The sequence below is a fragment of the Silurus meridionalis genome, chromosome 9, assembly GCF_014805685.1.
Source record: "Silurus meridionalis isolate SWU-2019-XX chromosome 9, ASM1480568v1, whole genome shotgun sequence".
NCBI classification, from domain to species: Eukaryota; Metazoa; Chordata; class Actinopteri; order Siluriformes; family Siluridae; genus Silurus; species Silurus meridionalis.
This window is the reverse complement of record NC_060892.1, coordinates 26360823-26505001: the sequence shown is the minus strand read 5'-3', so window position 1 is coordinate 26505001 and position 144179 is coordinate 26360823. Positions and strand designations below refer to the sequence as shown.

Below are 144179 nucleotides of genomic sequence, written 5' to 3'. Positions count from 1 at the left end.
GAGCGAGAGTGTGTGTGTGTGTGTGTGTGTGTGTGTGTGTGTGTGTGTCTATACCTCTCGGACTCACATTTTTTGACATGCATTACCAGGGAGCCGTTAGCGCCTGACACCTGCACCGGGCCATGTAGGACGGATTAGCGATGCAGGGAAAGATGCGGCATGTACTGTTTGACCACTGCTCTAGGGATAAGACCTGATTATCAATGAGCACCGATATGACCCCTCCTCCTTTCCCTTTTCACACACACACACACACACACACACACACACACACGCACACACGCACACACACACACACACACACACGCACACACACACTCAGTGCCCGCAGGCCCATGCCTGAGCCCAATGCTGTGTGTCAGAGCTTGTTAGAACAATCTGAACCAGGCAAGAAGAGGACAGATCGGGGGAGGATGAGGAGAGGATGAAGCGAGGATGAGGAGAGGATGAAGAAAGGATGAGAAGAGGATGGTGAAGTGGGCCTCCATCACAGTCAAGGTTTCCCATAGTCAACTAGTGAACAGAAGATCTCTCCTCTCCTTCAGCACACACACACACACACACACACACACACACACACACAGACACACACACACACACACACACACACACACACACACACACACACACGAGTACAACGGCTCAGGCGTCGGAGGTGAGGCCTAATTGACAGGTTAATGGGAGAGGAAACACATTGCAGGGTCAAATGCATCATTAGGACGAGGCGGTGGTAATTGTGCACTGCGGTGAGACGCGGCGGTTGACACCTGGGTTAGAGTGCAGTTATTCTTAAAAACCGCATTGCTACAGGCTCTGTTCTGACAGGGTTTATGCTGAATCAGAGCGGCTGAGCTCGCAGAAACACGCAAATAATTCTGCACACACACACACACACACACACACACACAGTAGTAATGATAAAACTTCCTGAAGGCTTTGTCAATTTTTTAAAACCTCTATATTCTGTTTCCTCGATCACTGCTGCACTTCAGGTGGACGGTGATGTCACACTCATACACTGTAGATAAATCGAACATATTTACATGGAATATTATATTTAATTTCTCTGTGCTGGTCGATTGTTACTCATCATTATTATTTTGCACAGATATTTAATGAAGCAGAAAAAGTGTAAAAAGTGTGGCGTCCCTGCAGTGCTGAGAGCAGACAGTGAGAGGAAATGCACTTGTGGGTCGCATTAATGGATTATTTGTCGCACCTAAGAACACGTTATAAATATAGATGTTTTAAATCAAATTCCATATTTTCATATTCAGTATATTCCCAATTCAAACCCTGTGTGAATTCCTGGGAAGTGTTTTTGGATTCACAGATCCAGGCTTCATTCCTGAGCTCATGTTTCTCTCTGTGCACGTGTTTCACACATATTTCCATGTGTCTGTATGAATTTCCTCTTTTGGTTCCTTCCACCTCCCAAAAGCATGCCAGTAAGTGGACTGGTGAACCAAAACTGCCCCTGGGTGTGAATTAATGTGTGAATGTGTGCACATGGTGCCCTAATGGACTGGTTTCTCATGCAGGATGCCGAGCTCTGGATCTTCTGCAACTCTGACCAGGAGAGAGCTCATCACAGTGATGAATGAATGAAAGCTGCTTTAAAGGGATTTTATTCGCCTAATTAAACATGAGAATGTGTGAGATTAGTTCTGTGATCTATTCAGGGTTGCCAGGTCTGTTTATTAGCCTACATGAAGATTTTGTGTTCTATCTGCGATCTGTTCTGAATGTTTGACGTCCGTAACAAAGCCGATTCTGCAGGAATTTGGTTGAACATTAGGTATGTAAGAGTGGATTTTATCACAGCAGACCTGCATCTCTCTGCAGACTTCTCTGCACTGGCCAGTTTCCAATATAACAGACTCATTGATACATCACAGCCTCCAGCAGGAGCAATATATCAATTAGCAAGCTAATGGGGCATCTTCTGTTTTGCAGAATCTACGGGAAAAGATTGCAAGCGGGAAATGAGGTCATAAATCAGCATCAGCCTGAACTACATACAGTACATTTAAGAGTTAAGGTTCAAAATGTCAAAATCGTTTTTATTTCAGTTTGCATTTATTTTACTTCAGGAACATCCTGTGGCCCCTGTGATCTAATCACACCAACTCCATCCTGCATTCTGAGAGAGGTTCAGGACGGATCTGATTTGCATGAGTAAAATGGCTCTCATTTTTATCCAGCAGTCTGATAAGGTCTGCATGAATCTCTTCTATTGAAAAACAATTGAAAGGAAATGCTATTAGTGAAATATTGTCAATAATGACAGCAGCTATAAAAGCTGCATTTACCTTTACTTAAATTCCACTCAGCATTAAAGGTTTATGGCTTTGGTGCTTATGATGGCATTATCTGGATTGGATTGAAAAGTAATGGCGCGTGAAGAGCAGACTAAAACATCCGTCACTTGGGATTTCAGTGTTCGGAGGATAAACACCACACGCTTACACTTACCACACAAACGACCAGATGTACGGTGGTGGAAGCGGTTTGATCAGCAATCAGGCCGAGAAAAACCCCAAAAGTAAAAAGAGAAAACTTTAAGGTACTTTTTTTTTTTTAAGTAGTTCAGCTTGAGTTCTTGTGGAATTCTCTTTCTGAAAAGGGCGTTACATCGGACAAGTCAGTCGATGGCGTGCTCAGTGGCTGAAGGCGTGGAGAAGAGCTCAGGTATAATGCATTCCAATAATGACACAGGCTGCTGCCTCCACTCCTCACAATCAATGAGTCCTGAGGGATCCTCCACTTTCCTGTGATCTCTCTGTGAACAAAACCCTGGGCTGAAAAGGTCTCAGGTGCTCCACTGTCCTGTTTGGAACATCTCTCTCTCTCTCTCTCTCTCTCTCTCTCTCTCTCTCTTCACTAAGGGCTAACGAGCAATAATAAGTAAAAGTGTCACATCATGGAGCATTGTGTTGTGGTTGTGTAAATAAGATGTAAGGAATATCACATCTGGGTGTGTGATGGTGTGATGGTGTGATTTATATCCCCAAGCAAAACAGTGTGACTGTTACTACCTCGAGGACGATCGTTTTCTAATAACACCACAACCTTTTTCCATCAATATAACCGTTTAGTGTATAATATATAGTGTTGTGGATCAGTGAATAATCATTACAGGAACACTGGAGCAGACTCTCCTTTACCTCTGTCTCCTTTCTCTTTTACTTATTAATTATAATTTATTCATTATTATAAGACAAAATTATGTGATTTGGAGATTTGAGTAACTACGGGTTTCATGAATTCATTCACAGCAATCTTAAAATATTCAGCACGGAGCAGTAGATGCTGCCAGACCACATGTCTCTGAGCTCCACCGAGCTTTACACCATCTCCCTGCAGATCAGTGGATTTCCTTAAGGTTCTCCAGTTTCCTCCTAAACCATACCAGCAGGCTGATTTGCTGGAATAAATAGAATCTAGGTGTGAATGAGTGTGCCTGTGTGTGTGTGAATCAAATCCATACGTCACAGCACTTATGGACATCATAACGCTCTTTTTCCCAATTAACTCAAAAATACAACAAGCACCAAAAAGTGCTGCACTGGAGCTCATCTACCCAGAGATCAGCATTTACACTGGAAAACATCTCACTATTCAGTCTTGTGCTACACTAGTGACATTTCCACGAGGTCCATTCAGATGATTGAAAAGCCTCCTCCTTACGTGCACTTAACTCTGAACACGACTCGTTCTGCATGTAGAATGAAGCACGATGTGATTCTAAGAAATATCCCTGAAATGCCGAGTCAGCGATCTCATACTCCAGCGACTCGCTGATAATCCAGCAGTCGGAAAACAGCAATCACTGGCACTCCTCCATCCTCCTGTGTAGAACAGATCTAACAGAATCATTTCCTGTCAGCTCAGTATATCTGAAGTGATATCGAGTCCCACTCTTCTAGCAAAAAACCCTCTGATTTTTCAGTCCATTCACAACCCATAAAAGTTCAACAGGGTTTCACTCGGACGTGAATTCTGTCCGTGTTAAAACAGGGTCACGTGTATGCATTACAGGAAAAGTTTGTGTAATACAGTCACAAAGTGTTTTTCTTACTACAATAGACGAGCGATAAAGATCTGGAATGAAAACAATACTCGAGTCTGAAATTGGTTAAATAAATTAGCTCTTGCCTTCGTTTTGAAAAAGCCGTGCTTTTGTTGCCGCTCCTGAGAGCTTCTGTTTCACTGTTTTGAAAGGGATCGTTTGTTTTTGGCCTTCTGGTGTATTTTCATATTACTCATGCTGTTGAATTATTCCAAACAAAATTATTCCTTAAAGTTTTTTTCTTTAATTCTTTTCCCCCCTCGTGAGATCGAAATTCAGCTTTAAGCAGGCCACATCAATACGGCCTCATCCACCGGGAGGGAAAATGCTAAAAATGCTAACGCCTCGCCAACAGGCCGTCTTCGTTTTAGCATTAGCACTACACAGGAATGCTGGGAGACAGGAAGCAACCTGCAGGGCGATGTGGAGGCCTGATTGGCAGCTTGAAGCATCCCAAACCATGGGGGCCTCACACCTGTCAGTCACGTTTGGGGAAAACGAGTGACAGAGTGAGAAAGAGAGGGAAAGAGAGAAAAAGAGTGAAAGTGGAGATCTGGCACATTCCATGGTGTGTTTTAATAGGATTGCTTCCCCATGCCTGAGGATCTAATATTCACCTATTGTGCACCAATCCACTATTCACTTGCACAGACATCAATGGTAATATTTAGAGGTCACCCATGGAGACATTATAATTCCCTTTCTGCAAGCGGGTTGTTTTTATTTTAAAGGAGAAATCGCTCAAAACTGACTGTGTTACATCCTGTAACTTATTTCCATCACAAGGCTCAGGCCAATCTGTAAACCAATCTGTGACAAGAGTCTATATTTCAATAATAATTAATAATAAGGGAAAGAAGAAGAAGATCTGACAGAAATAAAGGAGTGTAAAGGATGATAGTGCAGGTTTGCTTGTAAGGAACTGGACTGGGACGTATATGAGATCATAGAAAGTAGGACACACGTCACATTTAATTTAAAGATTCTTACATAAAATTTCCAAGTTGGATTTCGCTGTTGGATTTTACGGCTGCAGAATCAGAATCCCACAAGAGAGTAAAAGGAAGTTCTTTCTGGTAAAATCTCATCCATTTATACGATTACTCTGATACTAAGCCCAGGTCTGAAGAATGTCTTCTTCATTAAGACGACCCTGAGGACAGCTCAACACCTTCTTCCCTCCATCACGTATTCTTATCTTGACACACAGACATAATTTTCCAGCCACCTTTTATTTCCTTCTGACTTTAAATCTCTTCTTGTTCCTTCGTAGGCCTGATGCAGTGTTATTACAGCTCCCATGAGACACGGCTCCATATGCTTTAATATAAACACTTTTGCAGCTGCAAAAAAAAAAAAAAAAGCATAAGGCGAGACTGCGATCAGAAGATAACATCAGTAACGACCCCCAAACCCCCTGCTGAAAACAGGCTGTAACTGAAGTCATGGTGGTGGAGTAAAAGTCAGGCCTGCAGAGTCCCTGCAGAGAAAAAGGAGGAGGACTGACCGCTCTAATCTAGTGAGAAGACTGGCAGGATGTTCCACGGTGGTCCCAGCAAGAGCCGTCTCTGATGGGAACAGGACCCGGGCGTCCGAGACGCCACCGCCGCCTTCCCCATGGCTCGACTTTCACTCCTGCCTCGGACTACTCAATAATTCAGAACAAAAAGACGTCTCTGGAGATATTAAAAAAGCAGCAGCGCTAGTTCCTAAATTACAAAATGGGCTTACAGATGATTGCATGTGACATGTTCCAGAGAGTTATGAGTATTTTTTTTTCTCTTTCTGAAACTAATTCTCCAGGAGTGTGAAAGTGCTCATGCACTTACCGTGTTACTTGTTTGTACAAGTGAGTTAAGCGTTGCGGTGTAACAGAATCTTACATGGTAACCACCGAGTACAGTGTGGGAGCGTGTTTTCAGACACGTCAGGAGGAGCTTTTGGAGGTGTCCGGGTCGATGGAGCGATCCTGACTTTAAAGTTCAACTTTTGGCTTCATGGATGACAATGAAGTCATGAAGACTTGACAGCTCTCGAATTGGATCAAGATGGACGTGTAGCACTGTTGCTGAAAAGACTCGCCCTGGAATAAGATACATCTCTTCGCTCAGAAACAGGAATTATCAACATAAATCCCTCCAGACTTCCTGCAGTTTATTGTATCATGTTATAAACTCCGTATTGAAGAAGCTTTATGATGGAGGAAACATGGCCAAAAAACAGTTGAAAAAAGTAGACGTGACTCGGGATTACCAGTCATGGCGTCATGAGTTCTTGAGAAGATATGAATCGTAACTTTTTACAAGCACATCTGAAGCCCATTCGTGTGTCTCTTATCTCTAATGGCAGATCCATATGGGCTGGAACGACCTAAAGCCAACACTCGGGGTTATATAAGACTGATTTAGCATTGTGTGCGCTCTGTACATCAGCCGAGTGTTTCCCATCAGTCCTTGACAGCGTTCGGAGCGAGGATGTGGAACCTGCTGGCTCTGGGGTTCAGTCTTAACAAAAAGGCAACTGTGCAGGCGCTGAAATCGGGACCGACGGAAATGGCTTCACTCTGCACCTGGGCACTGCAGGACACAACGTTCACGCCATGTGGTGCGATCAAACGCATGCTTCATGACTGAGACACAATAAAAATAAATTAATACTCGCTCACACCAGGTCTGGAGAAGACTGGACACTGAGCAGAAACAGGGGGGTACAGGTGTGGGTACGGGGGAGTGAGGAGACCAGGAGACTCCGAGCATCGAAACTGGAGGAGACTGAGGTCAGAGGGCATCCGCACTCAGAAACTGAGCGTTTACTTGGGAATTTATATTCTTTATTCATCTCGATTCTACACACAAAAGCATTTGTGAACACTTTTACCCATTAGAGCATGTTGTAACTGGGCTTCTGTGGCGTAAAGAAAAAAACTCTGTAATCCACTCTTTCTTATGTAGAACTTTTTCACTGTGAATTGCTGAAGTTTTCTCTGTAAAGCAGAACAGTTGGAAACATTCTCCCTTTAACTCCTGAAAGAAATGAGTTTGTATTTTTACATTTCTTCCAACAACACTTTATCTTGGTGGGTCAGAACCTGCACCGCTCCTGCTTTTTATCCTTTTAATTAATAAATCTCACATCCCCTCAGAAATGTTGTCTAAACTTCTCCATCTTCAAATCTGCTAGCTAGATTAGCTCAATCTGTACATAAAGCACTCTCCATACACTTTTAAATTAAGATTAAAATTAAATTAAATGAGAAATATCAAAGTATTTGGATATGTGCATGAATAATTTATGCATGAACAGATTAAATAAAAAGGTTTTTTCTCCTCAAACTGGACATTTTTAATTGTTTAAATGTAAAATAAATAACTCAAACATCCATCAACCACAAAACAGCGCTCATGTGAAGCTCCTGATTCGTATCTGTACGATGTGATGTTTCTAATAAAGTGGCCGGTGAGCATCTTTTCATCCTCTCCATACTGAATGTTACTTAAACGCAAAAAATAGATTTGAATGAGTCCCGTAATGTTTTTCTTTCTATGTAAAATGATGCAAAATGAGTTTATTTCACGTGTAATCATACGATCACAAAAATGTAATAATGGATTTTTATTATATTCTAAAGAATTCAAGAATCTAATTTGCATATGGAGGCAGTCCCCGCCTTTAAACATGCGAGAACCATTATTGTGGCATATTTTGAATTATTATAAATTTATAAACAGTATTATGAGATAACCTCCAGGAAAAGTTCACACATTTGCTTAAAGATCAATTTTTTTTCCATAATGGAAAGTTTTTATCTTTTATCATCCTCATCATCATCATCATCATCATCATCCTCTCCTCTGCATGGCTTTTACTCTGGAAATTATATTCGCTGAATTATTGTGTGAATATTCTGATTGTATTACAGAAATGTATTACGTTAAGTTTATTTCCTGCAGAAATTTAACATAATGCCGCAAAGAAGGAAATAAATTCCTGTTGTGTCGGCATAAATATGAATTTTTTGCTGAAATTTGCATTTGTGTTTGATCATATTTATTCACTCTTGTTTTTTTTTGGTTCCTAAGCCACATGTGAACGTCACTAAAGCCAGTGAAAGATTAATGGTGGGCCTCAGAGCCTCCATCACCAGTTCAGGGAGCTTAGTGTAGCTTTCTGCTCGTCTCCACTGCATGATAAGGACAAAATGCAGAAGTGCAGAGTTATTATTCACACATGTGACTGCAGATCCACATCTCTCTTCTTTAAGCCGTTCATGTGAGATGAAATTCTGAGACGTTGGTGCTTCGGGTTCCTCGGGTCAAAACTAGAAGCCACGCGTGAAGTTTTCTGCTCCGTCTCAGAAGCATTTAAAACTCCTCCAAATCGCAGCTTCGTCCAGTCCAGACTGCTAGAAGGAACACGTCCTGTTTCACTCCTGTTCTCCTCAGGCCAGATGTAGGAATCTTCTCTGGGTTCCTACACTCTACACCCTAATCCAGTAGCTCAGATATCGGACACGCCGCAGAAGAAGATCGTATTCCCTCCTTCAGCGTTACTCGGGATGGAAAGATGCACTATTACAAAGCAAATGTAATTATCATAACAGTGTTTCCTGCTCTGGTCTTCACTCCACTCTTTATTAAGTTATTGTTCTGTGGGACTTTTTCTTCTACTCCTCGATCATTAACATTAAATTTCACAACACAACAATCATATTATACTGCTGTCCTGGTGTTAGAAGAGCAGCAAACTCCAACATCAACAGATAACAGATCATTCCCTCTACTCACATCTGTCTCTCTCAGGAACCTACAAGGATACACTGCTAGATTGAGACTGACAATTTCTTCCTTCCTTCCTTCCTTCCTTCCTTCCTTCCATCCATCCATCCATCCATCCATCCATTCATCCATCTTTCCTTCCTTCCTTCCTTCCATCCATCCATCCATCCACCCATCTTTCCTTCCTTCCTTCCTTCCTTCCTTCTTCCATCCATCCATCCATCCATCCATCCATCCATCCATCCATCTTTCCTTCCTTCCTTCCTTCCATCCATCCATCCATCCATCCATCCATCCATCTTTCCTTCCTTCCTTCCTTCCATCCACCCATCTTTCCTTCCTTCCTTCCTTCTATCCATCCATCCATCCATCCATCCATCCATCCATCCATCCATCTTTCCTTCCATCCTTCCTTCAATCCATCCACCCATCTTTCCTTCCTTCCTTCTTTCCTTCCTTCCATCCATCCATCCATCCATCCATCCATCCATCCATCCATCCATCTTTCCTTCCATCCTTCCTTCAATCCATCCATCCATCCATCCATCCTTGTAGTTTTCTCTAATTAGAAGAAGTCCTTGATATATAGTTGTAATTGTCTCTTTCTATTTCTCTCTCAATCCCACACTTCCACTACGTATCTGACTGAGTAGATGGACATACATATATAATGTATTAAAAGTTTTGGACTAGTTTTGTAACACACCACCAGATGGCAGCACAAAGCTACATGCACAGTCACAGGAAGCACCGACCCTTAAAGCCAATGTTCCAAAAGTCTGCTATTCTGATCACGTGCGTTACCACGTCTGCGATTTCCTCATGAACAGCAAGTTAGAACAACCAGCAAACGTGTGATTCCGCATGAAACTGCAAACCGTGTTTCGGCTCCTGCGGACTTCACCCTCTTACCGAAGATAAAGATGAAGGTCCAGCTCAGTTGGACACCATTGCGGAGATCCAGCGCGAGTCGACATGTGCGATACACACATCAGTAGATACAAAACATTACAGGAGCTCACACGAGTCCACCAGAGAACATACAGCGCAATTAGACCTGGAACTGATAACCTTCTGTTGACTTCAATCACTTCTGAGTGTTGAACGACACGAGCTCCAGCTTTAAAGGTGTTTGAATTACAGAGTGTTTTCCACCCCTGAACCCTGAGTAAAGTAGCACCTACATTCATCTCTCAGCCAGGGAGGATTATGACACCCTGCTGCTGCGCTTCCTACTGAACATAAATTGGATATTTAACGTTCAGCTTCAAGGTCAAACAAACCTCTGTCTTCTGAAACCTGCTCTCACACGTGTGCTGCTCTGAAAGAGCTTCAAATCCAGTGATAGATCAGAGACATTTTCTCTTATTTTGAAGAAAATGTAATCTATGCTGTGTGTGCTTATTGCAACAGCTTCTAAATGTAATACATCTTCACGAGGATTCTTCTCAAATGTGATATACGGCATAATAACAGCCCACTGAAGCCGAGACGAGGAGACGCCGAATTACTATAAAACCATTTTTTTCTAAACGTCTCCATCAAGCAATTCAAATTGAATTAAAGTGTGTATGTGATGTGTATTATTAATATTATTATGATGATGATGATGATGTTGATGATGATGAAGGCACATCCTGCCATTTATTTTATCCACAAAGCCAATAAACGTGTAAATGGATCCTGAAGGACAAGTGACATTATGATGGGTTTGATGAACACAGGAGACACTGAGGTTGATGACAGTCACAACAACTAATCCATAAAGCAGTGTGAAGGCCAGATCACCTGAACAGCACCTCAACTTTATAAAGCTATTCCATGAAATTGATCAAGAATTAAACAAACTATGTGGAGATACAGGTAAGAACAAATCTTTAAATGAGATAAAAAAGCCCAAGAACTTTCATTTAAAAAAAAAACGTAGGGTTCATTCGCTCGTCTTTTAGCCACATAATCACATCAGATGAGCTGAAAGAGAATTCAAGTACCACGAGCTTCAGGACTTTCTGCAGACACACATTCATATTTCAGGGTAAGATCATCATAACACAGAAGATATGTTTAATCTGCATGGACCAGTGAAGCAGGGGAGATGGTGTGCCACTGGATAAACACAACGCTGGCAAAATAGGGTTTAAGGCGCAGATCCTGTGTGAAGAACCAAACCAACTACCAACCAGGAAAACCACTGCTCAGGCTCTCCTGCACTCAATTACAGAGAATTTACTTTTACCTTTAAAAAGATTCACCAGAAGGACAACCACAAGACGATGATTATGTTAAAAAGGTAATAAGAGAAAATTCTTAAATTAAACCAAATAAACAAGACAAAAAAAGGAGAAAAAAAGAAACCAAAAAAAGTAATAATAAAAATAAATAAATAAACATTACAAAAAGAAGGCAGCAAAAGATAAAGAAAATAACTGCAAATTACACACAGGCATACACACAGACTCAACAATGAACAAATAAAAAAAGAAAGGAAACAAATCAAATAAAGAGAAGATGAGAACAATAAGAAAAAGTTAACAAATACTGTAAATACGATAAAAAAAGGAAAACACAAATGCAGAATGTCTCCATCTAGTGTCCAGAATCTGTAAATAAAAAAAATGCTAAAAAAATCCTCATTAATCACAAAGTATTTTCTATCCAAGATTGAGAAATAAATGGATAGTTTTTCATTGCAAACTGGTTCCTGAGATACATTTCGCAGTTGTCCTGTAATGTAGCTTGCTAACATCGCAGCGTGACAGCACTGATCCAGACATTGCTGTGTTCAGCTCTTCATACGGCAGAGATTATACACAATTATATACAAACTTTACACACCACAAACAAGAATTCATTTATCCATCAGGGTTTACGCTTCCAGATGAATTACTTCTGACCAAATAAACTCCGTGTGGCTGTAAAAGATATTTATACTTACAATAACTAACTTTAATCAGGTAGATTCAGAGTTACACACACTGATTAGACATTTTCACACCGACTAGACGATCATATCAGTTTTACTCGGTGCAGAACTGTTTTAAGAAGACTAGTGATTTTCTGTGCAGATGTTGTTTTGTAATGTATTTGTGTAAATAATCAGAGAGTCTGTGAGTGCTCACAAACATGTACATGGTCAGTGCAGGATCACAAAACATCTCGTTATTAATAATACAGCAGGGAAAGTGTTTTTCAAGCTGCTGCAGAATAAAGAAATCTCTCAGTTTACAGTGTTTTATTGTCACAGTGTGCGACAGTTAGAGAGACGACAGGCACAATGACACGACTCTCTGTTGAAAACTTCCACAAATACATCGCGTTTGCATAAAAAGCAGCTGCCTCAATTAGTCAAAATGACAAAGCAGAGTGGCACAAAAGTGATATTAGACCAGTCTTTTCGCCAGCAGGACTCCCAAAGCGTGCGAGAGAAAAAAAGTCCTGTGTTTTAGGTGAATTGGCTAAACTAAGCAGAAAAGCATGTCATTACCCAGACCCTGTAATTCCCATTAGACAGTGTTTGTGTTGCGCTTCAGGAAGAAAATGAATGGCTTTTGGATTCTGAGCACAAGAAAAAAAAAAAAAAAAAAGAAAAAGAAAAAAGAGACGCGACCCCCCACCACACTGAAGTCTCCTGACAGCATTCAATCCAACTTCAAAGTATAATTGACCTTTTCATCTGTCCCTGTAGAAAAGGAATAGTAACGAGGAAAGACGGGATCGGACCATTAATTGGGTTCCCTTTAAAGTCTGGCCTTGTCCTTGCTGAGGGCTCGTCTGTACATCTGTGCTCCATTATTGCCACGCTGCGTTTGGGAGGTTGACGTTGAGGCGCCGCGGCGCTGCCTGACAGACCCGGGACATTTCTGTGTGTCCCCCTGCTAGATGATGAATCCCACAGGAACCAGACTGGAGGCCAGAGTGCATTGTGTATGTAGATGAAGGAAAACAGGAGGATTGCTGTAAATCTCTGAGATTAAACACAAAATCACGTGAATGACTCACATTATACGTTTTAAAACAGAGCACATTTACACGTCACATGGGGAAGTCGAATCTCTCCAGAGCACGTTGTTTTCGTCTACAGGCGTAACACAACCGCTATCACACTGCTCTCGGTTTCATACTCCAGATTTCTGGATTTGGATTTAAAGTGTGTGGAACTTTTTTGCCACGATGCTCCTGGAGGTAGACGTGTCATCACTGTCACTGTGAGGCACAGATTTCTGCCTCTGACAGTTTCTCAACCACAGCTACATCATTCGAGTGAAAAATAAAGTGTGGGATTTTTATATCGCACTCATGCATGTATTATTAACCACAGCTTTTCCAAATGGGTGAATTTCCCAAAAATATACATCAAATATTTCCATTTTAATACACAGCCATTAACAGTTACAGTGTGGAGACTGAACGAATGCTGAAGAGAATAAAACTCATGTTGATGCACAGATCTACAAAAACATCCAGTCACTGTTATCACGGTTTCCTTTATTATTTAGAAGTTTCACAGCTGAGAGTTTATATAAAGTATAACTCCAATCCCACTCACATGTCATCTGTAGTTCTGCTTATTGCTCCAGACTGCTACTGGGATTATTCACACTCATGCACTCCTTCAGCAGAATTCTACAGTAAATCCCTGGTTATTTCTACTGCCAACCTTCGTTTCACTCTATAATCCTCTCGTCTTACTTCTGCTGCCGAACAGGAATCACACTCATTCCACTCCACGCAACCTCCACTGCCCACGCCCCATGCAAACACAGCATCTGGCCCACTTTCCTGTCTGTACCGCCGGGTTTGTCTTTCACCAAGGTTAGTAATCGGCCCAAAACGTGATCTGTTCACAGTCTGTTAATTCTCTTCATCAGGCTCAAGTGGTCTTGTGAGGGAGGTAAAGAGGGGGGTGGGGGGGGTGGGTATTTTCTCTGGAGCTTTCATCAGCCTGCAAAACATGATGAACGAAAATGACTGACAACACACACACACACACACACACACACACACACACACACACACACACACACACACACACACACACACACACACACACACACACTTTTTGTTTAGAGTTGGTGATGAGTGAGGGTGCTGATTTCCGTTCTGGTTGTGTGCACATGTGTACAGGTGCTGTGTGCTGCACACTCGTCCCTCAGCTCCTGTTCAGAATGCTAATAAGAGCACATCCATTGGACACCACCAGAGCAAGTGGAGATTCATTTTTTGGGATGAGGAGGGGAAATGGGGGAAAAAAAAAAAAAGTCATCTTCATGTAAAGCACATGCAATTTCCCCCCAGTGCCTGAGGGCATGCAGTCTGGGTTTTGGTCACATTTTGACAGCGTTTCCACTTCAAACACTCGAGACTGCAGCAGAGAATATGATGGGGAGGAAAAAAAAAACTATTGTCTCATGAGTCTGCAACAAATTAGACCTATTAAATTAATTTCCTCTTTGCTCCCGAGTTGCTTTCAGAGGGCAAAAGATGAGAGATGAGGTCAAATCATTGTCGTGTATCATGTTGCGAGCGGGACGTTCACCGAGCACGACCTTCTCCGACCGGTATTGAGCAGAAAAATAAATCACTTCACATTCTCTACAACAATTACAAGAAAAAAAAAGAGAAACAACATCAGCATCAACGCCATAAAAAGCCCGGACTCGCTGCAATTACACTCGCATTGGATTTTAAAGCAGGGGAAATATCAGGCTTTGCTAATGGGCCATTTCTACCAGCTGTGCTAAATGTGCACAGCATCTTGGAAATGTGCGTCTGTCCCAGTCGTCCAGATTGTGCTGAACAAGGAAAGAAACACGGAGCTGAAATGGTGCTAACAGTCATGAATATTTAACCACTTCACAATAGTAATTAGCAACAGATTACACAGAACTGCCGTCTGACTCGCTGCTATTAGCAGGATGTGTGTGGAGTGGACACGGCTCACGGTCACCGACATAAACAAGATGTTAAACACACATTATTGACAAAGTGAAAACATTTCCTCAAATTTCTTAAACATGCTTCAGAGGTGAATCCAGTTCAGGGTTAATACACGTAAACAAATCTGCAATGTTTGAGGTTTAATGTCCATTTCCGTCTGTTCACAAGGTGTTACTGAGGTTTTTAGAACATTTTCAGATCGTTATTACAGAATCATTTTAGACTAATGCAGGAAATATACATTTTATACTCGCATACGTTTTCTGAAACGTAATTCTTCCCCTAGAACTGCATCAGGAAGTGTAATTTGCAGCTGCAACTCGTTATCGCTTACGTTATAGCAGCTATAAACAGTCGTTCCATCGCAGCTAAAAAGAACTCAATGTGCCCCATTTCAGAAAACAGAACATGATGTAATCGCTGTTAGAAATCACTGACACTGGAGACTCCTTCCAGAATTCTAAACATACTCCTCATCTCCTCATAGAAACCTTCACCTTAGTAACGTTCAAGTCTCTGTGTATTTGTACTGAAGGAATGATCATGTATTAGAAATCTTACAGTAATCCACAGTTTGAGTGGAATCACAGAGTGAAAAAAAATAATCTGGAATAGAATAAATGTTTTATTAACAGTAACAGTTGATTGTAGCTTCAATTACAGTACATTACTGTAACAGAGAATTCTATCCTACTATACTTGTGTTATTTATTATATATATATAATTATATAAATGTAATTCGTTAATGTACTTAAATGGCTTTTTTGCGTATCAGTACTTGAAAGAAACTCCAGACTCGAACTCTCCACAAAACCCGTCACCTTATTTATATGAAAAGTAGTTGAAAAGTTGTTTTGGGTTCATGATAATTATAATAGAAATCAATTAGTGTTTGAGTCATTAATATTATTCTATTAATAGATCAGTGTGCTGAGAGTCACATGACTGGGGTGATGAAGTAAAGAGTCTTTTGATGAAAATAACAACATTATAGTTATGATAAATCACTTAAAAACTTTTGTACTTTTACTCAAGTCAGAGTTTAAAGGGAAACTTTTACTGGAGTCACATTTTACTGAGTGTCTCTACTGTAACTACTAAATACTTTAACTTTGTGTACTTCGTCCACCACTGAGATATACACTGTATATATGTTAATTTATCTCTCTCACTCACACACACACACACACACACACACACACACACTGTATATAGTTATATCTGTGCAGTTAATGTCATGGAAGGTTTTATAACAGTCTCAGCACATCACTAATATTATATGCGCATATTATATATATATTTTTTTATAGGACAGTTTTTCCCCTTATTATGGTTTTATTTGTAGTATATTATAATTATATAGTAATAACTAATACCTAAGCATCCCAGTGTGAGAAGGTGTGAGAAGGTGTGATGGACCTTCTTTAAGGTGAAAATTCTTTTAAAAATGATCAAAATATGACCTGAAAAAGGTCATACTAACCCTAACCCTAACCCTAACCCTAACCCTAACCCTAACCCAGGCCTCGGTTCAGGAAGTGTGTGTTTGTGAATCAAGTCTTTGTTTTTCCACAGTACACGCTGTAGAAGAGAACAGAGAGTGTGGGAGAGGAAACCACACTTACATACAGACATTTTAAAGCCTTTCTTTGGATGTCATCCAGTGTTGCTGCAAGTATAACCTGAGTATTTATAATATATATAAAAACTATCACTAATACATTTAAACGTAAACTATTATACAGTATAAGATGGTACTTAATAATAGTGCAGTGAAGGTATAAGAGGCATGTAATAAACACCAGCTCTTACATTCTAAAAGCTTCAAAAGAAAAATGTTAAATAAAAAAAAACCCTTTCTATCTTCTTGGTTTTATAAGAACATGTGTGTGAAATGAAAGGTCAGCATTAACACTCAAAGCTCTTCATATGCAGTCTCAGTTCAGGTTCCTCACAGTTCTCACAGGACTCTCAGAGATATTAAGAATCATGCCATGTAGATGCCAGGCCCCGAAAACATACACTGACCTTCATAGCTTCAGTAATTGCTACTTCCTCTTTTAATAATTCCATTATGGCATTTGAAATAAGCGCTAATTTTGTGCTTTTTTGAAAAGGGTAAGTTAAATATGTGATGTATTTCATTACATCATGCTGAGGAACATGGAGGACTGAAACATGAGGACCGAGGAACACCATCATCGCTAAATAACGTCCTTCCTTCCAATAATAACTAAATACAGCTATTAACCAACTTATAGGTGATAACTGTATGTAAACAGTCTGATGCTACACACACACACACACACACACACACACACACACACACACACCTTTTCAAATCATTACATAGTTCACATTTAGATACTGTTGTAAATATATGGCTCATGAGATCAAAGTCTTTTTGAAATATTCATCAAAGTAAAACCAACACATGTTCTACATTTAAAACCTTTGTGTGAAGTCACACAGAGTCCCAGAGCATTAACATCAGAATAAAAGGGCAATGAATCATCAAACTGCTGAGGTATAAGAGAAATAAACCCATTCCTCATACCACCACACTGACCTGTCTCTGATTACTTGTGTAACAGCACACGCACACACACACACACACACACACACACACGTAAAATGTTCTACAGCAGAACCAGACATTAAGACTGGAGATGTAAAGCGGTGCTCTGTACATGGAGCCAGTAAGAAGTAGATAAACGCAGATGTTCAGCAGAGTAAATGTATTAGCGCTGATTGTTACTGAAGATTAATGCTGTGAATTAGCGAATGGATACGGCTATGAGAGCGAGTTTCCTTGCTCAGGCTCTGAAGCCCACATCGAGCACAAAATTCACTCTCCCTTCCCCTATTAAACACATGCACTGGTTTCATTAACAATGATTAATTCCCTTTTCTCCTGTAAATTGATTCTATAATGAGTACATTAATGTTAGGACTGATAAGCTCTTCCTCAGAGGAGAGAAAAACAAACACATCAGTACAGTGGGAATGGACCTGAAACTGCTCACTAATAGCAGCCCGGAGTTCAGACGTCTGACACACTGATGGACACGTTTATAGAAAACAACTAACACATCTACAGGCTGATACGTCGTTAAGATTTATCATGATGACCTGCTGCTTGTACAGTGTGGATCGTTTATATTCATACAGGAAACAGATCGAGGCCTCGCTCCGAGTCGTGCGTTTAAAATCCACAGTAAATCACTCAGAGATGTGATTCTGTGTGTTAAAGCTTTTCTTCTGAAACAGGAAGTCAGAAACTCACCTGTCAGCAGCGTAGTGAGCTTTTACTCAGTCTGACTGACGGACAGAGTCAGACGTTCCATCAGAATGTGGGAGAACCTCTCCGGCGTTAAAAAGTGTTATATAAGTTACATAAATCATCACCGACTCACTCGAATCCCAGCAGCTTTAAACTCCAACACCTGAGGGATGGATGGAAAGGTGAAAGTGTGTAGGACGACAAACAAACAAAAACATCCTGATGAACCACGAGGGCCTCTAACACAACGCCGAAGCGTCACGTGCTGAAACAGAGTGCAGGTGCTGAGATTTTTTAATAAAGTGCAAAATAAACACAATTACACAAAACACACAATAATTCAACAACGAAACACAGACCGTTACCTCAGGCATGGAGTGATGAGCAGAAACAGAGCACTGAGTTACACTGAGAGAGGTGTATTATGAGGTGAATGTGATCACAGGATAATGTGCTTCAGGTGGAGAAAGTCATGTGACATGAACGTGATGCTGCAGTGAATTGTGGGAAATGTAGTCCTGTGCTATAGATGCTAAACAAGTGTAATAAAATCTCAAATGTGGGCAAACTGAATTTTGATGAATTGTCAAGAAATCATTTATAAATGATTCTGTTTGAGATGCTTTAAATTATTCAAGCTTTACACTTTCTTACATAATTTCACAAATGTCTAACTTTAAACTTTTTCAAAATAGCGTGTAATTATTTGAAAATGTTTTAAAATAAAATTAATAGTATTTTGTTAATTGTAATATTATAATAATCTACTAGATGAATAAACACGTATTTACATGCAATGCGCAAGTATCATTTTTGCTATTCAGTGAAATGCTGGGGGTTTGTTTCGCATGTCATGCGAGCTGAAAGAGCAAGACACACCCCCAGGGGGCGGGGCATACAATCTGCAAAGCATTTCATTGAATGTTTTGCAAAATATCTGCAAAACATTTTCTTTTAATAGTGTTGCCCATTAGACTGCAGTACAGAAACAAAAATCTCAGCAATGTATTTCTGTTTCTCTTTTAATCCCAAAACACACATTATTCTGAATGGAGCATCATGAGATGTGTGTGACGTGTTCTGACTGTAGCAGAGAACTGAGAAGTGATGTGGTGTGTTCATCAAACACCCAGTTATGTGCTGTTTCATATATAACACTGAGCACAATCACTATCACTGCAGGGTATTTATATTTATTAGTGTTCAGGTAAGTGCTTGGGGAAGGTGATCAGATCTCCAGACAGAAATCACTGTGCTACAAACCTTTACTCGTTCACTCTTTTTCCTCTTTCTTTCTTTCTGTGTGTGTGTGTGTGTGTGTGTGTGTGTGTGTGTGTGTGTGTGTGTTTCACTCCACACCACAGATGGTCCTCATTAATATAGAAAGCAGGCCTTTCACCCTTATGTTTCAGACAGAGAGAGAGGTTTTCATGGTGATACTGATATCTCAGCTGTGCATGAATTAGTCAGAGCTCAGTGATGTTCTAGAATAAAATGTAAAGTTTATAGAAAAGTTTTTTAATCGCTATACAGTATGTTTTTACAGTTTCATTTATTCAATTGTTTAATTCACAAAAACACAAGACCAATAACATCCCTGTAACATATTCATTAGAAATCACACACAACTTTCATGAAAAACACACACTGTGTGAGTGTGAGTGTGATTCCGTGGGGACTTGTGAAGCTGACACACCTTTTTTAACGGAGAGATGATGAACCACCACACCGACATTGCATTTACAACATTTGGCATCCAGAGTACTTACTTTTTATCTCATTCATACAACTGAGCGGCTTTGGGGTTAAGGGCCTTGCTCAGGGGCCCGGGAGGGGCAGCTTGGTGCACTGCACCTCACCAGATGGAAGGTGCTTACAGCCTCCCTCATGTGATGTTTATGTTCCTGTAGTTACAGAACACATTTCTGAATGTTCAGTTCAGCACTGCTCACTAAATTCTTGAGAACTTTAGAAAGTATTTTTCTCCAAATACTTCCAGAAATGCAAAGTCAGCATATCGTACACTGGGTTTCAACTTGCTCACGTGAAACCCTAATAAATATTTGAACGTATTAGGCTCAGACTGTATAACTGCGGTCATAACCACAGACGGCAGACATCCTTATCCACCGCACACAATTATATAATTATCCTATTTACACACTGAGCAGTTGAGGGCCTCGTTCAGGGGCCCAGAGCTCGGTGGCAGTCTTATCGTCTTAATCATTGAGCTTCCCCTTTACAGCTACTACTATTATTACTTACTACTAATACACATTTACACTGAATACACAAGTAAACTATATGTAGTTGTGACCAAGTAGACATCAATAAATTCATTAATTGATTTATTATTAGACATAATTAACAGAGTTTCTCAGACACTTTGTTGGGGTTAATATAAGCTCTGAACGAGTCTCTCGTCACTTAGACCATGTCCACACTAATACATTTTCATTTTAAAATGCATCACTTTCAGTCGGCAAAAAGCTTTTCGAAAAAACACCCTCCAAAGTGGATCAATTTCAAAATCATCTTATACACGAGTGTGAAAACAGAGGCTGTCGAAAACAATGGCACATTTTTTGTCATTTTTTATCTTTTTTAGTGATTTTTTGTGATTTTTTGTAATTTTTAGTGATTTTTAGTGATTTTTAGTGATTTTTAGTAAAGAGCCGGAAAGTTAATAAACGGCGGTAGGAAATGATGCTGGTCGAAGCGTCTTCTGTTTTACGTCCAGGGACGTGAAAGTTTTCAGACGTTTTCAGTGTAGATGAGCGAAATCTGGGAAAGTGTGGACGTGGAGTTTTTTAGATGAAAACGCTGTTTTTAAATGGATCTGGATTAATGAAGACGCCTAAATCTCACTCGTGTTTATAGCAGTTCACCTGGTGTACGAACCGCGGCGGTGGATTCTCTGATATGGTTCATTAATAAGCAGTGTGTAATGAGTGTATTTTATATATATATATATAAAGCGTCGGCTGATTCAGTCTCCTAACTAATGTGTAGATTAAAATAAATTGCTGTGCAGTTAGAACACAGTGGATTTACAGTGCATTATGGGTAATAATATACTACTCATCAGGGGATATATATTTCTCCACGGGGACAAGGTTACACCATGAACAGTGCACTATATCAACAAACTGTTTTGAATTCATAATTTAGAAGCTTCATTCAAACGTTAAATGACCAACAATATCAGAAAAGAGCCTCCATGCGACTCCTCCAGACCTCAGAATGTTCTTTATTGCTTCTCACAGCCCTGAGTGTTGGTGGACAATTAGAGGCCGCAAAACCTGTGGCCATTTTCTCCCTGACGATATTCCTTCTGCAATTTTGTTAGTCAATCATCTATCGAATTCTGTCCAATTTTAACCCATAGGGACTGAATGAGGATGAACACAAAGGGGCTGATGGTGGTTGAGGAGGTTATTATAGCTGCTGATGTTGTGAAGGTGCATGGTGCTCAGACCGTTTCTGATTGCTGGTCATAATTTGTTAAAAGTGTGCCATGATAGCAGGCTTTCTTTATCCTGTTAGATGGTGCCTTGGGTGCAATCTCTGGTGCGAGTGAACACATGTCCCACACTGGGACATTGATAGAGCCTCGGCTGTGGGGCCTTTTGATTGTGGAAAGGTCAAGCTGAGCTTTGTTATCTCACAAGGGGCCGGTGGAGTGGCACTACAGCAGCACTGGATCCATTCAAGTCAAGTTGCCGGAGATGAAAAGGCAACGAAGGGAGAAGTGTTGAATACCAATCAATTCATATTTGATCTGCTGAACGCTTTGCTGCTATAGGTTTAGATGGAGTGGTACTTCACCCTGATCAGAACAGAGCTGTTGTTGTTGTTGTTGTTGGTGGTGGTGGTGGTGGTGGTGGTTTGCATGTTCTCAGAGCAGAAATTCTTGTTATAGCGTCAGCCACATCTGCTCACTGGATCTTTTGGCTCAGTATCAGTATCAATGTTGCTTTAATTTCAAGGCATTTAATGGACAATAGAAATTAGTCCCCTTGGGTGTGAGTGTATCATCTGGAAAAAATGGGATTAAAAGATCAGTTTTGGAGCCGTTCTTGAAGCCTGTGGTGCAGCACTGCGAAAACGTGGTCATTCAAAGTTCTTGTGTAAGGCCATGTGGTTTATCAAGCTCTAATCTCACAACATTTTTGTCTTATCTTCAGGAACAGAGAACAAAGACCACGTCATGGTCGCAAACGTCCAAGCGCACTTTTGAAATGATTTTATTGCTGCAGTTTTACGCTCCCCAGTCAGGCGGTTTCCATCTCTGCATGAAGCTCGCATGGCATTCAGAGCGATCAGTCACCATTTACTGCCATCATCCCAAACAAGAGCTGCTCACAGGCGTGCACCTTCTTCTCCTCCCACCGTCTGACAAAACACCAAAGACTAACGGCATGCCTGTGTGTGTGTGCGTGTGTGTGTGTGTGTGTGTGTGTGTGTGTGTAAATGTCACTCTGTGTATTAACACTAGTGTTACAGCCTTCTTTTAAAGTTGAATCTTAAAGAGATGATGTCCAGGACGTGATCTGATCGTGGTTTTAATAAGACATTGCCTGGAAAAGGGCAGCTGTGTTTTAAGTCCATAATCAAAGAAATGAAATCCTTTATTCCTGATATGATTCACGGTTTGGAATCAAACCCTCATAAAGACCCCTGTGTGTGTTCCCTGTGTCTCGGACCGAAGGCAGTCCTTTGAGTAAACTGTTTTATCTCTATTAAAGCAAGATTTCGAGGATAAAATGTTTAATTAGATATTGGAATATTAATGTGGTGTAAGTGAAATGTCAAGGCACTGATTAGCGATCATTAGTCTGATAAGCAACACGCAGATGTGCATGTGTTTCAACACAGTTTTGGCCACACGGAGACACGCATGAATGCGTCTTTCCCCATTGTAGTGCTTCACAGCTCACTTGTGTGTGTATGTGTGTGTTTATGGGGTTTTACAGTCATTTTGAATCAGTTAGTGTGAAGCTGTAGCATGGCAGCTTTTCCCCCCGAACCTACGCAAATGTCGATAATTCGATACTCACATGCTCGTCTGCTGTTAGCAGGGAAAACAAAGCTGCACTCTTTTAGACCAGAGTTTCTTTAATCTAGTAAATTGTATTAAGTAGAGAATAAAGTAGGTGTAATTCTCAGCAGTAGACTGGAGGTTTCTCCTCAGTGTGTTCCTGCTCAGTGATTAGCTCCTGCTCCACTAACACTCCGACCCGGGACACAGATTCATCAGCTCAGACAAATCAACAAATATATGAGTTTTTTTAATGGAATGTAATTACTTTTAAACACAAACACATTTGAGGATTCCAGGACCATAATAACAAAAGAATGTCTGAGACTTTTTTAGGTCCCTTTTGAAGCAATGCTCATACATGATTGTGTTTGGCTGCACTGAAATAATGCAGAGACGCCAGAAAACTGCGGTTATTAATCTTCATTTCAGGAGACAAATCAGCTGGAGTGGCGCCCAGGATAAGCACCAGTTTCTGAAACTTTGTTGGAAGATAATAATAATATACCCTTTCATTTCCTGGCTTGCAGATATACTGATTGAACGTCTCTACATGATCTCGCTCACACTGCCATGATGCCCAGGGATGATTACCACTGATTTCACCAGACGTACCAACCTTCAACACTTTACACTGGAACACCACAATCAGATATTACACTGCTATGAGCATGCATTCATCATATTAATACAAATATTATAATCATTACTTCATTAATAGTAATCGGTCGTCATTTTCTCCTGAATACAAAAAGGGAGATAAGAAGGGAAATGATTTGTACAGAAGCTCCTTTTCTTTATTATATCCTCCACTGGCTCTTTATAGAGGATTCTTTCATGTAAAATTAAATCTTTCATTAAATCATTGCTAAAATGTGTATTTGTGTTTTACATGTAAATAGCTAACATACATAATACATACTAATTCCGGAGTAGAACGGGTGCTTTGAGGACGGATTGGACTGTAGTTGGTGTCGGTGGTCTGCTGCACTGACTCGGGAGTGCAGTTTGCTTCTGATCATCATCACTGTACCCCACAACATTGTATATCTGCTTCAAATGGACATTTGGTGCAACCCAGATGAGAATGGGTTCCTCTTGAGTCTGGTTCCTCTCAAGGTTTCTTCCTTATGCCATCTCGGGGAGTTTTTCCTTGCCACAGTTGCTCATCAGAGACAAACATACTTACAAAGAACATATTTATGTTTAATCACCACATTATCTGTGTAAAGCTGCTTTGAGACAATGTTCATTGTTAAAAGCGCTATACAAATAAACATGAATTGAATTGAATTGAATACATTATATATATATTATTAACCTAATAATAAATATAGACCACACACACACACACACGTGCACACACACACACACACACACACACACACACACACACACACACACACACACACAATCATTACTTCATTAAAGAATCTTGTTTTTCTACTAAACACCTCTTGAATCAGACTGATGATATTCTTCTGTATGAACCAGGATGTGTTTACTGACTGACTGAATGTAAACTAATGTTTATTTTTTATTTATTCTTGAAAAAGTGCAAGTGTTGTTTAATTCTATTTTTCATCAAAGGTTTTCATTTCTCTCAAACCTTCTGAGGTGTATTTATGAAGGATAGTCAAACCTGGCACTTCTGATCATGTGGAAATTATTTCAAGAATTAAATCGAAATCGTTATTTAATATACAGTATTTATTATTTTTTTTACTTTGTATTTCTGAACATGTATCTGCAGATTCATCCTCCAGCAGAGGACTCGTGATCGCCGCTACACTACATTTATAAAACCCTCCTGATCTCAGATTATCGGCTCTGGATAAATGAGTCATTAATCACATTTCTTTAATTTTGAGCAGCTAAAATCTATATTGTACAAACCCAGTAAGTGGATAATAAGGTCATTATACTTTATGAAATTTGATCCTGATCACATATTACTTTTAACATCATAACAGTGTGTGTGTGTGTGTGTGTGTACATGTGATACCATGTTGTAATGAATCTGATAATTAGATATTTTATGAAGTTTTATTTTGTTGATGAATGTTGTCTCTGGGCTGTAATGAAGGGTGTAAGATTGTATAAACTGATGTATGTTATAAAGATGTTGCAGTGTGACTGCATTTCACCGCAAACATATTCAGAGTCAGAAGAAATTCTACTATAGACAAAAAGCTTTATTTTAATTGTTTCCATTTTTTTTCCTGTAGCTTTCCTCTTCCAAAACATTGGAACACTTAATAGGAATGCAAAAATGTTTCATCCACATGACCTTCAAATAAAAATGATCTGATGATACCACCATGAACGGTTCTGTAACATAAAAAAAAAAAGAAAAGAACTCATTACAGGACTACATGAACCTGAATGTGACACAAGCAGGAAACAACGACAACAACAGCAAACATCTCTAGACTGGTTTGAACTGGTTCCGTCACTGCGCTAGTAATTCAAGGGTTCTACATCGGAACTTCATATAACATGAATAATGTCCACTGTTTTTTTTTTGTTTTTTGGAAAAGAAAAACGTAAAAAATAACATGGAATAAAGTAAAATATAAAAGTTTCAGCTAGCATTTTAAAAAAAGTTATTTTTTCCGACTTGCCCGTGTTCAGCGCCTGCTCTTCCACAAAATCTTTTCATTCCTTATTAACATTTTTGTACAGTCACAAAATTATTCACCACACACAGAATCCCACATTTTATTTCTGAATATTCTCCTCTTTCAGAATGAAAGCGTCCACTGGAGCAGAAGTGCTACTTGAATTCCTAATTCCTCCTTTTACGCTTTGAACTTTGAGGCGTTTGCTCACTCTCGGGCGCAACTTTAGTCCTCCAGGCCCGAGGTCAGCGCTTGTTCTGGGCCGTTGCAGGAGTGAAAGTGTGTACAGGGCGTGGGTTAGTGCAGATACAGGAGATTCATGTGGAGCGGCTCAGCACGGAGAAAAAGCATCACATTCAGAAACTGGGAGATAGAGAGAGCATCCGAGAAAAAGAGAGTGAGAGAGAAAGAGAGAGAGACAGATAGCAGTCGGGACAATTAAAGACCTGAAACACACTAACACTTCACCAACACGGCATATCCATCCCTGCCCCGCCCCCTGCCCCGCCCCCTGCCCCGCCCACCGAATCCCCCACCATCACTTGGCACTGTAGCTTTGTGACAGATTTGTTTTCAGACTGAGCACCAGTAATTAAAAAAAGGCATTTTGTAACTGGTTAATATTATTTTCTAATCTACACAACATTCTTTTTGTATGACAAAAAAAAAGCTGTCATAAAAAAACCTGTATTCTGATGCGAGTCCCTTCCTGTGATCTCGAGACCCTCGAGACCTCTAACCCTCTTCCCTGCTAAAAAAAACAAAAACAAAAGTTCAACTAATGTCTTTGGCAAATTCACAGAAAGACGTTCCCTTATTGTTTTGTTTTATATACACTAAACCAGTCATTTTATTAGGAACACCTGCACAATTAACCAATTAACCAATTAACCAATGAGCCAATCGTGTTGCAGCAGTGCAGCGCAGAGAATCCTGCAGGTGCATCAGGATTAGAGGAAATGTCTGAGCGTTTTAGAAACAGGAAGGCGACGGTACCACAAATAACCGCTCTTTACAACCGTTTTGCACGGAACGGCACCTTAGAACGTCAAATCTTACGGTAGATTGGATACAACAGGAGAAGACCAAATCATGTTTCCCAGAAAATAGAATCTAATACAGAACTGGAAAAAAGCGTTGCATGCACTGGTTGGTGTTGGTGCAGGTTTCCTCTGCTGTAGCTCTTTTAATCCATTAACTGAAGCTCCAGTCCTGTATCCTCGTAGCTGATTGGATAATCGCACAGATAAATATGTGTACAGGTGTTTCTAATAAACCGACACCTCGTGTATGGTAGAAAAGAAACAGGACTGAAACAGGACTTATTTTTTTTCACGACTGACAACATCCTGTTTCTCTGAAATTCCATCTACTGGGCTTCATTTATTTTTTATTTTTTTATTTTTACTACATCCACTCTCGTTACTGAAGCATGCTGAAGCTACTTCCTGCATTCTTCTTCAGATCTCGATCTATATATTTCTTTCTTTTCAGTGAAGGCGCTGGGGATTGTTCAGAGAAAAGTACACATGCCCTGCAAAATGCACTCGTTCTCTAACCGCTGTACAGTGACTGCATCCACAGGATCGATGGTGGTTAGACGGGTGGTTTCTACTGAGGGGCACGTCGGTAGACACAAACACGCAGATGTTCCAGATGCTCGTGAGCAAAATCACAGAACACACTTAGCCATCTGTAATTAGTGCATGACTCCTCCCCCCGCCCCGCCCCCTTTAGTCTTTTCTTATATTTCATAGATTTTATTCCCCAAATGAGTCTTTTCTCAATGGCAGTCTTGGATCATCAGATGAAGATGATTTGGAGAAGATGCTCAGAAGTGAATGAACGATGAGAGTATATTTAATAAACAGTTTTTTTTTTTTTTTAGCTTTTTTTTCTTTTAGGATTCAGGTGTGTATGTCTGTATATAGTGTGTGTGTGTATGTGTGTGTGTGTGTGTGTGTGTGTATATGATTGTGTGTGTGTGTGTGTGTGTGTGTGTGTGTGTGTGTTTTGCTGTGAAAAGCCACGGTGCTAGGAGGAGCTGAAGAGCATGAGGAGCGTAAGCAGCAGCAGAATGAGACACGGGGACAGGAGGTGACCGCTGTTGGTGTCTTCAGTCAGAAACGGCTCGGGCGACTCGTACACTGAGTCATCTGTAGGAGGAAAAGACACAGTGGAGAGAAAAAGAGAAGAGGATGTGAGTCAAACGTACATTTTCATTTGGGAAAACACAACCCTTGAGGATTGAAAGCTGGTCTCCATGGAAGTGACACTTTATTGACTAAATGCTCTTGTCTTGGATGACCCAGATTAAGTGGGAAAGACGAGCGCAGCGATTTCGCTGTCACTTTTGCGCTATGCAGATTCCATCAAAGAGCATCAGACGCAGCGCACACGCACGTGACGGCTGTCAGATCCAAGCTGGGTTTGTGTTTTTGGAGACGCACGTGACTGCAGAAAAGATCACCCCGTAAACACGCCACTAAAAACCTGTAGATCTCTACAGAAACACGGTGTAGGCGTCCGACTGTACGTCCCGTCCTGCTCACTGCTCGCTGTGTTCACAAATGCCTCGGGCTCCTTTAATTCACACTAATGAAAATTATTGTTTACGTTCCACTTAGTACAAATTACACGGCTGCTACGATTACAAAACGCCAATTTCAGGCAATTATTTTCCCAGAAAACATCACGAGAGCGCACACCTGATTGCTTTTGTTATTGAAATCCAAACAGCAAAATATACACATGATGTAGTTTGTGATTAATAAAGTTCTCATGTGACTTTATTGCCTCTCGCACACACACACACACACACACACACACAAATTATAATGATAATAATAATAATAATTATATTATACATTTCTTGTCCTCTGTATGTACAGTGTATTCCATCATGCTGTTCCTTTAACACTTCTCATGTGCACACAGTGTCGGATACAAACTCCTTCTCCATTCTGCTCCTTTCCCCGAGTTCCCCTTTTGTCCAAACTGAAATTTCACCCCATTCCTGGGGAATTAACGTGAGGTCTGGGGCTGAGATTAACCCCTGTCTATGCAGTGAGATTACGACTCGGCCCTGGCAGTGAGCGTGAAAATAAACAGAGGTGTAGCAGACTCGTCGTGCGGCATTATGGTAATGGTGCGAGCTGAGCTGGCGGAAAAAAAGGGCCAGGTGGGTCGTATAATAAACCGCTTTCACGCCAGGCGTCCCTTCTTCTAACGTTTCCTCTCCATCGCTGATATGCACATACGAATACGACGCTTTCAAAAGGACGGCAGGCCTTTCTCCCCGCACCGCGTGGAAATTCAATTCAAGACAGTGCGAAATCCGCACACACCTCGTTGAATAACGTATGAAATTCAACTCCTCGCTTTGCGCTTATCAATTCAAAAAGACCTCGAGTATTCACAAAGGAAAAGCACTTGTCTGGTCGCGCATGCATTTTAAACGACAGTCCGAGCGGCTTGTGAAGTGAAATTGTTTTGAAGGCCAGGGTAGAGAGAGAGAGAGAGAGAGAGAGAGAGAGAGAGAGAGAGAGAGGAAAAAGAGAGCAATCGTAAACAGATAAATGGCAGAGTGAGAAAAGGATCATTTCAATTTGCATGTAATTGTCTCGAATCCTCGCTGGAACTGATGAGCTCAGAGCGAGTCCGTTTGTTAACAATTATATTAGAATAATGGGCTTCTGCCCTGAGCAGCTTCTCCTCCAAATTTATAACCTGCTCTAAAAGCACAACTCTCGGAAATGACTCTTTTTTTAAAATAATGCTAGTGCAAATATTGACCAGCTCCTCTCCATGCTCAGAGGAGTATAATGCATTCCTCAGGCTCTTGTATAAATACGTGTAGTGCTGCTGCTAACTCCACTGTCACTCTGGCTCGTTTCAGAGCTGCCCTCCAAAGCCCTCATGTGAACCGTGAACCGTTTCTGAGAGTTGATGTTGTGCAGGTCTGAAGAACCTCAACGCTGAACTGTTTACTGAAACCTGGCTTAACATCTGCATTTTCGGCGCTACACTGATGTCCTGAGGTCATGAGTTCAGTACGAGGCTCTGTCTGGAATGTGGCTCTAAATTAGTGACGAGTCCTTCATGAACGATTCCTTCTTTTTGAACATTTGAACGCTTCATTTTGTTCATTTTCTACTGGACGCGCATGAACAAAGCATCGCGAAATCTCCGTTCTTTATGTAAAACAAACAGAATTGAGTAGTTCATCTCTCGACCCTTTCAGTCCGAGTCGTTCGTTCTTTTATCAAGTGACTCCCATAGACACCATGCAGTTATATATACAGAACATCGTGTATATAAATGTTCAGAACTGTAGTTAAAGTCGGTGTATGTAGACGTGTTGAGGCGTGTTGTAGACGTGTTGATCTGATTATTGAAAATGTAACATTTTATTTTATTTCTGATCAAAGGAACAAAATGAACCAAATGACTCAAAAAAAGATTCGTTCATTTTGAAGAACCGGATTCAAATACCCGAGTCGCTAAAATGATCCGGAAACATCACGACTCTATTCCAGTGTGGAGAAACTTTATTCTCTCATGGTTTTAGTTCAACTTAAACCTATTAACAAGGTTCTTTTTGACGTCCAGTCATCATCCAGGATAAACACAACGTTCCAATCAACATTCGTCTACTATTTACACTCAGTAGTGTCTACATGTGTCCTCATTTTCTCAGAACGTCGATAATGTAACCGCACACGAGCCTCATAAAACCCAGGTCATGAAACGTGTCACCTGCTAGCATGTTCAGCCAGGGTTTATTCAACCAAACACCTTCTGGAAGATTCTGTACACAGCAGAAAGAGAGAGAAAGGAAACCCCCTCGTGGCTCCTCGGTGGTGTGATTAGTGGAAGGGTCAGAGCTTTCGGATCGTTATCGGACCCTTGTCAGATAAATAGCCTGCTACAGAATCTGCCCAGAGGAGCGTTATTATATTCGTGGAGTTATGACTGTGCTCCCGAGAGCTTGGACCATAAAGTGTGGATGGAGATCCTTCATATAAATGGCCAGGGATCGAGCGTGAGATTATAAATCAAGTCTGATGATTCGGATGGAGATGAGGGAATCCGGGAACTTGTGTTCCACATCATCGGGCCATAGCGTAAGCAACACTGATGGATGGAAAAAACCCATCACAAGGAATTAAAGGCTCATAGATTCATGGACATACTCACTTGTAGGCTTGACGTACACTCTGAGCTTCAAGCAAGGCTTTCCAGCAAGGTTTGGATGAGGAGATGCTGCGGAGAAACAGAGTGACAGATACAGATTAGGGCTGAAAATAGCTTCATACAAAAAAAAGGCTACACAGGATGAAAAATACGCTGTGCTCAGCTGAAAGTATCTCAAAACCAGAGTCATTAATACTTCGTTGACACACTGTTTACACAAGTCCAACCAACAAGGCTGAGATCTTCACCAAACTCTGCTCTCGGACGTCTCAGGCATTGAGCAAATCCAGCTCAACGTCTTCAACATCGAAACTCTGTGACTCAAGTGTAAAGAACAAGTCGTCTCTGCTTGTCTGGTGACCATGTGGCCGCACACACACACACACACACACACACACACACACTTTATATCTTGTACCACACGCCATATGGCTTTGTGAAACATACTTGCGCCCGGCTCACATCAGATGTTTTTTTTTCCCCACTGAGAACACAAAATGAAAGTCTTCACATGTTTGCTTCAGGACATTTTTCTTTTGTATTCCACAAAAACTCCTGCGTTCCTGCTGTTCAATGGCTTTTCACGCTAATACGCCTGTTCTGGTGAACTTCTCCGTAACAGGTGCTCTGGTGTCACCAACACAGAATTAAAGAGAAATAAAAGGAAAAATCCACAACACTTGAATCAAAACCTCGTCCCTGCTGCTGATCATCTTGAAGCAGCCTGACGGAGATATTAGAGGATATTAAAGAACATACATGTGTTCCCCAAAAGTGCAGGTTTCTCCCTAATGAGTGAGTCAGTGGTGATTATGGTGAAGAAAAAACTCCCTCAGATGGCAGGAGGAAGAAACCTTGAGAGGAACTGGACTCAAAAAGGAACCTCATCCTCAATACCGAATGTCCATCATTACAGTTCCTCGTTGTTGAGGTTTACAGTGATGCCGATTAGATGCAACTTGTGGTTCTGAGCACATTGTAGCAGACTGTTGACATTAATTACAGTCTAAATCCATCCTCAAAGCTCCTGTGTTGCTTCGTACTTTCATGGATCTCCAGGCCGTTGAGGTGAAACCATCCCCAGCCCGGTTCTGGTTAGATTAAAGAATATATGTCTACAAAATCAATTTTATCAGATGTATTCAAACCACCACAGAAAGGAGATTAGCACATTAATGCATTAGAGTTTGAATCTGAAGGTCATGAGTTCAAATCCCACACCAAGCTGCCACTCCTGGGTCCCTGAGCGAGGCCCCAAACCTCTGAGCTCTGAATCAGGACGTCTGTTAAATGCTGTAAATGCGAATATAAATACATAAAGGTGAAGAATGATGAATAATACTGAGAAATAGAATGAAAGAGTGAAAGTGAGCAGTGCAGAGTGACGTCTGATCTCAGCTGCTCGACGGCTCTCAGCGCTGGATCTTCTAACCTTCTAACCCTGAGCTGCTCTTTCCAACTGAGAACCAGGATTTCTGTCCATACAAAGACAGGAATGTGACAGATTTGACCCTGCAGCTGGTCCCCACGAGGACACGGCAGAAAAAAGTGGAAAATCAAATCAAATCCAGAAAGCTTGATTTTAGTTACTGATGTTAAGGTTTGGGTGAGATTTAGGTGTTAAGGTGTTAAGGTGTGTGTGTGTGTGTGTGTGTGTGTGTGAGAGATATTAAAATGAGATACACAGTTTGAGTTAGTGGAGAATGTGTGCATGCATTTTTTATTTGCAGGAAACAATAGAAATGATCACACACACACACACACACACACTCACACTCACACACACACACACACACACACACACACACACACACACAAATAATGACTATGGCATAGGCAATACGAATGCATTTTACGAGTAAGAATTATGTGGAGGCTGTCCGGGTGTGTTTATGGTTTAGCTGGTGCTTTTATTTAGTTTTAAATCGTCTCACACTCTTTTCAGGGTATTTGCATTCCAGACGCTGATGGAAACACCCCATGATTAGCATTTTCTTTGGAAAGTTTTTTTTTCTAAATATGGAAATATGGATAATGCATAATTGCAAAATGGGCGTTTTGCATCTGTTTGTGTGTGTGTGTGTGTGTGTGTGTGAGACTGCCACAGTTCCCATTCGCCCTCTCAGACTGGGTGAAAGTCCTGGGGTGATGGACAAGTTCTTTTGTTTGAGGATAACTAAGCTAAGCCTCCTCTCGCCTGCGCCCTGTTCCTCTCAGGCAGCCCTTTTCACCCCGTAACCCCAGGGGCCATGACAGCTACAATATTGGTAGTAGCCAAACACTTCTCCAAAGGGGGGGAAGTGGGGAGGAGAGCGTGCTGAAAAGGCGGTGTAAGTGCTTCCCTGCCCAGGCTGCTGTCGGGGACAAAGGGCACACAAAGCCCCGGGCCCCGGGGCCGAGCGGCAGGCGGAGAGCTCAGGACATTAAACCCGATTCTGGACACGCTGAAGAATCGCCTGAATCCCCCTGAAAACTTAGAACCATTTTTCTTTCTTCGTTGTTCACCCTCTCCGTCTCCCGCCTCTCCTCTTTCCAGGACTGACAACTTCCCGTGGAGGGGAATAAGTTCTGTGACGCCCTGCTGTTTGAGGGGGTGGACAATTTGTGCAAAACCCACTGCACCGCCCTCCCCCCCAAGTCAAAATAGCTTTCTATCTCTTCGTGGATAATAAGCAGTGAAATATGGAGTGGTGAGACAGACAGTTTCGTCAGCTTGGAGTAGAACTGGGCCCGGGCTAAAGCTCGACTTAGTTTTTCTGTGCTTGGGTAGTTTACGACTTACGATGGAGATGTTCTGATGACCCCATTGTAACTTTAAATATATGGTAAATTATGACATGACCTAGTCTACCCAAGAGTCTTACAGAACGGAGAACAGTACGGTGTAGTGAACTGGAATTTAACAAGAATTAAACTAATTGCATCATTTAGTAAACTTACAGTACCGTACTGTAAAAACTGTACAGTGTATCTGTAGGCAGTGGGTGCGTAGACGAGCGCCGGTTCGCGAGTGGAGGACGGATCATACGATGGTGTGTTTGCCTTTAAATATTTGTACAAACATTTATTACCACTGTTGCTATCGTAAGATTGTAAAATCATCGTCACTCAGGGGACCATCTGTAAATAGAACATAATGCATTTAATGAAATGCATCAAACGGAAAGAGGTTTTGGAAAGATTGTTCAGGAGGTCAGGTTCTGCCCCGGCCACAAAGTCTTTGGATGTTTCCCACTTGCACACAGCAGAGCTTTACAAGATGTGCATTTCCAGCTTGCAAGTCTATCGGTGATTAAGGACAACAGATGGCAGTGAGCTTTCACAAATGACCGCGTTGCCAGTGATGATAATAAATGCGCTTTTAGTCCACAAACGAGCCATTTGTACAGTGGAGCTTTTAGGATCAAGTGTCCTGACACATAATGAGCTTTTTTTACTGCAGAGCCATAAGTTGTGTTTCACCAGCGTTTCAGTCTCTGCTTCACCAGGAGATCGGCGGCTCTCTGGACCAACACTGAGCTGTATCCATTTAAGATGAAACGCCATATTCAGTTTCTCTTTTCTTCATACATTAACTTCACCTTCTTCTCAAATCCTCTTAGCTTAGAAAAAAAAACAAGAAAAAAAGTGGAGAAAAAGAGAGAGAAAACAAAAAAGATAGAGAGAGTTGAAATTGCCTCATTAATGCATCGGGCATGCTGCCCTCAGCTTTTCCCTTTTGCCTAGGCCCAGCGGGAGCCCTTTTTATCAGGCCAAAGGACACCTTTCGCCTGGGCCATTAGCAAAACTGGGACAGATTCACCCTGGCAAATTCTCCCCCTTCACGAGCCCTGAGAGATTGCAGGTTGAGGATGGAGCAGGCAGAGGGGCGTACCCGCTGTGACCTTGGCACGCTGAGCACGGAGCATCTGGAGGACGAAGAATCAACAGTGAGTGGTGTCCGGTGCCACATACCCCTCAGGTTAATGGCTTTTAGCTGTTCTTGTCCAAAAAATGGTAATGACAGCAGACTCGAAGCTGCCGGAGACACAATTACTCCCATCAGGAACCTCCCCGACAGCTAAATATGATTTGGCCAATCAGCATAATTTGGAGAGCGTTCCGCTTGATGGCGTCCGTAACTGGTTTGCACCCATTCAGCCCTGTGTGGCTAAGTGCTGAGCTAATGGCGTATGTAGTGTTTGACAAATCGACATTTTCATCAAGCGGAGAGCTCCTGGATGCACTCGGAGCAACGTGGAGGAGAAGGGGTCAGGCGGAAATCTGACCACGGGAGGTCCTGAGGGTGGAGAAGAACTCACCTTGATTGATGTCGCATTTTAAATAAACACAATCCGCAGCGATATGCACAGTTTACAAATGTTTCACGTGTCAATGTGAGTGAAGGTGAAGACTGTGGGAAATGGGAGATCACGACACAAACAGTTCGCAGGTATTAAACGGTTCGGCAGGAAAAGGACCCAAATGAAACTCCAGAGCATGACCTGTGAAATAAAACACCCATCATCTGCATGTGCTCACAATCTCATCTGTCCTTCAGAAACGAGCATCAGGCAAACATAATGAAAAGATGTACAGAAAACAGCTCTGTAATTTCAGGAAGGTCAAAACCCCCCCCCAGGTCTGTTTACCGCACGGAGGACATCAGTAACAGATCTTACTGCATTATTTCACTTTAACATTTATTATTTCAGACAGCAGCCTGTAAGATCTGTCACAATAACAAATACATGTATGGATCACTGGGGCACATGTTACTGATTACACTGCCCTGTGAAATGCCACATTCTGAAACCTGCACCCCCAGCGGACCTTCTCTTTTGCCCCCTGGACCCTGGTTCCTGTAATGTGAGAACAGATGATTAACCCCCTGGGGCAACAGCTACACCTGGTCTGGGGTGAGGAGTGTTAGGATGAAATGAGATGTACTCACAGATGTAGTAGTACTCGTGTCCCGGGCGGAACTCGAATCCCAGCGAGAAAGGTGTAAAGAGCTGGAACTTCTCGGAGAACTTGAGTGGTCCGCTGGGGCTCAATGGCCGATTGCACTCCCAGCGCTTGAATCCTCTGATGAGGTGGTTGCAGGTGATGTAGCTGTCATAGCTAACCATGTAGAGGATGTAGCGCTCCATACGCTCAGGCGGGATTGGTGTCTCGTAGTGTGGACAGTAAATGTCCAGGTAGTCATTGATGGCCACCTCCACTGTGTACTCACCATGTACGAATCTGTAAAAACAAAACAAATATTATATTTGTGTAGAAAATACACAATAGCTGCACAAACAAAAAGACATGGAAGACAAGTTCCAGCTGACACAAATCCATTTGCCCAGTTTAACACCTCTAGCCTCTGAAGCGGACTTTGAGGAACGACAAAACGATCTCATCATTCAAGAGAAAATAGCTGATGGCATGTGTCACTTATGCAGGAGATATTCTCAGTGCTCCCTGCGATTGGATAATGGGGCTCGGTGCTGCTGGAAAGGGACTGACTGGAATGACCAAGCAGCATCGGACAGGCGGAGATTGACAGGAGTTCACGGAGTGAGAGCGGCTTCATTAAGTGCTTTCACAAGGTCCACCTCATGGCCGTCTCAGCCGAAATGAGTTTGCTGGCCGCGCCGATTTAGATACAAATTGAGCACCTGCATCTGCCGTGGTGCCACGAGCCGGCTGAAAGACCACTCCAGATTCGATAAAACTATACATCAAATGATCCCATATATAGATTCAGACCTGTTCTCCTGTATATCCTCACACTATTCTTAGACTTTGGGTTAGATTTTAACACCACTTCGCAGTTGGGAAAAAAAGTGATGAGTCAAGGTCTCTTTTGAGGGACGTATTCTTATCTCGTCTGCCTCGGGAGCTTTATGTGAATGAGACGTGACAGCCCCAATGGAGGGATCTCAAATAGCTTGTTAACAACACGGCTGACAGACTTGCTCCATACCCGATGCCTTTAGCCTGGGAGGATCGGAAAAGCATGTCGGGAGAGACTGCGCTCAGAAATCGCATATTCAATTGGATTAATAAGGTAAGAAAAAAATGGCGCATATTTCCACCAATAAATAAATGAACGTGAAATGCTGAAAATGTGAACGCGAAGAGAAAATGACCTGGACCGACTCTGACTTCTTTTTGTCCGCTGAAAGCGTAAATCCAAATCTTATAAAAACAATGGTGCCACTGTAGAGACCAGCCCACTCTTAATGCTATAGGATTAAGGCTTTGTTTATAAGAACAGCACACTGAAAGAGGCAAAAGGGCAAAAGCAGGGGGAGGTAAAGGGGCAGAGGGGGAGGAGTGCCCAGACAACAGAAGACTTTACGCCAAATATGGACTTTAGGAATATCAGGATCAGTAACGGCAATGAAAAATATTCTGTTTTGCAGAATTTCCACGAATCTAACATCCACGTTTAAAGGCTTTTATGGAATTGTCTGAGCCAAAAAGAATCACGCCCAAATGCAACCAGCCAGACCTAATTGTTCTTCATTTTGGTTCAGAAGTTATCCCAGTGTACGTTCTCTAAAACCCTGCGAGAGCCATATTACCCTGGAGATACGAGCTCGTCAAAGTTGAGCTGCATCTGTGTCCTGACAAGGAGATTTGAATTAATCGGCGTCGTTCCACAGGCGCATGTGGACCAGATGAAAGTGGTAAGTGTGGGCCATCACTCAATTACTATCTGGGTGGGGGTTTGGAGAAAGGCTCGTATCAAATGGCCGGGTAATCTGGGTGTGGAATTACTGTCGGAGGTCTGTGGAGGACCAAACTCCAGCTGCCTTCTTTAAATGTCTCTCTCCCTTATCGCTGCTACCCAGAGATCAATCCTTCTTTCCTTTTCAGTGTGCATTTCCTTTTTTTTTCAGTCTTCCCCCCTTCTATTCCCTTCAACATGTCACTTTTTTTACACTCCTCCATCTCTGGCACTCCTGAAACCCACATGATCACTGACGGCTTGCTTGCCAGGCATGCAGTTCACTGGCATCGGGGTGGAGGGGAAACGTCTAAATAAAATATAAGAACCTGTCTTTAATGTCCAGCGTTTTTAGAAAAGACTTTATATTGCTTCTGCACAGCACTCACGCTATCACTTTAGCCTTCATGTTCAAAATAATATTTGAGTAAGCACTAGCGCAGGGGTAACACTCGTCTCTCTTTCTCTTTTATCTGCTCAGGCTTTCTCTTTGCCTGGATTACAGCGTGATTACGCCTTGTGACGGAGGCTTAAGACAAAAATGCAAAAGAAAAAAAAAGATCTTTTTGATGCAAGTCTGCGATAAAACTTTTATCATCTCGCCATAAAAACGTGTGTTACGAATGCACTAATAGCGAACACATATCATTATGGCAAGTCGTGAGTGTCAAACGTTTGTCTTTCGGCTCCCTAATATGCATTATGTCGGAATAAATCAATAACAGTGCCTTCTCCTGGCAATAAAGGCACTGAAGGCTGCCAAACGCACTGACATTCACAAAGTCTGAGCGATTCCTTCTGATCGAGATGTGTGCCTGCGTAAAAAAAAAAAAAAAAAGAAAAGAAAAAGAAAATAACGACCTTGTGAATGATGGCTGGTTGATGGAGGAGGAGCTGAGAGAGAAGGAGAGTGATATGACAGATGAAAATATCAATAAAAGAGCTCAGTGCATTAAGGAAGAGCGATTGCACACGGATGTGCGCGCCTTATTCGGTAAACTCGTCACGCCGTGGTCCTCTTACTCTGATTTAAGGTCAGTTTCTCACAACAATTTTCTCAATTCTCAGCCATTAGGACGCCGACACCCACTAATATCATGTTTACTTCCCATCTTCAGGGTATTAACTTCTCCAACGGCAATCGATAGCGACACTATCAGCTACAGCGGCCCTCAATCCTCCGTCAGCAATCTAACGGGGAAAACACGAGATAGCATGAGATAAAGTCTGGCGTATCGTGTGATGATTTATAGAAGACTACATGGTGGGTGAAGACTGCAATTATTTCTAGGCAAGAGAGCAAAGTTTGTCCGGGTGAGAAATAATGCCCTGTCAATCACAGCAAAACCAACCAATCACGTGAGTCTGTGTGGTCGCGTACGCAGAAGAGGACAGATAGCGCTTTCTTCTGAGTGCGTTTCCAAAACTGGGGTCAAAACGGATGTTTCTGCACCCATACAGACAAAACACCTCAGGAACACATGGTGATTTATTACGCTTTAAACTAAACTCTCAGTGTCGACTTTGAAGCTCTTCAGAAAGCCGCTGCACCATTTGGTCACCAAATACCCGCTGGACTCGAATTCATCAGGCAAAGCCGTTTGTGTTTGGCGTGTTTAAAAGACGAATGGAGATCTTTGCTGTGAACTTTTCACCCAGGGCCGTTCTCCCATGGGTCTGAAGTGGCCTGATTTACCGACGTGTTCGACGCACCAGAGCCTGCAACGTGCTCCAGCTCTTCCAGGCTTTATGACTTCCTTTAGTAAACGTTGCCTGTAATCGGGCCCCGCTTTCAAAGTCTCAAGCAGGAAGCATCTGCACCACAAGAGGTCAAGAACCAAACCAGTGGATCTGATAAGACACAACCAGCAATTTATTACGCTATTTGATGTTTTCAATCAACGAGTCATTAAAGCCATTAGAGGTCATAAAATCAGGCCTGAGCAGGAGTCTGGGTTCTGGGTAAGTGAGAGCATTTGTGGCTGCTGGACTCTGATAAGGAACACCTCATGAACGAAGGCAATGCCCTGGAACGAGCTGACAAACAATATCTACATATTCCACAGGAACACGCCAGGCAGCCGGAGTGATTCTCAAATAAGAATGTGAAGTGAGGAAGAGTTTCTTTCTGTGACCACCGAGTCTGTCCTCAGAAAAATTCACTCCAGCTGTTTGTTAGTCCACGCCACACGTTTTACAACGAATTACAGAGCAAAGAGAGCAAGTGAGCGAGAGAGAGAGAGAGAGAGAGGTATTGGAGTGCAACAAGGCAAATATTCACATCCTCTCTGGTGTGTACTGCACTCGGGGATCTTCCATTCATCATGCTCGCAGTCTGGATTCTCTCCCAGTGCAAACAGTACAGAGCGGAATTTTGACAGCCGCAGCCGATTCGACGCAGAACTGCAAATCTGTTTATATCATGCGGATTTCGCTCTCCGCCTTACGGCACCTGAGACTTTCCTCTTTTTGTTGACTCGAAACCAAGGCAAACAGAAGGGCAGAATATTTTTTAACAATTAACCGGTGACCCAGACGAGTTTGTTCAACACAAACACAGTCGACTAATAACACAATCTTTTTACACGTCAGGACTAATTTAGCTTTTAGCTACGCACTGTTATTTTTTAAAGTCTCTTCTAAAGCAAACACCACCGATCGTGGTCTCTGCGGCGCTTTGGTGTGTTAGTGTTGGGATTTTTTTTGTGACAGTGTTTGATGAGGAAAAGGGGGTTTGTGCACAGGTCAGTTTAGTCACCGAGGTCTGCAGGAACACATCACAGAACCGTGCTGGTGTTTATGATAGACTGACTAGAACAATCCTGTAGACTACATGTGTGTGTGTGTGTGTGTGTGTGTACACGTTTAGAATGGCCCTTTGTGCTAGCAGGCTCTGGTCTGGAAGCCATTTCCAAGCGCAACAGCTTGGACTCCGACTGCTGTCCGCCTCTTCCCATGTGGATTGTGTTTATTGTTCTTCGTGTCATGCAGACGCCGACACCCCCAAAATCTAAGCCTGTTATTCCAACTCGGCTTGAGCAATTTTCCTATCGCTGCATTTACGCAAACTTAACCCCCAGTGGACGCTCAGCACTTGTTTGCGAGAAAAGAAAAAAACACGTTGAGAAAACAAACGAATAAAACACGCGTACCTCAAGAGACAAAAAAAAAAAATAGAAAAAGGTCTGTGTTTTATTTGTTTATATTTTTTTAAAGATTAAAGACTCCATACTTTTCAGCGCATCAACACGATTCCTGTCCTGGGTTTTATTCTAAACACACGCGTGAGCTGGTTTCAGGAGGTCGGCATTAATTAGCTCGGTCACTCATGCACTGGCACACGCTCAGCAGTAGTGTGTGTGTGTGTGTGTGTGTGTGTGTGTGTGTGTGTGTGTGTGTGTGTCAGTCACAGTGACAGCAGTGGACTAATAGAATACACTCTTTATAGTGCAGATGGACTCAAGGCTTAATTACATTTTATATCTTGTTCTGTTCTTTTTCAGTTTAAAACCAATCCAATGAAACTAGAACTCATGCTACAGTCTGTAAACGATGTGAAGTTTGCAAGCGTCAATCCAACACTCCAACCTTCTGCACACACTTTATATACAGGGGACAGAGACTCCAGGTTATAATTGTGACTTACTGCAGAAGGAAACTTCTAAATAACGAATAAACAAGATAACAATCTGAAATTGAATAAATTATATATTTATTTCTATCCTGCACATTAGCTTCCTCTGTGTAATTATCCTGTACGTACATGTCGAGTCTCTACACTACATGATATCCACACGTCTCAGACTGTAGCAGCCTGTTGAGGAGGCAGTCTGCATTTCCGTCTCGTTTTCCACAAACAAGGGAGGAATAATTACACTTCTTCTGACTAGGGAAACTATTTATCTCCCACTAAATCCCACACAACAACCACAACAGCAGCAGCAGCACAAAGCAGGCAGGAAAAAAAGAGCACATCTGCAACGGCTTGTGCATCTGAAAAACCCTGCACTGATCTGAGACAAGGCCAGGGAACGGGTGGGTGTGGCTGATTGGACATGCACAAACAATGCAGAGAAAATCCTACCTTAAAACACACACACACACACACACACACACACACACACACACGCGGATTTTCCGATTCGACTCAGATGCCCTCACACACTGGTGAAACACTAAATATAATTTAAATGGCAACAAAAATCCAGGCTTCTTCTGAGCAGCAGTGTGCTCTTCTTTACTTCTCCTCACATCATCAGCTTTTAGGGTTGAGAGGGAGAGGGAAAAGGAAAGAAAAAAGGAAAGGGAAAGGGAAAGAGAAAGGCACTTCAAATCAAACATATCACTACTCTAAGCGAAAGCTGATGCTTATTGGAGGATAAATGATGGTTCTTCTCTCTCAGGGTTGAGACACTGCTGGCTGACGTCCTCTGGCCTCCTGTGAACCCTAATGAGAAGATGCTTATTGACATCGGCACTCGTTATTAAACCGAGTTTAGCAGACGTGAATCCGACTGTGAGACCCACGTGCTCGCCAGCAGTTTAGTTGGGGTCTGGGCCGAAGCTGCAGGGTTTCCTTTAATAGATTAGACCTGCGTGGGGGCTCTGTTTTTACTGAGTGCTGCGCTGTTACCTGCTGTTCTAACAAACGTGATCACCAAACCGGTGAACATGCAGACGCGAGTGAAACGGCGAACCATGCGGGAAAACACTCGCTCGCTCTGGGTTGAGGTGGAGGCGGAGTTACAATCAGGATCACAACTGAAACAATATCAGGATATATCTGCATTATAAAATGACATAAAAGCCCACACACACTTATAATAATATGAAGTGGTATCAAAACGTTTCGACTAGTTTTGTAGTCAACAATGGCAGCACGAAGTCACAGGGAGCACCGACATCCATAAGTCAGTGTGCCAAAAGACATGGTCCTGTGTACATCAGGAGCTGTGCATGTGGCTCCTGCGTTTCTGACCACGTGCGCACCCTGCCACACGTGAGTTTCTCATGATCCCTATTTGCTAGATTTGGATCCTGTGTCCTGAAGATGAAGATTCGGCTCAAATGTCGCTGCTTTGACACCGTTGAGGAGATCCGGCGTGACTCACAGAAGGTTCTCGACACGCTTCAAAAAGAAGATTTCCAGGACACGTTCCAGGAGCGGCAGAAGCGCTGGGAGCGCCGCGTTGCTGTGCAAGGGGACTATTTTGAGGGTAAAAGTGTGGAAACTTAGAAAAATAGAATACTTTCTTGTAAGAAGAGCGAATCTCAAAACTTCTGCATGAACTGAATCATGATTTACAGTATTATCAGGAAATAAAACACAATTTCAACTGGGGAGATTGTATCGCATGTTACACCAAAACTCGAGACATGGCCTCTTTATTTATATATGCTGTCCTCTAGAGGGCTTGTGAGGTGTGGACTATACCAGCCATGTGCTCGCTGCCGTGATGAGATTTTATGCTGTTTGTTTCATTATGGGCTCTGTAAACACCTGTCTCTGACAAAACACTTCCAGGCCAAACAAGACGCTAAGGAGTGCTTATGCATGCTTACAGAGTAGCATAGGCTCATGAATTCACATGTGCACACAAATTCTTGCGCACACACACACACACACACACAAGCACATTTTAACCTGATGCAGATATCGATATACAAACATACAAAGTAGCTCAAGGACTGGATACAAACCCTCCCTGTTCTCAGCTCAGGTTTCGAGCTTTGTGTGCGAATAGGTACACAAGTGTGGGTGTGTAAATGTGTGTGTGTGTGTGTGTACTGTACGTATACAGGGGGACAGGCTCCAAGCTGAAAATGATAATGATGCCATGCACTCTAGAGCTAAGTGTATCACCCGGCCTGCTCTCCACTGCCTGCCTTCTTTGTCTTTTTTAACACCATTAGCAAAGTGCAGGCTAATAGAGTTAGAGCTCAGGCTCGGTCCGCAGGAGAGGGATTGGGTGACTCGCTCTGCTTGAGAGCCCATCTACTCGACTCCTCTCATCTTGCTCTGCGAGGCCTTTTAAAGGGCCTTGATGTATTCTTTTATTTCTCTCTCTGAGTACTGGGCCCATTTCACCGCCATTGTTCTGCTCGGTCAAACAGTCCGCGTCGGACCCTGCTGCATCAGATGGCTTACGCAAGTCTCATTTCAAAAGCTGATCGAGAATCATTTGAAATGAAGACACACTGCGTGACACAAAAACACTAGTGATCGCAGCAGCCGTTAGTGACTGTAGATTTTGTTAGGGAAGGGAGACATTAATAATCACACCGTTTCAAACTGGATAAAATCGAAACCTGATTTACGCTTCTGGATATCTGGTGGATCTTCAGAACAGTTTCGGGTCGACGACATGCAGCTTTGAGAAGTTTGAACGTTGCTTTGTTCAACATATGCGCTTCTCATCACCAGTAAAACATAAACAGAAGGTTACAAGTATGAATCCAGTCCCAGTGGGCCTCCATTAGCGCTTCCCAGTTTTTGCCCACTCTGTGTAAGTGTACGGAGCTAAAGGGGGCAGTGAGAGCGTTTCTCCATGACTGTTCATCGTAAAAGGACAGCAAAGACGTATTAAGAATTCAGTTTGTATTAAAATGTATTTTCATCACATTAAATGGCGCCACCTGCCTGTATGGACAAGACGCCTGTAAAAAATTACGGCATTAAGTACAGGGAAGTATTTTGTATCTCGAACACCACAAGACACTAGTGGATTAAATGCACAGAATTGCTTTGTTATGTGTCTAACAGCAATGTGCCGATCATCTAGTTGTGAGTTGTGAGATATAACCTGGTATGCTGTGTTCTGATTTATGCACTGAAACACCTTCTCCTCTTCCTCCTCTTCCTCCTCTTCCTCCGCAAACAGCAAGTATTGATTAAATATATATCTGACATCAGTGGGGGAGATTCTGCATCATTAGTCATCATTTTCCAAGCACGTGTTCCTACTACAAATGCGAAGGTTCTGACAAATTGCATTCTTTATCTGTGAGGGTGACGTTAGTGTGGAAGGAAAACTGCTCTTAGGAGGATTTCTCCTGTAATATAAACTTCAACCTGCAAATACGTGCTACTGTTTAAAGAGTAAAGATTCCCACAGATATGGAACGACGCAGAGGAAATCGTAGAGCTACTCCTTTATCTCTTGGGTAACTGTAGCTTTTATATCATTCTCCTGAATCGGTGTACAAGGTGGTCTAATGGAAGGAGATATACTAGCAGCATTCCATGTGGGCATGTGGGCATAGCGAGAGATAAAACCGACGCAAAGAAAATGGCTGCATTGCAGGCAGGAAAAATCTTGGTCTGATGGTTTTCTTGGACATCGTGTGTACTAATGAACTACACCTTTCCAGCGTAGGTAAGTGTGTGTTAGTGATGGTCTGCAGGTTCTGGTGAAGAACAGGCTGCACCGCCTGCAACCCGAGCCTTGTAATGACAAGAGCTGGGACAATGCGAGCAGTGTAGTCACTGTTCAGCTCCCAGGCAGGGCTCCCAGATGTGAGATAAAAGATACAAGCTCGGAGACAAAGTTATCTACGGTCAGCATCGGCCAGCGAGGGAGGGGGAAACCCAAGCCTATTGTGGAGACGCCGATTGCTGTGTGTGAAACGCCTACAGGGGCAGCAGACAGTGGCAGAGGAGCACAGCCCCTTGGGCAGACATGTCCACAACACAGGTAACATAAGCCTCGGGTGCCGCCCATTTCCCATGATCCACCCCAAACTCCATCTCCTCCACCGCCACTGCAGGACTCGTCAGGCATCTCTGTACAAATGCTCTCCTGAATTGATGAGATGACAGATTTCACCGAGGGACACGTCTGTTGTCACAGTTCTCGTGTTCCTCCGTCTTCTCCTTTTCAAACCCTGCTCAGATTTCTGTTGTATCAGCAGTGTTGTTCTTGCTCTGAGCTGAAACATTGATCCAGACTGATTTTTTCACCTTTATTTGTGGTCACTGTGTGGAGGTTTTTCACGCAAATATAAACAAAAGTCTAATAAATAGAAATATGAATTTATAAAATAGGACGTATAAAAAACACAGCATGCTGATTGTGTTCTCCTCGACCTTGTGCACGTCCTGGGAGCAAGTCAGGTTCAAGATGGAACAAATGAAATCAATTAGCATTCTGTGACCTCATATTTCTTGCAACCACTCATATGAAACAGACAGAAGAAGTCAGGCGTGGATGTGTGCTGAAGTGCTGAAGGTGACACACTGCTGTCAGAGATCATCCACTCCCGTTCTGTAAAGGCCTTGTGAATCAAAGTTACTACAGGAACAAAGAATGGGCTCAGCATCCGTACCAGACAGTACAGCAAAGCCGCTCTGCCAGAAAAAGGTTGACCTGAATGACAGGAGAATATAACAGTGCCTGTTCACTTCCTGTTCACCTCGCCTGGGTGTGGATGCTCAGTTTTCCATTCTGTCACATTGTGCATTTGGAATCTTGCGGTTTTGCCACACATTGTTCTACAAACACACCTGTGATAGTGCTGCACAGTTTTCTGATTTGTGACACCAGACTATAGGGTTATGGGTTTCATAGCAGTCGTAAATAAAGATACACAAAACAGTTAAATGAAGAGTAAAATAAATATTTCCGTTTGGGGAGACTGTAACTTTACTACACTTCAACGCCAAATATTCAATATTACTCAACTATATTTAGTGAAATCAGTCGTTCCTTTTTTATGAGGATAAAAAAGTTCAAAAACACACTAATCACCAACGTCCAGTTCAGCATCAGTTCAACAGCAAGCAGAACATTCAGAGAGGAATCAATGCTGAAGAAACTCCAGACTCGAACTCACCACAAAAACACGTGACCTCATTCACACCATTTTATTAAAGTAGTTGAAAAGAAGGTTTTTTACTCTTTTACTCAGGTGAATGTGCAAAAAGACACGTTTACTGGAGTCACATTTTACTGAGTGTCTCTACTTTAAATCTACTACATGGTTTGTGTCCTCCATCCACCACTGGTAATATTAATACGGAATTAAAATAACTGGTAAGCGTTTTCTCCGCTTGGGTCATCATCATCTCAGAATGTACAACACCAAGACTGCAGTTGTGAACCACACCATACTAGATCTTAATTCTCAACGAATCTCACACCCTGGCCAAAATATTTGCTTAGATAAATCTGGAAAAACTCTAAAACTTCATTTAGAACAAATATAGAGTAGGTTATAAAACATCCACAATTCGATCGTCAGGTTGTAGAGCTGCTAGTCTTCAGAAGTGAACTTCAGTGTGGAAAAAGTGGCATCAGATTACAGTCAACCCCTGTTGAACTTGTCTCAGCAGATCCCCACATGCTGATGCACTTTGCCTGTACTCTAAATGTGACTCTGCCTTGCCTGTGGCATTGCGCAGTCATTTCTCCATGTCTCAGGAAACAATAGTTGACCCTTCGGGGTCAGACTCCTACAAAGAGTAACTTAATTATTGACCAATATGGCGGAGATGTTCATTTGTGCAGTGGCATTCTCCTAGGAGGCTGAGAGTCTGGCTAATGAAAGACACTGCAGATATACAGTTAGTGAAGTGGCCTGGAGCGTTCCCTACGGAGTCTGGGGTTAACCCTCACTTTTTGGTTTCCCTAAACACCATACGTAAAGAACGAAATCCATCACCGGGACTGACGGACACCTAGCTCTTAAATCGATGGAGGTTGTGACCCCTGGCCCATGCAGTATATGGAATTGAGTTGCTGAGTGGCAGCTGTGACTGGACCATCAATCTGAACAACCTGATTTGGGAGAGGAAGAGGAAGAAGGGGGGGTTGCTCTGACTCCGTTAATCAAGAGGAGAAGAGAACATCGGCAGGCCGACCTCCAGGGTCACACCGCTTTGTTCCCCGGCTGGCTGTTTATTAGGCCGTGCTGAAAACTCCCTGAGCTCACTTCTTCTCCTTCCTCGCTGCAACGAGTTAATCGCGAGTGTTAAAACCCTAATGCTGCGCGCCAACAGATCTCGCGAGTGCATTCATCCACAGCTTGACCTCAATTTTACAAACGAGCGTAGCTAAGTAGCTCTCACACAGAGAGACGTCATCAGGTCACAACCTGCTTCTTGATCATCTGTCATCGCATCACCACATGCGATCGTGCATCAAAACCAAAAGGTTGCCGTTGTTGTTCTGTCGTCTGGAGACACCGCGATCCGAGTGCGCCGTCGATTTCCCGGCACCTCGTAAACATCAAAGTTAGGGACTAGCTGGCCTCCGTAACTCGCAGCAGCAGGGCTGAAATGTGCGCTAATTGAGCCAATAGTGTCCAAGCCCTCCATCTGTCCACCTTCTCATCTCGAAGGAAACGTCATTCTGAGCTCAGCGCAAGCTGTTCTTGGCTAAAGGAATGAAGATCGCTGCTGATGGTGAGGTTTTCAAAAAAAAAGAAAGAGGGAGAGCACAAGAGCAGCGCCGCGATTTCGTCCTCTCATGCAGAACTATATTTGTTCTAACGGTAATGGATTTCTGCAGTGATGATTCGAAGCCAGCAGGAAAAACTGATATTAACTTGATATGATTGCTTGGAAGCGATCCAGAAGTTTCTGGTAACTTATATTTACACCCGCCATCGCACAATCATCGCATAGTAATAAACACGCAGCTGTGATGAATGAACCAAATGAAGTGTTTCCTCCTCTGATCCAAGCCACTGATCATTACACGGCATGCTGTGACTGTGACACGCTAATTCACAGGCGAACAACTCAATCTGTCACAGCATGGATTTCATTTAGGAACAATAACAAAACAAAGAGGTTTATATGTTATTATTATTATTATTATAATTATTATTATTATACAGTAACATCACTCTCAGACCTGCTGTCTGTTGCTAAAGGTAAAAAGCTAAAAACCACGATGGGCTTCTTGAGTACATGGTGCACTGCGACAGCACTTATTTAGATCATTTAGATAATAATAATTAATTTTTTTTTCCAGCACCAAATGTTTAAAGAGCAGATACACGAGTACTAAAAGCTGTGATCTTTAAACTTATCACACAAGTAGTTTTTCAGCAGAATATTACTGTTCTTGATCTGCATCTTTACCACCAACCACCACTGGGTATAAGAATAACAACAAATCTGGAGAAAAAGTAGAACTGAAAAGTTACAGCCACGAGCAATGGAGTTATCCCAAAGCATAATCCCAATGCAGAGGAATGGCGTCACGTATCCAATTCCGGCTTCCCAAAAAAACCTTGCCTAACCGTTGTCCTTGACTCCCAGTGGCCATTAAGCCAACTGGCGGCCTAATTAAGCATGCCGTGGTGAGCCATCAGCACGCGGTGAGAGCCGGATGGCCGCCATTGCTCCTTCCAAGAAAACGTCTCAATCAGCCCTGCAGGAAGGCACTTTTTTTTTCCTGAAATGCATGAAAAATGCCAGTGTACCAGGAAGACGTGTCTCTGGAAAACGCACGTTGAATAACTTCTTTATTTTGGCCTAAAATGTGCGTAAGGAAGTGCGTAACTTCACACTGTGTGCAGCAGCATCCGACTCCAATCTCCTGCAAATGAATGTTCTCAAGCTGGATAAGCAAACAAACCAGTAACATATCGTACAATTAAACTATTCGTTCTGGCGTAATTATAGACGTATACTTCTCCAACAGGTGGATCGTAACAGACGTCTGGATCGTGCGCTTAAACACAGGCGGCTATTTGTGGTGAGGTTTAAGTGAACGGTTAAAGCTGATCTCGTGTAATCAACGTGGTGTTACAGTGAGCTGAACGGCGAGACCACGTCCCCCTGATGTCTCAGAAGAGCCCCGATGGCACTGTGGGGTGTAACTGCTGGCACACTCCTCTCAGCTCACACTCTTCTCCAGCGACTCAGTGGGGGGGAAGTAGTGGAGGAAAAAAAAAAAAAAAGCATTCACACAGGAAGAAACACTCATTTCTGAAACAAGGCTGCATTTTTCCTCTCCGTGTGAACCTCAACCCCTGAGAAGATCTGGAAATAGGCTCCTGCTCAGGGGAAATAGCGACCAGCTCAGTGCTAGCCCAATTTTAGCCCAATAAATATGACCGGCAGGAAAGAACAAGGATGAAAAAAAGGATGGAATCATGGACTTAAAATTAGGAATGTAGGCGATGTACAGGTTTGGGATGAAAATGCTGATAAAAAAACAATTATAATCCGTAGCACTGTGATATTTCTTTCTTTCCTTTTTCCTCCTCTAGATAGCTGTCATGATTGGCTCCTCTTCAAGCATAGCTTCTTGGATTGCAGCCAGCGTTCCTGGGATCGAGTCCAGACCTAGCATGACCAGGATAAAGTGGTTACTGGTGAAATGTGAATTATTGAACGAATACACAGTGGTGTTAATCACTATGTATTGTTGTGCAGATGATATCTGAGTGAAGCGCTTCCATTCAGTATTTAATAAAAAATTCTACCTGAATCAGAAAAAGAGTAAAAAAAAGCGCATCACCTTCACGTGATAAACGATTTGTGATAGAGTTCCGGGTTCATTGTGTCCCTGCGCTGTACTGAGTTCCATTAGACCACGTTCAAGGACACGCACCTGCCACTGCCAAGGACTTCACTCTCGAGCGGCGCTTTACTGGAGTCTGCTGAGAGACGTCATGAGACGATGATCTGATCTGAGAAACGCGAGTCCAGCTGAGAGACTCCTCCTGACCCTCTGAAAGCTTCACCTCTTCAGTGTCCCACTTGTGGATCTGATTCATGGATGTTTGTGGAAGAGAAAACTCTCCTCTGCACATCTCTTTCATCGTGCACCTTTTCCAATTTACTGTAGCAAATGACTGATAGTGAAATGTTGCTAAATAGTGGAGTCATTTTTGATCTAATTGCATGTTGGACATGTGACTTCGGAGCTTCAATGTACTCGTGTAGCATCACTTCAAGCATCTATAGATTTCCCTCTGATATACAGACTTAAATAAAATGACCTCATGTTAATTATATAAACAGAAGGAGTTCAAGCGTTAAATATAATATTATTGCTGAATTATTATCTGCAGGATGAAGCGTCAAAAGTGAAGTAAATAATCGTGTTTGGAGTAAATTACGAGATCATCTTTTCCACAAAGGGCCACTGTGGGTGCAGGTTTTCATGTCAACCAATCAAAAGCCACACCTGAAAACTATTAAAAAGGAAAAGATTCAACACCCTGGTTTGGTCCTTTAATTACTATAATCATGGAATGAACAATGCCTTTGGTCAGAACATTGATTTCTGCACAGGAATATTATACATGAGATGGATGTGAGACGTGTGTCCATTTGTTCTTGTGCTTTTTTGGCCCACACATGATGATGTATATAAATAAATACACTGCTGGTGTGAGGTAAAGAATTTAACCTGCTAAAAATTCAGCATTTTATTAGTAACTTGCAAAACAAAAAGAAAAATGAACGTGTGTGTGTGTGTGTGTGTGTGTGTGTGTGGTATCATTGCCACAATGTGCATTCTGGCAGAAAAGGTGGTTTAGAGCGTGCGTCTAATGAGGCCCAGATCAAAGAAACGCACTGAAGGGAGATTAGACATGAGAATTCTATCGATTTTTAATCGACTCGTGTCGAGCCGGGGGAAAGCGAGCCGACCGGAGTATGAAATTAGCTTGAGCCGTCAATCACAGGCAGAAAGACGGAGAAGCATCCGAGGGACGCTGACAAAATACAGAAACGTGGAACATCTTGTAAATCCTGTTTGGTGGAACAAAGGTCTCGAGGCGGCAGCAGCCACCTGTGTTCTTCTCCTCACCGGTGTTGGCCCGCCGCAGCGCGTGCAGCTGAACGGAGGAGGAGCGCGAGATGTTCTGCGGAAGGAGGAGCCTGCGATTCGCTGCTGGTGTCTTTCAGGAGCAGGCCAAACAGCCGGGAGGGGACGAGCGAGCGCCAGGCACCCTAATGAGCTAGGAGAGAAAAGGAACGAGGGAACGGAGTGAAAAAAGAAAAAAAAAAAACGAGCCGCATCTGCGCCGAAGGCCGGTCTCTTATTCATGGCACTATGAGGCACTGGGAGCAATGCCACACACTTCAGCTTCACATGGTACTGCATTACATGATGACTTACATCCTCTGCTTTAATCTCCATCTCCTTCTCTTCCTATATACTCTCCATGCTTAGTTCAGCCTCGCTCTCCTCTGCTCTACAATCTCCCCTAAAACCCCAGCTCATGTGCCCCTTACCAATTCTCCTCTCTCTCTCTCTCTCTCTCTCTCTCTCCTTCTCTCTCCAGTACACTGAGGGGAAAAGCAGAAGCCTTTGATCTGCTCTTGCTTTGTCAGAAGTTGAGGAATCCTGAAATGGCAAGTGCACTCCAATTAGCCCGGGTTAAATATTTCAGAGGCTATGCCATTTCTTTCCACTTCTCACGCTATACATCAGCTCCCAGGATGACACTACAAGGAGGACACACACACACACACACACACACACACACACACACACACACACACACACACCAACAGAAAGGCTGAAATACGTGAAGAACGTACACTACGCTGCACCACACTCGGTTTACACATAAAACTCCACAAAATACACACTGCACATCACAGAGAATACGTGTGTCCTAAATAAAAGGTTGTACGGATCCTCACGTGTGGAGAAGAAAACATTTGTTTTGTCCTCCATGACTTTGGTGCTCTGGTTTGGTTTGATGTTTGGTGCATCTGATAATACTTTTAACTGCATCACGATTTCACTCGAATGTCCGACCCATTCGCTCGGCAGCTGTAAGAGCAGAACCGCCAGATTTCAGCACAACAAAAACACCTGAAACTACTCTGACAATTTAACCATTGGGAAAAGTGCGACATTTCCTTCTTTTTCTCAGTAAAACTTGTTCACTGTGTGTGCGCACGCATTTCTGATTTCCCCAATACACATTCAAACTGTGATTTTTCCTCCGTTATCAACCCAATAATCCTGTTTCCGTACCCAAAACATTTTACTGTATATATCTAACGAAAGAAATGGCTCTAGATTACCTTCATTACACAGAATATACGAGAACTGGAACGATTATTACATCTATAGTACAGAGTAGATTCATGTGCAGACTTGCGTTTCTTTACTTCGGTCTGAAAAACTCAAGAACTAAAAACATCTTCTAAAGAAAAATTTAAATGATACTGATTCTTGTGCATTATGATTGAGATGATTTGGGATCACAGTCTGATTGCTTTCTTAGTTATCGGTTTAAAATCAATTATTTCAACTTAAAAACTCATTAATGCCCAAAACGGAGTCTGAATTCACAAATTCGCACTGTGGGTCACTTCACTGTGAATCACATTAATTAACCTGAGTGTTTATATTATTATCAAATAATTCATTATTTATTAATGTTTTGTCTGTAGTTTATAATCAGCAGATTCAGACAGTAAATCAACTCTTTTTATTCGATAGTAAATTAGAATTAAATCTCTGTATTCATTTCTTTAATGTGATTCAGTTCATTATTACATTTTTAATTCTGTTTAATTTATCTCATTGTTTATATTTTACATTATAAAAATGTGCTTTAATGTGTTCATTTTAATCGCTATTCTGAATTCAGCTGCATCATTTACACTATAGAAATCATTTTATACAATAATAATGACAGATAGATAGATAGATAGATAGATAGATAGATAGATAGATAGATAGATAGATAGATAGATAGATAGATAGATAGATAGATAGCCTTTTTAGCACGATGCTATTGAGCAGCGCTTCATTTACAGATTCTATGGACGTAATGAAAATATTTGCTAAAAGAAAAAGATAAAACACCGAACACACACGTTACACACTCTCTACTTCTCTCTGCTATAAAACTACAAAATAAAAAAACAGCAAAAATGAGCTCATTATAGTGTTCACACTTCTGCCCTGAGGACTGACCCCTGTTCTGACCTGTGTGTGTGTGTGTGTGTGTGTGTGTGTGTGTGTGTGTGTGTGTGTGAATACAGTCTTCTTAGGGAATTGCAGATAAGCACTGCATCTAAATTATTTAATTTCCCCCAACTGTTGCTTGCGTATTAATTTATCATTTCTTTTGAAGTGTGTTAATGACGCCTGCCTTTTAGGAAATAATAATAAAAAACCCAAAACACCGAACATTGATACAAAAACACATCCAGCAATTCAGAGGAGGGGAAGAGAGCTGAAAGAGAAGAAAGCAGGCCGGGCAAACGAGGAGGATTTAGAGATCTGTGTGTGTGTGTGTGTGTGTGTGTGTGTGTGTGTGTGTGTGTGTGTGTGTGTGTGTGTGTGTGTGTGTGTGTGTGCTGGGAAAGAATGAGCTTAAACAAGTGTCAATCATAATTCAATAGAGGGTAGAGATTTTGTGGAGATTTTGTGGAGATTTTTTTAATGCAATATACAGAGAGAGAGAACGAGAGTAAGAGAGACAGAACGAGAGGAAGAGAGAGAGAAAGAACGAGAGTAAGAGAGAGAAAGAACGAGAGTAAGAACGAGAGTAAGAAAGAGAGTAAGAGAGAGAGACAGAACGAGAGTAAGAGAGACAGAACGAGAGTAAGAGAGACAGAACAAAAGTAAAGAGAGAAAATACGAGAGGAAGAAAGAGAGAAAGAGCGAGAGTAAGAAGAGAGAAAGAGCAGAGTAAGAAAGAGAAAGAACGAGAGGAAGAGAGAGAGAAAGAGCGAGTAAGAAAGAGAGACAGAACGAGTAAGAAAGAGAGTAAGAAAGAGAGAGAAAGAGAGAAAGAACGAGGTAAGAAAGAGAGAAAGAACGAGAGTAAGAGAGAGAAAGAACGAGGTAAAGAGAGACAGACGAGAGTAAGAAAGAGAGAAAGAACGAGTAAGAAAGAGAGACAGAGCGAGTAAGAAAGAGAGACAGAACGAGGAGTAAGAAAGAGAGACAGAACGAAGGAAGAAAGAGAGACAGAACGAGGTAAGAAAGAGACAGAACGAGGTAAAGAGAGACAGAACGAGTAAAGAGAGAAAGAACGAGGTAAGAAGAGACAGAGCGAGAGTAAGAGAGAGAGAGAGAAAGAGCGAGAGTAAAGAGAGACAGAACAGAGTAAGAGAGAAAGAGCGAGAGTAAGAAAGAGAGAAAGAACGAGAGTAAGAGAGAGAGACAGAACGAGAGGAAGAGAGAGAGAAAGAACGAGAGTAAGAGAGACAGAACGAGAGTAAGAAGAGAGACAGAACGAGACAGAGCGAGGTAAGAAGAGAGACAGAGCGAGGTAAAGAGAAAGAGCGAGTAAGAAAGAGAATACAGAACGAGTAAGAGAGAGAGACAGAACGAGAGTAAAGAGAGAAAGAACGAGAGGAAGAAAGAGAATACAGAACGAGAGTAAAGAGAGAAAGAACGAGAGGAAGAAAGAGAATACAGAACGAGAGTAAGAGAGACAGAACGAGAGTAAAGAGAGAAAGAACGAGAGGAAGAAAGAGAGAAAGAGCAGCGATGCCACATGAGCGAGTGTGATTGGTTGCGAGGGCTGCTCTTGGTTAATGGCTGTATTGATTGGCCTCGGTGGATAATCTAATGAGCTGCTACGACTGATAGGGGAAAGCGAGAGGGTGTGAGGTTAAATTGAGAGGCTCTTACACTCATCTAACTGGGAGCAAAGTTTAAAGAGCTGCTAGACCTGACCTCCCTCACCACTACCCTGCTGCAATTACTGCCTCCTTTAAGCCCTTAATGTTTTCTTAAACGCACTCTCGACTCTGTGCATCCAGAACTTCAAGCAACAGAACTATATATGATTATATAAGTTACAGTCTCACAGTGAGACATGTAGAACTCTGGTATAAACACGCTGGGATGGAATGTTTGCGGTCTGGTTTGATGTCCTGCGTCGCAGCGTTGTAACTGGCTTTGCTCCACCAATCTGGAATTTGTTTCCTCTTTGAAACGACTCTAATTTAAAAAAAAATAATAATCTTCTACCCACAAAAGAACAGCCAGCACATTTGACTCCAAACTGAAAAAAAAAAACCTGAAGAAATAAACCAGCTGCTGATAATCAAGACTTGTTTGCTCGTTGTGTTCTGATGATGTCATGCATTAGAGAGCTCGTTCAGAAGAAACGTCCGAGCGGCCGCCTCTGGCTCGTCCTATGGAGCGCATACGGACGGCGTTAATCACCGAGCGTTCACAGCATGAATGAGACCGTGTTAGCGAGACGCCGGGGCAGCAGGGACGTGACGATAATGACCTGGAACTACTTTGCACGGCATGTTAGCTACTCATGACCCCTGACTGACCATGTGATGCTTTACGAGGCTGAATTCAGGCAAAAACAATCAAAAAACGTCTATAGATTTATTCTGTAACTTCAGACTCATATTCCAGAAAAACAGGATTTGATTTCATCGTGAGAAAGACTGGAGGGGACGCATGGATCAGGTTTATGGATCAACATGTGCCATTAAAGACGAACATTTCAGTGTCCAATCAGACACAGAATCTCAAAATGTCCTCAGTGAAATGAGAACAGAATCACAGTGTACTCGAGTCTCTTTCAGAACTATAAATAGTGTTCATTTATATAATAAACTACATAAAAGGGTTTTCAAGGGCACAGGACGTGTGTGAGGACTTTCCCAACCCATGGCTCGTTCCACTGTATTTCACATACTGAAAACAAATCCAGGGGTTTCTGCATTCATTAATTCTATCTGGCTGTGAAAAGGTCTCGTCTTCATCCACACCGTGCCCCATGCTCTGAATCCTTCAGCTCCGAGTCACAGGCATCATGAATTTTATAAAGCAAAGCTACGCCAGAAATGCAGTGCACTCTAATGGACGGTGCCCAAAAACACAAGGAGGCAGAACCTAATCCCATTCAGTACCCAAAACAGACAGCATGGCTGAAAACCTCAGAATAGCAAACAGAAACGTTCAAACAGAAGAGATTCGCCTCGGACCCCCAGACAAATAAACAGCTTACTAACTCGGGCTCTGCAACTGATCCTGATTGGAATTCTTCTGGATCCTGTAATGCGTTCCAGCTCTTCTTTGTTTATGGGTGAAAATGATTTAACAATGTGGCCTAGCAGAGGTCCTGGGCTTCGTGTCCCCCCCAGAACGCGAGCTTTAACTTCAAATCACAGCAACAAGTCTAAAAACAAAACAACTCAACAAACACAACGGTAGCAAACGGACGACAAATACACAAACACAACCACAAAACCACCACAAAACCACCACTGACTCTGTATTTCTTTGTGTTTGTGTAGTGTTTCGTTATTTGAAACTGTTGTTAATGGTTGTGTTTTTATTGTATGTAACGTGACCGTGAGTGTCGTGTAAAGCGCCTGTAAATAAAACATTAGTAATATTACTACACATGCCAAAACAAACACGCAACCAAATGGCACATCTTCATTAACTTCCAAACCAAAAGAGTTCCTCCTTATCCAATATCACATCCGCGTTCCTGACCAGCTGCAGGATGCGTCTGTTTTTCTTCTGAGCACTTATATGAAGAACCTGAGTGTTCATGATGATGTGTTTTGGCTTGAAAATGTTCCCTTTTTTACTGTAAATATATCAATGTGAATTTAACGTTATAATCCAGCACTAACAGGTCTCTCTGACACCTTACACTTTACTGGCTTCCGTCCATTAAGGGTGAATTGAGGCTGAAGCTCTGCTACAGCAGCTTCACAACACCAAGCTGAACAGTGATGAAATGAAAAGAATGTCGAGCGACGGCAGGGGCCGAGCACTCACAGGTCAATCCTCTAAGAAAACATTCAAGCTCATTTCTCCTTGGCTGAAGTGGCTCAAAGGTCTCAGCTGGAGCTCGTCCTGATGTTCGTTTATGAGGTGAAGAGTGACCGAGAACGAAGCAGAACGCTCCATTAGCGTTTTGTCTTTCACATCAGGTCCAGGAAGCGAACGTTCACATGCCGCAGTGCTTCTGCCTGATATCTCGCACGGAATTAGCTCCGATTGATGCGCCCCGTGTGTCGGGTTTCTCTCGGAAGATGGCAGATGGCGACCAGTTTATCACTTCAATTAACTCCCAGGCACAGAGCTGGTGCCCCCCGCAGGCCAGACACTTGCCAAAATTACCACAGCTCCAACAAACAGAACCAGTCCAAGCGTGCAAACACTTTAACTTCACCTAACGGCTGAATTAAAACGTTATGCCTGCGAAGATGCCGCCAGTAAAGGCAATGATCGTTAGGTTTGAAGACTCGTGTCACAAAAACTATCACAGAAACAGAGCAGAGTTTATTAGTTATCATTAATGCAGTAACCCTGCTAAATGGTCTCTGCTCCAATTCTCGATCCTCCTCCTACATAAAAGATTTCATTACGACCTTTTTTTGGAAAAGCTCATTGATATTGATGTAGTTTTCAATCACCCGCTGCATTGTGATTTAAATCCAAGGATTCTCAGCTCCCCATTGGCTGAGCCAGGAGCTTTTTACCTCAACCAGATGATTGGCTCTGCCTTCACCTCTCATTTGCCTAATGTGGCAGCCAAGCCTGTCAGGCGTCCTGAGCTCTTGCCTTCCTCCTCTCATTCTTCTGGAGCAATGCCAAGCCTTCCTTCGACATTTGCAATTCAAGACTGTCATGAAATTAAATTCGTCCTGTTCCCCCCCTCCCTCCATCCCTCCATCCCATGCACTCATAGAGGGATGTGGGAGTATTCAGTGCCATCATCACTTTGCGAGGCCTTTCTGGATTTCATTTCTCTTGTCTGTCATTGAGATGCTTTGTGAATGTATTAAGGTCTTTCCATTTGCCAGGGTGAAGAGTGAAACAGTAAGCACTGGTGATCTGTCCTTGCTCACAATTAGCACCCAGCTCTGTATCATCATCACCTTCAACTCACTCTCTGGCTCAGTTCAGAGCTCCAGACAAAAGACATCCGTGACCTTAATGAACGGCAGCGTTATGATTTCAGAGAAATCGCTCGGCACTTTGTGAGTAAAATCAGAATGCAGAGGGTGATCTCAATCTGTTCTGTCCAAGCTGCCAGGAGAACGTGCTTTTTCCACTCTACTTCCACTTGCTTCCCCTCTCTACCGCGCTTTCATTTTGCATTGATAATGTGTTTGCGGCCTGTTTCTCCTCCTGTGTCTTAGCGCCCGTGGCTAGGCACGGATCAGACAGGGAGATCTATCGGGGGCTCTAAAAGGCAGCGGTGGTGTGCTGGATCCCTTGCAGGCCACCCTAAACATCCAGAATCCACCGTCAAGGAATATAAAAAAATATATATAAAATCCATTTCCACATCAAAGCAGCCCCCAACACCTGCCCTCACCGGCAGTGTAAAGCAGGTTGAACTTGCCTCTTGGCAAGGTACTGAAGGTCTTTCTCTCCTGTTGACTCCCAATCAAAACACAAGCTCTCGTCTTGTTTGTTTGAAATATTAATGAGGACTCTGACTTTAGCTTCATGATGGAATTTTGCCAAAAGTCAAGCGTGTGTGAAACTTTAGGGAAGTTCTTTGACATTTCAAACTTTTCGAACTCCCCCCCCAAAAAAATCGCACCATTTTATGACGAATTAAAACACACACAACGCTTCGAGTCCATCCATCAAACAGCATCAGCGTTCGAACCGTACTATTCCAGGTCGTATCGCTGAAACTCGTCTTAGGACTTAAATTACGTTTGCAAATTCCTGGTTGGATGAGTGTCAAACTGCCTGATGCTAAACATGAAACATGTGACATGGAGTCTCAGGCCTCCGAGAGCCAACGATCCCTGGAGCTTTCGGTTGCAGAGGCCAAATATCTCCCAGTGCCAAACGTGGAGAAACGCCTGACCTCCCCCTCGTCCCCCAGGATTCCCCCACACCTCGCTGAAGGAAATCAATAGCAGGGGAGGTGAGCGGGTGCAACTGTTAAAATATACACATCCGTCAGTCAAAACATGCTGTGAACCAAACATTTAGCTGGAATAAACATACATAACTCAGAAACGTTAGTGTGGCTCATATAAACGATCAAACAGACGTGGCAGCCGGGACGTGATTTGTCAGTCCAGGACATGTGTATGTATAAAAGATGGAGTGTGAATGAAGGTGTCTGCAAAAGAGTTTAAGAGAAAGTAAGTAAGTAAGCATGTGTTTCCAGTCAAATATTTCATATTATCAAATCAATTTTCACCTAATTACCAATAGATGGGATGCTTTTTCAGACATGGTTACTATAGTGACCTGGAAAGTGAAGACCAGGAGAATGTGCAGCAGTGTGTAACACGCACCAGGGGAAGAATCACAAGTCTGGGTGTCCAAGACCAGAAGAATTCGTGTTCATGATATGATTTTATTCATAGTTGCCTGGCGGACATGAAGCTAATCACCTCAGGTCACCAGTGTTTTTATATTCATCTAAAATTCTCTTTATTTCCCTGAAGTGCACCATAAACACTTCGACTTCTTCACTTCGTCCAATGTGAATATGGTCCTTGCAGTTTTTTTCTAAAAGATGTATTTAAATCTTTAGGTTTGTTCTCGTATTAGAATATGAACAGAAAATGAGACGAGCACACAATATTCATTTAAACACTAAAGTCCTTCCACTTGGCAGTTCTGCACCGTTAACACTTTCCGAGCTTCTCACCGCTGTACAGTTGGAGAATTGCAGTGCAGGGGAAATACTTTCTCTCTGGAACTCTGTGGAACTACCTGCTGAACCTTCACGCTTTAAACACCGGCTTTTCCACACTTACGCTGAAATTCCGGATTTAAACTGTGCACTACATGAGTTAGTTAATATTCTGTTCATCTCACCGACTGGACGCTGGGGCACAGAGAGGAATGTAAAATGGGGATGGCACTCCTAAGCCCCTGAGCAAGGCCCTTAACCCGAAAACTGCTCAGGTGTATAAATGAGATAAATGTACAGTAAGTCATGCTGGATAAGGACCTGTGTTACAACTGTTAATGTCAATTAATTTGAGGGTGTGGTATCTGAGTCTTTTGTGTGTGTGTGTGTGTGTGTGTGTGTGTGTGTTAAACAGGATAAACTGACACAACCCCCTCCCTTACCACCTGTCATGTCAAATCTGCCTCCATCATACCTGTTTACACCCCGGACCCACGTGGCTGCAATTCCGAAATCGTCTTTCATCTCCACCGTCCTTGAATTATTGACTGATGCATCTCATCATCTTTGTGTTATAAAGTCTGCGGTGTAAAAATATCCAGCGTACGCCGTTTCCCCTCCTGCTCCGAAACTATATATATTATTAACCCAAACCTGCGTTCGCTCTCGTTCTCGTCACATGAGAGGAATCATCACGCAATTCATCTTCTACTTTAATCTGACTGTGAAAGTCTGATCTACAGTGAAGATCTGACCAAGTAAAAAATCTACAGAACTTCTGTAAACGTCCGGTAAACCTATGTGGGACAGCGCACACACACACACACACACACACACACACACACACACACACACGTCTGGGAACACGTTATTTCAGCACTCCATTATATAACTTTATACAACATTCATAAAGACCACTTTCATAAATGAAACATAAACAGCGCTGAAGCTTTCTGTAAACAATCAGGGGTCTGTACTCTGACGTTACACAGCAAACACCACAACGTTTTCCTTCTACAGTGCAGAATAATGACGCGATCCGTCTTGTGGTGAAAAGCCCAGGTTTAAGACTCGTGTTTCACTCGCACAAGTGTGACACATGCTGAAAGAATGCAATTCAACAAAACCTTTCATCTAAAGTGCAGCACAAACCTGCTCCAATCTGCAGGAGGAGACGGAACACACGGCTACAACCTGACTGATGTGGCAACCAGGGCGATAAAGAGCAGACAACACTACCACCACTACCAATAATAACACCACCACCACCACTAATAACACCACTACCAGCAACACTACCACCACCACTAATAACAAAACCAACACCACCACTAATAACTCCACTACCAACAACACCACCACCACTAATAACACCACCACCACCACCACTAATAACTCCACTACCACCAACACCACCAATAACACCACCACCACTAATAACACCACTACCAGCAACACTACCACCACCACTAATAACACCACTACCAGCAACACTACCACCACCACTAATAACACCACTACCAGCAACACTACCACCACCACTAATAACACCACTACCAGCAACACTACCACCACCACTAATAACAAAACCAACACCACCACTAATAACTCCACTACCAACAACACCACCACCACTAATAACACCACTACCACCACCACTAATAACTCCACTACCACCAACACCACCAATAACACCACCACCACTAATAACACCACTACCAGCAACACTACCACCACCACTAATAACACCACTACCAGCAACACTACCACCACCACTAATAACACCACTACCAGCAACACTACCACCACCACTAATAACACCACTACTAGCAACACTACCACCACCACTAATAACACCACTACTAGCAACACTACCACCACCACTAATAACTCCACTACCAACAACACCACCACCACTAATAACACCACTACCACCACCACTAATAACTCCACTACCACCAACACCACCAATAACACCACCACCACTAATAACACCACTACCAGCAACACTACCACCACCACTAATAACACCACTACCAGCAACACTACCACCACCACTAATAACACCACTACCAGCAACACTACCACCACCACTAATAACAAAACCAACACCACCACTAATAACTCCACTACCAACAACACCACCACCACTAATAACACCACTACCACCACCACTAATAACTCCACTACCACCAACACCACCAATAACACCACCACCACTAATAACACCACTACCAGCAACACTACCACCACCACTAATAACACCACTACCAGCAACACTACCACCACCACTAATAACACCACTACTAGCAACACTACCACCACCACTAATAACTCCACTACCAACAACACCACCACCACTAATAACACCACTACCACCACCACTAATAACTCCACTACCACCAACACCACCAATAACACCACCACCACTAATAACACCACCACCAGCAACACTACCACCACCACTAATAACACCACTACTAGCAACACTACCACCACCACTAATAACACCACTACCAGCAACACTACCACCACTAATAACACCACCACCAGCAACACTACCACCACCACTAATAACACCACTACCAGCAACACTACCACCACCACTAATAACACCACTACCACCACCACTAATAACTCCACTACCACCAACACCACCAATAACACCACCACCACTAATAACACCACTACCACCACCACTAATAACTCCACTACCACCAACACCACCAATAACACCACCACCACTAATAACACCACTACCACCACCACTAATAACTCCACTACCACCAACACCACCAATAACACCACCACCACTAATAACACCACTACCACCACTAATAACTCCACTACCACCAACACCACTAATAACACCACACCACCACTAATAACACCACTACCAGCAACACTACCACCACCACTAATAACACCACTACCAGCAACACTACCACCACCACTAATAACACCACTACCAGCAACACTACCACCACCACTAATAACACCACTACCAGCAACACTACCACCACCACTAATAACACCACTACCAGCAACACTACCACCACCACTAATAAAACCACCACCACCACTACCACCACCACTACCACCAACACCACCACCACTAAAACCAAAACCAACACCACCACCAATAACTCCACTACCAGCAACACCACCAACACCAATAACATCACCAATAACACCACTAATACCCATGTTCTGAATGACCCTAAAGCTGGTGAGTATTTGATTGTATGAGTTGTTCTGATGGAGATCACGTCACGTCACGTCACGTCACGTCACGTCACGTCACGTCACGGCTCTGCAGTATAATGAAATAGTTTATATGAATAATGTGATAAATTTAATCACAATACACTTTTCTATAATATCATTAATATTCTAATAACTTAAAGCAGATAATTTAATATGAAGGTTTTGTATTTAGGAAACATGTTAAATGTAAATAATTTCAACATAAATTTTTGTTTCTTTTGTGTTTTTATTTTGAAATGCTGTAAAGTGACTGAAGCACAGACGATCATCACGTACTAATGCACATGTTATAATTGTGATATTTTACATGAAATTAATTGATGTCTTTAATTGAATCGATTTCTCCAAATTCAAAAGGAACTTTAGTTCTATTTTTACTTCATTTCAATCATTTTCAATAAACTCATTGGACACAGTTGATTATATACTTCATTCTTTAAATTGCTTTAAATTTTTTGTATTTATTTTTTGTAAATAAAGCGTAGTGTGTGTTTATCGTAGCGTCTGTGACGTTCCAGTGAAACTCCTCCTCATGATACTGATATGATGTTGATCTTTGCTCTTATTTTATTAAACGTTTCCATGTTGAACACTAAATAAAGTTACAGAAGAACAGAATCTTTCTATCAGTTCTGCAGCTCGGAGTTCGATTAGGAATCTTGTATTAATGACGCTTTCAACTGAGAAGTTAATATTCATTAGTATCTGCTGATGCTCATGTTATTGTTACTGTTATTATCTTCATAAATATTGTGATGTTGTTGTTTAATCGCTCGTCCCTGTTTAATGAGTGCAGTTTTGTATATGAACGTAACCCTGTGATGATGAAACTTCTCATCACACTGCAGATCCTGTTCCACAGAAACGCCGTGAGAACGAGGATATTATTGTCTACAGTAATGAAGCGGACGATGTGATCTGCTGGAGGGTGAAGTGAATCTCAATCGAATCCTGGTGGGTTTTCTCCTCAGAGCCATTTGTTTAGACGTGATAAAGTTTGAATCTCTTCGTCTGGATGAAAAAGTACACTTTCAGCCGCACAGCCAACATTCTCACGTCGTTCGCTTCGTTCAATTTACACCTGGTATGAAAACGAACCGAAACGAATATCAAACACACCCAATTTCGCTCTGAACTGGATTCAGCAACAGAAGAGAGAAGTGCTGCCTCTCGTAACTGCGAGGCAGAGGCAGAGCTGACGGGCCGAGCGGGTCAACCGGTGTCCAGATCAATCAGAGCTGCAAGGAATGATGGGAGTGCTGGGACCTGGGATAAGAGTGCAGACATGAGACTCCCCTACAGTCTGCTGCTTCACAGCTCCACATGCTGCAGTCAACAGCTATTAATCCCAGTCACGTCACATTAGTGTGCCATGTGCTCACTGCTCCTGCGTGGCCATTTGTCACCTGAAACTGCTCTCAACATGGAATATCAAACACGGACAGCAAGTTCACGTGGCTTCTAAACCCTTTACAGTGAGGCCCGAGACACGGCTGCGCTCGCCATCTGTTTAACATGAAATCTGGAGATGTTTCACACTGTATTCGAGCTGATCGTGATTGAGAACGATTTCCATGAATAAATTACAGGATATTATAATATTCCACGATGTTTACTCTCATTCTGTTTACTCTATTAGAGAACCTGCCAACCTGTACACTGTTATTCCTCACAGTGCATCGCTCCTCTCCTCCGAAGAACACGCAAAACGTGTGAATCTGGAATGATTTGTACACGTGAGCCGTACTCGGGGTTGATGGACACTTCACTGAAGCCCCGCCCCTTTTTCCTCACTCCGTCCTGCGAGAGTCTCTGCAGATCCTCCGAAACTTTGAGCAGTGAAAATGTCGACCTTGTGGATTTCAGACACTGCATTTCTAACAAGACTACACTAAAAATGCTCTGGTGCAGAAGTTCCTCAACACAGCACAGATTTTTATATAAATATATATATTATTACACCTCTTCTACTTTTCTTTCACCCGAAACGGCAGAAACACTCGTCCTGTTTTTACACCGACGAGAGAGAAAAAAAATTATCAATATCATGACTGGTTTATAAAAACCCTAACCCAGACCAAAAGTTTATATATATTATATATACAGTACAGACCAAAAGTTTGGACACACCTTCTCATTCAAAGAGTTTTCTTTATTTTCATGACTATGAAAGTTGTAGAGTCACACTGAAGGCATCAAAACTATGAATTAACACATGTGGAATTATATACATAACAAAAAAGTGAACTGAAAATATGTCATATTGTCGGTTCTTCAAAGTAGGCATCAAGAGAATGCCAAAAGTGTGCAAAGCAGTAATCTAAGCAAAAGGTGGCTACTTTGAAGAACCTACAATATGACATATTTTCAGTTGTTTCACACTTTTTTGTTATGTGGAGGGAAAAAGTGTTCCTGATGTTTTATTTTTGTTAAGTGGCAGGCCCATGGCGGGAGCGTTCCACACCTTTCTGGTTCGGCGGAAGCCGGGGTTCGGCTGACGCACCGTATTCACACGTGGCCAATTAAAGTGACTCGAGATGGCCTGCTCCAGGTCCCAGAGCTGAAGCCCCTGGAGAGGACCAGTAGCATGCAGGTGGGTCCCCCGATCGCACTTCCTCCTCCCTACAAAGCGCATGACAAAACAGCGTGAGTGCAGCTCGCTCAGCACCGCACAGAGGAGGAAGCTCTGATGGAGGCCTCACCTGGATGTCCTCTCCAGGCACTGAGCGCCGGTGCCACCATGGGACCTTTAGGAGATGTTGGAGATCCCTTAAGACCTGCCCTGGTGTGTCTCGCACCCGATGCCTCGCGGTAATGTTTTCAAAATACAACAACAGGCAACATCACACTGCTACAATAACAAAAATGGATGTGTAACTATAATGGCAGACGTCTGATCTCCTTCACATAAAACTGTCTCTGGAGAGGATCGTGTGTGTGTGAGTGTGTGTGTGTGTGTGAGTGTGTGTGTATATGTCAGTGCATGTATGACCGTGTATGTGTGTGTCTGTGTAAAGTAAATAACTGCAATCTATTGTGTTGTGAAGAAGATTAAAGTTCAGATAAACACTGGTGACGTGTGGTGTGTGTGTGTGTGTGTGTGTGTGTGTGTGTGTGTGTGTGTGTGTGTGTGGAAGGGGGGGGAATAAACAAATAAAATGATCACAACCCCCCAAAACACACGGCGTCCCTCCCAGACGCAGACGTCTGCCTGACTGATTCACCCTTATTTTCATATTTTATGGAATAATTCACCACAAAACCACTGTAAAGTGAAAGACAGGAAAATTGTGAAAATTGGAGAAATCACGAGTACACGAGGAGAAGCGGATGCGTGCCATCAATACTGATCACAGCACACGTTTCAGAGATGTTGCAGATATCATGATTGTTTCCTATATTTTGGGGGAAAAGCACAAGCTCATTATTGTAAATAATTCCAAAGTGCATGAATTTTTATTTTAAAATTGAATCATTTATTAATTTATTTAATTATTAAAGTGTAAATAAATTGAAATATTTTATCAAGAAATTGACAAAAAATGTATTCAATATATTTTCTTTTTTAATGCAATATTGAATATTTATTTGTTTATTTATTTAATATATTTCCTATTTTCAAATATATTTTTTACTCATTCAGTTTAAAATACATATTATTTCCTGCATCTTGATTTTTTTAATCTTGTGGGTTTTTTTTAACACTACAGTTTTTCTCGCCTATTTAAGAGGTTATCGTGATGATCATGTGAAATGCATTTCTAAACGTTTTTTGTATTATTAAGTGTTATTTTGGAGGAAAGTATAAACCCAGAGTGTGTTAATGTTGATGGAAACACAACCTGGGATCTGAATTCAGCAGGAAAACACTTCACATTCCTCATCTTTAAAACCAGATGAATTCCATACGACTGAAATGGATCTCGATGAGAATTCAGACTGTTTCTGCTAAATTATTACTGTGTACTTTATCTTCTCTCCATGTCACTGAATGCAAATAAATGAGGAAACAGGATCTGTGTGTTTTTTTTTCCACACAAACACTCGTTCCCAGACGCGTATTCACACGCAGAATTAATACATTTTTCAAACCGCATTTCTGCGAGTTGTGCACATAATCCATGCACACGATGCCAAAGCTAACCGAACCTCTGCCAGGGAGACACGAGCCCAGATTCTGCTGGAAGCTCGAGCCGGTATGGTGTTACCAGGCTGCTCGCTTGCAGTGGCACACACATTCGCACAACAGAACGTCCACTGGCACACAAACCCGTTTCCTGTTCCTTACCCACACGCCCCGGCATCAGAGCCGCATCGCTTTAACGCTTCATCTGAACTCTGGACAAACCATCAGAACATCAACACACCTGCTGGAGTGAAGCAACGAGTATCTAATACTGCATCACTGAGTATCTGCCCCAGGGTTCTTCACTCACACTGTACACACTGGACTCTCAATACGCAGGAGAAATATATAAAGCAGTGAAGAAACTAGAAGAGGATCAGATTTAATGCATCAAAAATCCTTTAAAAATCTGGAACAAATCACAAAATTAAAAAGTGAAACAAGGATTTATACTGAATGTGTTTTATTCTCTTTCAGCTGCACGGCGTTCTGTACACTTTCACCATCAGTCCACTGGAGGACCAAATGAATCGCTTTCGGAATTAGTTACGGCATCAGATTTTGGTTCTCAAAAAAACACTCCAGATGTTCCAACAGTCATCTCACACTGGTCCTGATGTTCATGTACACATTCATTCAGAAAAAAGAAGCAGCTCCTGAATCAGCACACGTTCTGTAGCTGTTAGTTTTTCCTTACATTCGATTTGTTTATACACAATTATAAACACATCTTTCTTTAAAAAAATATCTGTTCAGAAAACTCTAAATGCCTCTGTTGCCTTTCATCTGCAGACGTGAGTTTCCTTCAGGTACGAGTGCATCAGCGTGAATTAGCTTCTTTAATCAGAACTCCCTCCAGAGAGCCGAGGCATGAGGAGCACCACCACAATACGTTCAGAAGTGCTGTTGTAATGCAGTTTAATAAAGGGAATGATGATCATAAACACACACACACACAGATGTATGCACAAAGCTTCCCATGGAGCGACAGGCCCTTTTGCCAAATTCTGTTTGTGCACAAGCAGCTCTCGCTGGGTTTCTCCACCCGCTGAAGATGAAAGTGTAGGGGGCTGAAACGTGAGCTCCAGATTCCCCATGCAGCAGCCTCCCATGGGCTCGGCAAAAACGTCAATACACTGCACCCAAGCACATCTAACACAGAAGGAGCTGCTCACACACACACACACACACACACACACACACACACACACACACACGGAAAGAGAAACCAGATAACCAGGATCATGCACATAGAAATCCCTGTTCGTGTGTCTTTACTGAATACGATGCAAAAATAAAAAATAAAAATAATGAGTATAAACCCAACAGGGACATGAACTTGAGTGCAATTAATTATTTTGGTGACAAACCAAAATAATATGAGTGTTGAAGAAAATCAGAGAAGCCATCTGTTAATGCTGGAACCATCCAACACAGCGAGAAAGATCTACTCTCTAATTTTATTTCATCAGTAAATATGAGCCTTTGGTGGTTCCATGAGTATGTTTGGAGGTGAGGTGGGGTGAGATGAGGGTAAAAAGAGACGTGGTTGCTACTGAGGTAATGAGGCAGCCTAATGAGACCAGGGAGGGTCTGCCTCACCGTATGTCATAACCCGCACCCTGCCCTTCATCTCCTCATATCATCTCATCATCTTCTAGTCTCTCTCTCGCCTCTCTCTCTCTCTCTCTCTCCACGTTTCTTCCACTTCCTTCCAGCCCTGGTGAATTGGCCCGATGTCCACTCGCCGAAAAACACTGGCTCCTGGAGCCCTGGCTGGAGTTTCCCCTCATGAAAGCCCCATCTGCCTGCTTCAAACTCCCACCGCTCTTGTAACTGGCGCATCCTCAAGTGCCTGCTGCCTCCTGCCATCTGCCCCTGCCTGCCACAGACTCGCTGTTCAGCAGCTTCACCCACTCTCGCCGCATGTGTGTGTGTGTGCGTGGAAGAATTACAAGTCCTAACTTGACAGCTGTTTCAGTGGCGAATGGGAAGATCTCGATATTCCTACACCACATGGAAAGACATCAGCAGCTATTGTATATCACAAGCGCAGTAAAGTTTTTTCTTCATCTTTCTCATTATAAATCATAGAAAAACCCACATTACATGTGCTGTTGTGTCAAACCTCAAGCAGCCAGATGATTCACAGGGTATCACAAGACTACATGTCCACCGGGGGTCTGAGGACCACGCTGTGCCTTTTGTCTGCCTGATATTTAATTATCCAGCTGCTAATGATGAATCTCCGCCTCCTGGGAGGCGACGTTCGGCCCCCGGGGGTCAGCGGGGCTACAGGTTGTTGTGGAAGCAGGTCTGGCCTGCGAATTCTGCAAATCAGTGTGTATGTGATGTTCCGAGTGTAGAAAAGTGAAAATGGAGCAGCTCTGAATAAACGCTCCACAACGTATCCCCTACTGAGCGTTTGATTCACTATTAAGCCGTATGTGCTGTAAATTAAACCCCAGACCAGACGACAGACGGCTTGATTTTCTCAGCCGCAAGAAAAACTCTTAATTGTGACCGATCCAAACGGTGAGTGTTGTGAACTTCAGCACGGAGCCAGAGGTTGAATTTATTCTCCGTGTTGCCCCTCGGCTGCAGCTCTGAGGCAGATACGGTTACACAGCAGCCTCAGGTTTCCCAAGTCCCTGTTCCCTGTGAAAGCGGATGCTAAATTGCTGTAAATTACATACGTGTTGGTTGTGGATGATTTGAAGGCCAGGGCCGACAGGGGGGAGGAGGTGGTGGTGGTGTTTGGGGTAATTCTGCAACCAGGTTCTACAAATTACAGCTGTGTGAAAGACTCTGTTGTGTGCCAACGTGAGTGTGAGCTGAGCGAATGATTTACACTTTTCCCCGTCACTTCGTATCACTTCACAATTAGGTCTTGCCCCAGAACACGCTTAAAGTCTAGACCACGATGTTTTCCACCCCCTCCTCCCTTTTTCCCTTTTTCTCGTCAGCCGTGTTCTCTTTGTCCGAGCTCATGGTCGTGAGAGCAGCTGCAAAAGCTCAAGTGTGCCTCATTTCTTTTTTTCTTTTTATGATTGGACTGACAAGGTGCATCGAGTCCAATACGGATGCTAATAACGTGCTGAAATACGGCTCTGTTCTCTGCTGAATAAAAAAAAGAAGGAGGAGAAGAAAAAGTGGCGTGATGGATAATTAGGCAGCATGGACACGTGAGCCGTATTTTCTAACCTGAGCAAAAAATATAGCAGAGCATCTAAAAATAGCTCAAGGCCAAATCAGAATACTGTGATAGTGGGTCATCCACAACTTTCACTGGTTTTTTTCTCACTCAGATATTTCTGCGAGTAAACATGAATACGGATTTACAGCAGAATAAATAAAAAGTTCCAAACACCGCTTGAGTGTGAAGACTTTTCCGAGTTCCGTGTTAAAGCGAGTCGGTTAAACGATCTCGCTGTCGCAGCAGTAACACGCGAAGGCAACTTCAGGCCTTTTCCTACACGCCTCTGACTAACAAAGCCTGACAATATTTGCACAACAGCTCCACTGATCTCGTGTCTCATTAAACCGAGTATTTCCACAAAGTGAAATTAGCGGCCCCTCGGCACAATTATGTGCCGCTGCCTAATGACGGTATGTGTTTGGCGACGTACGACTCGCACACTCCTCGTTAGGTAAACGAGGAAGTCAATTAGCGCTGTCAGGGAGCGAGTCACTGGATCCATGACCCAGGAGGAACTTGGGACCCCCACCATTTTTTTTTTCTTCCTCGATTTTTCAACATGGTGTTTGGGTGCCGCCGTCACTCGCTGCGTTCACAGACATCTGCCAGAGGAGAGGTGGAAGCGTTTCACTGCTGTTTAACCAACTGCATGGCCATGTCCAATCAATTGAATGTTTTTCTTTCTCTCACAGAGGCGGGGTCGTGCAGGGCGGAGTTTATCACCAGGACAAACGCCTCGGATTGGTGCAGCCTCGGACTTTCCTCGACCCCCACTGGCCTTCGCCTGGCTTTACTTCTGGAGTCCTTTTCATTTCTTCATGGTGCCCCCTTTTCTCCTCCAGCTCCTCCTTTTCTTCTTTTTCTCCTTCTTCTCTTCAGTCCTTCTCTTCCACCCTCCATTTGTTTGCATAAATAAAGGAACGGCGAACGGGTTCAACCATCCAGCAAGCGTTCTATTTTTCATCAGAGTCTGTGAGAAATGTGCCAGGTTTAAACAGGGAGGAGAGAGTCGTTACACACACACACACACACACACACACAAACCCAAAAGAATAGTGTTGGCCAAGTTGAACGGTTTTTAACTCTGACACTGAGAGAGAGAGAGACAGAGAGAGAGCGAGAGAGAAAGATACTCTTATTGGTTTCTCAGCCCTCGTCCAGGCAGCATCTGTCAATTCTGAAGCGAGGAGAATCGATCCTCCAAAAAGAAAAGAACACATTAACGAAATGTCACTTAGTCCTGATTAAGGTCCGTTTCGTGGCCAAACCTCAACACATGTTCAACAAAAGGAAAAAAAAAACACCTTTGAATGAAACTTCACTTTTTTGTGTTTGTCTGAAAAATGTGACTGTGAAAGGAGAAGTCCCGGGCGAACCTTCTCCCATTATTACTCATGACATTTAATTTGGTAAAAAGGTTCCACATGGTTCCACGGCGCAGTGACGTGCAGGAGCTCTCACCGGCCGTCTCACAACCCGACTCGCCGAGACAAACGCGGCCTTCAGATGTTCCCTGAGTTTGGCAGGTAGAGTAGAAAGGCATGCTGGATGCAGTGATGGAGGCAGAGCTCCGGACAGCACGAGGTCATGAATATTTTACACGTTCCATGTGTGAGACCGTTTCGACTTTGGAAGAAGAGGAATCAATATTTCATACGTCTCGTGCCAAAAAAACCCCGGGGTTGAAACAGGCGAAACAAACAATGGGAACTGTTTTAATCAGAACTAAATCCTTTTTAAATGGGATAAGAGGTAAAAGCACAGTGTGTGGAGACTCGTCTGGTCTCAGGTGCTTGATCAAGAGAGACACTCAGTAAAGACGTGTCTATCATTGAACCTCAGTGGGTTGTAAAAGTCAGGGGTCAATGGCATTGATTTGTAGCACCTCAGAGGCTGAAATTCAATTCGTGTAACACCTTACAGCTCGTGACATACAAGAGGGTATTTAGCACAAACCCAAACAGAGGTGCTGCGCTTTCTTTCTATCGCTTTTGCTTCGTGAATAAAATCTCTGCAAACCAGAATCCTATATGGAGCGTCCAGAAATTTCTGAAGTGCTGCTCGGGTTTCGCTAATGTGGATAACGAGCCGATCCACAAAGAGCGACGGATCGTTTTACGGACCGACGAGAGGATTCTCCGCCATCTTCCACTCCGCTTGTAGCCTGAATTTTTTTCTTTCCTCGAGGTTTTGTTTCCTCGTGCACTCGGAACGACACGAACGTATCACGAAATCCACGTCCCGGGATGTGAACGATCCACATCCTTATTCATACAGGTACATTCACTGATCTGTATGCAAACCATTCAGTGGAGCTGCTCGAAAATCAATGGAGTATGATGTAGCATTTAGCTGTGTGGCTGCACAGGTGAAATGAAAACGGCCATTTTCCAAAATAAAACATGTTTTTCGAATCTCTTGGTGGGGGAAATAAATAAATAAATAAATAATACTCAGGCTTTTGGACCAATTCCAGGAAAGTTGCCTGATATAATTCCCGAAAGCTCCAAAACCGATTTTTTTCATCGCCATACAGGGAGATTTGTGAACCGAAAATAAAACATTCTGAAAAATAAAATCTCGTGGAAACATGCGTGCGAGAGAATTTCTACACTGTTATTTATTCCATATTCAGACTCGTTTTTTTACCGCCTGCGTACGTACGAGATGTGTTTGGATTTGGAGTTCCATCAGAAGTACGAAGTTTTATCTCATGGCTCTGCTGTAACCTGTTCCCAGGCGTCTGCATGTCAGCTTTATGGAGGACCTTCGCAGAGGGGAGTCATTAAAGCAGAAAAATGACCGAACGAGAAAACGAGGGAACGAGAGAAAGAGCGTGTGCTCGTGCCAGACATCCACAAGTACAGTAACTCGATCTGATCCGAGCTTCACGGCAAGAAAAACGCCAGGAGAAAAAAACAAACCACGCATGCCGTGAGTATTATTACATTTAGAGTAAAAACAGAATCACGTGTTATTTCTGTGTTAAAAGGTCACCCTCGTCTTCATCACCGAGTTCCTCAAAAAAAAAAAAACAATCAAAGTTTCATTCCAACTGATGTTTTTGAGCGGAGAATAAATCCGGAGTAAAGAGTTTATATTCTGGACTGGTGCGCTCCTCCGTCTGAGACTCACAAATTAATACATTTTAATGGTGACAAATAAAAATTTTATATGCAGCATCAGAAATGCAGCTTGTGTCCTTCACAATGCGACAGCGTGTAGCGGTAAGGTTACCTCCGAAGTGTCCTGAACTACAATATTTGAGACGGGGGGGTCGAAGCCCCTCCACACAGCAGGAGTAGGGGATTTGTTCTGCTTGGGCGCACTGCTGCTTTATTCACATAACCCCCGAGGTGGCGGCCTGTCAGCACTGGATACGCAAGAAAAATCAAAGAAGCTGGACAACAATAAAACTTCCCTGTGAGAAAGCCAATCATTTTCCCATGTTGTGTTTGCATACTGAATTACATTTTGCACATTTTGGATTCATCAAAATAAATAAAAAACCCGGTCAGCATTAGCATTGATAATAAAAAAAAAAAAAAGAAAAGCGTTTCTTTAAGCGGCAGACCAGACAAAAATAACAGCAGCCGCATATTTCTGAGATTTGGGCAAAAAAAGGTTCAAAGAGGATTCAATGAATGGGTTTGGAATTTTCACAAGATCTCGAATCTATTTTTAATCAAATAAAACTTAAAAAAAAAAAAAACACCTTTTTGTTTTGCACACATTCTGACACATTTACATTCATGTGCATTCCAAATAAATATGAATTAGATTGTGTTTGGGTGTGTGTTATTTGATATTTCTGCACGTTGTTCGCTTTATATTTATTTATATGTTTTACTTATGCACATATTTTGTTTTTTGCACATTTTTTTGCTGCACATATATTTACATATTAATCTACACTTTGCACAATTGTTACTTTTTGCACTTCTGGTTGATGCTGAACTGCATTTGGTCGTCGTGTACCTTCACTACGCAATAACAATAAAGATCTTTCTAAACATTTATATTATTGTATTTTATTTAAGATGGATGTTCACTTCTCCCTGTACGGTGTGGGATCTGAGCAGGCATTGTGGGATCTGAGCAGGCATTGTGAGTTCACTTCTTCTGTACTCCAGTTTCTGTTTTGCAGCTCTTGGTGCTGTTGTGGTCTGATCACACCGGGCGAGTGTGTGCACTTATCACCGGCTTGCCGCTGCTGGGATTACACACCAGTGACTTGTGGGAGCAGCGCTCCAGTCTTGTTAATCCAATCGCTCATTAAAATTTCATGCAAATCCCTTAGACAGATGCAGTCACAGGCGGCGATGGGACCGATTAACAGGCCGAGTGGGAGAAGCTCCGGGGCTTCTGGAGAACGCTCTCGAGATGGGAGGAAACGTGATCTTGTGACCGGTTGATGAAGAAAGAACGAGTCGATCTTCATTAGTCATTAAAAGAACATTTTAGAAATCACAGTTCTTCTGCTGCTGAATGTAATCATGTGTCATCCCACACCTTCACCACACCGTGGTCCTGACTGCGCCGTGTCCCTCACGAGACCTCAGCCCTCTGCACACTCGTGGTGACATTACCGCTCAGTCTTCACGGCACCCTGGTCCTGGTGGAGCTCCACATTAAAACAGATTTCACAGCAGGACCGAGTCGCCCGTGAGACGAACGTTAATCTGAGGTGTGAAAACTCACTATGTGCATCTTAACGCTTTCTGAACACCATTTCAAAAAATTCCATTTCAGCAGAAGCTTAAAAAAAAGCTGAAAACGGTTTAATGGATGTTGTGCCTCGCTAATCATTTAGCAACGATAGCAAACATCAGGCTTCCGAACTTTTACACACATTATCCCCAAACCATGCAAATTTCCTTGAAACTAAAATAGCGCTTCAGCTTTTCTCTCTCTGCACGGTCGCTGCTCTGCCGTCGCTGTCTACACGGTTCTCAGCAGAGGATTGGTGACAGCGCTGACTGAAAGGAACCGTGACAGTCCGCATATCTGCAGTTACCCCTTAAACAATTAGCTCAGTCCAGACTTGACTCTGTGGAGGCATGAAGAGTTTGGGGGGAGGAGGAGGAGGAAAACCTCTCCAACAGCTGGACACCTCTAAATGAAAAGCTATGAATGCCCTTCAAAAGCACTGAGCAGTATGAATGGTTGTGTGTGTGCATGCCTTTGGCACTGGAGACATGGGAATCGATGGAAGCATCTGTTGAGTGCCGCCGGTTCCAGATGAGTGCCCATGCAGCTTAGCAACCGTCCCAGTGGCCCCCGTTATGACCAAAGGGCAGCCGGATCGAGTCCCTTCAAACCTGTTGCCAACATTTGGGAAAAAGATAGTGTCCCCTGAGGCAAGGACAATGAAACTGGCCAGACAGAAGCTCTAAAGCTTGGAGCCGGAAGACATTGTTGTTTAGATGGTCAAAGGTCAGCGCTCTGAGACCTAGCAGGGATCTTCATCAGAACAGACGAATCCCCTCGGATCGCTGCCATCCTGTTTTCTACTACTATGGTTTTTTGAAAGCGCTCCTTCGTCCCTGTCAGATGGTTAAACGGGTGGCTTCCTGTCTAACAGTTGGACCTGTTGAAGCTTGAGCCCCTCAGAGGGTAATTTTGGGTCTGGGTAAGTAGACTCCTCTTTTTCAGGTTCCTTCCTTCTGTCCCTCACCGGAGCCTAGTGGAGGATCCCAGATCCATGATAAATGTAGAAAGATGAGAGACGTGAAGGATTTGGAGCCTGAATGAGAGTCCATTCATCACCGGTTCAGACTGCTGAGTGAAACCACGCTCTCTATTCACTAATGTACAGTTTTAACCACATGGAGGGATTAGTGAGGGTTCAGTCGTGTTTGTGTACGGAAATATTTATTTTGCATTTTTGGAGTCTCCATTGTCTGATTTAAGTCTATAGGATGTACAAAGGCTACATTTTCTTTGTGACATCAAAAAGGAACTAATGTTGTAACTGTTATAACACATGTAATAACAGGAAGTGAGCTGCACCAGAGCCCAACAGATTATAATATTGCATGACCCCATATCATTGTTCATTTTCCTTTTTATAATGTACACACACACACACACACACACACACACACACACACACACACTAAAACACAGCACGTAACACATTCAAACTTTATTTTCTGCATTTGTCCAAACATAAAGAGACTCTTCTAAAGGTCATTTCTACTTTTTCGTACGTTTTCAGGGCTCCTGTAAAAGTGCTCCGTAATATCAATAGTAATTCATCCTCATTTAAACCAGAAGAACGTATCAAGACCATTTACGTCGAGTGGGACACAAACCCTATTCCGGAATAGACTTAACCGGATCAGTAATAATTGAATCATGGAATCTCAGCGCAGAGAGAGAAGCCTCTTACTATAGAATTATTAGCAGGAGTGGCTGCTCGCTTTAACGTCGCGGGACAGCAGCTGATTAATATGAAGTGCTCGATATCACCCGTAGTCGATTACACGGCAAGTGGACGCTCGTCATGACCTGAAACAACTCATTCCCAGCACGTGCTTCGGCATTAATGCACCGATATCCGAGGCAAGATGGGAAGGAGGCTAACTCCGTCAACTTTCACTGGAACTCAAGACTTTCTGCTCTCATGTGACACTGAACTGAATTACACAAGACTACAGCAAAGTAATCCAAATCAGAGAGCAATGAGAGCGCAGGAGAGTCATTCATCTTCATTTTATTCTACACAACTACAAAAAAAGCTGAAAAATGAGAATAAAAACAGGGGGAAAATGTAAACAACATGCGGAAAATGTGCTTTCGGGATAAAGAGCTGAAACTTCAAGGAGTCCAAAAATAATTATTTCAATGTAATTTTTTAACTTTTCATGTAATTTCAATGGACTAGATCTCTCTCACACACACACACACACACACACACACACACTACATGTGCTTGTCTGCATGACAGAGTGTATTCAGCCCATCAGCGTCCCACTGTTCATCTGGTGTGGACAGAAAAGCCCTGTGACTGGACTACAGAGCTAAGCGTGTTCTTTCCTCAGGAAGAAACAGACCGAAAACCAACAGAGTTTAGAAACTGAGTCAACAAAACTGTTAGAGTTTCAGAGCAGGAGTTTAAAGCAGAGTTGGTTTCGCCTCCTCACTTCTGTACCAAAGATCCACTGAACCATTTCAGGTCACACCACAGTTCCAGCAGTTGTGTCTTTCTGGCTTAGTGTGAATCACACATCGTTTACGCCCACACACACACACACACACACACACACACACAGCAAAGAGCTAAAAACAAAAGAAACTTAAAGATTTTAAGATTTATCTTCTAGCATAAAAAAGAAATAAAAATAATCCTGAATGTTAGTTTTGTAAAAGAAATCTATTTAAAGAACACTGTGTGTGTGTGTGTGTGTGTGTGTGTGTGTGTGTGTGTGTGTGTGTGTGTGTGTATAGACAAATCTTACACTATTTGTATACTAAATGTATTAAATGACATACAATCTGATTTATCTAATTCATTCTTATTTCAGGATCTGCTGAAAAAAAATCCTCACACTGGTTTTACTGGAGCACAAGAACATTTTAAGAAAAAATTAGTTTTATATTAATAAAAAAATTTGCTAAATAAAGAGACTCGACACACAAATCATAAATTACAACAAGCATAACTAGTAAATAAAACGCAAATAAATCATGTAAAAAATCACTTCCACAGTCGTGTCTGAGCTTCTGCTGCACTTTATCTTCTGGCGAGAAAAAGCAGATCAACAAACGTCCACGAGTGTAGAAAAAAAACTAAACTTTTGCATAACTTTCGAAAAGCTTTGTTTCGACTGAGTTTCATGCAAACACATTAACATGAAATTTCCGGTGTGACGTTGTGAGGACAGAAAACGACCTCGCAAATGTTTTCACTGATCCCTAATAACCGCTTTATTCTGGTCAATCCTGATCCTGGGAAGGTTTTGGTAGATCATACACACACATCATCCACTTAATCTGCACTTCACTTCTACTCTGTATATCAGTGACGTCCTCCTAAACACTTTACAGAACACACTGGAGCTTTTCAGTGAGCAAAATAACACATTTAAACGTGTAATGGTCCTGTCTTCACACGTGTGGCGTCGTCACTAACCTGTATAATTCATGTGTAGAATCGATTTTAAATCAAATTATTCTTACCTGTTACAGGCAGACACACGGCAGCGTGCAGACCGGAAAGAGAAAAAAAAACAAATCCCACATTAGATTACATTTATATTAGATTAGATTTACGCACCAAAGTTATTATTAAATAAAGAAAAGCAATTTTTATTTATTAAATAACATTTTGGACTTTACATATTTAAATTATACAGTGTCCTGGCAAAACTGCAGAAAATAAAACTCATGCATTTTCCATGCAGCGGCGACGCGGACGCGAGATGAGATTTTCCTGCTACGTTTTTTATTATAATAGAATAATTAGACGTTTTTGTTTCCGTGCACAAAAAGCGGACGGACGAGTGTAAAACGCTGAGGGAAATAAAAGCACGTGAAGTTTAATACATGTATATTTTTATCGTTATCTCTCTCACTGTGGTCTCTAATGATATTGACGTGACTCTGAGAGGTCTGTGTTTACACACAACACAGTGAAAGTGCGGTGAAAGAGGAAAAGTAATGCAGCTGGACAAAGCAGTTTATTTTTCTGTTTCTGTTTCGCCAAACAACTAAATCTCCTCTGTTCCACTAATGAGGTTTGGTTTAAAAAAAAGTGTATCTTGTATGAATGGAGCACAAAAGAATGAGCTGAGAAGGAAAGAGAGGCAGAGCTCCTCAGAGCAAAAGCCTTACAAGACACAGATTTCTTGCTTTGGTCCAGGCCAATAAAACGCTAATTGGTCACAGAGCTCGTGTCCGGTGAGACAAAGGGACAGGACCCCCACCCCGACCGAAGGCCTTCAGTTCTCAGAGCATCGCCATTGTTCGTCTGAAAGAGCCCGATAACTTCAAGTGCACCCGAGTAAAGAGAAGAACGGCGAGGAAAGAAGTTAGTTTTAGAGCAGAGCAGTGAGAGACAGGAATGTGGACTGGAGCTTAACAAACGACAAAGAGCTCACTGGAGGATTTCTGGTTGATACGCAGGAGAAGAAGCAGAAGGAGAAACGCCGGCTCCGTTTCCTCCATAACCAACAGCGTTCACTTCTACTCCCATCATCAACATTTCTCTCTTGTATAAAAATCTGTATTTCATTTCTCCATTCGTCCAAATCTGAGCTCACAGCTGGAATTATTTGGAAGAAGGTTCTAAAGAAAAAGTGTATCATTGTGAATTATGAGTATTTAGTAGACGCAGATGAATGAAACTTGGCCTTTTTTCATTTTTTCCTTGAAAACTGGTTGAAAATCCCAGAATTGGCTTTTCCTTCTCTCTCGTCCGTACACGCTCCATTAAATATTCCAAAGTAACTGCGTACAATATCTTTATTTCTGCATGACTGCATCAGATCAAGGTTTTTTTTTATTATTTTTTTACTATTTATCCCTGTTTAAATAAAATGGTGAATAAACATCACCCAGATGTCTGACGAGGCTTCGGAAATTTCCAACAATTCCGACTCGGAGCTCTCGGGTTTCAGCGTGCCGCACTGATGCGTGTTGGAGAGGGGAAAAAAAGAGAAGTGCAGTGATCAGATATTATTACAGGAGATTTGCGAGCGGTTTCGAATAACACACTAAGCTCTTTAAAGCGACGATGAAAAATCACTTGGAAATTGAATCTTTAACAGGTATTCCTATAAAATACCAATCAACACCGCTGTAATCTCACAGCTGCCTGGAACCTGTTATCAGTCATGCAGAATTTCACGCCTCTCTCGTCCTGCAGTTTCTCCTGCTTGGAGAGGAGCGTGACTGTGGGAGACCAGGATGAACTTTAAGACAGTAAAGAAAAAGTGCAACGAGACCAGAGGTTCCTGAACCCGGTTTTTACTGGAGTTTCGAACATCTGTGAGGTGAATTCGCTCCAAAACACACGGAAAAATACTGACAGATTTACAAACAGACAGGAAAACATGTATTTACAGCATTTAAGAGAAAATATCAGAGTAATAATAATAATAATAATAGCAGTGTGCAGTCAGAAACTGCTTGTTGGCAATCACAAAAAAACTTTTTCTGATATTTTCCACAATCATAAGAACTGAATGTAAAGAACATTTCTGTTTTCGTACACTTCTTACATTTTAAACTCTTATGTACATTTTAAACTCTAAAAATTGCCTTTCTTCATTATTAGTCCATTGGATTTCAGCTAATCTTACATTTATCTTTCAAATCAAGGTTTTACTTCATGGTACTGAGATGTTTTCTCTTCATCCTGTCAGAAACAGAGGCCTGAAAGCCGTGAAAGCGTGTGGAATGGGTGGAAGGAGCGGAGCTTCAAGGAGAGTCGATAATACTGGAGATTTGAAAACACCTGGATACACTGTTCTGGAGTTATGAGGTTTGACTCGTGGAGACACACACTGCTCTCTAGGTGACTTCTTGGATGATAACTTGTACTAGTATAGCCTGATGAAGGCTGGCAGGTCTGATGTGTGTGTGTGTGTGTGTGTGTGTGTGTGTGTGTGTGTGTGTGTATTTATAAAACAGAATTAAAGTACACGTATTTGAATATCATGGCAGAGTAATAAAATCACGTCCAGCTGATGTAATAGTTATGGAGCAGAAGTTTCTCACTTTGTGAATTTCTGGTGAGAAAAATCAAACCGGTTCTGTGTCTCGTCTCTGACTGTCACTGTTCCCCTCCCAAGACCCTCTCAACTTTACCACTCGTTCTTCTCACTCTGGTCTGAGATGTTGGTCATCATGAGGAACCCAAGCACAAATGCTCCCACTGAGTTTGAGCACTAAAGTGTGAGGATGAGGAGCTCAGCAGCTCCGTACTCGACCCCCCCAAACCGCACCTCTCACGTATCTTCAGAGCTAATCAGATTGTAGCAAAAATGAAAAGGTTTTCCGCAAGTAATCCCGACCCCCACCCCTTCTCACTCCCTTGTTTAGATTTTACTAGAGAAAAAAAAACACTACACAAAACACAGCAGTGGGCTTTGGGCTGCTCTCCTCACCACCCTCGCATGACCTCATCACTGCAGGCTTTGTGGAGTTACCCTGGGCAACGCCAAGCTCACTGGATGAGTGGCAGCTGGCTGAGGGTTCAGATGACCCCGCTTTTGACAAGAACATGCCCTTCAGCCCCCTGCAAGAAACCCTGAGGATACCACCCAGTGCTGCAGGAGGTGACGCCACAACCCTCCATCCTGAGACACCCACACCATCTCAGGTAGTCGAGATATTTACTCTGAAGTTTCTCCTACAGACTCTGTACAATAATCAGCCGAGACCTTCGTACAAGATGCTTTCTAACAAGAGTTACGAAAAAAAGATTTTTAAGACTAAATTTCAGCAAAAAGAATTCACAGGAGTTTCACGTTGTTCATGTTGAACTTCCGCGAGACCACATGGTTTCATGCTGATTAATCATCATGTTCCATGTCTGCAGGCAAGTGTTTCACTGTGACAGATTCTAAGAACATGTTTTGTTCAGGGAGGAAGATTTACAATCAGTGTGCTGCAATACAGCTGCAATATTCCAGCATCGCTAATGGACCAGTGACTTCTTAATTCTACCATCCAATTTAGATACAAATCTGCATACCACCAACAGATCATCACTCATTCTGCAGTCTTTCGCTCAAAACACCTTCATCCTGGAGTTTATCCGTCGTTACACAGTGGAAGGATCCTGATCACTTCCTGACATCACTTCCTGATCATATTTCTCTCTCCCTCTGTAAATGAAGGTTAAAACTAAACATCGGCTCGAACGTGCATTCAAACGAATCTCACCAACAAGTAGTCGGAAGTAAAACGGAGCATTTTTGTGAATGTGATTGAAAAATAAAGCAGAAGAACCCTGTTTTCTTTCCTCTCAGCTCATCTCTCCTGCACGCCTGCAGCATAAACGATTAGCTTTCCCATTTCAAAACAACACTCTGTCATTGAGCAGGACATTTCTGCTTACTAATATCATCTGTTTTCTGGATGAATGTTGAGCCCACTTCTGGTGTTCTGGCCGTTTGAGCTCAGCACATCCATTCCCACTTCTGTATTCTCGCTGGTCTTACGTTCCTTCTTCAAACGAGAGCAGAATGCAGCAGAGATTTCTAAAAGAGATGATCTTCTTTTACATACTAAACACAAATACTGACTGAATCCCACTTCATGTGGAGTCTGGACACTGGACCTCTTTGAGTGTTTAAAGGCTCTGGCATTTTTGAAGCTGGTGTTGGATCTGTGATGATCTCAGATGTTGAGCTATTTTATGAGCTGCTCAGTAGCTTCTAGTTTTATAACCATAATGACTGTAGAAAGATCATCAGTCATAATCACACACTCCAGTGCTCATGTTAGTTCTCACTCTCCAGTGTTCTGTAGTGTTTAAAGACTATAATCACACTCTTGATGTCACCCAAATGAGGATGAGGTTCTGCTTTTGAGTCTGGTTCCTCTCAAGGTTTCTTTCTCATAACATCTAAGGGAGTTTTTCCTTCACCACAGTCTCCATGGTGCTCATCAGGGATAAACACACATCGTTCACCTTCACTGTTCAATTCTGTAAAGCTGCTTTGAGACAATGTCTGTTGTGAAAAGTGCAATAGTGTTAGTGGATGTACAGTAATAGTGAGTTTACTGGTGAAAGGTATAAACGTGCAAATGAATATAGTATTAATCTAATTATTATTTACCATAAATACACACACAATTAAATACTGATTATAAATGTTAATTATATTATTGGTATAAATAAAATAATGATATTAATAATAGTGGAACTGATTGTAATGGTGACTGCAGTATAGAAGTCGTAATAACTGTAATAACATTAATACTAATAGTAATAACAGCAGCATGAACACTAGTAATACTACTAATAAACACTTTGTGCAGAAAAACAGAGGTTTCATCGTTTTTTTATTTCATTTCCTAGACTGATTTTATCAGCATGAAAACTTCCAGGCCTGGTATCAGAGTCCCATCTGACTTTAAATTCTTGGCTTTGACCAAAGACAGACTCGAACAACTTCTGTTGGAAATAAATTTCATTAAAGAGAAATGCTTGAGGGTGAACGCAGCTTTCCAAACGCAACCACGCTCAAAACTAATCTCATTATCAAAAGATGCAATGATGATGCAATGTCGCTTTTGTTTTTTTGTTTGTTTTACTGATTATTGTGTGCGTGTGTGTGTGTGTGTGTGTACATGTACTCTCAGAACTTCCCAGAACTTCAGAGGCCTTGACTTTTTCCATCGTCTCAGAATCATCGTGCATGTTGAGGAACACTGTAAATACACTTCTCCTGCATCTGATCTCCACCTGGTTCCTGTGATCATCACACACTTTTACAATTATACCAGATTTATCGGTTCAATACAAGAGAAACATGTGACGTCCTTGAAACCAGTCAGCTCGTATTTGATTTTAAACGCCGCTATAATGCGAATAAGAAGCGATCGAGAGGAACGAAAGAGTAAACAGCGAGATGTTTCCTGACATGCATATAGTTTCTCTCGACAGCACTGAGGCCAGCAATCAAGAAAACGGAAACTTTTGTGTAAATCTTCTGCTTCTCACGTTTTCTCTTCCTCCCCTTCTACACTCGACCCAAAGCTGCCAGTAATCTCACAAAATCACAAACAGGGCTTAGACGGTCCAATTTAATGATCCTCGTTCTTGTTCACGACTTCTGAAAAGGCAGAGCTGTCGATACAAACCCCAACATTTCTCATGCATGACTAATAGGTTTCACGCCTCTCCGTTGTGTGAATGACTTTTATATTATATTTACTGCACCAGGCTGCTTTTCACGTCGCTCTTCCTGAACGTTACTGAAGACCTGGAAATGATTTCATTTCAAATCAAACACACACGCGTTCACTCACACTTAACCCAAACACCTCATCAATCCTTTTATTAACTACATTTATACACATCCACACTTCTCCACGTTCACCATCATACCTACTATTTTACAACAAATCCATCCCTTCACAAGTGATCACCTAAACACAAAGCCACAGAATACTCAAATCTGATTGGATAGAAACGTTTTCGCTCGTTATAATGTTTGTTTTTTGGAAGGAGTCTCCAGTGTCAACCAAATGAACAGCCATGAGACAAAAAATAAATCACAGCACGATTCCAGGAAGAATTTCAACCAGATCACAGCACGGTATACAAGATATTCTCAATTCTTGTTATTTAAATATATACTTTTATTCTAATTAATATTTAATGTCTATAAAAAACAACAAATGCCAAAGAAAATGTCTAAAATAATTTATAAGAAAAAAGTACATTTTACTATTTCAGTATAAATAATTAAGTTAATGTAATTAAAAAATAATAATAATGTAATAAAATCACGATATAATGATGATCATTTTGACCCAAGTTACGGCTCCGAAGTCTCCCAGGTGCTCGAAAAGCGACCCACAGGCAGCAGATTGTGGTGTGGGACGAACTCATCTGACGCTCCACGTGTAATCTGAAGCGTGTAATTTCAGCGTTTTATTTAAACGAAGCTGACGCTTATTTTATTTCGCGTAATGAACATTCTCAGAAATCTGGTTTCCTGTGTGGTGTAGGAACGTTAATAAAATTAGCTGAGCTCTGAGAGAAGGGAAATGTGATTTTCTGCCCAGCTGGGAAAGAATTCCTGCCCCGTCTTCATCATTTCACTTGTCGATACTCGCAAATAAATTCCTCTGTAGCTTATTGACGGACGAGTTGCCTGGCGGGAAGCGTGTTCGCGCCAGCGGCGGCTCCAGCGCGGCCCGTGAAGCAGGTGTGTAAGGAAGACAGGAAGAGGAAAATTCTCCGGCAGTAGATGCCATCCCACTTCATCAGAGCATTTTACCGTTAAAGGCTTATCGATTTGAGAACCTCATTAGGGCCTCTTTTTCTGACAGCTTCGTATGAATCAGCAACCGTGACGTAGCTTAATAATTCGTTCCGAGCTGCCCTTGCTCCACTCTGCCTGTTTCAGCAATTCGATCCATCAAGCGAGGGATTATGGGAGAGGCAGGAAAGATCCATCTCCATCATTTCAGTAGAGAGTCCAGTTACTGGTGTCATTGAGATGTTGAGAGCTATAACGTCTAATTTGGGGGGGGAATCTGATATGAAGAGCACATACTCGGTGGCCGCTTTCTTCCTGTCGTTGACGTGTGTCAGTGCTTTTCTTTCTTTCTTTCTTTCTTTCTTTCTTTCTCTCCACCGTTTTCAATTAGCAGCCCCGTGACCTCAGGAACAACAGAACATTTGATACATCACTTCCTCGTGTGAAACACGTAGCCTCAGATTCCGGATGTTTGTTGACAGGAGTGGAACTTGATGTGGTCCTGGATTGTAGCTCCGGGTTCCTCATGCTGCGTGGTGCGAGTTGCTTTTCTGTGCATCACGGCTGTCAAGAGTCTTCCTGGATGTCTCTTGTACCATTTAGTATAAACTCTAGCGATCTACACCATGATCTCACACTTCCTCCATTTCAGATGTTTGGTGTGAACTAAGCTCAAACGATGATCAGCTGATCTGTTCACCGCTGGAGCAGGATGCAGATGTTCCTATCAAAGTGAGCATAGGTTTTTTAGAAGAGCAGAAGTGAATCTGCAGAAGGCCACAGGCGGCTACTCATTATATCTCTGACGACCATCAACCATGTTCATGCTGCACCCAAGACTTCTGTTTATTACATCACTGAAGAAGACCAAAAAAATCCCCAAAAAAGTTAAAATAAGGCATTTTTTCCTCTCTGTGCCGTTTTCTTCCTGAGACCAGAAGAAGGAGAAAGAACATCAGCAGTCTCAGTTAATCCAAAGAGACGTGCAGGCCGCGGGAAAAACAAGTACAGAACCCAGGAAGAAAAGTGCTGGAGTTTGGCTTAAACAATTTACAGCAGCAGCAGCGACTGATATGAAACAGAAAGAGACAAACTCTTGGAGAAACAGATCTGGGCCTCTGTGGGAAAGCGCAGTTTTGACAGCGAGCTCGCAACTTTCGACTGGCCGGCTTTCACAACTGCTTAATAATCGGTGCCATTCTCACAGCGGAAGACTGGGCACGCCGAGCTTCAGACGTCTTCACTCCCACGGTGAAGAATCTGGTTCTGATTAATAACACTTGGCTGATGCACTTTCTCAGCAGAAGCCGGAGAATCGGCATCGTTTCATTGTAACTGTGAAGAAGTTCATGAGATCCATGTTGTATGAATCGTTCGTTGGTTAAGGAACGGGATGAGGAACAGAGTTTACCTTCTGAGCATTTTGTCCAGCAAATGAATTGTGTGTATGACCGATTTCAGACAGAAAGGGATCGTGAACTGATATCTCCAGACTAGAGAAAGAGCACACCACATCTAACACGCCTTCGGATTTCTCAAAGACTGGGATTCATCATTCTTCATCCACTTACATCCTCTCAGAAGGATTTCTAATTTAGCCATGTGAAAAAGCACCTCATTATCTCTGCAATGAACATTCTGGGATAACCAACCTTATGAAGAACCTATACGCCCCAACCTTCACACCCATATGTGGTTCTTCTTCAAATTAGGGCCACATTGTTGGAACTGAGATTCCAAAATAATGCTCCAGCATGAAGATTCTTCTGTACACAAGCGAGCTTCATGTAAAGACATGGTTGAAAGTTGGAGTGAAAGACCTTAATTGTCCTACAAAAGATCCTTCACCTCCTAAACACCTTTGGAATGAACTGGAACATCAACTGAACCCCAGACCTCCTCACTAACATCAGTGTCTGATCTCACTAATGATCATTAATCACAGATATGGCTGGTGGTCGGTCACATTCACACACTTCCTGTTTCAGAAGGAACTAATCCAGGGATGAATTTATGAGCCGTTTTTAGACGTGTACTCAGATGTACACCTGGACCCTGGACTGCATCCTCACCAGTTCAAGCTGAAAGTATCCGTGAAAATGCAAATGAAATTAGACTTGATGGCTGGAAGGCCGTGGTGCTGCTCCTCTTGTCCAGATTAGATCCTCAGCATCTCGCAGCGATGGCCGCAGGGTTACCTCGAGAACTAATCCTCAGAGGACCGTCGTGTCCTCGCTCCAGCCTATAAGTAGCCCTGATGTCTAAATGAAGATGTTTTGAAGTCAGCGACAGACACAAATTCATTAATCACCCACAGATACTCCCACTGTCATGTCTGACAAGGCCGAGGGAGTGTGTTTGCAGGCGAGGCAGACATATAAATCATTCAACTTAACACAGCAGGTCAGGGCGAGGAAAGTAATAGGGAAAAAGCAGGGCCTGGACTTGGGGGTCCTTTTCCGTGTCAGAGACGTGTGCATATGAATTAATAAGGAACAGGACTCATGCTCTGAGATTAATGAAGAGTACAAAGGATGCGAGGCGATCAAGGGCTCTGGAAGATGTGGACTGTATGACTCAGTAATTGAGCTTGAGCAATCAATACATGCTCCTTTTCCCCCTCGTCTTCTCCAAGACCTGACGGTTCGTATTCAGATTCTCTCCGCTCGCTGTCCTGTAGTTCTGTTCCGCACGACTCCAAACCCAGCCTTTCCCACTGAGATCATCCGAGCGCATTATTGACGTTAGTGAATTTTCTTTAGGGGATTATGGTGGAATTAATGTCCAGTAATCCCCGCAGAATCTTTTGATTCGTCCTGATTTACAAAGCGCAAAGTCAAGTACAAAGTGTGTGTTTCCTATTTACGGATCAAAGTTGCAATTCCAAAAGCTGCTCAAAACATTTCCAGTTTTGGCGAGAGGATGGAAAAAACAAACAGATGCCATGCTGTTGGAGTTACAGATTTCCATGTTGTTTTGGAATTTTATATTTTTTTTATTGTAAGTTCTCTTCTAATCTGCAGCAGAAACACAATACCTTCAGTTACTCTTCATAACAAACATCAGAACTCGTGATCTTCATGATTTTACCCAGTGCATGTGTGCTGCGGCCAGAACAGTCGATTTCTTTCCTCCAGAGTTAAATAAACATCCAGTGGGTGGAAGTTTTGTAGGCCTTGCTGATGAGTGAGATCAGAGAAGAATGGCCTGAATTGAACTTATAGTTACCAGGAAGCCTACAGCAGAGTGGACAACCACCCTGAACATTTATGGTGAGCAACAAAGCATCTCAGACCCGGAATCTGTGGCAACAGTGGCACCAAAATCTCACTCTTTCACACTACCTGCGTCTTCCCTCACCACATCCATAAACCTCCTCCTTGTTCTTCCTCTTTTCCTCCTTCCTGGTGTCTCCATCCTCAGTGTTCTCCTACTGATATACCCCATGTCCCTCCTCTGCATATGTCCAAACCATCTCAATCTCACCTCCCTCACCTTGTCTCCAAAACGTCCTACATGCGCTGTCCCTCTAATAAACTCATTTCTAATTGGGCAGCATATTGATATAATCCACATACAGCTGCAGAGACCTTCTCATTGTCTCAGTGTCACCACATGGACATTCAATAAATTAGTGAGAACCTCAAACACGGTTCCAAAAATTCAATCAAATTTGCGCAAATAAAAGAAATAAAACGTAATCATGTAAGTGGCCTCATTTATAGAACTTTACAGAGCTTACAAGTTTCCTTTTTACCGTGTGTGTGTGTGTGTGTGTGTGTCTTTATTCCCAAACCAAATCTAGACGTAGCAGCCATGTGGATTTTCATTTAAGCAAAAACTCAAAACAACAAGCTCAACTATATTGTTCCCTTCAGAGCCATCGTCTTCAGGGCCGCTGCGAAATCGCAGGCCAGTAACTTTAAGTAAATATTTTATGTGGAGGAGAAAAAAAGCCAGAACACAAAGTAAAAACAGCACAATTACAGTTCATTCTGCTAAAAAAATAACCACAAGCCCTCTGAATGTCCTTATCAAAAGTATCTAAGACCATTAGAAGCAGAAGTGCACCAGTCCGAGGTCATGGACCACAGGATGTGGTAAGAGCTCACGTATTTCTTACACGTTTAACTTCTTTCTTCTCCAAAGTGATAAAAAAAAAAAAAAAAAAAGAACAGGCTGAACAGAATTTCTTGATCCATCCCTATCCAATCTGGCCTGCTCCGATGTGCTGATTCGGGTTCTTTATCCGGCTCCTAGCTGTCGATACGGCTTTCTGAAGTGATCAGTGTGAAGATGCTAGCGGATTGATTGTGGGGTTTTTTTTCTGGAACTACAAAAATCCTGTAAGAAACAACAGAGGAGCTTTGAGGGGAGATGCTGGTGCCTCTGTCAGACCTCCAGAACATCTCAGAGTCTCAGCGTAAGCTTTGGGAACGGTAGCTCAGCTGGACAGGTACACATTCAAGATTTAAACGATGTAAACATGTAAACGTTTCCTGATACAACACACACGTTCATTCAGCTTCATAAGGACTGGATGGATGAGAGCGTGATGGAGCGATGGCGGTGAAAACGTCTGCACTGTGCGCTAGCGTGAGGGTATAAGGTTCCTGTACGGGTCACTGTGGATAGACGCTAAATGCTGTGAAAATAATAAACAAACAAATGTAATGTGCGCAGTATATCCCAGATAGAACAGCGCAGAAATCCATGCTAACACGATTTGCAGTCGATGGAGTGGACGTTTGGATTAGCTATTCGACTCACGTGTACTGCTGCACGTGCTCGAGCAACGATCTACAGCCTGATCTGGATCGGCCAAGCCGCTGAGAATCATCTCCGTCTTGTGATTCAGTGTTTTTATGATTTAGATGATGCAACTTCCTGTTGATCATGTGACCTAAAGAGCAGCTCAAATACAGGTAGATGTGTTGAGGTAACAGGGCTGTGTGAATGTTCTAGAACATAAAGAAACCTGTAATAAATGATAATCTGATGAGATATAAGGCAAAGTAAAGCCAAAAAAATGATTTTAATCAGTATTATATGTATGAGGTGTAAATGTAAGGTCTAGTAGAGTGAAGCAGGTAAAAACGTTCTGCTTTATCAGCACTGAATTTGTACTTTACTGGTGTTTCCTTCACATACGTTTGTTATATCAGTAGCAAACAAATGGCGAGTTTCCAGTTCTGCTCACGTTTCAAGGTTAAAGAACAGCTTTAAGTTCTGAATCATGCAAGGAAAATAAATAAATAAATAAATAAATAAATAAATAAAGGATCTGACATCTAAGACCATGTTCCCAAATTATGGAGGACAAACTGCTTTCAAATGCGCAGTAATTACGCGTCTCGGTCCTGTGCTGTTCGCGTTCGTCTGCGTGTCAGGGACCTGCTCATTAGCGTCATTTGAGGTGAGAGTGAGGAGACTCAGACACAATTACCACTTTCTAAAAGCAGTGCTGCACTAAGGGGCTTAGCAGGAACAGGGCGGGGCTATGCAGGGAATAGGGCAGGGCTAAAAAGGAAGTGGGTGGGGCTCAGCAGGGAGGGGGTAAGCAGAAACATGGCAGGGCTATGCAGGAACCAGGCGGGGCTATGCAGTGAATAGGGTGGGGCTAAGCAGGAACAGGGCAGGGCTAAGCAGAGAGTGGGTGGGGCTCAGCAGGGAGGGGGTAAGCAGGAACATGGCGGTGCTAGGCAGGAACAGGGCGGGGCTAAGCAGGGAATGGTGCGGGCGGGAGCAGTGATTGAGAGGTCATCAGCGCTAACACTCTGATTAATGGAGGGGTGTAGAGCAGCCAGAGGGGAGGCGCTGATTAATACAGAGATAATTACTGTAACACTTTTTACATCTACTAGAATAAACACATAATTTCAGTCAATTTACTCGTCTTTCTTTATTCAGGGAGACATTATCTGTCTATCAGAATGAAAAACCTGCAGAAATATTAATCGATTTCTGCCAATGACCTCCATCTCTTAAACATCCCATAATGCTTTTCATCAGCAGCCCTTAATAGCCATTTATCATCATCAACTACATCTACACCCTGAATACAAAACACCCCGAAACCTACAGTACATCAACAAAACCACCAACAACACCACCACCACCAGCAACATTACCACCACCACCACCAGCATCACCACCACCAACACCACCACCATCACCAAAAACACCACCACCACCACTAACACCACCACCACCACCATCAGCATCACCGCCACCAACACCACCATCACCACCACCATCACCAAAACATCACCACCACCAGGCAACACCACCATCAACAACAACACCAGCAACATCACCACCATCACCACTAACAACAGCAACATCACCACCACCACGAACACCACCACCACCAACACCAGCAACATCACCACCATCTCCACTAACAACAGCAACATCACCACCACCACTAACACCACCACCACCAACACCAGCAACATCACCAACACCAAAACCTGTCCAAAACAAACACACAATCATGTTCATATCATCTTGAACTTTAAATCTCTGTTTAAAATAAAACCCAGGTGACGTTTTTTCCCTCCCCACTCTTTCCTCTTTCCTCTCTCTCTCTCTCTCTCTCTCTCTCTCTCTCTCTCTCTCTCTCTCTCTCTCTCTCTCTCACACACTCTCTCTCCATCTTTCTCCCCACTCTTTCTTTCTCTCTCTCTCTCTCTCTCTCTCTCACACACACACACACTCTCTCTCCATCTTTCTCCCCCACTCTCTCTCTCTCTCTCTCTCTCTCTCTCTCTCTCTTCCAGCAACTTTCTGGTTTTGTCCCCTGGGATCTGGGTCCTGATGCATGTTTAATGCAAACAAGCATAATTTCTATCCGCTGCTGAACTTTGGTGCATCACATTAAATCCCTAGTGAAGTGTAAAATGATATCTAGAAAAAGTTCCTGAGAGAGAGAGAGAGAGAGAGAGTGAAAGAGAAAGAGTGAGAGAGAGAGAGAGAGAGAGAGAGAGAGAGAGAGAGAGTGAAAGAGAAAGAGAAGCATCTGCAATGCTAAGCAGTGAGCTAACTCAGGCCTCACCACTGGTTAGATTTGCTTTTGCAGTTTGCTTACTATTTTTCCCAAGCACACACACACACACACACACACACACACACACACACACACACAGCTGCTGATGCTAGCTCCGTATGCAGAGTGAGTGTTGGTGAAAGAGGAATGAATTATTAATGAAGTCTGTCTTCCAGCATTAACGCGAGCACGCTGAAGCTCCTCACCATCCCACCGTATAGAACCAGAGAGCAGGGGGAGGAGCTAAACAGGGTTCACTTGGGGAGGGTGGAGCCAGTGGGAGGAGTTTTAAAGTCCAGGACTCTGGAGAAGACCTGGGAAACATCCGGAGTGGGAGGACGGTGAAGAAAAGCCAAACCACCCGATGAGCTTCGGAACTGGGATTCATTCCACATCTAGTGTTCGAGTTCCAAACAAAAAAAACGCTTTCTCTTACATTCATCTGGCACACCATGTACCACTTACAACTGACAGGGTTTGACAATTTTCCATGTTTTGTGTGTGTGTGTGTGTGTGTGTGGCATAAAGTTGGCCAAACTGTTCTCACTGATGAAAAAGAAAAACAGAACGAGGACAATTTGATTGAAAACATTAAAATCTCAAACATGAAGCTGAAGAGCACAAAGGGGACGACACGGAGGGCAACACCAGGACGAGGTGTAAAACAACCCCACACACACACACACACACACACACACACACACACACACACACACACCTTCATTAGAGACACAAACACAGAGACACATTACAGGACTGACACAGGACACCGTAACTGCAGTGTTCAACACGAGCCGTCTGATACCGAACATCGACTGGACCTCACTGCCCTGTGTGTGTGTGTGTGTGTGTGTGTGTGTGTGTGTGTGTGTGTGTGAGAGACACTGTGACTTCAGGCTGTTACACACGTATCTTAGGTAAATTCGGCGAGTGTATAATGCGTATTTGTCTTTCTGAGGCAGGAAGGTGAATGAACAGACAGCGAGGCTGCTCACGTATGCATTAAATACAAACGCTTTGCTCAGACAGCTGCCAGACTCTGCCACAGAACACACACAAGCACAGGAGGCAGAGCGACTAAATGACGGGGAACGCCACATCTACACCACATACACTTCTCTCAGAGAGAGAGAGAGAGAAATCATCTGAGAAAAAGAGAGGAATAAAAGTTGGTGTAAAAAGCGAGAGAATGAGAATTAATCTGAGGGTTTATATTTCCTGCGGCTGCTTCGCTCGCGCTCCTGGCATCTGATTACTCGTGTTATTGTGAGCAAGTTACATCAAATCCTGCAAATCCTGCAGAGCTGAAATTATTACATGCAAACATCATTAATAAATAATCCAAGAACTGAATTCGTTTACTTCTATTGAATAAACAAATATCAATATTAAAAATGTATTCGAAACACAAATAAATAAATAAATAAATAAATAAATAATAAAAAATGATATTAGTTACAAAAAAATTATCAAATCAAATAAATCAATTTTACTAAAATAATAATCTACTCCATCATATATTATTTATTTATTTATTAAAATATAAATATATGTATTAGTAAATTAAGGTAACTATAAATAAAAATAAAAGAATGTATATAAAATTACATACTGAACAATTCAATAAAATATGAGATGATTTTTAAATATGGTATTATGTATAATAATTATTATTGATATTATTTCTGCTGCATTACAGGTACAATCAATTTAACTTAAAGTTTCTCCCCCCAAAAAATCCAGATAATTAATTTATTTATCAGTGCAATACCGTGATGTTTTTTTATTATCTGAATTATTACCCTGGTATGAGATCTGGAGGTTTCTGGTGTCACCCCAAACCAGCACCAACAATAAATAGTACATCAATAAAATCGAAAGAAATGACATCATAAACATTTGATGACTTTTTAAATAAAAGAAAAAAAAGCGAGTGAGTTATTAAACTTGATGTTTCCACTGAGGAATCTGGTTTAATGTAAAATTATTAACAGTCCAACATCAGCACACATCTGCTTTTCATATGTGACGGCTGTTTGACGTGACGTATAAACACACTGAATAATATCATATAATAATGTTGATTTATTTGGTTATAAAAGTAGTTTTGATTACATTAATAAGGTTCTGATTTTACTCTAATATGCGTTTCTTCCGTCTGAATAAAACCCAAACTATTTAAAGATCAGATTCAGTATGTAATAATATGTACAATAATATTTCTTTAAGCCCAAACATGCAGGTTTTGAATACGTTTCCTGAACTTTACACACTGATGGAACACATTAGAGCTGATTGGAGCTGCTGCTCTTGAATGTATTGAGGTTTGGATGAAACTCGGGCATTTTTACAGAATAATATTATCAAAATAAAGACAATAAATATACAGTGCGGTTTGTACGTCTGATACGCATTCATAAAACAATACAATTTTTTTTTTTACATCGAATTTATATTATCTGCAGGAACACGAGTGAAAATGGTTTTAATATTTTATAGATTTTTTTTTCAGTGAGTGTCCTCACGTTTAATTCTTTCACTTTCAGTCAAACCACAAATTATAAGAACCTACGAATAATGCACAATAAATATTCCAAATAAAGTGTTTCTTTAATTCAGTTATAAATTCTGTTTTATATGAAAGAATATTGGCAGGTATTCGAGTCTCAGACCTTAAAACTGCACTGCCAACATCAAATATAAAGAAATAATAAACATAATTTACAGACGTTTCAGTCATTTTTTTGAGAAAAGTAAATAAAACCCAGATCATCTCACGCCAGGGTGAGTGTGTGATTATACATTAGTTTTAATAAACCTGCACTATTTATAAACTCTGTCAAACTTTCTCCAGTAATGAGAACATGTACTGGTGCAGTACCATCATCACCACCACCACCACCATCATCATCATCATCATCATCATCATCATCATCGTCCCAAAACACGAAAACTTTTCTGACTACATGATGACAGCTGGAGAAAGTTATTGCGCTGAAACTCCAAGTGGGAGGAAAAAGTGGAAAAGGGTTTCCAAGCGAACAGCAGGAATATGGAGAAAGCGATTGCCTTCCAAACACGAGCACTTTCCAGGAGAGAGGTTTAGTTTGTGCGTGGAGCAAATCCGTGCAGGCGAGGGAAGTGTGCGTGAGAGCACGAGGAATTGTGAATGAAAGCGTTCGACTTTGGGCACTAAAATAGCACCATATGTTTCTCCTATGAAATCCGTGGAATGCTGATGTGCCACAGCCGAGCTTCAAGCCGACTCCCTCCGGCTCTTTACAGAGCAAAGACTTTTTACAATTTCCTTCCAAGAAACAAATATCGCTGGAGATGTTACTCAAAAAATCAAAAAATACTGACGTCCAGTGAACAAACAACAGCAAATCCTCTAAACATAAAACAGATCCTTCTATAGATCTTCATCACTCATATCAAACCGCTTTTAATAAATCAATACTTTAATGATTTAATAATAAGTTTATTACTTACACATGTACTAAACGCAGTCGCTGACAATCATTCAATAGTTTAATACGCATTTAATCACATTCATGCAGTTATCTAATCAGCCAATCACGTGGCAGCAGCACGATGTGCAGGATCATGCAGGTCACGATCTCCATTCACACTTCTAATAAAAAAATCAGAATGAAGAAAAAAAACTTTTGTGGTTTAAGGAATTTGTACAAATTTATGGGAATCTCTCAGGATTGAAAAACGGGAACACCTCGGAGAACGGAGAAGAACGTTCAGACTGTCGTGAGCGTACAGGAGGAGAACCTCACATTAACACTCTTTACAACTGTAGTGAGTAGAAGAGCATCTACATCAGCATTCGGGTTTCACTCCTGTCAGCTAAAGACAGAACCGTGAGACTGTCAGGAGTGAGATTTGTATCTGTGTGATTTCATGCATCTCCTACTACATGGCCGTCTCGAGGGATAATCACATCTGAGCAGGGCTACAGGTGTTCCTAATAAAGTGACCACTGAGCTGTTTATAAGGCTCAGATTCAACAAGATTCAGCATGCATGACACACACACACACACACACACACACACACACACACACACACACACACACACACACACTCGTAACCACACCGAATGTTCTACAGCACAACTTGGGCAAACACAAGGACATGCTCTGATTTATTTAAGCTGAAATCTCTCTCTTCTCCCCACATCCCTTCTTCCTCACTCTCCAGCAGCAGCAGAGCAAATCCATCAGGTCCAGGAGCCAATCTCGTGTCACACGTCTCCACTCGGCTCGCCGGGGGCAGAGGTGGCTCCGGTACTCTCACACTCCCCCGAAACCCAGCTCGGAGCATGTGAATTACTTTGTGATTTGGGCAGAACAAGGTTAGAGCGCATGGAGAAAAAGGTGCCATGTGAGCAGAAGGTCTGCCAGGATGGAAATTGGCTCGCGCATGTTGATCTTAACGCCTGTCTTCTAAACACCGAACACATCGGGAGGTAGATCTTTCCCTCAACATCTCAGTGGGAACGTAAATAAATAAGTGGAGCTCACAGGATTCTTCACATTTTTAACTGGTATATTTCTGTCTTTCTCCTGCCTCGTTTTAGAACACAGGACGTCCGGAGAAGCCGAGGGGCCGAGAAAAGAACCCGGGTTCCTGGCAGTTCGGGTGACGACCCCATGCCGAATCTACAGAAGCCCCGACGTCGCTTCAGAAAGAACACAGAGCGCTTCCTGAGATCTTCAAACAACATCTCTACAACTTACACAATAACTCAAGTGTTTTTTGTACACGTCCGCCTCTGAATTTACACGCATCGAACACCATCGTGTCATAAACGCATCCAAAATATAAATAAATCCAGATTTATTTCCAGGACTTACGAGGTTAAGCTACGGTTTCGGTACAAATCAAAATGGGGATGAAAGAGGGAGGGGGAGACGGGGAAGACGGGGGTAGACGGGTGGGAGACGGGGTGGGGTGGGGAACAGCCTCTTCCATTCTGCCCCGATCGCGTCGCCACGGCAGCTGCGGGAAATCTCCATGGCAACTCCCACCTGGGAGCACTTGTTAACATGAAAGCGGCTTTGGCCTGTATGGAGCTCAACAGGTTTGGGTGGAAGAAACGGAGGGAAAGAGAGAAAGATGCTGGCTATCAATCCGTGTGCAATTTGTCATCAGCTTTTCTGCTTTTCTCATACAGCTCTCGCTCTCAAGGCCTTCACTCCCTCACACTTTTTCTTTTTTCCTCCGGGAGGGAAAGAGGTGCTTCAGTGGAGACAAAGTAAAAATACAGGAAGGCCCCAAAAAAAACAAAAAAAAGGTAAAAAACTAAAAATGCATCAGAGAGCATAAAAAAACAAGAGCTGCTGAAAGCTGAAAGCAGCGTGGTCTCTGCTAAACTCATCCACGCCGCATAATTCCAAGAAAAGTCTGACGGTTCGATACAAAATTGAATGGTTTAAGTAATGACTGAGATGGGAGAGATTTTCAATTTCAAACCGAAATGTGGAGGTCATTATTTTTCCTTTTGAAGACGCCATAATGGAGCTGGCTGGAATATATTCCTGCAATTTCAAGTAGAACTACATTAATGCTAAGATACTCTTCCATCTCCTAAATCTATCTCATTTGGCCCGGCTGTAAAAAAAAAAAAAAAAAAAAAAAGATCGAGGGTCGGGGGTGGGGGTGGGGGTGGGAGCAGGTCCCCGAGTCCCTGATGGCAATTCGTCCACTTCATTGCTTTCAATATCAATTATAGAAAATGAGAGTTAAGTCACAGGAGTCGGGGAGGACTTTCTCCTGCCGAGCGCTGGCCGTTATTCCCATCATTCCAGCCTAGAGCGAGTCCACGAGTGAAAATCTTCAGGAGTTGCCCTGCACATGGAGGGATTTGTTCAGGCAGACACAACGTTCTGCCTTTTATTTATTAAAACACGCCGCCGTGATTGTGAAGGCTGACAGGCAGCTGTTATCTACTGCATTCTTTCTCCACCAAAGCCATCAGTATTCAGCGTTACAGGTGATGGTGAGACATATAAAGCTGCTACTTTGCCCTTTCAGGTTCTGCCCAAACTCCGGCCTCGGGGGTGAGAGAGAGGGGGATTTTATTCACGGGTAAAAAAGTTTGATTCATCATTCCTGGGGTGAAGTCAGGCTGACAGATCGAGGAGTCCGAAGAGACTTTAAATTTCAAATGCGCTCCTGCTTTAATACTCCAACACTGAATGTGCTCATGTCTGTGTGATCCTGTTCTCACTGTACGTTCACGTTCTCCTCCACCGTGTTCTGATGGAGAGAACATCCAGAATTTACAACCAAACCTGCGCTAGTCCTAGTTCACACGAGTCCAATCGCTGCAGCACGGCTAACTTTAAAAAATATAACGCGAGAAACAATACACGAATACAGACGGGACGTATTACAGTAGATTCTGTGGAGATGCAAATATTACTGCAGCCAAAAAAATGTGTCTGGCTTCCAAACATCTTCACGTTCAGGACTTTCTCCTGGTGGAAAAACCTCGGAGACTGAACTTCAATCTTCATATCGGTCAACAATCAGACTTTTGTGTTATCGTGATTAGATCGGATAAATGTTCAGTCTTACGAGTCTCTTTCAATCAGCTGTTACTTACATATAACAACTCAAAGTGAAGATCTGATAGACAGCTGGCAGAAGCTCCTGTTACACCAAACCGACCTTCTGAACCAATCAGAATCGAGGTTTGGTAATAACACGTACAAATGTGACTAATTAAAGCAGTGTTGAGAGAGATGTTTAGCCCGTCACATCATCTACCATGTAAAGCGCGCACACACACACACACACACACACACACACACACACACACACACACACACACACAGAAATTTTGTTTAAATGTGTCCTTTCCTCCAGACTCTTGTTCTTGTGTTCGTCTCGATTGCCTCCTGCAGCTAGAATATTATATTATTAAAAGTTATTGCAGCAATAAAACACATGCAAGATTTTTTTTACAAAATCTGACTTATGTTTCAATAACCTGCTCTATAACCTTCGCTTCGGGAACAAAAACAATAAGAAACCCATGAACGTCACCTTGGAGCACGGCACCAGGGAACTCACGGTAAATAATAATAATAAAAAGATCTGTTGCCAAATAAATCACCGAAACAAAATGACGACAAAACGGCTTCAACGAGGAGGAAAAGAACAGCGTTATGGAAAAATCCAAGGCTGAAGAATCATCGATCGGTTCCTCAGAACTGCTGGGTTTCACTGTCGTCTCAAAGTCTGTTTAATGACCTTTTTCAATCTGTGGCTGAGAGTCCGGCCGATGCAACGTCTGCAAATAGCTTTAATTAAAGGAGAGGAGCGGAGCGGCGTTTCCAACGTGCAGTGGGGTGAACTGCTTACGCTCGCTCTGGTCAGGAGGTAATGGAGCGGAGTAATCAGGTAAACTGATATTTTATTCCCTCTCTGGATTTGTTTACACCACAGTGGCGTCGATGTGGAAGAAAAAAACTCAATCTGAATATAAAAGATAAACACTGTGGTTACGCCGGAGCTCTTTTAGACCTCGAGGAGCAGGAAGTGATTCACTCGAAGATGTTTAAATGAAATAAAATGATGCATTTGTAGGTAATAAATCCAGATCCTGACAGGTTTGCTGTTGGAGTTCCTGAGACGACTCCCTGTGCCATCATTTAGTCTACAATCAGAAAAAGAAGCTTGAAATTAACGTCTGGATGAAACTTCAACATCAAATTAACGACCCCAGAATTAAATACGAGTAACGGTTCACACGTGAAGCCAATTCACGTTACACACCAAACCGGAAGAAAGGAATCAGGAGTGTTGGATTGTTCAGTAGATGTAAAAGCTCCTCTGAGCGATTTTTTCTTCATTGCCAGTGATTTATTTTATTGTAAATACTGTAAAGGCTGTAAAACTGTGATCAAAAATACATTTCAAAAAGCACAGAGTCAATTCATCTCAGTGAAGCTCCACCTTTTACTCTTCCTGATCTGGAGGAACTGAATAAACCCTCACTATTGCATTATTCGATTTATTTATTTATTTGTGGCCATCGCCCCGGACTTCCCAAAATCTTCCTGCAGCCTTTTCATTTTCACTCCGAGCTCCGTAGTCGCTGAACCATTTCCATAATCTCCATTAACCACTTCAAATGGGTCCTTTAAGAGCACTCCAATTTACATAATCCCATTAACTCTGTGGTTACTGCGCTGCCTTTTACCACGTTCCTGCACAACATCCCATCGAAAAGTTAGAAAAAGAATGCTAAAAACACACCGGGAATGGGATTTCTTTCTAGCCAGGATGTGATACAAGCTGTTTGTGACCTTCCATGAGCAGCATCAGCCACGTTCAGCTCCAGCGTTCGCTCTCAGAGGAATGAAAAGCGTCTACAAGTTTTCCATTCGAGTAATAAAAAAAATAAACAAGAGCAAAAGTTCTCTGTTATAATACACCTTTATTTACCTCACTGGCTAATTACCCGCTCCTTCATGACTTTTATTAGGAGTGTTGAGGCGGCGGTGAGGAAACCCGGCCCTGTGGGTCGCCCCTGTCGCGCCACATTATCATTTAGGCCCAATTACGCTCTCGTTAATGAACTATAAATTGGATTGCTGTTCCTGCTGCTGCTCGAGCTGGAATTTGTGTTAGAAAGCGCGTTCAATAACAGTGATGAAAAGTAATAAAAGGAAGGAAATGCGCTCGAAGCTGATTCGACTGTACGATGCAGGAAGACCTTCGAGCAACTTAATTTCATATGCAGTGATGATGCTCAGTAAAGAAATATATAATTAAAGATTCGGATTGAATTATTGAAGAAAAGTGGTGTTATAGTCTGTATGCTGATGGATTACAGTGTAATTGTGATCATTTAATACGGAAAAATATAAACAGATTAAAAAACGCTCACAGATACGGCAAAACCAGTAGCCCAGGGGGCGGAGTCAAACCGGAGGGCGGAGTCAGAACAGGGGGCGGAGTCAGACCAAAAGTTCAAGAACTTTGTCTTATTTTGTATGTAAATCTTATAGTATTTTTTTTTTTTTATTTATTTTTACTGCATAGTTTATATTCAATATTTTTATTTTATTAAAATTTTATATTCTATTTACATTTCTTCAGTATTGGACAGTCGTAAAAAGAATTTCACAGTCACTCTGTATGAATGTGTATGTTACTGTTTCAGATTGGATAAGTGACTCCTATGTCTGACTCCACCCCCATGTCTGAGACTCCACCCCCTGGCCTGACTCCACCCCCTTGTCTACTGGATTTATAGCGATTTGTTTGTAATAACACATTTCTGTTTTTAGAGTGATCTCAAATTGATCCTTTTTTCTAAGTGGGAGGAGTCAACATTCCTCTCTTCCTGTCAATCAATTAATATACAGGAAAGAAAGAGTGTCGGAAAAAAGGTCAGTAACGAATGTGAGTAAAAACACACTCATTTTATATTGTATTTACAGCTTTGTGTTTGCTTTTACACTCTGGGTATTTTCACAGCTGCCGTATCGGATTTTGCTCAGCACATACACACCAGAACATTTTCCCAACAAATTCCCAAACATTCCGACTCGTCAGTTACTCGTTTAATCTACAACTAGAAGTTCGACGTGAACGAGGGACATGATGATGTCATGAACAGGGCGAGATTTTACACCGTAACATGCATCATATAATTCTCTCTTTACACACACACACACACACACACACACACACACACACACACAGTACAAAGTGTGATAAATGAGAGCAGCAGTGCTGCACCTGTACAGTAACAGGATGTGAGGAAACGTATCAGAAAGTGGATATTGCGACGGTGCAGAAGATAAAATGCTGCACAGGACACTGGTTGAAAGTGGATTTTTTTTCCCCCTTCATTTTCTTCTTCTTCTTTAATGGTACGGCTCCACGGCCAATCAATAAGCAATCTGTTAAGGTTTTAGCCAGAGAAAATGCTCTTAATAAAGACTCCCCTTGGGCTCCACTGTGAGCATCAGAGAAACTCGAGCAACAACAGATGCCCGCTGCGGGACCGACGGCTACCTGTGTAACCCACGCCGGCCGCGCGGTAGAAGGACGATAATTCACACCACTGTGCTCCTGACGGGTTCCTGGCCAACGCCTGTGATGGAATTTTCTTAGCTCTCGGATCAGATTTCAGATTCCCAACACCCCTCTGACACGCAGCCCAGCCCTCGGTCCGGAAAAAGCAGAGAGGAAGAAAGACCCGACACACACGTGACGAATCTGAAACACACACTGTACACGCACACGTGTTCGCTGTAAATCAGTGCGCATTAATCAGCGGCGGAGATCTGAACTCGTTAAAGGGCATTTTTTTATATTTATAGGTATTACAATTATTTTTACATTAACACAAATAAACTTTTTATTGAATCTGGAAAAATTATGTTAAATTAAATAATTAAGAAAGAAAGAAAGAAAGAAAGAAAGAAAGAAAGAAAGAAAGAAAGAAAGAAGATTTGAGAATAATTATTATTTAGCTTATTGGCGCTTCTGAATTCTTGACTCTGATTGGTCAGAAGGTTTTGAGTTATTTTTTGTTATTATTATTTCAGCATCTTTTCTCTGCCTTTCTCTTTATTATTGTTACTTAAAATATGAAAAGAAAAGCAAAAAAGCAGAAGTTATACACCGATACACGGGCCATAACGTCACAACAGCCAGGAGACATCTGGTGCAGCTTAAAGTCAGGAGATGTTTCTTCATCATTTCTGGAATGAGTCTCCAGTGTCAGAGATTCGTAACTACATTAAATCTGTTCCTTTGCGTTTTCAATCACAGAAAAGTCAAGCAGCAGATTTTGTTTAAATCATTTCAAACAAAAAGGATAAACAGGATGTCAAAACGAATGATGCTTAGAGCCGCTTTAACGTCTCAAAATAAACGTGACAAACTATGACGTGTTAATCACAACATAAAGAACAATTCACTGACCAACTGCTGCAGAATGAAATCTTTTAGTGTCTTTAAATCTGCTCTGAATTCCTACTTTTTTTGAAAAACATTCGATTTTTTTTTTTTTTTATGTTTATTTTAATTATTTATTGTATTTTTTATTCTTGGAAAGCACTTTGAGATGTGACTTTGAAAGACGCTATATAAAAGAAAGATGATGACAATAATAATAATAATTATTGTAATATAATAATTTAAAATATAATTATTATTATAACCAGCCAATCAGCAACATTTATAGCGTTTCAAATAGCTGACTGTATACACCCCCCCCCACCCCCTCCCCCACACCCCCCAAGGGCCAATCAGGAGCCTGGAGAATCTGAACCTGCAACAATAAAGGAAGCTTTACTTTCACGCAGAACAACTTCATAAACTTTTCGCTGGAACAGCACAAAACGCTGGATACATAAATACCAGGGACACAAAAATGACACAACAATTCAACACGGACCCCGAGCGCTTTACAGCGGAGCTCCAACACGAACTGGGCAACCAATTAAAGACGATGTGAAGGCCTGAGGCAGTTCTAATACTCTCCATCTCTCCTGTCCATGCAGGCTGAGTGCTACTTAGCAGAGTGCTAGGAGAGCGTTTCTTCTAAACAGGCAGGAGAGAGCGGGCACAGTGCCCTCCTGAGACGCAGAGATTAAGGGCAGCATTAAGCAGCCTGCTGCTGTGTTCCAGCGCGACCCGCCCTATTAAACAACGTGAAACCTGACACGGACGTGAACGCAGAAAGACGAATACGTGCTACGGCACGTGCTCTAAACACAACGACTGTTTTTACGATCTTGATTTTCATTTCTAAATCGATATACATGGTGCAGAGCGGATATTACGGGAACACTGATACGGCTTTTGCTGAGCGGCTCGTTGCTACCTGCGTATACATTTCAAGTAAACTCGTGTTCCCATGACACATAATCCATACATGATGGACTAACAGTGCATTCTTCTTTAACCGCCACATTAGACACAAGTAAGTCTGATAGACTGGGCTTTTGAAGTGATCCGAGTGCCCACTGCACTTTTAGTGGTTACACACACACACACACACACACACACACACACACACACACACGGAGACCATCCACATCCTCCAAAGCTGTTCAAGCTGATCAGCCATGCAAACCGGCTCAGCTAGCAAGTCATAGTTTCTTTGAAAGAAAGCGTGAACAAAGAGCCTTCAGCTCCCCTCGTCGTGTCCCCATACCTGAGTCTTGTCTCTGCTTTAATTACACCTCTGAAGAGTGTAAACGTGAACCTGAGGAACCCACACGCTGTGGACTGAGTCAGCAAATCCACTTTCTATGGGAACTCCTGTTAATTGCGACTCCAACAGGGATGACGGAGCAAGAAAGGAATGGGAGGTGGAAGTGGAGGGGATGGACTGCTGGACCACTGAAATCCTTTTAGCTAAAGCTAATGTGGCAGAAAAGACTCTTCCAGTGGAGTCTCTCTCAGTCACTTTAATCCCTGTATGTGGAGCGACAAAGAGTTCAGTCGCCTGGTGCTTCCGAGGATTCCCTAATTGCCCATTCCTCAGGCAGATTACACCGAGCCCCTGGTCACTGCGATTTCCACCTGTAGGTCGGTCCTGATCCTCCACACTGATGCAACACCAACCGTCCACTCACTACTCAATAGAAAACATGGAAGTGTCATTTTTCTCAAACGGTGAGAACGGTTCCTCGAAGCCCCTCCTATGGTGGCGACGGCCTGGAATTTTTTACTTCCAAAATAAATTTTCCTGCTTGAAATCAGGTCCTGTAACCTCCCTTGCGAAAGTAGCAAGAAAACGCATGAACGTAGTTTCGTCTTCAGCTTCTAGAGGAAAAATAAAGCTTGAAACACACATAATTCACTTTTACGCAGATTTTTTGTTCTATAATCCTCATGTACTCTAACGCTGCTTTGAGACCATGTCCATTATGAAAAGTTTTATAGAAATAAACTAGAACTAAGAACCCGAGACAAAGGAGAAGATCTTTAGTGACTCGAGCAGGAGCACAAGACCAGCATAAGTATCTCGCTTTTGCATTTTGTGCACAACTGAAAAACAACTTGCTCTAACAGCGACATATCACGACCTCTGGAAAACTCTGAACGAGTATCAATCAGAACATTAAGACAAACTGCACAGAGAAGAAAAAATCCATGAGATAATCTTACAGCTACGCTTCTTCATGCTAATCTAAAATTCACCCGCGAAGCTAATCCAACCGTTTCAGCCTTTCCTGTCTTCTCACCAGGCCTTTTCATCCTAGCAGTTTTCCACTTTGGTACAGCTGTCCTCCAGTCACCCTAAACCATCTCCGTTACCCGCTGATGGGTGTTGGCTCTGGAAAGCTCTTTCCATGGATAGTTCATCATAGGAAACCCATTTAAAAAAGCACATCTTGAAAAGTCCTTCGCTTTAGGTGTGGTTATGAATGCTGATAATGAGCCGTGAAATTCTTCCCTGTCCCGAGTAGACGCTGAGATAGCAGACAGTGGCTTTTTGAAAAGAAAAAAAGAAAAAAACGCTAAGTGCTTGGACACCTGGTGAGCAAAGTAGTTACCCAGACAGCTGCCAAAAGCTTTTGGAGAAGAGAAAAAATATACCAACACGCATGACTATTAAACAACATGCAAGGCTGAGAGGCTATTTTCTGTGCACGCTGGTAATTGTGTGCACCGAGGTATAGTTTATGGACGACTCTGACTGGGCTCTGGGACTCACAAATGTCATGCTTACAGCATACACATGCTTATTTGTCTATGAACAGATATGAAAAAGAATATCCAGAGGATGCACAGAAACGGAATAGATAGCCAGACTAGCGTGAAAACAGATGCGTGGGATTTCTCGCAATAAGGATATCAACGGTCCTGAAATCTGAAATGTCTGATTAGTTTTGAAAACTGATGCTGAACAGGTCAACTGGTCCGTTTGCAGATTTCTCCGAGAACCAAATACGTAGCCCTCGTCAATCCAGACCAACTATTCACTCCCATGGAGACCAACAAAGCTCACCAAGGAACCTTAAAGCCTTCTGGAGGAGTTTCTCCTTTCAAGAGTAAATCCTGGAATTAAAGATATAGTTCTATAGGGTGGGTTTTCTCTTCAGCCTCTTAAAAGACTGCGATCCTCCTTCTGGCCATTGACTCTTTTCAGCCAGAAAGTAAACAGCTATGTTAATGCAATGGAACACACTTTCCAACACCCCAATTCACAGGGTTCTGAGGGTTCACACCTCATGCCTTATGATATGTGTTTTTATATATACGCACGCACACACACACACACACACACTCCTCCCATATACATCTTAAAAATCTCAAAATATCTTAAATAGTTTTTTTTAAATCTTTTATCCTGTAGACGTTTTTTCACTACAGTAACGTAGCTGAGGAACAGCAGAATCGATAATTGTTCCACAGGAAGGTGATCTGTAGTGACTCTTTAAATTATATTTCACATTACATTTGGAACTATTTAATGCACAAAAGCCAAAATGTTCGATTTTGAATCAATCATCAAGACAAATGCGTGTAAAACCCCAGCTCCATTATTATTATTATACATTATATTACACCAAAGGCACTTGATGCCACTCCAATGTTGGCACTTCCTCAAAGTTCTTGCACATAGCCGAAGCACTTCTTTGTTTTTTATGGCCTGTAATTTGTCTTTACAGTAGGATGAACAAGAAAAGGGCTTCTCTAATCCTATTAGTGCAGCACCTGAGCTGGAATGGCTAATCCTGTTTAAACTCACTATCCAAGCTCTATAATCCCCCCATATCCAGATGTTCAGCTGAATCCACCATCACCCAGAGGTGAGAGGGCAGTTTATCATCACAGGGTGACCTGTAGCAGCGGTCCGGTGTGGATTAACCCGAGCCCAGGCTGCAGTATTCTGGTTTGAGGAACACACAGAAGAGGAAGGAGAACGGCTTGCTTTGCAAGTTGTGGTTTTTTTTGGATCGCATGTTCTGCTGGAGAATCTGAAAAGTATCATATTCGCTGGAATATTCGACATCCCGTGTCAGTTGCTGGATAGAGTTTGGCATTGGGGCTAAATTTAGATTCTGCTCTGTTTTCTACAGGTGAAAATGGATTTCGTTTTCTCTTCTGTATCTGTAGCACTCAGAAATAACACTTAGCGTTTCCTGGCCGGCGCAAGAGCGTGAGCGCGGATCAATCCGTAATCTCAGATGGCAAACGTTTGTCAAATTGAACACCTGGTAAACATGTGGTTGAAAGCCCTGTACTTGTTGTAATGATGTGACTTGCAGTTTATACTGAAGTCTGCATTCAAACTGGACTCGGTATTAAAACGCCTGTTGCTCAGACTCTAAAACAGCGATCGATCCCTCCACAGTTTTAACATCTACACGTGAACTCAATTGGACTTGAGGACAAAATAAGATCTGTAGTATGCAGTTGATTTCTGGTAAAACTTACAGCAGATCCCTTCACTGGAACTAATATTCCCAAACAGTGTTCCAGGATGATGATGATTCTCCTGTACACAAAGCGAGTTACATGAAGGTGTGAAGATCGACCTGGAAGAACTCTAATGTGTCCTGCGCAGAACCCTGACGTCCTCAACCTCAGTGAACAGTAAAGTGCGGAATTTATCCGGATTGAGTTCTTCTTCCGAGAGTGATAATCAGGGGTGCACATACTTTTAGCCATCCATTGTGGATGAACTCATTGACCAGTAACATCGATTACCGAAGAGGTAAGAGTTATTGATGTTGGTGCTGATGATGAGCAGTTAGTTGTGTAGTTAACTGATATTTTGCTTCCTGTTTGAAGATGCTCACGAGACATTTACAGCAAAGGATTAGAACATCAGCACTTTTAAATCGTCAGAACGTTTCCTCCTGAAGCTGCGATTTCATAAACACTGTACCAAATCAGAACGTTGTGAAAGGTTCTGGTGAAGCTAGCTAGCTGTGTTTCTAGCTAACACTTCTAGTGTGTATCATGTCATGAAGGTTGTTCTTATTTAGTGTCTTGGATGATGATGAGAATCCTAAATCCACACACACACACACACACACACACACACACACACACACACACACACACACACACACACACACTTGAGATTAAACTCTGCCGGTTGTTTCGAGTTTCTTTTCAGATAGCGAAGCGTTTCTTCTCTCGGTGGGTGCAGTTTATTTCTTCTCTAAACGCTGCCGTTCTTTTGTTTCTGCTGGAGTTCGCAGTTTTTCTTTAAATGCTTCTCATTAATAGTGTTTGGCTCCATTTAGCCGTAACTGCTCTGCTGTTGTAAAGTAAAGTTACTCTGAAGGCTGAAATGCTGCGTGTGAAATGACGCCACTGACAGGATTTACATTTCACTTTCTCGTCTCGCTAAACGTTTCGGTTTCTCCGTCTGAAGCAACTCTGAAATGTTCACAGCTTCAAGCTGTGGTCCTGATGGCCTGAATACTTCACCTACACATTTAGGGTGAGTTATAGAGCATTTCTGCTCCTAACAAGCAATCAGAGTGAACACAGAGTGAACACAGCATCGTGTCCCCGAGTGCAAGTTCACAAATTGTTCTGCTATATTACTGTATTAGATCACAGCCTGGTGTTCGTGCTGACGCTCTGCTCCCAGGTTCCTTTCCCAAGCAGGACGTTTATAAACAGCAGACAAGCGTACAAGCTGCCTTCAGATCTTCTCTTAGCGCTTCTGCTTTAAAGGGAAATATAAAAAAACGTTTAAAAAACATTTCGAAAACGTATAATACTCTAATACAGCTTCAGCTTTTTTCTGCTCGTTTCAAGAAAACATTCACAACATAGGAGTCATTACATTATATATTCGAGACATTTGGTCCACACAGGAAGCTCTTAAACGTGACTTATGACACCTAAACATTCTACAGAGTTTCCTCAGTCAACAACAGATAGCGACGGGCCAAACACAGACCTTCACCAATAAGATTTATTTCCATACCTTGCTCTCGGAGAGCAGATGTTTCCACTACATGCTGCATGTAAACAAACCAGGAAAAATACCAGGCAGAGAAAAGATTCTTAAATAAAATGCCGTAAAAGGACACAAAGTCCAATAAATACCTGGGATTAAAGCAGGCGGATCTTAATCAGAACCGAAGCGTTTTTCTAATCCGTCTACTAAAGCATCAGCTTCTACATGTTGATCCTGCCATGTTTTTCTGCTCACCACTGTTGTAAAAAGTGGTTATGAGTTTCTAATCCTTCCTGTCAGATTAAACAAGGCTCCTGTGCCGTTCCTCATCAACAAGACTTTTCTGCAGATCTGCTGCTCGCTGGATGTTTTTAGTTTTCCGCACCACCTCGACTGATAAGAGAGAGCAGTATGGGAATCTGAGGAGGTTCCTCTGATACCAAGGTCACTTCTTTGCCCAATAAGTGTGAAGCTGTTTACTAGTCCGTGTGTGATTTTGTGCCTCATGACACCGCATGATGATCAGATGATCGCATGAACGATTAATTATACAAAAGCATCTGGTGAGCGTATATTCCTCCATCATGATGTTCTTCACCGCCGGTCACAGCTACAGAACGTGCAGGACAGCAACAGTGTGTTTACGTGTTCCAAACACAATCAGATAACTGGTCAAAAATGGTCAATAATCCGATGCATCTACATGCACTTAAGTAATTTGATAACGAGAAGAAACCGAGTCTACAGGGAGAAAAAAAAGTCAGACTTACGCCGTAATCAAATTTCAAGTATCAAAGCTATTAGTTTAATTACATTCTCCAGCAGTGAGGTGGAAGCGACGCCATGTTTTTCTTCAATCACGTGATCGAGTAAAGCTGCGTTGTAGGAGCGACTGTCTGTATACGTGCCACTGTTATAACGCAACGCAGGAGCGCGGTTATAAACGCATCGGTCACAGAGGATATTAATATTCTCAGACTCATTCTTTTCCATTAACAATCCCATTGTGTTTATTCCTTTCAAACCACAGCAAGTCAAATCATCACGTTTCACTGCTATTCAGCCCACAATCATGGAGAAAGATTTCTCCTGCAAGTCGTACTTACAAAGTCCACGTGAAGTCTCTCAGAACGTGCACGTGTTGGTACCATTTCTACTGAAACAGGAAGTCAAGGCGGGTCCCTTGTTAGACTCGCAGGGTTAAACCGTACTGTATCGTGGAGAGATTCGAGAAAGCATTCGATTGGATGGGAGATCTGATGAGAATCTAAAATGCGCAATGATGTCATCAGAACCGACGCTGCGTTCCGATAAAACTAACGGACTTATTACAATGTGCTTATGTGATTTTTTTATTCTGGTTTTGACCGAAAAATTATTTTACATTATGTTTTTTGCATTTTAAAATGTTGAAAAAAAAATTATATATATATATTTTTTGTACCCTGTTTTCAATTTAATTAAATTGTTTATTTTACTCAAAATATCTTCGAGATTAATTAATCTTTAAACAACACTACTGTGAGAGTCTCATTCTATTGATCTTGTAATAGAAATGTGTTTAAGAATCGTAATAAAATATAAAATTGTAATTCTAATTGCAGAAATCTTTACTGTGCAGAATAAATTAAATTAATTAAATAAAATGCTGCTTTCCTGTGCAGTCCAGACGTATTTACTAAATTAATTGAGTTCATATACTAATTATAATAATTCATTTAATAAAAAAACTCCCTTAAATTATATTTGCATTAAAGTATAAATCGTAAAAAAAAACCTGAGGGTAAATCCTGAGGGCTGCATTTCCGAAAACACAAACTTCTTTTCTATTTCATATTTTTCTTTTTTGGTCGAAGCTGAAAAATAAGCCGACTGTGTGCCAACTATGAGGAAGCAGCTCACACTCACAAACGTGCGCACACACACACACACACACACACACACACACACACACACACACACCTGCCACATTGAGGAGTGTGACTGTAAGACACACACAGTTGTTTAGATACAGAAACACCGGAGAAAAGCTGAATTGGTGAAGCTCAGGAGTGTGTGGGTTTGTGTGACCGTCCAGCTCAACTGTACATCAAACCCCGTCCCAGCTGGAGTCCACGGCTGATTGTACGCTTAGTGTTTTTAGAGGGAAAAGCTTCGGCCGTTTCAGTTCAGCCTTCCCATAACCCCGGAGCCTCCATCTCACATCAAACCTCCAGAAAACAGCGTTTCTTCTGGCTCTGAAAGAATGACAGGTTTGACACGTCTGTGATTCAGGAGAGAGAAACTCCCAGGTGAACTGGACTGCTACACGTCTCCAAGGCTTCCCTGCATTCTCCAAATCCCAAACTTTTCTCCAGTTGTTTTGAAGGTCGAAGCTCACTGTGCTCTGTGCTAAAGCAAACACTCGCTCTCTCACGCCAAGCCAGGAACATGTGGGACGTGGAGCAGTGACCACTGTGAAGATCGCCTACATATACTGTATATATATATAAAAATACACACAGTGCGGCCCAGAACTGTTTTTCCATTTAAAGCTTTTTATAGCGTTAATATTATAATACGTAAATATTACTCAAAATTCTGTACTATTTTTAGATCTCGTTTAAAAGCAAGCAAAAGTGTCCTTCAGACCAAATGATCTCAAAACATGAAGCGTGTGATCAGACATCACTGTGAGCAATCAGATCTAAAATGGACCAGAAGATTTACATTAACTTGGAGTCCATGCAGCTCAAATTCATAACCCAATACGAAGAAACCGAAACGACTACAAAACAAATACTTTAATATTTCACTCGAGTTGCTGCTGATCAGCTGGAATAAAAAATCTTTGTGTTAAATTAGAAGGATTTTTACTCAATTTGATTTTTAGACCACAGAGTGTTTATTTAATGTTTAATAATTGTTCAGAACATCTAACATTTAAAATTCTATCATCTCAAAGCCAAGACGAGAAAGTTTTAAAATCATAATAATATACCGAACAATAAACTTTTACATTTAAAATTTATTTCATTTAATTTCTTATAAATCACTTTGTCCAAAGAATGTACACAATTATATAAAATAATAATAATAATAATAATATATATATATAAATGGAGCATTCTTGAATAATAAAAATAAATTAAGTAATCATTAATATGAATATTTACAAAAATCGACTTATCACAGTCCAAAACTTTCCTCAAAATAAAATTAATTCAGGTACATTAGGTCAAAATCATTTCTAAAATCCAGCGTGAAAATAACCCTAGTTTTTGGAATTTTAGCTACAAAAACAAATACAACATACATTAATTTGAGAAATTTCGGACACTTTGGCGTTAACCAACGTGACGCTACTTACATATGAAATATTTCATTTTCAGGAAATTTCCCAGAATCCTGATATTTAAATAGAATTACGGGTGGATTTCCTGCAGGTTGGATATAATGTAGAAACATAGGTGATAATTTTGTAGTTTACACTGAAACACGTGAAGAAAATAAAAACCCTGTTTACTTTTACACGTCAGTTAAACTGCACTTTTCCGATTAATTCCCATGAAATAAAACAGAGGTCGGCGTGAGCACAGGGACCATCAGTGAAATGATGTATTTCTACAATTATTTCTACACAAACCGTTTACACGAAAATTTCTTCTTTGACTTTAAACTGCATAAATAACATTTATTGTTTCAAATCATAAAGTACAAAACTGTAAAAAAAAAAAAAAAAAGAAAGGATAGAAATCTGTCAGTGACGTATTTACACGAGTGTTAATTATCATCAGTGCTCTTTACTGTTAAATATCTTCAGCTCGTTTAGTTTACACGCTTTATCATCATCATCATCATCATCGTCTCTCATCCGTGCATCAGATAAAACCACAAAACCACGTATAGTTAAACTTTTATAAATATATATTGATGTGATTTAAATGCAAGAGCGTTTGGTTGCTTGGGGGCTCAGGAGGATGAAGAGCAGTTTGGACTCGTCTGAGATTCTGACTCGCACTTTATTTAAAACATATAAAGCAGCTGTGGGAGAGCTCTGTTCCACTTTTTCCACCATAAATAGTGTACGCTGAATAGACGAGTGGTGAGAAAACAAGCCTCAACCCCGTGAGGCTGCTTGAAAAAGCACACACACACACACACACACACACACACACACACACACACACACCAGGACTCCATGTCCAGGGCTTGATAAGCTGAGAGCCGTGTCCCGTCCCGATGCGAGTGAAATAAAACCCGTTGCAGAGACGCAACTTTCTGTCAAATCAGGACTCCGACAGCTCAAAAATCGCTTTTTTTTTGCGAGAGGGATCTCTATTCTCTGAGCACCGACATCAAATCCAGTTTGGAGTCCTCTCAGTGCACGTGACTGCCGACGTGGAAAATGAATGTGGGTCACGCATTAAAATGTATGAGAAGTGCAGAAGGTGTGATGACGTGCTGGTAGCTGCTGTTGCTGGGTATAAAAACACAGAAGGAAATAAACGCACGAACGTGTTTGTTCAAAATCTGCATTTCAGTTGAAATTTATTAAGAAATAACATCGAACGAGCGGATTTGAGTTTATCAGCGAGCGTTAAGTCGCGGATTACAGGAAAAATTGCAAAATGTGCATGGGGTCAAATTTCATATTTATCATAAATAAATATATAAATAACGTACAATCTGCAACTCAGAAGTTTTATTCCGTCTTCTAAAGCAGTGCATGAGAATATACAGAGAAAATACATAATGACGGCTATTGAATTTAATATTATCAGACGTGTGTGTGTGTGTGTGTGTGTGTGTGTATACACTTATATTTAATATATACTGTATATATTTAACCTACACCTAATATTTTTACTTTTCCAAAACCCCCAGATGGAACAAGTCGAGAAATCCAGCTGCAATTTGGCAAAAAAATTCATCCCGTCATTATTGAGTCTCTCCTCATAAATTTCTTTGACTCCCTTTTTTTCAGTTGTCCTGAAAGCCGAATACGTTCTACTCGAATGATCCTGTGTGCCCGTCGCTCGCTCTCAGGAGTGGGACGTACGATACGGACCCAATTTTGGGCCAAGCAGATAATATTACTGCAGTAAGCAAAAAAAAAAAAAAAAAAAAAACCCTGACATTCACGATGATGGCTGAGGGTTTGAGGCGGTGGACGCTCATGACTCCATGCTGCATTTCCATAACTTTGATTAACATTGGAAATGAATGCTGTGTCCTGCAGTCAGAACTCATCTCTGGGACTCGTGTTTTCTCAGGGAGGTTTTTTTATTTTATTTATTACTGACTGCTGAACTCGTCCTCGATGCTGATCGCTTCACACACCGCTTTCCTTAACGAGAGGTCCGAGAGCGTGAGGCCGGGGCAGGATACCAACAGAAAATTCACTTTTCTTATTTTTTGCGTTTGAACGGAGGAAAAAGAATCCGATTGCTACGTTTGTACGTCCAGTTTTACGTGTGATAGCGATATTAAATAAAGAAAAGCCAAGTCTGGATTCTGCGTTTAAAAAAAATACAATTATAAAATTCGTCCTTCAACTTCTAAACTTATTTTTATCCATTTTTATTATTGTTCTCTCGCAAATGAAAAGAAACGTCCTGGCTTTAAATGGTCAATGTCAAAAAGCTGCTCCTGACTCGAATTACAGAGATCAGGGTTAAAGCCAAATGTACATCTGACCTCCACAGAGCTCTGTAACTCAATTCCCCTCATACAGCAATCCAACAAATATAGTCCGGAGTCTCACAGAAACCAAGCCGACGTGACTCCGGGTCCCATCCCACAGGATGCAGTGTGTCTTTTTAAAACTGGACCCTGCTGACCGCCGTTCCCACTTAATCAAATTTACAAACCGGCGATCGTGCCGCGTCCTGCGCTACGTCCGTTTAAGTGCATTCCTGCTTCCCAGGACCGCTGCAGACGCGCGAGACCACTGGGGACAAGGAGGAAAAACTTTTAGTGATTTAATGGCTCAGATGAAATAGAGGAGATCGAGTCGGCTCTCGTGACGGTCCTGCGTGGGATTCGATCACGCAATATTATCGTAATGATGCTACTCGCTCGCCGTTTCAGTACAAAAAAAACCCCGAATGCTTTGTGACCTTGAGGGGAGCAGGTCGTGTTCCAAGCAGATGGAACACTCATTAGTGCTCAGTGGGTAATTTTAGGGGAGATGGTTTTCACACACAATGAAGAAGAAATTAAACAGTAAATCACCGCCCCCTCGACGCCATAAATTAATTACAAGGGCCCAAGTACACACGTGCAGTTCGTTTGCGCAACGTGGGCAGGATGACGGCAAAACCGCTTCAAAAATTGTTCAAATAAATAAAATAAAATAAACCCACAACGTGAGTGCGGGACATTTTCAGCAGTTTCACTGCGTTCGAAAAATATTTAATATAAGAGATTTACACGTGCAGCGGATTTCCACTCAAACAAAAACACTAAAACTAATAAACATATACATTTAATACGAATCTTTTTACACCACACGGAAAAACATTTCTTTAAAGTTCTTTTCTTCACCGAAATAAAATGCTTGTGACGTCTATAAAGCTCTAAACGATTCTCTCTGGATCTCACTTCAGCCCTGCGCTCCATTTCTTGTGTTCAGCTTCACCATTCCAGGAGAACTACACTGCTCAGACGCTTGAGAAAATGGCGGACGAAGTCAACGTTCCAGCAAAACCCAAGTGTAACGCCACCTAGAGGATCGTACAAACCAAAAACCACCACGAATCCAGTTCCAGCTCGAATGATTCTAATGTACATGAGTGTCTTCACGAAAATACAATAATATACGATAATAAATAAAACACAGACGTCGTGTCAGGACTCGCGAGGTTCTTTTCTCCGGGCGACAAAAAAAAACCAGGCAAAAATACGCAGGAAAATGTTCAATGTGACAAATTTGAACAAAACTTGATGTTTTTGTGTAAATAAAATCTTCACTGCTTATTTACTAAACTGAACGATGTCTACAGAGTTCACGCTACATCACCAGCAGACACGGACCTGAATTTAACATACTACAGGAACCTATAACACACACACACACACACACACACCCCTATTTAAACTAATTATATTCACACTAAATGAGAGTGCGTCGGCCGTGTGCTCCTCCTGCCCCAGCTTCACTCCCTCTACACCCAAATTGTGTTTTTTACCCCAAACCCTGAAAGAAAACATTACATGAAGAGCGCTTCACCAGAAGGTCCATGATCAGGTGTAACGTGAGGAGCAGTTATTCTCCAACATGAACCTCATAAACTCAGACAGAAGACAGAAAAGTCCACACACACACACACACACACACACACACACACACACTTACTGTCTATTAATTAAACAAAGTTTTTTAAAAAGTTTCTGTTTTGGACACACACACAAACACATGCGCACATCTACGCACATGTGCACAAATGTTCCTGGCACACATGTTCCTCACACACACACACACACACACACACACACACACACACACACACACACGTGTTCCGTCAGAGCTGTGAGGAGAAAAATCAGTCTAAGACTTAAAAAATTCCAAAAGTTTAGGAGGAGTCGTTTCTGGGCTTTCAAAATATAATTTCATGATCCTAAACAGTATGTGTGTGTGTGTGTGTGTGTGTGTGTGTGTGTGTGTGTACTGTAGTTAAACTGTAGATCAACTCTGCGTTCGCTGCGTGTGTCTGGATTTATGTCACTGGCAAGATTCCCTACAATGCTTCATTCGGGTTACAAATCAAAATAAATAGAAGGCCAAACTTCTTTCCTCAGTAGAGACAACACACACACACACACACACACACACACACACACACACACACTCCAAACGGCAAATTCAAGAGTCAAGACTTCAGAAACACCCACAAAACAATGATTTCAAAATTCTAACTAAACTTTATGACTTAAAGCCCTTTCTCACACACACACACACACACACACACACACACACACACACACACACACACATCACAGAGTCAAACTCCAAATATGTGGGATTGTATATGAAGCCTTGCAGACTGCAGACAAAAAGCTCAGCCTTCTGCCACACTGGAGCTCGGCCCAAGACTCTAAGCACAGTGTGTGTGTGTGTGTGTGTGTGTGTGTGTGTGTGTGTGTGTGTGTGTGATGGGGGTAGTTTTAAGATTTCATCTCACAATGCGAACCACATGGTGATCTCAGAGTAAACGTCTACGAGAAATACAACTGAATTCAGAAAACACACTTTAAAAAATTAAGATTAATTTTAAATTATATATAAAAAGATGGTGAGATTAGAATTTAATATTTTATAATTTATATTTTATATACACACACACACACACACACACACACACACACACACAGCTTTCTGTCATTAGGTGATCATTTAGAAACCTACTGATTCCTAGATTCTCCATGAGAAGCAGATCTGCACTGCTCACCTGCACACGTGAATCAGATTACACATTTAGGAATATAAATAATAATAATATCATGACGTATGCGTGTGAAAACGTTGGAACGGAGTGTGTTGAGTAATTCAGTACAGGTATGAGTGTTCCAGCTCTACTGTACTACTGTTAGAACACCAATAATAATAAATAAACTATTATAAACTATTATGCGTTTATTTCTCTCAAAAACTTTCTTGCGAAATAAAACTGAGCGTAAATGATCAAAACTCAAATCAATAAATACTCAATAATTACAGCAAAATCTTTTGGGGTTTATTTATCAATAAAGAGAGAAACTGAAGAATGAAATTTACCCCCATAATAAATAAACGTTCAGTTCAAGGTTCAGGTTTTGGAGGTTGGAGGTTCTAGCGGCCTTCTGCTTTCACAGCTGCGGAACTTTATATCCGATCAAAAGTTAAAGAAAAGTTCAATCAATTAAAAAAACCTTCAATAAATAAACTTTATAAAAAAATTGTGATTAATACTTTTTTTATTAAAAAAATGTTTTTTTTTTTAAATGATGATAAGTAAGGAATTTATTTGCATCTGAGTTTGAGAGTCGCTGCATTACAAAATATTCATATTAAATATTAAATATTAATATAAATAGTCCACTTGCCATTTGGCAATAATTATATATATAATGTTTATTTATTTGAAAATTATTAAATATTTAATTATCTTTTTTTATGTGTAATTATTTGTGTGTACTTTTTTGCACTCCGTGTGTGTGTGTGTGTGTGTGTGTGTGTGTGTGTGTGTGTGTGTGTGTGTGTAAAAGCCTGCGTACCTGGGATTGGTGCTGTTCCAGTACACAGCATATCTGTCTGAAATGATCTTGCTGTCATCTGCCCAAACTGTGACCCAAAACAGCATCATCAAAAGTGTCAACTCCATCTGATAGACACCACAGTGTCTGTCCATCATGTCCAATCTCAATCCAAACAAGTCAGAAATACTGCACAGAGCTCTTCTTCTCCCTGCTCTTCTCTCGGTGTTCTTCTCTGTCTCTCTACAGAGGAGCTGGGATCAGATGCTGCTCAGCTCACGTGCAGAAATAAAGCGTTTAATAAGAGCACTCATTGCAGTCTTCATGCAGTCTTCACTCGGGTCTCCAGGTGAGAGGAAAGTCGAGCTCCTGTGACTCGCACGAGGTTTTCTATCAGCGCGTTTCAGAGCTCATCAGTTCCCATTCAAACTCACAGCGTCAACTTGGGCACGCTGACGTCGCGCGAGCTCACACCTACAACCGCGTGCAGCATGGCCAAGCCTTATCTCCGTGCACGTGAGGGGGGGGAAATAAACCTACTGATGAAGATGAAGGTGGTGATGAAGATGATTGTGTTGGTGGTAATAGAGCGATATTAAAGATATCGCGTGTGGAGTCGGGGTGCACGCGCGGCGAGCCCTGTGCTTTTCACATCCATTCCAACTTGCGAAGGAGGAAACTTTCCTCGCGGTGGAGACAGCGCGAGCTGGAAAACACGCAAAAACACGTGCAAACGACAAGCTTGGACACTTTGTCAATGAGTGCGCCTCCTCTTCCTCCCCGTGCACACGTCCGGGTCCGAACAGAACCGCGTCAATACACTCCTGTCTCTGCGCGCCCGCGCGCGTGCGGGGGAAAAAAAACACAGCAGGAAAGAAAACACGTTATCCGGTCAGTGGATCGAGTCAGAGCGCGCGCCTGGAGGACTAGCACCGTGCCGGCTGCGCGTGTCACGTCATGTGAAAGTTGCCCCGCTCCTCGCGTGCGCTCAGTCTTCTGTCTCCTCTGTCCAGCTCCAAATCAGACGCACCGCATCACTGAAGTTCTCCTTCGTCCAGTGTTCTCCTTCCGCCCACACACACTCACACACACGCACGCGCGAGCAGCTTCTAGTTCTCACACTCAACAACCCCACAGCGACCCCGTCAACATTCTACCGAACCCTGGTACCGCTCTGCTCCTCGGTCTCGCGTGCACGCTCTCGGTCGCGCTCGGTCTCGCGCTGAGTGACTGAGTAGCTCTCCATTCACGCGCGCGCCGTGTGAGCTGCACACCGGAGGGGAGGGGCTACAGCCAGCTCCAAGTTTTCATATGCACACACACACACACACACACACAGCGATTAATGCATTCATTATAAGAATATACAGAGAAAGATTAAACATATTAAACACTGATTATATTGTTTTGCACATTAAAGCATGCATAAGTAAAATCTTGATAGTGACACCTGATGGTGAACAAAACAACTGGAACAGTGTTGTGTATAACAGTGAAGTGGTTCTGGAGGTCATTTGCATCTTATAATGTGTGTATATTTATATTTATATTTATATTTATATATACCCCCTACTAAATAAATAAATAAATACATCCACGAGGACAGAATTGATCACATAATCAGCAGACTATAAACTCATATTTAATCACTAACACATCTCTAACATGCTTTGATCTTCTTATCTGTATGAGTTTTACTTTTCTTCTCATTGAGGTGTTAGGATTCATCTTCTGTAGCTTTAGTGTGTATATTTGCTCATGGAAATGCCGATTATATACAGTTGAAAAATCATTTGAGCCCCATAATTACATTTTCATTACAAGGACTTCAGCGTTTAATGTTCACTACATGCAGGTTTCCAGGTAAACGCTAAACACTAAAGATACACAGAGTCTGTAGGAACCAGAGCAGTGAGAAGGGAAGGTACAGCTGATCACCTTCATCCTCCTCCTCCTCCTCCGTGACATTGTGTTCATTATTGTGAATGATCAGTCATTAGGAGGTGAGGTGATGGAGGGTGGTGGACACAGTGTGTGTGTGTGTGTGTGTGTGTGTGTGTGTGAGATGGCCTAACTCAGCGACTCGGCCCTGCCTGTGTCCGAGAGCAGAGAAGGAAGCGAAGCGTTTCACAACGTGAGATTCAGCACTGATGAATATTTTAAAAGTCAGGGTAGGCGGACAGGGAGAGGATGGAGGGGGGAGGAAAGAAAAATACGAATGAAACTTTAATTCCCTGCTTTTAACAATGGCACAGAGATTAATGGTGGACACTTATAAAAATTTCATCGGCTGTTATGCATATATGCATGGAGCAGAGGGGCTTGTCGACAACTTGTGGTGGAGGCTGCAGGAGCGAGTGTGCTGCGGGCGAGAGCGTGTACACCACAATCATCTTCACTCTGATTATTCTCCCTCAACAAAGCCTTCAGGGGTGTGAAAAAGAAAATGGGACGACAAACAAAACGACCTTTGAATGTTTGATTACTCTCGAACAGATTTTGAAGAAGAGAGTAATGAAGAATAGAACGTGGATGAATTCACTGGTGAACATGGACACGAGTAGGAAACATCTGAAACTGCAGTGATAAGATTAATAAAATACTATTTATTGACAGTAACTCTAGATAGTTTCACTGAGTCAGATTCCTGTTCATTCATGTTCCTCTCTGACAGATGTGGAACCTGATGTGGTCTTCTGCTATTGGAGGGTCAAGGTTCAACATGATCAACATGATGTGCATTGTGAGATGGTTTTCTGCTCAGCACAGTTGTAACCAGTGCCAGAGTAACTGAGATCCTTTTCCCCAAATATATATATATATATATACACAGACTCTAGAGTTTCTCCATGTAACTGGTATCTAGTTTCCACCCAGTTCACCAAAAACATGTCACTGGTATGACTGGCTGCACCTGACTACCTCTAGATGTGAATGTGTATATGTGTGTGTGTGAAAGTGTGTGTGAAAGTGTGTGTGAATTATGTCCTACAATGTACTGGGAAATATTCCACAGCACAACCTTTAGCAGCTCCAGATCCTATTTCTATTTCTATAACTGTAGTGTAGTTCATTAATAAATAAAACATCATCGGAATATCAATTAGAAGCCCTTCGCTTATAAATCCCATCCCCCATCACCTACAAATGCAGACGGTGTGTGTGTGTGTGTGTGTGTGTGTGTGTGTGTCCCAACATGTAAGTCAGCCTGGTGACTGAGGAAAAGACTGCACATAGATAAATAACTGCATAAAACTTGCCTTGACTCTGACAGTCGTGTGCAATCAATGAGACGGCTGTGCAAAGCTCACGGAGATTCATCTCTCCATTACAGCAGTGCCAAAGGGCAGACATCTGATTCACAGGTCGTATTTCTCCCTCCCTCTCCCCATCCCTTTCTTCCTGGAGGCTTTATGAAGCCAATTACACCATCACTGGGGTTACACCAACGAGCAGAGGCCAATGGCTTTGTAAGCGACGGTCCAATACCCTGCTGCCCCACGGCTACGGTCCAGGCCACGTCCAATACAACAAGCACCTACGCTCTGGTGTCACCTGTAGAATCGGACGAGCCGGGTCAGAGGTCAGATCTCTCGCACAGAGGGAACGTGTGGTCATGTTTTGGCTCATGTAATGGATCAGCAGGGGGCAGTGTGTCTAATGCATTAACTCAAATCCTGGCTGTCAGTGTGGAGCCATGTGAACATTTTCTTGTTTATAGGCAGCGCAGTAACAGATCAGTCAGCGTTCAAATGCATCCACTGAAAGTCATTATTAAAAGCCCTGAAGTGCCGTGTTAGTGTTGCTGTAAATGGACTGTGCATGGGCTAATTTTACCAGCCCAATTCGCCCCCCAACACACACACACACACACACACACACCACCGAGCCCAACCCAGACCCCTTTATCCATCTCCAGCGATCGTTTGACAAGCCCGGGAAACTGTTTGAAAAATATATCTGTCATCGGAACAGGTCACTTTGTGAGAAGCAGTCAGTTGGAAATGTATATAGGCCTGAGGAGAGATGTCGGGGAAAAGAGAGAGAACGGGTCACATCTGTTTTTTATTTACAGACCAATCTGTAGCACACGCCAGCAACCATGCGGTGTGTAAAACAATCCTGAAGGGATCCAGCATACCTTTTTAATACGCTTCAAACGCACTTGTGGATGAATTGCGCCAAAGACGAGGTTCTGTTGGAGAATTTGTCAATAAGTGACACACAGGAAAGGAAAACTGTCCTAATGTGCTGAATCAGTGAACAATCAAGTTCTATAACAGATACATGTGTGATTCTGATTAAAAGCCTTGAAAGACACAATGGTGCAGTACTGAATTCAACACATCTGCATTTATTTTATAGCACTGAACCATTTTATAACCACTTTAATACAATTCTTCTACATAAAAACACACTTTACTACATTTTGAGATGATCTCAATTTGGTTTGCTATAAACATGTGTGTTTCTCCTGCTCTATCGCTTTTTAAACGCAGCCGTAAATGAACTGAATATCGGCCTCTTTTGCCATGTAATACTACACACAATCATCACACACAAACCATGACTCTGTCTGAGCGACATTAATCTCAGCAGTCCTTCTCTAATAAGCGTGTGAACGTTATGGAGTCTCTTATGAAGCTTGGACATAAATTTTAAATGCCTCCTGGCGAGAGGAAAGTCTGTAGTTAGTGGCCGAGTCCTTTAACATATAATCGCAGCTATCATCTAACTGTAGTGCTGTAATGGTGTAATGGTGTAAAAATGGCACAATGAGCCTTTTGAATGGTGTAATTGCGTTGCGGAGCAGACAAATGAAATCACGAAATACAAATTAAAGGCAAGTATAAGATTCATAAACTATAATTATGACCTTATTAGAGAAAATTGAAATGAGCAGAATTACGGTATGCGTACATGACTGCTGTGAATGGAAGCATATGCACACACACACACACACACACACACACACACACACACACACAATGGCTGTCTATAGGCATCTTTGTGGTTGGATTAAGAAGGAAATAAAGCATGTTTTTAAAATAATAAAATAGTTTCTCAGTTTAGGGTAAATACAGCACTTTAGAATAAACCTTTATGTTTTAAGTGTATAAATGAAAAGAAAAACTTTATAATTTTGTTTCCTAGGTATGATATGTAAACTCCCATTTGAGTGTGTGTGTGTGTGTGTGTGTGTGTGTGTGTGATCTTTTTATTCCGACTGACTCATGCTGTGATGATCTTGTAATGTGCACCCCCTGTTGGACAGAGGCGGTACTGTAACCTTACACACTCATCCAGGCCATCTTTTACGGCGTGTGTGTGCGTGTGTGTGCGTGTGTGTGTGAGACATTAAAATAAAACAAAAAAACACACTTTTCCCACAAAACGCAACTTGTAATGCATTTGAATAGTTTTAGAGTTGATATCAGGTCACTCAGTGTATGAATGATCCAGCATTATGAACTGGTCAGGACCTTCTGATTACACACTGATTATGGAATTAGATTGGACAATGAGACAGTGTGAGTTACAAACATATGCTTAGACTACACTGCAGGCTTGAATTTCTAGAAGAATTTCCTTCCAGGGTAAAAAAAAAGAAGGAAGCTACTTTTCAACGCTGAAATGATAATCTCACAAGTTCTGTCTTAATTTGTAGAAAAGCAGAAAGTGTTGAACTTTATAATCAACACTTCACTACAGCACAGAGAAATTCTTTTTCCAAAATCAGGGTCAGCCCTAAAGCATAGAGGGTGAAGGGCCTTGCTCAAGGGCCCAAGAGTGGAAGCTTGGAGATGCCAGGGGCTTAAACCCCACCAACCATTTGATCGTTGACCCAGGACCTCAACCGACGAGCTTCCACCTCCTAGTCTGTGAATCCATGATCCCGTTCTGATCCACTACTTCTGAATAAAGTTCTCATCAACTGGAAACCATTCACTGCTCCTGAGAACGTTCTCATCATGGACATCCTAAAGATACATGAGAATACTGTGGCTGGGAAACACTGAGAAACCATAAAGATGGCTTTGGTCAGTTCATCAGTTTGTTTCTCAAATCTCTATTAGAGAGCATTTAATAATTGAATAATAATAATTTAATCATCAACTTCCTGGACACATGAATGCATTTTTCTCACACAGATTAGACAAGTCGAGACTAGTTTTGTAACATGCCAACAGGTGGCAGCACAAGGCTGCACACACAGTCACAGGGAGCACCTGTGTGCCAAAAGACATCGTCCTGTGTACATCATCCAACGCGAATCACAGAAGGTCCTTGAGACGCTTCGAAAAGAAGACTTTCATGAACCGTTCCAGAAGAACACTGGATTGCTGTGCAGGAGACTATTTTGAAGGTGATTGTGTGGAAATGTAGATAAATAAAGTACTTTCTTGTAAACAGAGCGAATCTCCATACTTTTTAACACCATATTTAATATAACTGGTGTCACAGATTTCGGTTCCTCCTCGTATAGTCTTGGGAAGTTTTATTCTTTCCGTCACATCTTTTCATTTATAGCGTTAATTTCAAATGTACGTGTATCCTGGATCTATTTATTTCAGTTCAGCTGGTTTATAACAAGCTTTATTGTTAAAAGTGTTCTACAAACACAACTCAATCCAATTCGTCTCTTCAGTCAAAGTTCAAATGCTGAAGTCAATACAAGATTCAGCAGCTTTTCTTCACAGTTGCTGATTTCTGTTTTTATTAATCAGCTAATATTAAACATCTGCTGTATTTACAAACATCTCTGGCTTGAATCCATGCTCTCTTCTTCTAATATGTGAAGTGTTTGAAAATGTTTACTGCATTCCAGAAGCAGGATGATGGGAATCTCGGAAGCATTGCATCACCTGAAAATGTTGAGGCTAATCGTCCTGGGCGATTTCATTTCCACTCCCTGTCTCCATACTACCATGAGGCATTTTGTTTATAATATAATAAAGATGGAGAGATATTAAACCTCAGATTTTTTTTTAAGCAGTTTGCAATCTCATGTCCCAATGATCACATTTTCTTCATTCTTTCTGACCATGAACGCTTTATTGTTATATTATAAGCATGTACAAAAAAAGGTGTTTTTATGCTAATCTAATAGTGGCGAGTTGTACATTTTTAGTTGCCTGAAGAAACAAAAGGGACTATAAATATATAAATATAAATATATATATGATAGAATACATGCTGTGTGTTTTGGAAAACATTTGATCAAAAAAACAGAAAGGTGTGTTCTTGGTGGTGCTCGAGGAGACGGAAAAGAGTCCCGACGTCCTGCGTTTCTGAATTACGACCGAGCAGAGTTGGCTCTGATGTACCAAATGGACGGGTAAAGCTTTTATCGAGGAAAATGGGGCCCATTAATGTAAATGGAAGACTATCACGGCCTGTAACACAAACCCCAAGCAGAACTCAGTGTTTCCACTGCCCGCTGTGAGAGCAATTATGGCGGGATACACAGATGTACCGTAATGGATAAAACTAATTGGTGCCCTCACGTTCTCAGGGAGTAATCCATTTGTGGAGGGAGGTGTCCGCTCTGAAGACACACACACACACACACACACACACACACACCACTGCTCATGCTTGTATAATCACATTATCAAAACTTTATAAGGTTAACCTTTATGCTTGCTTCTATCTAAGTGCCGTATATAATATTCATATAACTATTAAATATTTATGTTAAAAATACATGTTCCGATTGGATATCCATGCACGTTGAATAAATAAATATTTTCTATTCGCAGTGTGTATTTGCATGACTGTATCTGACACTTTCCCTGGACAAATAATGTCTTATTGGTGTTGTTTTGCACCTGTTGTGATTTTCCTGAAGCCCACAGGAGTATGATTTCTTTTTCTAAATGAGACTTCGGAGCAGGAAAAAGCCACATAAAAGTGTCAGCATTGAATTAAACCAGTGCTGTAGTACTTTTCTTTAGTCTGTGTGTAGATCCGGGATGAATATTATAGTGGCTGATTTTAATATTTCTATATGAGATCATTAAAATTGCTCAGCGCCTCTATAATCCTTCAGCTTACATGCAGATAATTGACTGTGCTTCAGATAATGCGAGTAACTCGGCTGATAATAGTGATTTAGGTGCAACACCATGTACAGAAAACGCTTTTATTATTAGGGCACTTTGAGTGAATAAATAAGTAAATAAGTTTCTGCTTCATAAATAAATGCAACCATACATACAACCATATTATTCTCAAAACAAGATTCTTCCCATGCCAGACATTTGCACACATGGTTCTAATTGGCGGTTGGTTTTGAATCCCAAAACCATTATACCAGAACCTCACACACACACACACACACGCACACACACGCACGCACACACACACACACGCACACACACACACACACGCACGCACACACACACACACACGCACACACACACACACACACACATACACACACAAATCAAAGAACTAAATTGTACTATTTTTTGTCATTTGGTGATCCCTGTACACTCATGTTGTCTCAAACAGAAGATGAACTCGAGATGATCTGCAGCTGGAGCCGTTCACCATGAGGTGTGTACATTTGGTCCATTTTGAGATGTTTTCCTGCTCACCGTGCTTGTACTCATTTTAGAGCGTATTAAATTTCCCTTCTCATAAACAAAGCCGTTCTTGTCTGCAGAACTCGCGGCTCACGATGTTTTTTGTTTTCCGCACCATTGTTGGTCACATCTGAAGAAAAATGTGTGTGAAACTCCCAGAAGATCGCTGCTGCTTCATGCCAGTTTCCTTGATTTTTGATAGCACACAAACGCTGCACGAGTAATAGCTTCAACATGCTAAATGTGTGTAAGCGAGTGTGTGTGGGGGTTAAAAGGCGGCCCACGGAGTAATTAGTGCCTGAGTCAGTGGTACAGTAAAGCGAACACTGAGCTATGTTCTCATTTCAGCGCAGGTCCACCAGAACTGAATACTCAGTGGTTATGAGGCAGAGGGAAGCAGGTAAGTATTGTTGTATGTTGAAAAAAGCTGTGAGATATTCTTTGATTTGAAAGACAGCTGATAAGGAGAGAGAAAAATACAAAGAAAAACCCCACATTCTTATTGTATTGTGGAACCAGTAGAGATCTGGACTCCAGGTGCACCGTGTTCACTCCTTAATAGACTCTTCACAACACACAATCCAGGCTGGTTGCATTAGTTCAGCACAAACCCCTCTCCCCCTCCACCCTGAGAGCCATCATCTGAAGAAAAAACTCTTTTTCAGTGGCCAATAAATAGTTTTACACTTGGAAGTTGTAAACTTCATCTTGAGTGGTTTCTGGCAGCTACATGTTGAGAGATTGACTTTCAAAGCTCAGATTACCCTCTGACTCCTGCCACATCATTTATCGGAATTTCAAGCTATAATCTACGAGCTGAAATTGTAATTCAAGATGCATATGATCTTTTAATATGACATGGTGTGAAGGCATGGCTTTCTGTCATATTGTTTTTGGATTTCCAGAGCTGGAGACATGGCAAATTACCTTTTGGAATCAGCAGAAATAGAGAGAGAAGAAGAAGAATTCCTGCTTTCTGTAAACATGTGTAAAGTGAAGCTGGACGCCTCCCAGGGCTTTGTGTCTTGTTTAAACTCATCACATCCAATCTGCACATAATTAGCTGTGAAGAAAGTTGGACTCTGATGTCTAATCAGGAGGTTTGGGAGTGTAAAGCCAGCGAGTGTGGAACGCTAAGGCGATGTTGCATGTGAGAGCTGTGTGAAGCAACGAGGTTACACACTTAATAAGCACTCTTGTTAATTATGCTAATAGGGTAGAAGAGCACTGCTGGGATAATGACTGGGTAATATTTAGTGGTGCTATTTAATAAACAGAGAAGCGAGCGATAGGGAGATCCAGTCATTGTAATCTCCTCAGTGGTCAGACTGCTTCAGAAAACCAGTAAAGCACTGTTAAAGATTCTGAAAACACTATCATTACTGGTCCTCAGCAAGAGACCCAATCGATCCGATCTTTGACCAAAACCAAACTGGGAGAAAAAGTCTAAAAATAAAGGTCATTTCAAACCCCACTGAGACATCAGCATCACTTTATCTCCATTTATTTAACCAATTCTAGGTCTTTATTTTCAACCAAGGATTTTGATATGGAAGGATGACATTAATATTGAGAAAGATACTCAAACACAATGATGTAAGAGGTTATGTCTTGTGTTACAGGCTGTCTAGGGATGTTTCTTCAGTTCCCCCGTAACCAGAGGCAGATGATCAACAATAATGCAGTCATTCAGCATTTGTGCCTTTTTTCAGACGCTTTTATCCACAGCAGATTATAATTCCACATTTATACAGCTGAGCTGAGTTGAGAGTCAGTGGTATTGAGCTGGGATTTGAACTCATGACCATCCGATCAGAAGTCCAACATCTTGAGACGGTTTTGACTTGTATCTTTGTGCAATGGTGAACATATTAACCATAGTTTACATTTTTAGAATAGAAAAACAAGCCGTATTGATCGCATATACTTTTTTTTAGGAAGCCGGGGGTCAGAAGTTTAGAGCCCAAACCTCGCAGCTTGGTCGTGCTGGTGTTTAAACTCCTCACCTTCTGAACAGGAACCCAGAGTGTTCACAGTTCACACACCAGGGTCCGTTAATTTCTAGTTATAATTGAAATAAAAACAATCACACAACAGAATGTCAGACTTCTGGTCCACACTGAGATTTGAAGTCTGAGGTTGAACTTGTCTGAAGTCTCTGGAGTGGTTGAGAAATGATTAATTCTGGTTAAAAGGAGAAATCAGTAAGCCGTGATACGTTTATTCGGATCGCTTTGTTGAGCCTCATGCTGTGAATGTTGCTCAGATGTCTGGGTGATAATGACTCATGTCCATGCAGAAGATAAATAAGTAAACCAATCAACTCGCCTTGATCAGTGTAGAAATACAGAGTGGAGGAAAGCAGAAATAGTTCACTAAACAACAAATGCAGGAACAGAGTGAGGGTTTATTGTGCCTGGGGGGGGAAACGGAGTGATAGACTGCCTCGGTTTTACCAGAACAAGAAGTATTGAAGGGGGAAAAGCTTCAAGGGTAATGACATCAGTGAATGGTGGGGTGAGTGTCAGGGTGGCTGTGGGTGGCGGTGGCTGAGCTCTGAAACAGGGCTCGATTGCTCCCAGACACAGACTCAACCACAAAAGGCCTGATTGGAAACAGCATCCCACTGCAGCACTGAGGACAACACGGCTGTTTAACTGCACCAGAAGAGGACACGCGGTCAGATCTATTTTCTGAAGCAAGAAACAAAACTTACGGCAAAAATCACCCCTGAGTGATATAGAATTAATAACCGTATGAAGCTTGTAGGACTTTGGGCCATGACCTCATGCTACTCCATGCAGCACACATAAATAATAATTAGTCAGTAGATTGTGGAGAGGATGATTACACATGGAGAGGTCACTAAAAACACATGTTCTTCACTCGACACAAACAAGCATCCCCCTTCTCGTTACTTTGGGGCCCATGAGCAGAATATGGTAATGCTGTAGGAACCGATTATCATTTCCAGAATATTTTCTGGGAAGAAAAATTCTCCAAATTTCCTGATTGATTGTACTTTTCTTTTTTTGGACTCACACATGGTTGTGTTTTTGTAAGCTCCTACTCTATTTAATCAGACCAGATGATATATTAATATATGTATAACTGGGCAGGGGAGCATGCTTTTGGAAAACCAACTGTTTGTTATAATTTTGATGCTGATTTGTGAAATTAACCTCGTAAGAGAATGAAATATGATCAACAATTTCAGCATGAAATACATCTACATATACGCAGAATTTGTAATGGAAATTAGAAGAGATTTTACATCACACTGTGGACTGGGGAATGTGGGCCATTGGCTGGATCATGAGCATGGATCTTTGTGAAGTTTCACATGTTCTTCTCATGTCCATGTGGTTCTCCTCTGGAATTTCTGGCCAAACACGTTTTTACGCCTCTGGAAATCATGCTGATGGGTGGCACCAAGGTGTGCCTGGTGCCCTGTGACAGACTGGTGTCCCACTGATGTTCAGGTCCCACCTCATGCCAATTGTTTTCAGGAGAATCTAAAACATAAATAGATTCCTGAAGATGAATGAATGACTTGATCTTCACAATTGATGGCTCTTCCTGAGCTGTGTTTCTTCACTCCCCGGACTATCAACTTGCCAGATTTTTCCCAGTGGTCACATTCCATTTTTCTTTAGTTGCGTTATTCAGCCGTTTGCTTTGAGACGATTAGAGCTTGTGAAGAAATAAATCCAGAGGTGATGAATCCTAAACGGTGCACGTTCTCAGCAAGATTCAGAATATACAAGTTCTAAAAGCCATCCATCTGTTTTGAAAGGATCTCAAGCCAAAAGGCTGGTGGTGAAATGTGCTTCAGAGGCGAGTTTTGGAGCTGACAGCGGTGCAGAGAGCTTCTCATTAGGAACACAAGAAGAGAAAAAAGAGCAGAATTTCGAATGCATTTAAAAGAAGAGACCGAGAGAAAGAAAATGCCCATCATCATGACAAGTGCAGATCAAAGGTTTTACACAAATATACAAAAATATACAGATTAGCAGGCAGTGAGATGAATCGCTCTTCTAATGAAGAACAGCTTGGATCTGTGGATTTTTTTGTGCAGTTTGGCAGACTGGTTCGAGGAATCAAGGTTATTCATCACGGCCTTTAAGGTACAAACTCTCTGTGGCACACGAGAGCGGATTCTGATGTTGACAGTGATGCTGCTAGTTTGAGGAATATCAATGGGACGGGAAGTCAATGAAAGCGAGGAACCAGAGCTGTCACCGATCCACAGCCATCACCAGCAGCTCCCTTCAGGTGACCGCGGCCCAGAATTCTGTACTGTGAGAAATATTACTGCTTTTACTTTTCTTTTATTGTATTTTTTTTTATCTTTTATAAACCTCACCACCAACAAATCCATGGAAACACGGAGCACTCGAAGCAAGGTGAAGTGCTTTTCATCCTGCTTCTCATGAACACGGAGCAAAGACGGAGGCGGGGCCTGAGAGCCGGGGCTTAACGAAAGACCTGATGTCAATCACTTTTGGGTTTTCAAGGAAATAAAAAAGTGCACTCTTTTGCTGAACAGTCACTTGAGGATTCATCAGGCATTAATTAGCTGTACTTTATTCCGTCTCTGAGAGCGGGGAAAAGCTTCCGTCCAATAAAACGACCCGAAAAGCCTTTCAGGATTGAAGTAGCAGAGGCAATTGATAAAGCTTCCAGTGGTAAGCTTTGAAGGGAATGCAGGTTGGATGAGGAAGAAAAGGCACCTTTCCATCTGCCCTACTGCAGGACTCACAAGTGTAACCAATTAGGGTAAGTGAAAACAGAAGATGTGTCCAATAGTTTTCAGAAGAGAATGCAGCAACGGCGAAGTGTAGTTAGAGGCCGGGCACAAGAATAAGAGGAAAATTGGCAATTATTTACGTCTCACATGCCAACGCAATTATCCAGCCGCTCCACACAGGAGGGGGTACTTGTAAATAAGCAATAGGACAGGCAAAAAGCTGGCAGGTGGGGGGTATTAGGTGAAGAATTTGCCCACTGGGAAGAAAAAGCCATCTTGATGGGAGGCACTGGACCATACCTTTTGCATAATACCCCTTTTAGGGGGGGAAAAAAAAAGCACCGAGTTGTCAGGAGCATCGGAACGGCGGACACGCTAGCCAATGGACCTGTCAGGAAGGTCTCATGGTGAGATTTATCCAAATATTTTGCCTTGCACGTCAAATCATGCATGGGCGCTCATCACTCTCTTGTTTCTTGTAAGTCAAACAGTTTTTAAACCTTTTTTTCCCCCCATTTCTTCCACGTCTCTGACAGCAACCCGCAGCAATTTGTATTGATCAGCCTGCCAGCTTTTGTGTGGGCTCTTATTCAACAGGGTGACTCTGAGGAAGCAGCGCTTATTGATATCAAAATATGGCAGGCAGGTGTCTCATAAGTAGTTAGCACAGCTGGAGAAAAATGACGGGGGGATTTTTTTTTGACACGTTTGCCCCTGTTTTTGGGGCCGAGTGGGGATGCGCTAGTGAAATTAGCATTTAAACTACTTGCTCACCAGGCATTAGCTAACCTTGTGTGCTCAGTCAATATGCCCCCTGCTACCCTTTAAAAACTTCTGTCAGTCTTTTAGGACTTGCTCTGAAATGCTCTGCGGCTCGCTCCAACATCTTTTGTTGTTGCACTCGACGATCGGCACACATATAAGCCACGTTTTTCAGTTAGCGACGGTTCGGATTCCGCCATGACAATTTGTATGTATTATTTAAAGACGTGGTTATGAGGCTTTCGGGGCGGAAAATGTGCCCAAAAAATGCCATACATGAACAAACTCGCTACTGAAGCGAGCGTCGTTACTTCCGCCGAGGGAAGCGTGAGCGTGTATTTAAGCCTAAAGCAGTCATGTTGAAGAAATCACTTAGGCTGTGTGAGCGTGTCCTGACTGTGACAGACAGCTGAGGAGCTGTCAGTCTGTCACTTCCCTGGTGTTAGCGTGTGCGCTGCGTGTGGACTCACATGTCAGCCCCAAAACTCCTGATCGCTGTGAAGTGGCACATGCATTTCTCCTGCTGTAGCCGTGTGCAGTAAGTGCTCATACCTGACTGTAGGTGAGGAACGTTACTCCACTGCTGCTCTTACACCCGAGAAGAACACTGTGTGGGAACCTTTCAGTTTCTCAATAGGTTAAAATAGTGATAAATTCATCTGTTAGTGTTTCCTTTAGATGTAAATTTATAGTGTAGCCAAAAATTATTTTGTTTCCTGACCTAAAATAATCATTCATTTAAGCAAAAAACAATGTCGAATTTAGCCGTCAGCATGCAGCTGTATTTCCAGGCCAGATGTTTGTGGGTTGGTCGTTTTCCAGCTGTTAGTGTACACAAATGCAAGGCCTTGTAAAGTTCCACCGCACTGAGTCTGAGAAGGTCTGAAGCCCAGAGGTCCAGCTCACTATACATCATTCAGCAAGCAGCCTCTGTATTCTAAACATGTCACGGCCGGTGATTTCCCGGTTTATTTACACCGTCCTAATCATTCCAGACTCCACTGAGTAAATACACGGAAATAAAAACCAAAGCTTGTTTCTTTTGTCCATATCAATCCCATCAGCGTGCACGTTCCTCATACAGTACCTATACGTCTTCATCCACCCAGTTCCACGGCGTGATGAGGGACATTGCTTGTGTAAAATAAGGACATTCTGATGCTAACTCTAACTCCTACACCACTTAGCAAGCATGCTGCTAATTAGCTACTGATATTGAGTTAGAGCGCCCCCTATAGACACGGAGGACGTGCAAAAAGATATGTTTATACCGATTAATAATGCGCATAAGCGAGTCGAGTTCATAAAAAAATATAAAGAATAAAGATGTAAAGTGTAAATCGTAGAATAGACACGATGCACGAACGTTAGTCTCAATATTGAGATGATGATGTCTTTAAGATCTTACTTCAGAACACTAATAAACTAACAAAATAAACAAGGATGTTTTTTTCATCCTAAAGTCAATAAATTGGTGAACGAGTGTAAAAATGGACTATTATTCTTATTTATTATAAATAACCTTAATTAATGCTGTGGGTTCACTGAAAGGATAAAAATATCACACTGAGTCAAAAAAAAAAGCTGTGTGTGTGTGTGTGTGTGTGTGTGTGTGTGTGTGTGTGTAATTAATGGGCCTGTACCAATACCTAATTAGGTGACAAATGTTCTAAAGACCTTGGCTGTGATGAGATTTTGAGCGATCGCTTCACGTCTCCGTGCCGCACTTAATGCCATTGCAAGGCTCTTCGCTGCTCCAGTCGTCTCACGAGGTTTCGCTAAATGAACTTCACAGTGTGGCCAAATCGGGTCAGCTTCCTCTCAGCACCATAACGCTAATGTCTCTCAGCTTTTCTTCTGACATCGAACATGGCAGATGAGCGATGGCGAGCCCCGTCATCTCCACTATCCTGCACATTACAGCCAATCTGTTGGGATAAACAGGCGCCACATAAATAAATTATCATTCCAATAGCTGCGACTCTGAACGGATAGATAGATAAAGGGAGGGGGGTTTATTCTGCATTTTCTTTTTCTCCTGCTCTCAGTTCTTCCTCTCTTTCCGACAGACAGGAAGTAGTTGAAGCATGGCACCCACTCGGGTTTCAACAAGCCAGTCTTCCTTAAGGATGTCAGCTCGGTACACAGCTCTCACTCTCTCCACTGACAGCTGGTTTGGGAAAGAAGGGAGGAAGATTGATAGATAGTGCTGATGGATAAAGCCCAGAGGAGCACTGAACGACTTAGTAAGAAGCATCAGTAAATGAATACTCAGGCCAAAAAAGTCAATCACCAGCCGTAAAGCGTACAGTATTAAAGCACAACATTAACTTTTCCACCAAGATATGGAGTTTCCTTTCACAATGACGTTATAACATTCCTCCTTCTCCTTCTTCTTTCCAGAATCCAGTCTACGGAACCCAACCCATTCCTTCTGTTATGGAGCTAGATGATGTGCACCTCAAAATAAAAGGAAATCTAGCTGAGCTCCTCATAATCCAAACGACAGAAATAGAATTATAACAACACACTGACCACAGCAGTCATGTTCACATCCACAGAGTGGGATAAAACCCCCAACAATCTGAAACTGAATCTACACCCATGGTGTGGTTTATGATCGCTTCAAGTGTGGATGCAGATTGTGGTTTTATTGTTTAACACTGAAATCCTTCCTGTCTGAAATGAGCAAATACGGAGAACATGCTGAGCCCAGGAGAGAAAACTGTAACTCCATGGTTCTGCTAAAAGTGTGTGTGTGTGTGTGTGTGTGTGTGTGTGTGTGTCTGAAGTTTATCATTATTCTACAGTTCTCCTACCTCACTTCTGTTCCTGTTCACACTGAAACCGAATCAAAAGCGAGTATTCTGCACTTTTACTCGAGCAGAGTATTATTTCAGCAGGGGATTCAAACTTTTACTCAGGTACAGGAACAACATTAATTCAACCCTGTGATAACAAACAGGACGTGACGTAGGGAAATAATCAGTGACGCGTCAGTGTGATTCCTTCTGATTTAGAGTTTCTACAAACTATTTTTATGAACCCCTTTATAATTCTATAGTTACAGCTCACATCATGGAAATGAGGTCTTCTCTGATTATTACACACTAGAACCCCCCCGTTAATATAAAGGAAGGGGTAGGACACTGGTTAAGGCATTGGACCAGAAGGTCATGAGTTCAATTCGCAGCACCACCAAGCCAAGCTGCCACTGCTGGACGCTTAACAATCCCTGGATTCACATCATTGTCTCTTTTTTCAGTATAATACAATAAGTCCATAGGTTTACTTGGGTTACTGATTGGGAGGTCGGGGGTTTTAAGCCCCGGGTATCGGCAATCTGCCACTCTCGGGGCCCTTGAGAAAGGCCCCTAACCCTCTGTGCTCCAGGGGCGCTGTATCATGGCTGACCCTGAATTTCAGAATTGTGCTGTGACAAGTAAAAAAAAAGCAACTTTCTTTCTTTCTTTACAAGACTTAATATTTAAAGAAATAAAAGGGAAAATCTCTCCCTTAATAAATTGAATTATCAGTTTCATTCCTGAAAGCTCGAGTGTACAGATGCTGAGATTCTGTACAGTGATGATCTGACAAACCACAGATCTGTGTATAAGAAAGTACCGTCTACAGAGGGTTCAGTGTATGATCATCGTCCTTCTGTAAAGTAAATGACCACAGCGGTGGCGGTTTTACGGCCTACCATCATCTCCGTGGGAAGACTGACAGCAAAGTAAAAGGAAGCGGCGCTAGTTTAGTCAGGACTAGCCGCAACGCCCCGACAGACCTCCGTCGCGGAGAGCCGATCGTTCCGGAGTGTGGGAAGACGGCGTGCCGAGCGAAGGGAATATCGACAAACTCCTCTGCTTTAATACAGGGCCATATGGAGACGCAGCAGGGTCCAGCTGTCTTGATAAACACCCTGTCTGTATACAAATCAATTTCTGGCCAGCGCCCATACGCGAGGGTCACTGAAGCGTAAAGACAACCTGCACCGAAACATAGTGGCGTCTGTAAATGCCTGCGTCGGAGGAAGCATAATAAAGGAGCAGCGATAGCTTCCATGAATAAGTCAGCATCTACAGGTGCAACCTTCTTCTCGTTCTGCAGCAGGTGGGAACGCTTTTATTTTGTTTCGTTGTTTTTTTTTTTAAAGAACGTTTTTTCTGTAGGAGATCCAGGATGAGTGTGTGATCTTGGCATGCATCTACAAACTGCTGCTTGAGCGTTAGAAAGGAGGGAGGGATGGCTGTCAGTGCAGCACTGGGCCAGACAGAATTGCCTCAGTCTGGTGCCATCGTCTCACACTGCGGCACACGGAAATGTGCTCTTAAATGGGTTTTTAAAGCGCTGCCCATCGCTTCCTGCTTCACGCCACCCCACCGGCACACCTGTGGCCAATCGTGTTCGCCAGCCATGTGTCAGGAAAGAGACGGAATGCTTATTTCAAATGGTTACGAATTCAGTATAAATCATGTATATATATAAATATATCTAAAGATAACTTTACTATAAAAGTTTTCTTACAGACTCGTTTCTGAATCGGGAAAAGGCACACGACCTGCGCTTCAGGATCAGCATTCGGCAAATACTCATCATCATTTTATTCTGTCGAGGGTCAGAGCCGATCCTGAGAACACTGAGCTCGATTGAGACGGGCACAGAGTCCCAGAGGACATCCACACAGACACGTGAAGTAAAACATGTCAAACAGACAGAATCCTGAGCTCAGGACTGAACCAGAGAGCCATGAGGCAGGAACCACTTCTTGCCTCACCACCATGCAGCAGCTTTAATTACTGGATTACGTCAAGATGACACGTCGGATCTGTGTGGCTTCGTGTCAGAATCAGAACAGTGACTTCATTCCACCTGATCATTAGCTTCTCGGACTCCTCAGGACTCCCCGATCTTATCAGTCTCTCGCAGAGGGAGTTCAGACTTAATGTCCAATTACACACAACATCTCCGTGTCGATCCCTGGACGCTACTGTCAGAGGACACGCGGCACTTGATACACGCAATTAACGAGCTACGCTTCGAATGCGATGCTAAGGTACTCATCAGAGCCGGGACACACGTCGGCAGCGTTCACGTCAACATGTGACCCGACTGCAGCAGCGCTGGGAACATGGGGGAATAATCCATTAACGCCACCGACAGGAAATCGAAAGGGATGAGAGCAGAGATGATAGCTTGAACTGTGAGCAGGAAAGCATGAAGGAAAAATGAAGGCCTTCTCCTACTCTGTCTCTCCCTGTCTGTCCGTCTCACTTTCTCTCAATCTTCTCTCCTGCTCACTTGAGGATGCTGCACACAGGCTTCAGGAGATAAGGACAAAATGTCTACATTAGGAAAAGCCTGCGTATCGGCCCAACGCATAGAAAAGACGTACGGAAAAAAGACCGCTCACCAGGTGAGAGCAGCACTCAGCACTCGAATTCATCACAGCACGTGTCTCGAATGAGGATCAGCAGGACGCCGGGCTCCATCAGGATGACGTGGTGTGTTACAGACTGTACAGGGAGGCAGTAGGAGCCTTTTAGCCCTTTAGTGAGAGAACTGGTCTACCTTTGACCCCGGGAGATAAATACTGGGATTAAACATTCTTTATGTGCTCTGTCACCAAATTAAATTCGACACAGGAAGGATTACTGATGGCTTGCGGAGAGACCGCAGGGGCCCTGCATATAAGGGGCCCCTCAGTAAGCACTGTATTTAAGCCCTGGTTTTTGTGGGTTTGTTTGTCTAGTGTGTGTCGCATCCGAAGCTCACGTGTCGACTCCTAGCTCCTGTATTGATTACGTTTCTGTGTGAATCACCTGCAAAATAAATCACTTGCACTTGCATCCAAAAACCCCGACCCCAGAGGAAAAAAATACAAATATACATCAATAATGAGTTTACTCCAAAAACTGCATGAGTACGAGTAACCTAGTTATTGTTCCAGATTTAATCCAGAAGTGACGTGACGGTTTCTTTTTACGTAACATTGACAGCAGGAGCAGCGCTCAGGAGACTGTGGAATCTCTGAGAATAGTGAAGGTACAAAGATGTATAAAATTCCTTAAATGCCGAATTCTGGTCTAATTAAAGTGCTACGTGAGCCAGTAAACAGAGAGACATTACTTTAACAGTGTTTTCACTTAGAAGGACGACATGAATTCTAGATGATTGCTCCTGAACAATCAATGTTCTGCAAAAAGCTACAGGAACTCTGTGAAGGTACGGGTCACGTATTTCCACTGATGGGAGAACTCCTCCACACACTCGACACTCTTTTATTTGAACAGCCTTTTGAATGTTTTCTTCTCTGCACAGATGAGATTTGGCACGAACCTCTGAAAGATTTTATCTTTATATTATCTTTCCCATTCCCAACCTCGCTGTCCACCAAGATTCAACAAGACCCATCCCTGTCCTTCCTGCTAGAAGAGATGGATCTAAATAACTTTATTGAGACATGATGGGTATCAGGGCTTCCTTCACTCTGATTTTCTGGATGCTCCATTTCTGACTCGCTTCCAGGTTTATTTGACTTCGTCTTTCAGCACGTCGCAGGCTGAAATATCAGCCGTGTTTAACTGACCTGAGGAGCAAAACTGCAGCTCATATGACGGATTGTTCAATCCAGCGGGCTGAAAGTTTTCACGATTTTAGAAAAACATGATCTGATTTGTTAGAAAACAATGGCAATGTTCACTCACCAGCTAATCGTTTGGTGGAAGTAGGTGTTGGTCTTCACACTTCCTGGTTGGTTGTAGTCATGTGACAGAGGTGGAGAGAAACACACTGATTTTAAACAATATAAACAGTAAGTGAATGCAAGGAAATGTCAAATAAATAATATTTCCCTATAAATCTCTGACCGGCTTCACCTCCGACTGGTTCATTAGGGATAAATATATAAATATTAAATATTATGAAGTGTAATATTGTTATCTGTGACAAAATCCATTTATTAAAAAGTGCAAAAAAATGTAACTGAACTGATTTTTTAGCAACATGCAATTTAAGACAAACTTGTAGATGGAAGAATGTGGATTGTAGGCGTTTGTGTTTGTTTTTGTCTGTTTTAACGGCACGTTTTTATGGGGTTATGAGCAGGATTGGATCGTTAAGACACCTGGATATGATCAGCATTTTCAGTGCAAATACAGATTGGTGTTAGAGAGGTGTTGGAGACTCCAGCCAGAAATTCTCCTTTGAAAGTTTTATTCTCAAAAGAAGTGCCTTAATAATGCTAAAGTGTGTCTTGTGTTTCAGACTCGGTGTGTGGTCTTCTCCACGGGGGTACACCAGAAGAAACCCAACCACAGAAACCCTCTAAAGATTTTCCAACATCCAATCACCACGTCTGGCATCAAAAAAACAAAACAAAAACTTTTTTCTCAGTGTAACTTTAAGTACAAATTTTAAGTCCAATTTGAGGAGCCATTCAGGGACCCTAAAAGAACTATTTTTGATTTTATAGATCTCAGGATGAAAAAAAATGTCCTTCTGTGTTCCCTTTAGAACCCGAATGACTTTTTCATGAGGCTAATAGGAAACTAGGTGTTATTATGTCCTGCCCCTTGACTCCCTGATTATGAAACGGCACAATGTGAAGAACGGCAGGGGTGTGAGCCGGAGAAAGAAACGAGCAGTAGAGGAGCACAACGATTCATTTAGAACAGACCGGCGTCCTAAATTCATTACTCACAAGAAGCCATATTCACCTCATTAAACTAAAATAAAGCGAGAAACAAAAGCGCCTCATCGCGGATTGCTTTCCTTTGGGGTAAAAGCACAAACGGCCTGTTTTCCTGCAGCACTCGTTCTCTCACATGCTTCATCAGTCAGCAGAAAATTCAATTGCAGTCATTTCAATTTCTGACCTCCTTTCCAGCACAGTTATCTGCTTTATTCTTCATATGTGCTTTATAAAAGGCAGAACAGAGAGAAGAGTTGCAGGGACAGAGGAGTCTAATGAGCTGGAAAGGGTTTTTTTTTAGAAGACCAGGTTGAATAGTTCATGGGGAAAAAAGTATAAAAAGAAAAACACAAGTTTATAATGTAAAAATTGACTTTTTTTCCCATTTGTTTAATTCGGGAATCGGTTTGCCGCCGCCGAGATCCACATGCGTCTGCCTTAATGACTTTTTTCATGAGCTATTATTATTTCTGAGGAAATAAAAGTAATAAGAGTTCACACAGGCAAGTTTATTAGATGTCTATTTTTAGTTGACTGATTTCTTTTTGATTACAAACGTAAGTATGTTTTGATGAAAATCAATTCGCGTTTGTTCTCATCGGCTTGAAATAAAACACCAAAAAAAAGTTTGGATTACGGGGACGGGGTTGTGAGGGACTGCGATCCCCGACAGGGAAATAAAGAGTCCCTTTATATGATCTGGCTAAAAAATAAATTAATGCAAAACTCTGGAGAGGGTTAAAAGGTCCGCCGTATACAAACAATGAGTTCAGCTCTTTCTTCATCAGGGTCAAATGTACAAAGTCAGCACAGGCCAGGACTGATTCATAATCAAATGACCACGAGAAAGAAAAAGGTCACGAGCCCACGCCTTCTCCAGTCTACAGTCCCACCTCCGCTCCAGAGGAGGCCGCATGTTCCCAAACAGACTAGGAGCTTTTGTCCACAAGAGACGCATGCTTAAAAAAAAAAAAGAGGGCGTCAAAGGAGCGACCCAAAAAAGGAGAAATCTTTAATCACCTTCTTGAAAAGGTCTATTGAGCGGGGTCGCGTCCCTTCTCTTCTCTGAACTGTCCGTCAGCCTTACGAGGGGGAAGTTTGGAAGCTGTGACAGGCGGGACGGAAGGACCCAGATGGGAAATGTAGAGAGGGGAGGAAAGGCTAGCGAGGGATTAGGCAAAAAAGGGAGGGATAAAAAAAAAAGAAGGTGGGTGCAAAAAAAATTCTGTCCAAAAATGACTTGGGTGGAATGCTTGCCGCTTGACTGCTGCGTGTGACCGAGCTGGCATCCAGACGCTTTCCCACAATCCAGCTTTGTTCAGCCGGCTGTGCAAAGCAGCGAGGCACTGAGGAGAGCGAGTGACGACCAGGAGAGAAAGGAGGAAGGATGAGCGACAGATAGAAGAATTGGACGAGCAGCTTGCTTCTGTTCTTTAAAAAGTCCCAATCTCTCCATCTCATTTCCATAAGATTTACTGCCACAAAAAACGCCTCAGTTGCTTTTTATTATCCTCCTTCTCCCCTCCCTCTCTTTATTTAACTCTAAAGCACAGGAGTGTGTGGACTCTTTGATCCAGTCAACTTTCAGAGTGCTAAAGCCTCTCGTATCTATCCTCAACTCCTGATGTGAAACAGTGCATGAGAATATATAACGCCCCGACGCTGGACTCAATCACGTTTCATAGACTAGAACACATCTCGTGTGTACCATCTCACAGAGTCCATGCTTTTACTGTAGCATCAGCATTTTCTCCACAACTCTAATTCTGGTAGCGTTAAGAATAAAATATATATACTCTCAATTATGAACCAGTACAAATTCATTATTTATTAATATTTGTTCAGTTTGTCTGAAGTTTTTATGTTGTATTTATTAACACTTTTATCTTCAGGAGCTTCCTGGTTACGTTCACTTTCTGTTTATTAATTTGTGTAATTTCACGTTTCAGAACTGGAAAGATGGAGCTGAGGTTGAGGAACTGCTGGAGATTTCCATACTGACGATGCTGATGTTTTAGAATGATTTCCACCAGTAGAATAGAAACAGTTTCCCAATAAAACACTCAAAACTTTTAAAATGAAGACGATGAGATCTTTTGTGTCAAAGAATCTGAGTTTATGTCCTGCATTTGAATTTCAGACACTGAACTCCTTTGTATGTTTACTTCAGCTACATCCAGAAAGCCGGTAAAGTTGTGCTGAGGGGACGAGCCCGAGTCGACTTCATCTGACTCCACGGTGTTTATCGGGCCGTTTGTGATTATGTATGTGTGAATGAGAGCGAGATCCAGAGAGTTCCAGGCTTCCTCTGCCGCTCAGTAGATCTATTGGTCTCATCTCTTTTGTTCTGTTACTTCCTTTGAGGCCGCAGTCTTCTCCTCGCAGCCTTTTGTGTCCTGGATGAAAAGGGCGCAGTTTATTATGTCCCCCTGTGGCACTCCGTCAAGCGGTGGCAGCCCCGGCAAGCCAACACACAGCAAGGTCACGAGGAACACTCGCCTCTGACTTTGAAAACGAAAGAGAGAGAGAGAGAGAGAGAGAGAGAGAGAGAGAGAGAGAGAGAGAGAGAGAGAGAGAGAGAGAGAGGAGAGAAGTGAAGAGAGAGAGAGAGAAAGAGAAAGAGAGAGAGAGAGGGATAGAGAGAAAGAGAGGGAGAGGGAGAGAGAGAGGAGAGAGAGAGAGAGAGAGAGAGAGAGAGAGAAAGAGAAGGAGAGGGAGAAAGAGAAAGAGAGGAGAGGGAAAGAGAGAGAGAGAGAGAGAGAGAGAGGAGAGAGAGAGAGAGAGAGAGAGGAGAGAGAGAGAGAGAAGTGAAGAGAGAGAGGAGAGAGAGAGAGAAAGAGAAGGAGAGGGAGAGAGAAAGAGAAGGAGAGGAGAAAGAGAAAGAGAGAGGAGAGGGAAGAGAGAGAGAGAGAGAGGAGAGAGAGAGAGAGAGAGAGAGAGAGAGAGAGAAGTGAAGAGAGAGAGAGAGAGAGAGAGAGAGAGAGAGGAGAGGGAGAGAGAGAGAGAGAGAGAGAGAGAGAGAGAGAGAGAGAGAGTGAGAGAGAGAGAGAGAGAGAGAGAGAGAGAGAGAGAGAGAGAGAGTGAGAGAGAGAGAAGGGCCCTAAGAAAAAGAAGATAAGGAAGTAACTTTTCTTTACTTTATTATTTGAACATCATGCTGAATTCGGCTCTTTTCAGATGTCAGTCTTTAAAGTCATCGTGTTCATTTTGAGCCTCTGATCATTTGTATGATTTTTTTGTGAAATTTTAACACATGAAACGAAACTACACATAAATGTTCTCAATGACTTTATTTTCACAAACTCAAATCTCTTTCACCCTGCAGTCAAATATATATTTATAAACCCAAACCCAATTATATACAGGATCAGGCATGCAGTGGAATATGAAACCTGAACACATCTAACTGCTAACACTCAACCCTAACCTAAACACTCAACCCTAACCTAAACACTCACCCTAACCTAAACACTCACCCTAAC

General features: G+C 42.1%; 1 protein-coding gene and 2 long non-coding RNA genes across 3 annotated transcripts; all 3 read right to left on the bottom strand.

The window, feature by feature from the left end:
* Positions 1-13311: 13311 nt before the first annotated feature.
* On the bottom strand, positions 13312-18509 carry LOC124391633. Its single transcript, XR_006927015.1, has 3 exons — positions 18434-18509; positions 18072-18231; positions 13312-13789 (listed from the first exon to the last, which is right to left on the bottom strand). It is a non-coding gene; the product is annotated as an uncharacterized LOC124391633 (long non-coding RNA).
* A 6774-nt stretch (positions 18510-25283) lies between these two features.
* Positions 25284-120327, bottom strand: LOC124391628 (ephrin-A2-like). The gene is made up of 4 exons (XM_046858321.1): positions 118923-120327; positions 35860-36152; positions 30930-30995; positions 25284-27886 (listed from the first exon to the last, which is right to left on the bottom strand). Exons 1-4 carry the CDS (start codon positions 119057-119059, stop codon positions 27765-27767), a joined length of 618 nt encoding a protein of 205 aa, XP_046714277.1. The 5' UTR covers positions 119060-120327; the 3' UTR covers positions 25284-27764.
* A 14162-nt stretch (positions 120328-134489) lies between these two features.
* Positions 134490-139792, bottom strand: LOC124391635. Its single transcript, XR_006927018.1, has 2 exons — positions 139712-139792; positions 134490-134932 (listed from the first exon to the last, which is right to left on the bottom strand). It is a non-coding gene; the product is annotated as an uncharacterized LOC124391635 (long non-coding RNA).
* Between the last annotated feature and the right edge of the window lie 4387 nt (positions 139793-144179).

Coding starts and splice junctions, on each gene's coding strand:
- LOC124391628 (XM_046858321.1), bottom strand. CDS start 119,059: ATGATGGACAGACACTGTGGTGTCTATCAGATGGAGTTGACACTTTTG. Junction 36,153..118,922: donor TGGAACAGCACCAATCCCAG/GTACGCAGGCTT, acceptor TTGTTTTTACAG/ATTCGTACATGGTGAGTACA. Junction 27,887..30,929: donor AGTGTACGTCAAGCCTACAA/GTGAGTATGTCC, acceptor TTCCTCCTACAG/ATGACTCAGTGTACGAGTCG.